General features: G+C 43.0%; 2 protein-coding genes across 4 annotated transcripts; both read right to left on the bottom strand.

Moving 5' to 3' along the window:
- Window positions 1-22,483: 22,483 nt before the first annotated feature.
- Window positions 22,484-70,287, bottom strand: LOC147904414 (Galactose mutarotase-like superfamily protein). Its single transcript, XM_087394296.1, has 11 exons — window positions 69,987-70,287; window positions 55,505-55,606; window positions 55,278-55,391; window positions 40,049-40,100; window positions 38,751-38,888; window positions 38,543-38,641; window positions 37,840-37,937; window positions 37,522-37,629; window positions 37,314-37,395; window positions 23,163-23,237; window positions 22,484-22,980 (listed from the first exon to the last, which is right to left on the bottom strand). Exons 1-10 carry the CDS (start codon window positions 70,175-70,177, stop codon window positions 23,169-23,171), a joined length of 1,053 nt encoding a protein of 350 aa, XP_087250422.1. The 5' UTR covers window positions 70,178-70,287; the 3' UTR covers window positions 22,484-22,980; window positions 23,163-23,168.
- Window positions 70,288-83,405: 13,118 nt separating this feature from the next.
- Window positions 83,406-88,705, bottom strand: LOC147904415 (ABC transporter G family member 22-like). Of its 3 annotated transcripts, XM_087386349.1 has the most exons (11): window positions 88,554-88,705; window positions 87,828-88,239; window positions 87,553-87,674; window positions 87,156-87,409; window positions 86,610-86,949; window positions 86,148-86,465; window positions 85,730-86,020; window positions 84,800-85,084; window positions 84,613-84,720; window positions 83,897-84,133; window positions 83,407-83,728 (listed from the first exon to the last, which is right to left on the bottom strand). In XM_087386349.1, the coding sequence occupies exons 2-11, from the start codon at window positions 88,231-88,233 to the stop codon at window positions 83,726-83,728; spliced, it is 2,364 nt and encodes a 787-aa protein (XP_087242475.1). In that variant the 5' UTR covers window positions 88,234-88,239; window positions 88,554-88,705; the 3' UTR covers window positions 83,407-83,725. The 3 variants fall into 3 exon arrangements, with proteins under 3 accessions (XP_087242471.1, XP_087242475.1, XP_087242467.1); XM_087386345.1 differs by having other exon boundaries at window positions 83,406-84,133; window positions 87,828-88,404; XM_087386341.1 differs by having other exon boundaries at window positions 83,407-84,133.
- Window positions 88,706-144,179: the final 55,474 nt, after the last annotated feature.

Here is a 144,179-nt window from a genome sequence, read left to right on the forward strand (position 1 = left end):
AAAGACAAATGACAATTTGGATTGACTACCCGTAATGAAAATAGAAATGAATTCCATTGAGATCAACTGGACTTGGGGATCTAGTTTTTGGACTACCTAGTAGGTAGTAGGTCATAGAAACCAAGTGGATATACAACATGAAGTACAAGGTTGACATGATGCTTGATAATTGTGGCAAGGGGGTTTGCACAAATGAAAGGTATCGATTATCAAGAGATATTGCTCCAATGGTGTGAGTGGAAATAATCCAAATGGTGATTGCATTGGTAGCCCAGTTGCAATGATAGGTCCTCTAAATGAATGTCAAGCCAAATTCCTCAATAATGACCTCATGGAGGAGGAGTATTCACGTGGATTCCACGTCGGGGCGGATAGAGTGTGAAAACTAAGGAAGGCATTGTATGGACTAAAATATGCCCCTTGAGTGTAGTACTAGAGGACCAACACCAGAATCGGTTGGATCTAAAGTCCATCAAATGCAAATCTATATCTCCATAAAGAGGAGGATATGGAATTGATGGTGATCTTGTATGTTAATGATTTGATCATAATAGGGGATCGTGAAGAGAAACTTGAGGTTGTGAAGACTCTACCAAAGATGGACTTCAACATGGCTAACTTCCAACTTCTTTATTATTTTCTTGGCATTAGGGTTTTGTAGGAGTAGAGCAAGATGTTCATCGAAGATCTGAAAATGTTGTTGTCTTTTGTGAACTGCCCTCATATCATGATGAGTTAGGGGCTGACAATGTGGGACAACATTGTATACTTGACCTTGAGAATATTGAAAGTTGTGGGTATAAGACTTTGCATAGTGATAATGATTATGATAGTTTCTTTTTTGTCTTTTATCTAGCATGTAGAATCTCCTTGTGTTGAAAGGCCTTGAGCCTTGTTTTTCTTGTTTGGCATAAATTATGTCTCATGAAAAGGTTTTGTATTACTTGATGTATTCTATGGGTATAGAATAGAGGGCTTTGAGTACTTCGATTGATTATTGGCCGAGTGGGATGCTTGTTTGAGAGATAAAGATGAGACTATGAATGATGAGACTTAGGACTTGCATTTACAAATTTGCATCCCATTGTTGAATTTCTGTCTTTGTGGTTTTGAGCTGAATGTACCTACTTCTTGTGCTAACTTGTATTGACAACATTTTTTGTGCTCTTTTAGCTTCTATTTTCACCTATGTGATATGGGGGTTTCCATTTTTCGAGCAAAAACCAACGAGCGGCGAGTGGACAAAAGGTAAGGGGTCAAAATATATAGGCTCAAGTCATTTTTGGGGAACACAAAGTTTTAAATTATTTCAAGGAATATGTAAGTAAATATGAAATATTGATGAAAAAAGATAGATATAAATATAACTTCATATAATATGCATCTATAATGTCCAAATGGCGACTTATTTTATGACTCAAATATCTTTGCTTTTTCTTTCACCATTGGTTGGATCATGAAATTTTGAGTAAATATCCTCTTTATAGCTCCTCAAGATGAGCTAAGAAAAATATATAACATCTTTTTAATAGATCCTTTGAGTATATTCTGCTAGAGGACTATGGTTTAAAGAGCTTGCCCCAACACTATTCCACCGATGGAATACCCTTGGAGAGTCTACAAAGAATGGGTCATAACTTTTTCTCCTTAGCTCAGATTGAGGAGCTGTAAAAAGGAAAAATATTCAAAATTTTATGATCTATGCAATGGTAGCTTAAAATTATAATTCTTATAGGTACAGAAGATATAAATTAGATATTTTAAGATGTATATGAGAGCTACAACTTTTTCCTAATTCATATTATGATAGGAAGGAGATTCATATTATGATAGGAAGGAGTTCAGTAGGGATCACATTTTCTTAAAAGTACTTAGGTTTGGAGAATTGAGAATATTTTAAAAATACTTTCCTTGCTTTCCCATATTTGATAATGTATTAGAGATTAATTTATGATCGATAATAATGGCTTCAATTATGAGATTTTCAATATTATTTTCCTACTCATTCAAGGAATATGGTATACATTGTTACATAAGAGCTTCTCAATATTCAAATATGGGATTTCTAAAGCTAAGGGAAACCCTTTTAAATCGATTGAATTACCATAATCCTCTAAAGACAGTATGGTAGGGAGGGATTTATAGGAGTTTCTAAAGTGTTCACTATTTGTTTATATATAGTTGATGTTCTCTAAAATGAGGGTTATAATGATAAATAAGTAAGTATATTGTTTGATAAATGAGAAACTAAGAAAGAATTATATATTCCTTTGATAAATATACTAGCATGGTTGGTGTCAAACATTATCGCTCAGATCTTTCTCCTCATAGGTTTTTGCTCGAAAAGTGTGCACATCCTATGGGATGTGGAGTGCACTCTTAAAGTTGAATTTTTTTGGCCATAATTTTCATACTTAATAAGATGTCATTTGTGTAATCCTATCAGTTGTGCACAGAAACACGTAACTATTTCCCATACCTAGGGGTCTCAAATTAAAATTGATCAAGAATACCTATGGTGTCTACATACCTATGTAGAGTATTTTGTTGGTGGACTTTACTTGTCCATTGGGATAGTAGGTTGAACTTCTCTTATGTATGACCATAAACCAAATCAAAAGTTCCTTGATTACTTCATTAATGAAATGGGTGCCTTAATTTGACACAGTTTCTATGGGGAACCCATATCATGTGATCGCATACTCATATAGGAATTTGTCTATGCTTCTAACATTTACTTTGTGTATTGCTTTGGCTTCAATCCACTTGGTGAAGAAATCTATGGCCACCATAATGTACAAAGTTTATGTTTCCTTGGTAGCTAGATGCTACCAAATTAATCCCCCATTTTTCAAATGGGTAAATGGGTTTTGTGCAATAGTTGGCATACATCAATACATCACACTTCTTTACATAGTCATAGGGATCCTTCCAAAGTGGTGGCCATTAGTATCCTACCAAGAGCATTTTTCTTGTTGTGGCTTTAATGATACTATCCTCCTCCTATGCCCTCATGAAATTTTTAGACAATGGGCATGATCTCATGTGGCATAATACACCTTAGATTCGATTCCTTCCTAGTTTCATGAAGTGGTCTTCCTATCATTAAATACCCAATGATGGCTAGATACGTCAAGAACATCATCTATCTGGAACAATGTAATATCAAGCTAGCCATCTTCTATTTGTACTAGCTCTTCTCAACTCATCCATCATGACATGTGGTCTACTATGTGGTGTTGATCACCCTCCTTCACCACTCTTTTTAAAATTGAACTCTATTAGTAATATAATGCATTTGGTTATTCAAATTGTCATATGTGGTCAATCAATGAGGTACAACAAGGCTTGATGATTATTGTAAAATACAAAGTTAATCTCACCAATAGATAATGTCTAAATTTCTTGACATATAGATCATTGCTAGGGTTTGTCTTTCAATGGTGTAGTTGAATTCTACACCATTTAGTTTGCCTACTTGCAAAGCATACTAGGTAGTGTTCTTGCATCTTAGGTAGTCTTCTATTCTCCAAGTTGACATGATACACTTCCAATTGCATATTGAAAACCATTAGTATATGTACATGGAACTCAATGGTCTAGTTTGGAACTATTAGTACAAGGGCTATGATTAATCTCCCTCCTTTCATTCTTTTATCCATGCAGGTTTTAACATCAGCTTGTACATGGGTTTTGCAATCATTCCATACTTGAGGATGAGTCTTCTAGAGTCATAAATAATGGACACACTTAGCCTATTAGGTGGGGTCGGAGATTTGATGATCACCTTTATTTTCTACATGTAAGAAGGAAGCCCATGTTTAGATTGTGTGTCCCATGATAACTCCATGGGTGGCATTCAATTTACACTTTATAAGATTCAAGGAGATATCATACTCTTTGAATTTTGTTATTACCTCTTCAAGGCATTTCAAGATTTTTCTTGAATGTATGAATAAGTTATTTAGGAAATTTGTAGACATTTGTTCAGAAATGCCGTGAAGGCAGTGTACCTGACCTATTGGAAAGTGGCTAGGGCATTGCATAGTTCAAAGGGCATGACTTTGTATGCAAATATTCCCCTCCTTTTGGAAGTTTTTGTATTGGTCTTGCATTTAGTGATTTATGCTTGGTTATACCCATTCCCTACCCATTGAAACATCCAAGAAACCTATAGATTGTTGACTTAGCTAGTCGTTCCAAAACTATTTCAATTAGTGTAGGTTATTTTATAGAAATTCATGCATATTCTTAGAAGTATTTTTTTTGGCATAGTTACAATTGAAGACACCCAATGGGTGTGTTCATTTTCATAAATGTAACCAACGTCCATTAAATTTTCTAGTTTCTCATATAGTTCCTCCTACAACACAGTGCCATACTTTGGATTTATTCTATAGGGTCCACATACCTTAGGATTTGCATCTTCCCCTAATAGGTGGTGTGTAATACCACTTTGGGGGAAATTCATTTCATTTCATTATAGGAACAAACAAAACAATACTTGTATTCCCTTAGTAATCCTTTAAGTTCAGTTTCTTCTTCATGCGATTTGATCATTAATGTAGTCAAAGGTTTCTTATTCTACTTGCAAAGGGAGTTTCAATTTGTCTTGCTTGGACCATCGTAAAGTGGGGTTTTTCCTACTTTATTAGTCATTATGAATCTTTTGTTATTTTGGACATTGCTATAGTCATGTTTCCTCTTGTATAGTTCTTGCTGTGACTCTGGTATTTCTCTTAGGTGAATTTTTGATGGATATCGACTCAAATCAGTGATGCATGTAGTGCAATTACTTTGATTATTCTCACAACGAAATTCAGACTTGAAGAAGAAAGACAGCAGAGATATTCGACAATTCATACCATAAGATACTTCTATTGGGTCTCCTAAATTCCTAAATTCTATATCTCCTAAAAGCACCGATTTTGCATGGCACTTTTTGCATTGTCATCGTAATTTTGAGTACTAACTAATTCCCACATTGAAGTTTAGATTAAAATTGAAGGCAAGAAGAGATTTGCAACTTTTGGCCAAAAAAATATTTAATTTTATAGCATAATTTGTTACATAGGGAAGATAGGCTCAAGGGATGGTGAATTTAATTCCAAATTTATTAATTTTTTTCACTACCTTGCCCCTTCGCCTCGGCCTCATCACCCACCTTTGCCTCATCATTCATCACTACCCTACCCCTCTGCCTCGCACTTGCAACTGCCTCTACCTTGCTTGTCCTTTGCAAAACTGCCTTGCGCCCCCCCGCTCTCTTCCCTTGTCCTGTAAAACTTTCCTTGTCCTTGTCCCAGTCTTGCAAAACTACCTCGCCGCCGCCCCTCCCTGTCCTATGCCAAACTACCTCGCCCCCCCTCTCTTCCCCTGTCATGTGCTCAGGCCCATCCCCTTCGCCTCACTGGCCATCAGCTCAGGTCTGCGGTAAATCTAGAGATTTCTGCTAATTATTCACCACCATGAGTACCATGTAGAGAACACCAAATAGAGGGAGATGAGGTAGAGCAGGAACTGCGATGGCAGAGGGCAGGGTAGGGATGCAGAGAACCCCACACAGAGGGAGATGAGGCGAAGTGCAGGGCAGCTCGTTTCGTTGTTGATGGAGGGGTAGGGATGGCTCTATTTATGGTGGTATCGAAAAATATGGAGCAGGGACACGTGGCCTCCCCCTACGCTATCTCTTTCCCCCCTTAGCCTCTCCCTTCACCCCCTCCCCCATGAGCCAATTGAATTTTTTCTCTCATAACCCCCGTATTCATTAACAACTACAATGCATCCCTACTGGGCTTCTCGTTCATTACAAAGCATCAAAGATAACCACAAAGGCTCTGCCACAAAGGCTCACACAACACTCGACTATAACTAACACAAATGTCGACCTGCTCAACGACTTAAAGCATCAGATAAATTGTCTCATGACATTGCTTCTCCTCGTGGTCACCAACAGCACGTAAGCCTCCCATCCCCGACTGTGTGGAGAGTCCAAGAGTCATGTGCCCTCCCTAGAATCGTGGAGGTTGACTCTCATCACCATCCTAGAGACTAATGGAATGAAGGCGACCGCCCTAGAGAGTACGAGATCAAGGCAATCACCTTCTACATAGGTGATTTCATGCAAGAGGCCCATGTGGACTCTCAAGCCCTAACTATGAGGATGAAGCCCAATTATCCTAACAATCCCCCCCTCAATCGAAATGAGGGAAGAGTTGATACTGAGAACAACATCAACCAAACATAGACCCACATCCACAAAGAGCTATAGCAACAATGATGAGATAACATGCTCACAACAAATGTGTCTCAAAATAGCATTCACAGAGAACTTAGTAGCTCACAAAGAGATAAAAATGTAGGACTTGTTCACAAAGAACATAAAATCCGACGGCTAACGAAGAGTATGTGTTCATCAGAAGACCCAATCTTGATCCTTAAAAAGATTATCTTCGACCAACATAATTGCTTCCTCCTTGCTATCGACCACCAGTGCTTTGTCTTTACTATTTTATGTCTTTAAGACCTCATCTCGTTTCTTTGCATACTAGAACTTTTCTATAGGAGCATACGCTTCTTCTTGTCATCGACCAAATAAGCTCTAGAGTCATAGATGGTTGAACAATGATGTTTTTCCTCACTTAAGAGGATCCCCACACAGTCAAGGAACTCTAGATCATTATCAAGGAGCAAAATTCAAACTATATTACCAAACTGTTCCATAGGTAAGCTTCTAAGAAAGATAGCCTTCTTATCTTCATCCTCGCCTCTCGCTTCAATATCACTCAATTGCCTTAGAAGAGCTTGCATACGATTTAAAAACACCCCAAGTGTCTCTAACTCTTCCATCTGGAGATCAAACAAATCTCGTTTCAAATTGGACTTTGAATGCTTCATCCACACACCGAAAAGAGTCTCTGGCATCTTCCAATTATCAGCAGCAGTAGTCTTCACATCGAGATGATAGAAGTATTTAGGACCAAGAGCTCAGCGTAGATAGTGCAAAGCCTTCTCATCTTTGGCCTCCCATATTGGTATCTTCTTTGCATCATGAGCTCTCGCCTTCGGCTTCTTCTCTGTGCCTGAGACAACACTCCACAATCCTTTTTGCATAAGCAACAATCGAGTGGCCAACTGCCAAGACAAAAAATTCTTGCCGTTGAAAACGATGAGGATAGCTCCTTCTTTATATTTCTTGGATGACTCCATGTTCACAAACTCTCTAAAAACGATATGGATTTAGATGTGCCAGGAAAGATGCCTCTGCAAGCAAATTTAGTGAAGACCGAACCCTCAAAGCCCTTCTAGTTCTTGGTCTCTTCACGTTCTTCGGAGTTGTTAATACTTTCAAGCTTGAATATTTTGACATCTAGTTCTTCCACAACTTCACCGGTCTCTCAGATCGATGGCTCTGATACCACTAATGGATATTGACTCAAATCAGTGATGCATGTAGTGCAATTACTTTGATTATTCTCACAACGAAATTCAGACTTGAAGAAGAAAGACAGCAGAGATATTCGACAATTCATACCACAAGATACTTCTATTCATTAACAACTAGAGCGCATCCCTGCTGGGCTTCTTGCTCTTTACAAAGCATCAAAGATAACCACAAAGGCTCACACAACACTTGACTACAACTAACATAAATGTCGACCTGCTCAATGACTTAAAGCATCAGATAGACCGTCTCAAGACACCGCTTCTCCTCGTGGTATTAACTAGAAAAGAAATCAAGGCATGAGGCTAGACACTAGGCATGGTGACACTCGAGAGCCATAGGGAAAAAGAGAACGTGAGGGAAGAAGCATTAACATAGGTGGGGAGAAAGGATTAAGAGGGGTGGGAATGAAGACAGGGACTATGCCACAAGGGGGAAGGGAGAGGGGGAAGAGAAGCATGTACATGATGGGAGGTGGAATGTAGAGATGGAGACATGAAGGAAAGCGAGTCATGCTTTATTTGAAAGGAAGGATGGGGGGGGAAATCAAAGTACTAGCTAGGTGGCTTTACAAGAATGAGCATGTCCCATCAAGGGATAGCCCCCTCCTTTTATAGCTAAGAGAGGGGATCTCTCCTAATAAATGCATCCTCCCACATGCATGGTGTGTGTGGAAGAGTCTCCCATGTGGGCTAGGTGGGTACGGACTCTCAATTGTGTGCGACAACCCTTTGCCTCATTTTTCCACATAAATCAAACCCCATATCCCAAGTCTAAGATACTCCCTTGGTCTCCTCCCAATTTTATAATTCATTCAAACATCTAGGAGGACAAGTGGAGGGTTGGCACAAGAAGTCTTGCCACCTCTTCCTACTTTCCCCATTATTTAGCTTGTATTCTTTGACTATCTATACTCCCCCCACATGGGCCTATCCTACATGGAGGAATAATCCAATATAATATCCATCTCCACCCATTTTATATTACCTCTCCCATGGTACTTGGGCCATGTCTCACTAAATGCAGGCATGGGGCCGCCTAGGTGGAGGAGTGGCACATGGAGGAACCATGCCACCTTACCATTTTATAATATAACTACCATGGATTATGTACAATACACCTTATGGGTCCTCTTATGTGGAAGGGTGGCACATGGTCATGCCACATGGTCATGCCCTGAACCTCAACCCTGGGCCCTATGCACACCATATTTTATTATACTATTGCCACACATACAAGCACACACATATATTTATGCCTTTTACCTTGGTCAAATTTATCCATAACAGTGGTCACCACTAGCAGCACGTAAGCCTCCCATCCCTGACTGTGTGGAGAGTTCAAGAGTCATGTGTCCTCCCTAGAATCGTGGAGGTCCACTCTCATCACCATCCTGGAGACTAATGGAATGAAGGCAACCATCTTGGAGAGTACTAGAGCAAGGAAATCACCTTCTACGTAGGTGATTGCATGCAAGAGGTCCACGGGGATTCTCAAGCCCTAACTACTCTCTAACCTCATGAGGATGAAGCCCAATTATCCTAACAATTTTGATGCTAGTCATCAATGGTGCTTGGCCTATTGTCTTGATGGTTTCTTTTTCTAGATCTTCTTTTTGTTTTAGGGGTTATTTGTTGACCTTCATTCTCACATTGAGATTGAATTAACAAAAGCCCTTACATTGAGAGATTGGTAATTAATTCGCTATGGGCGTTGAGTTCCCAAGTATGTTTCCTTTGCTATGTTTCCAAGTATGGTGATCACATTGAGAGACTAGTGATTAACTCTCTATGGGAGTTGAGTTCCCAAGTATGTTTCCTCTGCTATGGAGTAAAAATTTAAGACCCTTGGGGTCCCATTAAAAGTTTTAGTATCTTAGGCATCTATATGGATTTTTCAAGTACAATTCCATGGTCTTGGTTTGTACCCTTTGATGTTATTGATGTGTTCCATGTTAGCTTTTCAATACTATTGTCCTTCTTTTTCCTTTCCCTAGGCTACCACCTCCAATATAATGGGTTTATTTTCCTAGGAAACTTGTCTCCTTATCCCTCCTAATCCTCATGATATTGAGCCTTTGGATTGTATATAAAAAGATTGGACATACTATCTTCAGCATTTGGCCAAAATTTTTAGAAGCCATGCATTGTCTAGCTCAGTTTACATAAAAGCTCGATTTTCTTGGAGCCTTTTTTTTTTTGGAATTACCTTGGCTTTCCTTGGATCAACTTTATCCATAGGGCCGCCCCAGCCTCCTATTAGCCTCACTTGCATCGATCTTTGCCCACACCTATCTCCTCCACCCGGCCGATGTGGCTTCACCCACCTCCCCCTTCTACCCTCCTTGGCCTCCTCCCATGTCCCATCCTCCTGTGCCTCAATGTCTGCCCACCCCAACCTGTCTCTTCTGTCTCGTCCCAGAAAATAAATAAATAAATAAATGTTTATTACTTAAAAAATAATTAAATTAATTAAAAAAATTAGTTTATTTATATTATAAATTGACTTTTTGTTTTAAAATATTATAACTTAGTTATATTTTTATTGAAAAAAATTATTTTATTTTAATTAAAGTCACAACAATGCCAAGAAGCTTGATTTAATTTGCAGTGTTTGAAACTTTTCAAGATATTCAATATTTGAAAAATAATAAATTACATTAAATTGTAACCTAGGTTAATTTAAATTATTAGTATAACATTTATTTTTATTACAATATTTTTAAATTCCCAAAAAAAGAGTTATTTTTTTAAAAATTCGAAGAGTATTAGTGAATCATAAACTAAGAAGTACATAGAATTCCAAAACTAATTTAAAAATTTGCAAATGAATTTGTAAGCTTAGTGTTAGAAAATATGCATCGGTGTGCTTTAATCCTATGTGTGTATCTCTGATGGGTATGATAGTTTGAAGAGGCATTAAAGTTTCTTAGTTTGAGGCCTCTACAAAGTATCCTACCCATCAAATATCATTTTTTGAGTATTTCCTTGTTTTGTACATGCAGCATGAGTGTAGAAACATTTGCATCAAGGTGCTTCTAGCTTATGTGCTTGTATCTAATGGTTATGATACTTATTACTTTGTTTAGGCCTTAAAATATATAGATTTAAATGCTTATAAAAGTACCATACCATTGAATATCATTTTCATGGTTTGGAATCGATATTATTGAATCCTCGTTTCTTACCATGCATCATACTTGGGTGTTGAAAAATATGCTTCATTGTACTTCTAGGGTCTATGCTTGGCTCCGATGGGTATGGTATCTTCCAAAAGAGTTGAACTCACTTAGTTTAAGGCCTCCATAAAGTATCATGCCCATAATAGACCATTTGCATGGTTTGAAATGCATATTTCCTTGTTTCTTATCATGCATCATGCATGAGTGTTGAAAAATATGCATCGGTGTGCTTTTGGCCTATGTGCTTGTCTCTGACAGGTATGATACTTTGCACAAGTCTTAAACTTACTTATTTTAAGGCCTGTACAAATCATCGTGCCCATTGGATATCAATTTCATAGTGTGGAATGCATTTTACATATTTTTTACTAAACCCCCAACCATAAACCTTAAACCCTAAATCTTAAACACTAGAGCCTAAACTCTAGACCCTAGACCCTAGATCCTATGCTCTAAACTCTTAACTTATATGCTAACCTATAAGCCCTAAGCCCTAAGCCCTAAACCCTAGACCCTAGGCCCTAAACCCAAAACCCTAGACCTTAGGCCCTAAACCCTAAACCCTAAACCTTAAACCCTAAACCCTACACCCTAAACCCTAGGTTTTGGACTCTCAACTCTTAACCTTATATACTAACCAATAAGCCCTAAGCCCTAAATCCTAGAGTCGAAACTCAAAACCCTAAACCCTAACCCTAGACCCTAAACCCTAAACACTAAACCCTAAAACCTAGACCTTAGACCCTAAACCCTAGACCCTACATTCTAGACTCTAAAATCTTAACTGTATACACTAACCTATAAGCCCTAAATCACAAATCCTAAACTTTAAACCCTAGACTCATGAGCTTGGATGCTTGCCCTTACATCCTAGACCCTAAAATATAGATCTTAGACCCTAAAACCTAAATCCTAGGCCTTGGGATCTAAACCTTAAAAACCCTAGACCATAGATCCTAAACCCTAAATTATAATCAATAATTTATAAAATACATTAATTTGTGCAATAGGTTGTGTGCACCCCAAATCTATTGCATGTGCAATAGGTTGGGGGTGCATCTAACTTGTTGCACAAATCAATTTGATGATTTGTGCAACAGTTTTTGTGCACCCCCAACTTGTTGCATGTGCGACACGTTGAGTGTACCCCCAACCTGTTGCATGTGCAACAGGTTGGGAGTGCACACAACCTGTTGCACAAATCAAGAAAATTTGATGATCTGTGCAATAAGTTATGTGCACCTCCACCCTATTGCATGTGTAACAGGTTGATGTACCCCCTACCTGTTGCATGTTGGGGGAACAGATAACTTGTTGCACAAATCAAGAAAATTTGATGATATATGCAACATGTTGTGAACACCCCCAACCGGTTGCATGTGCAACAGGTTGATGGTCCATATACCCTATTGCATAAATTAAGAAAATTTGATGATTTGTGCAATAGGTTATGTGCACCCCCAACCAGTTGCATGTGCAATAGGTTGAGTGTACCCCCAAACTATTGCATGTGCAACAGGTTGGGGGTATATAATATGTTTCATAAATCAAGAAAATTTGATTATTTGTGCAACAGGTTGGGGGTGCACCCAACCTGCTGCACAAATCATCAAATTTTCTTGATTTGTGCAATAGATGCATTCCTTCCCGTTCCCCCTCGTCCCCCTCTTCTCCCTAGTCCCCCCTCCCCCATATTGCCCCCCTCCTCTCCTCCCCACTCTGCCCTCCTCCACCCCTCCACCACCTCCCCCCCTCCTCCCCCGTTGATCCCCCGTATCTCCCTCTACCTCCTAAACTTTGTCTCCCCCCAATAGACAATACAACATTGGATAACATTAGGGGAGAATTGGAGTCTCAAAAGGGCCTCATAAGGAATGGATTAGGGAATGCTTAGTGGGCTAATGCAAGGGGATTGGAGTGTCCCAAAGAGGCCTAACCAGCCCAACCTAGGTGGGTTAAGCCCACATTTGAGCCCACCTCTCCCCCCATCAATGAGGGGAGGGGGCCACTTTTTGAAATTTGAACTTCAAATTTCAAATCCCCTCCCTCCCTCCCTCTCTCTCTCTCCCTCCCTCCCTCTCTCTCCCTCCCTCCCTCTCTCCCTCCCTCCTCCTCCTCCCTCTCCCTCTCCCTCTCCCTCTCCCTCTCCCTACCCCTCCCTCCTCTCCCCTCCTCCATCTTGCTCCTCCTCCTCCCTCCTCCCTCTCCCCTCCTCCTCCTCCTTCTGGCTCCTCCTCCCTCCTTCCTCTCCCCTCCTTCTCCAGCCGCCGAGGATCCCTCTCCTCTGCTCCTCTCTCCTGCAGAATCTCTCCCCTCCTCGTCCCTCATGTAGCATCTCTCCCCTCCTCCTCCCTTCTATAGTAGCTCCTTCCCTCCCTTCTACACCTGTCGCCCTACTCTTCTCCTCCTCTTCCTCTTGCCCTCATCTGCTTCTCCTCCTCCCTCTTCCTTGCTACTCTCTCCCTCTCACTGCTCCATCTTTGTCAGCTCTCCCGTACATTTTAGCTTGCATCACTGATACCTCTCTTTGAGTACTCATGGCACCATTCGAGGACATATCCAACAAGTACCATGTGAACCTACAATTGGAGGCAGAATATGCAAGCACACACTCTTTGGGATATAGTGGAACTCCTCAAAGTGCGCTCCATAGTCTTCGATTGCAAGGGAAGAAGCATCTTGACCTTTGGGTGGATGGAAACTTATATCCTTTAGACCATGCCACCCAAAAGAGTCCTCCTTTTCATACAATGCATGATGTTGGTCGGTTTGTTGGCAAGGGACATACTGGATTGCTCGGTTATTGCAATTGATTGAACCATTCTCAGACATTGGCTATGCAAGCAAGTGAGGTGCAGAGAGCCCAAGCAGAAGAACTTGCACATTTGGGAAATATTACTATTATGGCAATGCATAATAGTATGTAGGATCTCCAATTGCAAAACAAAGAACTCAGTGACAAAGCACATGCACTAGACTTGGAGCGACATGAATTGGGAGAATCAATCCAGAAGCTTGTTGAAAGCAAACAAGATTTGGAAAGGTCTATCTATGGCCAAGTTCAACGCACTGTGGAGAAGGAATGAGAGAAGTCGATAGAACGACTACAAAAGTTGAAGGGAACACCTTTGGGACTGAAGGAAAGGAAAAGACAATTGCAATCTATGGATGCATTGTCAACCAATAGTGGTGCCCGAAGGAGGAGAATATGGGCTGCAAGGTTAGTTTCCCAAATTTTCAATGAAATTTCTTACCCCAAAACATTCGTGGTGTTGCATTCTTTCCACTAAGACTCATTTGTACTCTACTTTAGGAATTTCATGGAGGATGTGATGGGAAATGGATGATAGTGATCCTTCATATGTTCTAAGAAGTTTAATGAAGCCAAGTGATGTCATGGAAGTGTTGAAGGACCCTAGACAAAAAGGCCTACGTAAACAAGTTGCTAGAGAGGTAATGAAGGATTTCAAGGGCCTCGTCCAAGCAAAGGAGGTGCTTGGAGCTTGTGATGCTGCTGGTGTATGTCGTGAAGCTTACAACTCTATTTTTAAAATTTTCAAGTTTGCTATGGAGGAAAAGTATAAGATATCTACAATGCCCTTGCCAACACCGTGGTCTGTAAGGCTTGCACGTCAAGAAACAAACCAATGCGCTAGAGAAAAGCTTGGAGGATGCGGCCCTTCCATTCATGCAAAAGATCACCTCTTTTGCTCTTAGGAAGCTTATGTGGACCCTTGGCAGATCCTCTCATGACTATCCAATCATTAAAGCTGTAGGTGCAAGGCACCCATTCACCCAATGCATTTTTGCTCTTGTGGGACACAGAGTACATGTATGGTCTCCTCACCATGCTTGTACAGAGGTCACAACAACAATAGTGGACTAGAAAGTGCAGCTTGGAGGGAGAGAGCAGCTCCGATAGAGGGAGAGAGAGGGAGAAGGCATAGAGGGTGCAATTGAAGGTTGAGAGAAGCTCCAAGAGGTGATGTAGCTAGGAATGGAGGGAGAAAGAGTAGAGGGGGATGAGCAGCTGCTCCAGGAGATGTTGTAAGTAGGAATGGAGGGAGAAAGAGCAGAGGGGGATGAGCAGCCACTACAGGAGGTATTGTAGCTAGGAATGGAGGAAGAAAGAGCAGAGGGGGATGAGCAGCTGCTGCTGTAGGAGGTGCTGTAGCTAGGGATGGAGAGAGAATGAGCAGTTGCTACAGGAGGTGATGGAGAGGGAGAAACACAATGGACTACAGAGCAGGAGGGGGTAGAGAAGATGCCAAATGAGTTCCCACATTTGAAAAATGGAGGGAGAATGGAGTTGGACCAGAGAAGAGGAGGGGGCAGGCCTGTAACAAGCTGAGAGGGGGGAAAAATTTGCCCAGAAGGGCCCACCGCCTCTTGAATGACTTGTAGGTTTGTTTGGGGGAGGTGCATATGGGAGAAGGGTCAAGCATGGGTTGAGGGGGGGGGGATGGTTTAGTGGTCCTCGGTGTAAGAGGAGTAGCCAATAGGGGCTATTTGTAGCTATGCCCACCCTCCACCTCAACATGGCATTGCCCCACAAAAAGGAGCACTCCCATTGGTACACCTCAAATACCTCACTAATCCCTTGAAATTAGGAAACACTAACTGGGGGCCCTTTGGAGACCCCAATTCTCCCCTAATGCATATTGTATGCTGTGCTTCAATAGACAACACAACATAGGATAACATATTGTATGCCGTGTTTCAAAACAAATGGTGTATATTATGTGGCATCCACGTAAGAAACATCATGTATCTTATGTAGCAGTATCCACGTAGAACACATGCGCATCCACAAGATATTATGCAATCAAATAATGTATCTATACACCACCTATATGCTAAATTCAACAAACTCCTTCCAATCAATCGGTGTATCCATACACCACCTATTAGACCATATTTTTGTGGAGGTGACCATTTTATTGCAAATTTACCCATCATGATGTATTGAGTGGAGGTCACCAATTATAACTTTGGGGAATTTTGAGCTTTATTAGGCCATATTTGTGTCAAAGTGACCCATTTAGTGCTCCAAAAAACCCATTTTTGGAGTTCACCAAGTGATATTGAGTGGAGGTGACCAGTTCCAAAAAAAGTCCAAATGAAGCGAGAAAGTTCAAATTTTTGAATAGTGTGTTAATGACCTTTCGTCAATTGGAGTGTATTGCAGAATGTTCAGCACTCAGCACTTTTAATGGAACACTTTGTTCCTTGGCCACTTCTTGTAGATAGTATGGAATAACATATTCCATGTCAGGTCCTCATCCTAGACTTCAACATTGAGGAGCTAGATAATTTTAGCTTTGGATTTTCTAGTGCATACTGCCCCCCAGGCAGTTTGGGAAAATGCCTTCCCGACCTCGAGCACCTACTAAGTTAGACTTTTGAAGCATCAATCAATTCATTTTTCACTTCCTAAAAGCATGGTCATTTGGCTTCTCAGCCCTAGCATTTCCTAAACTATTGTATATAATTCCTTAGGTGCCCAATATAATGCAATGCATCTAACTTCACTCAAGCATTGTGATAGTTTGGTGGATTTTCATCTGTCCCTTGGGTGTACCAAATTGTTACCAGTTTGGCCAACTTGATTCTAATAGGTCCTTCTTTGGTGTAACATTGCGGTCTTCAATCCCCTTCTTCAATCCCCTTATAGAGTCTTCAATTATTTGAAACTAGAGAATTGTAGGCTTTTATGGCATGAGACACTGAGGCAATGAGGGAACATTATACTAAAGAATCATTGCAACTCTATAGCTGATCAACCAAAGATTGTGGTGATATATCATTCAATCAACTACTCTTAAACTACCACATCACTATCTTCCCATTGAATAACACAAAAATATTTGATTGGTGGCCATCTCCTATTGCCCAACAAGTAAGCCAATTTCTCCTCCAATGCTCTATATTTTGTCCTTTCAAAAAGCTTGGTTGTAGAAATTGGAGGCAATGAAATGCCCTCTTAGCTAGAGTCATCCCAAGTTCTGGTCGTAACTGCATCTATCAAACCTTTAAGGCTAGGCGACATTTGTCAGGTCCTTTGTGGCCATGTCATATAATCAAGTTTGAACCCCCACTATAGGGTGTTTTGTGGTCAGTAGTTTAAAGGTATTTTACTTCAAATGTCGAGCATCATCACAAGCCGTGGATTATTGTTGGTGGGAAGTAGGATTTATAGGGTCCATAACCCTATTGTAAAGATGTATTTCTCTGATTGGATGTAGATGTAGAAGTTAAGATGGTTTGAGGTGTTGATCCGGTTCCTTAACATATAACTCAACCCTTTTTTACGACCTTGGTGTTGATTGGTCTTCTATTTTGGGCTTTGTTGAACTTCATTTCTCTTTGTAATGCAAAGTATTCTTAGATTTTCACCTCTAAGCATTAAGTGGTTGGACTCCATGGCGGTGATGATGTGAGCTAGCGAGGGTAGAGGAATAGTGCAATATAGCCAACACCGCCCACAATACACAACAATATCAATGTGTACGACACATTTGAAATAAAATCCCATAAAAAATGTAGTCATGTTAGTAGTAAATGGTCAGACATAAATTTTAATGTGCAAATAATATTGAAGCTTATGTAACACATTCATGCACAAGTAATATTGAAGCTTATGCAACACATTCATCCCATAAAAAATGGTAGTCATATTAGTAGTAAATGGTCAGACATTAATTTTGATGTGCAAATAATATTGAAGCTTATGGAACACATTCATGCATGAGAAATATTGAATTTTCCGCAAGCAATGAGTGGCCATGAGTTGGATAAGGACTACTTGGCACATTCTACCACATGGAGGCTAGGAATACATGGAAGAAAATGTTGTAGGAAGATGCCCACATACCTCTTCAGTGATGTTTTTATCAAAGTTGTACTTACATAGTAATATAAAATTATGGAGAAAGTTTATTGAGCTAGTTTTTTTAGTTTCATAATATCATTATAACATATTACAATTTTATATATTTTCTGTTGAAATTTGAAGAAAAAGTTGCAAATCCTAGGGAAACTTTAAAAATTTTCCCATAAAAGTTTCAAACCTTGGCAAATGTTTCAAACCTTTATTTTTTAAAGGGCATACAAACTTTTGACTCGAGTATAAAAGTTTTGCTTCTTAACAAAACTAAGAGGAAAAAAGCATCCATGTACCTCTTTAGATCAAGGGATTATTTTATAATCTCATTGTCCCCTTTGGGTAGGGAGCGTGTTCCATGGAACATAAAAAGGGGAGCACTAAATGCACTATAGACATCTAGTGGCCATGTGCCAATCTTCTACCACACCTATGTAGTGTGTGGTTAATGGCATATTAAAGAGGAAGCCAATGGAATGTTTGACTAGCTGCACTGCGTAGCCTAACATTTGATTCACCTCCTATGGATATAGTTTTTTCTAGAGGTTGTCATGAGAGGATGCTCAAACAAGTTGTGGCCATTATGACTCGTGCTAGCTATGATGGGAAGGTAATTTGTGTTGTGGAATCCCATGAGCTTGAGGTCGTAGGAGACTTGAGCTCCACAAGACAGAAGGGGCTTTTAAGAGCCTTGTTTCAAGAACACTATTGAGTTTCAAGTGAGAAATATTGCATTTTACCCACCTTTAATATCTCCTTAAAGTAGTATTAAATTTTAACTAAAATTTGAAACAGAGATGCAATTTAAACCTATATAGAAAAAAAAGTGAGAGAATATTTTTATCATGTAATTTTTAAACATCATAATATCAAATAAAGTTTTTATACATTAAATCTTAAAAAATAAATATACAATTCTAAAATCCATTTTACCTTTAAGAGAATGAGATGTCATAGGATGCACTTTGTGATGCAGATTTATTTTTATTAATTAACATTTATGACTTTGGCTAGATGGTAAGATTCTTTGGTTCCCCTTACTTATTTTCATGTGATCATGACATGATATAAAAGATGGGAACCACCCTTTAATAAATGTATAATATCAACAAGTACATAATAATACAACATTTAAGTACTCTCAAAGGGAGACTCTTTTGAGATGAGAAGCACTAAAGCTTCCAACCTAGCCTTTATTGAATTTATGGTTCATTGCTTTAATCCCTTTTCCTCCTATAAATTGAGCTATATTGATCAAGGCAAGAGGTAGTTGATCATATTACTATATTTTAGCTTTTTAAAATTTCAGGTTGCAAATCAAATATATCAAACATAATCTTTCATAGGTGGTTCTATCATGCTCCCCTTATGAGCATCATTAAGAGAAAAGCCAAAATTAGATATAGACATGTGAACAAAAACGAAATGCTGTATGTGGGATAATCAATGACACTTTCAAGTTGTCCATGAAAGAAACATGAAAAATAAAGAAGCTATATCCTACATACTTTACACACATTACATTTCAAATCCTTCATCGAACTAGATATTTTAACTGAGTTTTAAACCAAATAGCACCAAATTATCCTAAAGCAACTACTGAGAAGTAATGATAAAACAAAGATGAGATGAAAATATAAGGACAAAAATGAATAAACGTTTTTTGGTTAATTAGAAATTTTCAAAGTATATAATAAAAGTTATATAAGCTTACTGAGTTAATACATTGATAGATAAACACTCCAATTTCATATTATGAAATAATTAAGAACAAAATAATATAATAACAATAGATTAAGAATTGTAAAAACCTTAATTGTAATGACACATGAACAATATCAAAGAAAGAAAAGAGAACTTACTCTAACAACTAAATCTTACTCACTTAAACCTTAATGGATAAAAAATCTAATTCATTATTTTAAAATTATTAAGAAAAATATGAAAGAGAATAGTTGATCAAGAATTTTTAAAAACTAAATTGCAATGACATATGAACAATATGAAAGTAGGGAAAGAGAACTCATACTAATCAAAGATATATAAATTCATTCCACCAAATACTATTTCCCAAATCCTATAGATCTAGAGGCTTCTCATCCTCTATCATGCTTCTCGATAATTTCTTGACCTTCTTCCACTTTAGCTAGAGGAACAACCAGTTCATGTATTATTTTCTCAAATAGCTCTACCAGCTCAGATTCTTCATCCATGTATGAATACTTATCAGTATTGAGAAGATCATTTATTGCACATACCTTTTACAAGATGAATGTTGTTTGCAAAGAGTCCTCCTCTGTTACATAGACTACAAACTATTGGCCAATTTCTAATGCAATTTTTGATGGAAAACATACATTAAAAGAAAAAAAGCTAAGGGGCCAATGTCAGTATATCCATCAAAATTTCCGTTGGAAAAAATTCATCAAAATTTTCTTTGGAATGTAAATATGCTAGCATCGGTATTTCTATAGGTGCCCAATGGAAATACCGATGCTGTGGATTTTTATTTTTTCAATAGGGGGTGGCATGGGGCTTATTATAGTCCCATTTTGCCCCACTATATATATTTTATTACAAGGTAGTACAAAAATGAATACATGCCATCCAAGCTAAAAAGTGCCCAAAACTCTCATCATGTATTAATACGTATACAAAAGTTTGCCCTTCCAAATAGGGTAGTACAAAAATTGAATCTGGATTAATGGGAAAATGCCCTAAGTTAGCTAAATCAAAGCAAATTACTCCTACCGTCATTGTCACCTTTTCATTCGCTGCCTCCCTTGCCTCCTTCACCTCCTTTGTCTCCTTCTCTGCCATCTCTTTCTCCTTCGCCTCCTTCTCCCACATCTTTGGTCTCATCTCCTCCCTTGCCTATATCCTCGCTTGGTTTAATCATGCCACCCTAAGAATGTTGCATGAACGAAAGTGGATAGAGGACTTTATGAGCACTGTTGGGATTAAACAAGATTGTCTATTATCACCAACCTTGTTTGATCTCTATATAGAGGAGCTTGAGACTTTCTTTAAGACTCTAGCGGGGTCAGGTTGCTCTCTCGCCGGATCCTTGATCCAAATCCTCGTATATGCAAATGATGTGGCCTTGCTCTCATCCTTAGCAGAAAGCCCCCAATGACACTTGAATGCACTTCATTCTTTCTGGAAGACACATGACTTGAAGGTCAACCTTAGTAAAAACAAGGTCATTATCAAGCCATGCATAAAGAGCATTTCACATTGGATAGATGATCGCTAGAGGTCGTTGCAACCTATACATAATTAGGGGTTCTTTTCTCTAGCTCATTTTTCACGATGTGACCAGCGATGCAGGCCACAAGAATACACCGTTGCATTATGGGAAGAAGATTTACCAACTGATTGCCCGCTTACCCCCAACTTAGACTCGGAAGAAGAGGCAGGCAAAGTCCCCGGCCCTCAACCAGACTTGCTAGACTTGAGCGACATTTATTTCACTCTCATTTTTAAGATCCTTGGATCAAGCCTCTTCTCTTTGACTCCTTGGTTTGCCCAGTGGGTATGTATGGCAACCCTTGTTGGGGGCCAGACCTATCAAAGATTGATTGAGCTCGAGTGGAGAGACTTCAAGTTCTCTTGCTTTCAAGGATGATATGCGATAAGCCGTTAGTCCCACATTAGGTAGTCCTGCATGAGTTTTGAGCATCCACAATATAGCTTAATGCAAGGTTTCACGTTGTCACGTACTATTACCGCATCAAGGATTATGGCTCTTACCACAAGCACAAGTAGGTTACCATGACTAGCTTTATCTTCATCCATGGCTTTGGCAGCTAAGGGCAACCAAAGTTGTTGGTATGCATGGACACGCAGATGATTAGAGAGTTTGGGACTCCACATCGATAGATTACCCCTCTTTTAGTATAGCGTTGAGACCCCTCTATCTAGTTCACATATCATGAGGTGAACCAAGTTATCCAAGAGGATCTCTTACAACCCTTATCGAATTTGTTGTCCTACCCAGATCAAAGATGGATGGCGACTTTCATTCACGAGGTTGTTTGACACATTGGAGTATCTGCTCAAGACACATAGGCAAGATCAGGGTATAGAATCGAACTTCCCTCAAAGTATGATCATTGAGTTATTCCAGCTAGACAACACAGACCAACAGTCCCCAGGGAGGCGGTGGATCCAAGAACTTGAGCGAGAGACATGATAGACTTAGAAGCTATCCCTGAAAAGAGTGTGATAGTGACCTCCAATCTCATAATATACAGGGCATCTAAAAGCAAATTGCTCCTCCGACTTGATCTTGAGTCGATCACATAAAGTACAAATGCAACCCTCTCTAAGTATGCCCTCAAGCGGCACACTCTCAATTCGAAGTCGATGCGATCAGACACACGAAGCTGCACGATCAATACCCTAAAGGAGTGAGGGAGGTGGATTTATGTATATGTTGGTGGGTCAATGAAGCCCTCCTCTGAAATTCGCAAGCAATGGTCCCTGTAGAAACTGAGCTTCACATGAAGCTCGCTAGGCACTGACAAGGTCTTGAATGTATGTAACCTTAAAGACGTTTGATAAAGAGAAGCTTAAAGCATACAGAAAAAGAAGCTGCCATGTATGTAGAGCTCTCAGTTGGATATACATGTGGCTGTGTTAGAGGATTTAGATTGATTGTCCAAATCAGGACATTTGGCAAATGGATAAAACAAGATTGGATTTCAGAATCACAATTATTCCTGAATCATGACACGCTCCAGCCACCGTTGTGTGCATTGATGTATTCTACTTGACTAATGTAAATCTCCAGCTGGTTAAATCGTCATGAACAAACCATTTATAAGCTGGATGCGTGTCCTTGAAAAATCTAGGAAGTGGCAAAATTTGAGGCTTTTAACCAATGATCATTTCAAAAAAATCAAAAGCAAATTTGTGATTCATTGCATCGACTCACAAACATGAGAATCATTGGTGAAGATGGGACAGTTGAACAGATGCTAATATTGATCTTTATTCATTTTCAGGTGGAGTACTAGGCTGTCAGAAGTATGGATCAATTCCTGGTGAAATCAATGACCATCTCATTCCTGATGCAGAAGGTTTCGATTAGATAGATGATCAAAGGCTCAATTCCGGAATCCATTTGACCCATAATTGCCCTTTGGTGAAATGATGAGACACACCTGGAATTATAGAATGTTTCTTGCACATTGCCCATTAATATAATGATATAAAGTAACAGATCTGACTCCGATGGCTGAAAACAATTTCATTTGTATGATTGGAAGCCACTCCCAACTCGTATGGGTTAGGAGGATCATTTGATGGACATATGCTTATGCTATTCAGTACAGAGATCAATTGATCCTTCAGGAATTTTACTTTTGTAGCATTGGTAATATTGAGTAAGACGCCTCCAATTCATTGCTCAGTACATAGAAACGTAAAAAGGACAATCCAAATAAATTTTCTGGTCCTTTTATAGACCTGTGAAACATAACAATTCCACGTTATCCAAAAAATTGATTTGTTTGAAAACATAAACAGTTCTATCTCGTACCTTTACCTGAGAAGAACAGGATTGAAATCTAGTCTAAGCCTATCAAGCAGTCTTCCAAAAAATATGGTGGACAACTTTAGTAACTCAGAACAAGAAAGAAGAAGTATACCTTGAATCAACAGATACTAAGAATTTGTTCAGCTTCCCAAACTTCCCCTTGCTGAAGTGTTTGTGGATTCTGGATCTGCAAAGGTCAAGTCTAAACATCAGTGCATTGCAGTTTCACAGTAGTTTTTGTCAGGAAATGAGAGCATACATTAATAGCCAGGTCTGTACCACAAGACTACATGAAAAGTGGATAAACGTATTTTACATCATGATGTCTAACCATCTGCATGTCTTCTCAAAGGCATAATATTGGTGCCACCATCCCTCTATTCTTTTCTCCACTCATCTGTGCGAGTTGTAGTTGGAACGAACCTCAGTCCTTGTGTGTCTTTACCAACATAATCTTCATATTTTCTACATTCACTTCAAGTCCATGATGGTGACAAAAGTATTACAAGATGCATAGCTTTATATGACTCTTCTTGAGAGCGTGAGAATGTCCACGTACAATAAAATGTGATGGCTGTCTGCCCCATCATGGACTCATATATTCCTTCCTTCCTTGCATATTCCATTACCATGCATAAAGCAACGAGTGGGAAGCCTTGACATTGATAAGGACTTCATGATTAATACATTCTTTCATCTTGACTTAGCAATGCACATGATGCACATGCTCATATATCTTTGTAACAAGATATGCTAATGGATGCCCCTAATCCTTTATCCTCTTCCACAAGTTACTCAAAGGACCATGTTGAAAGGATTTTTGAAATCAACAAAGCAGAAGTAGATCTTCACTCTTCAATCAGCTTGCTTCCACGAGAACTACATGCAGGGTCACTAAGTGATAAATGGTATAGTGTTCTTACCCTCTTCTAATGGTCTTCTAATGCTCTCTTATAACCGTCTTAAGCCCATTTAGTTATCCAACTCTTCTACACTTGCCTTCTTGTCTTAGCATGCTTAAAAGGAGGTCCTATACGATAGACTATTTTACAAGGTACTTCTCCAATAAAATCAATCTCACGTTGCCTCTCCCTATGAGGTGATAGCTCTATTTGCAATTCCTTTGGCATGATGTCTTCATAGACTTCCAATAGATCTCTGAAACTTTGGGATAACCTATTAAATGCATCAGCATTTGTATCCTCTTTCTTGTTGACCAGTTGCTTTCGCTTTGTGAATGCCACATTCGTTCAAAGGAAACCATGTTTATTTTATCCCATCCTTCTAGATGTCAGTCACTTGTCCGAGTCGTCTTATTAGTGGGTCAGTCCAGAATTGGTTGGCTTCTATTCCAGTTGGCCCTGTTTTGGGGAAGGTGGGAGGGTCGCAGTCCCTCCACCCCTATAAACGGAGGGCTTTGGCACACTCCAGTCCATCACGCTGAAGCCTAATTTAGGCAATTTAGGAGGAGCTGTATTGGCGGACATGCAAATTTCACCCTGTGCCGTTTTCATCCATGTTGCGGCTTGCTGATATTATGATAAATTCTTTATATATGAAGGGGTGCATTGCCCAATCAGCTAGATTGTTTAAGCATTTTGTCTTCGAATTGCTTGTTCGGGAGAGACTAAAATGAAATTGTATATTCTTCAACAGTAGTTGTAGCTTGAATGAAAAAATGTGGACTACTTTTTAATCAGCCTGCTCCTTTAGTGCTATCCTTTGTTATGGATGAGTTTGCCGTTGACCTCCAGAGTGCTGATAGAAACTGAGTGTAAACTTGACCTTTGTATGCTCAAACATGTGTGGGTGTGTGGATATGTACGTGTGAGAGCATATGTTTATACTATGGTCTATACTTGTCGTTGGGCGCTGATGACATCATAGTAGCTAGTCCCTACTATGTGTGATCATTGATGGAGCTTATGGTTTTCAACCTTGCAAGCGACTACCATGAGATTGAAACTGCACTATGTGTTGTGTTTTCAAAGGATGAGTTTGGGCATCTAGATATAAGTTCACATCCTATTACCAGACATCCAAGTTCTTTCTATTTAAAGTGGTGTGTTGCCCTATTAGCTAGATTGTTTAAACATTTTTTGCTTAGAATTGCTCTTGGGAGAGATAAAAATGAAATTGTATAGTCTTCACAAGCAGTTGTAGCTTCAATAAATAGAATGTGGAGTACTTTTAATTAGCCTTCTTCTCATTTAGTGCTAGCTTTGTCATAGCTTCCCCTCACCTCTCGAGTGCTGACGGAAACTCAGTATGAAGACTTTTGTGCTCAAGTATTGTGGGTGTGTGGATATGTATGTGTGAGAGCATATGTTTATACTATGGCCAAACATACTATGGTCTACACCTACCGTGGGGCACTGATGACATTGGTGGGGATGTCTTAGTAGATAGTCTCTGCTATGCGTGATGGAGTTTATGGTTTTCAGCTATGTAGTGACTATCATGACTTTGAAACTGCACTACGTGTTGTGTTTTTAGAGGATGAGTTTGGTATGTTCTTGGATTCATCTAGATATAAATATATAAATATATTACTTCTTCACCAGGTCCTCAACTAGATCCATGGGTGATACTCTTGTGATCTGTTCCAACGAATTGAAGGAAGGAATCCTCCAAGAAGGAGACTCTGATTTGGAAAGGTGTTGTAGCCTGTAATTTCACTTTACTATTTGTGTGTTGCATTCTCAAACATCTTGTAAGCCTATTCCTAGCTTTGGAAAAATTGGGAAATTGCATGGAACTAGCAATTATTTGGAAGGTTGAAGCTACATAATCATTTGGTTGCAAGGTTTACATGGGAGATCACCGAAAGAATAGAGGTGCAGCCCAAGGCCATGACGGACTAGTGACAAAGCTGTGACACCGGCAGATCGAGTAGCATGATATTGGATACAAAGACATGTGAATGCACTCTCCATGAAAATGGGTACCACCGTAGACATATCCCAAACATCCATCTTGCTGATTGGGGGGTATAGCCTAGAAAATCTTAAAGAATCTTTATGAAACAAACGACTTGTCACACACCCTTTCCCTGGAGGATGGGAACTAGATCCATGACCATCTCACCTGGTGAAGGTTGTGGGGAACCAATTGGCAATAAGGACACAAGTGACTTAACCATGCTTGTGTTGGGGTCACTTCCCAGGAACTTCAAGGGGTTCATCACAACAGTGACGGCACCCCAACAGCAATCGAGGAACTTGGGCCTCTACTACCATGGGAGAAAGCCCGAGAGAAGCAGTATGATAGAGATGGCAGTGACAAGGCCTTCTTTGGACAAGAAAAGAAGAGAAAGTGTTACTATTGTGAACAAACTAGACCATATTGCAAAAGACTAGAAAAAGAATAAAGTAGATCAAAAGAAGGAAGGTGGGGAGCTCTTTCTAGTCATAGACCTTCTCCGCTCATGCAGTGAGTAAGATAGCGAGTGCTGATAGTGGTGCCTCGAGACAATTGTCCAACAGCAAGAGCTAGTTCAAGGTATTGCAGCATACACATCCGGAGTCATCGTTGGTGACTGTTGGAGATAACAAGAAGTGCTCAGTCGAAGGAATTGGGAGTATTCCATTCACCGCAGACTCATTTGGGAAAAAGGTACTTTCAAATGCTCTTTATGTACCTGATCTATGCAAAAACCTGCTTTCTATTAGTTAGATTACAAAGAACATGATGAAGACATTCGATGACAAAAAAGTCCTAAGCCGCTCAAAGGAATGAGAAAGATCGTGGCATGAGGAACAAGGAACATGGGTAGTACAAGATCAGGGCATTACTGGCCCACGTGGATCCAAATGGTTCAAAGTTGTGGCATTTGAGATTTACGCATGTCAGCTCTACGGGACTCTCTCAAAGATGCACAGAGTTGGATTCAGGGATAGACTTTCACATGTCGCAGATAGTTCAGAAGTCTTCCATGCTACGCAGAGAGCCAAGATTCTACTATAGGTGACATATGCGGAAAGAAGTATATCACATCATTCTCCAGAGCCAAGTATTTATTTACTTTCATTGATGATTTCAGCACTTTAGCATCACAAAGAAATCTTAGGCACTTAGCAAGTTCAAGGAATGGAAGGCCAGATTTGAGAAGGAGTCAAGAAAGGAATTGACAACATTCAAACTGATAGAGGGGGAGAATTCACTTTAAAGGCTTTCGATGCCTACTAAGAGAAGGGATCAAGACACACTTGACCATTACACACACATCTAAGGAGTGAGAGAGAGGAAAAATCGGGTGATCGCAGAGATGGGATTATGTATGTTGAAGGAGAAGAACCTTCCCAGATCCTTTTGGGGTGAGGTAGTCCATGTAACAGTACACATCTTGAACAGGACAAAGGCCAAGATGGTTGAGGGAAAAACTCCGTACTGTATAAATACAATCGATTCTGTAGAAGGTAATGTAATGGGCTACAGTAGAAGAAATCGATTTACTATGCAATAGACAAAATCGATGTCCCTAATCCAAAACATAGCAAGATACAAGGTCTCAGGAGAATTATGATTTAGTCTTAACAACCAGAGAGCAATTTTGATGAAGTAACTCAAGCCAGGGAACACTGGTGAGAAACCACACACAACAATCACTGTATGAAATTGCACCTAGAAACTACAATAACATGTTGCATTGGATTCACGACAGTCTCCTCAAGTGATACCACTTTGTTGGAGCTCACAATAGAAAGCTAATCAACATAAGTAGTGAGAACTAACGAAATTCAACACACACAAAGAAATCGGCCATAGCCTACATTAAAGACATCTATAGAAGAGATCGACCAACAAAGACTACATCTCTGATGACAAAAGTGTAGCTTCCAACCCAAGAGAGACACATCTGTGTGAGAGAGCCGCCATATATCAAATTCATGATGTAGAAACTCCAAAACCGCCAGAGATTGCTCCTGCAATTGCTCCATGACATATGGGCACATCTCTAGGTGAGTTCAACTACCTAGGAACTCCTATCACAAGCTGTAACATGATAGAATCTCTCCACGTGGCAAATACATGAAGAAACCAAAACAACCATGCTTTGGATTGCAAGCTCCAACATACCTCATCACGCCAAAGACGGGAGATTAAGAAAAATGTTAATCCATCCAAATGAATACCTCTGACACAACTGTGATTATCCAGATCAAAAGGAATTCACTGAAAGAAAGCCAGAAAGTAATTCTTCAAGAGTGAAGCTTCCCCAAACCGATATCTCTCTCACAAACATGGGACATCAACAAAAGAGAGCCACCAAGACACTGAAAATCTTGATGGTGGTACCAAAACACACAATGATCATACCACATGTCTAGCTAGCTCAACATAGTCCGAAAAAAATCTTCCTGAAGTACCGGACTACTTTAAAAATTACACAATTGGTACTGCCCCCATAGCAATGCCTAGACCATTACAAGAGTAAAAAATACAAGAAATTGATAGCATTGGAGAGAAACTCTAGTGTATGAGGTGTTACGCTCTAGCCGAGGTAGCATGACCTCGGAAGAATCAGTCGACATTTCCCTTAAAGGATCTATGTTTGTAATTATTTGTTTGCGCTTCATGTAAATGATCCGGAGGGAATTAATGTCAAGGTCCTAGGTGAGGGTTGATAGCACCAGACTAGGTCGATCTAAGGCTAAGGGCCTAATGCAAGGAATGTGCCTAGGGGCAAAGAATATTAAAGCATCCCAAGAGAGGGGTGAAATGTTGCATTAGGAAGGCCCTATGATGATGACATGTGGCATCTAGATCCATCTAGGGAGATGGGGCTTGTTTAAGCTAGAGAGAGAAGAGAATGAAGTGTTCACGTATGTTTTTTCTGATTCGAATTCTCTGTTAGCTCTCCCGTTTTTCAACAAGGTTGGCTGGGTGGAATAAAATCGGTGCTTCTCCTGTGATTTGCCAGTAGATAGAGTAAGATTGTTACAATTGGTATCAGAGCTTCAGGAAGGGCGAAGGGATAGGCGTGGAGCTGTGAAGTCGAAAGACACGAACAGTCGTCGAAGGACCAGAGCGTAGGTGTGACGAATTTGCTACGCGTGACGCCCAATGGAGAAACAGACAAAGGGCTCGTGACCTTCACGCGACGGACGATGTGGCTGTTCGGTGGCCATCTGGCACTGTGGTTAGCAGAAGATGGCGGGATGTTAGGTGACTGTTCGTGGTATGGGAGTTACGTAGAGCTAGGTGGAAGCGTTGGTAGCGGACAGGAGGTTGGAGCGATACGTGACGAGATGCGAGATGGGCTGACTCGACGAATTCTGGAGTGGCGACCAATGACGTGACTTACAGTCAGAGCCCTGCATGGTCACGTAAACAGTTCGTAGGCAGACATATTAATTGCGATCAGGAAGTTACTTGGGGCTGCAGGCTTCGGGATATTTGGCTATGTGGATGGCTAGCCCATGACAGTTTTGACTGATTCCCTCAGACAGATTTCGATCAGAGAGCTACGCCTTGGCAGAGGAAAAGAGGAGCATATCATTTGTTTGTGGAGCTGAGGCAGGAGCGAACAAGACCAGGGAGCACTTTATCTATTTTCCCTTTCGGTTTTCGTCATTCCTGTTTTGTCAGAAGCAGTTTAGGCTTTTGTGGTTGTAGCAGAGTTTGCGGTTTATGATGCTATAGCAGAGACAGATTATGCCTGTGCATATGCCTTTGTGCTTCAGTCTGAGTTGACTTGCAGGAATTTCCTTAGTATAGGGGAAAGCGCTATTTGGGTTATGCATGTGTCAAATGCCTAGTCAGTGTGCATGTGGGATTGTAGGCATTCCCTAGTATAGGGAATGGTGTCAGAGTGCCAGTACACTCAATTGTGTCAGCTTGTAAATACAATGTTCTAGCGGTGTTTATTTCTTAAAAAAAAAAAAACAAAAAAAAAAAAAAAACAAAACAAAACAGAACAGAACAAAACACCCATTGAACTGAATGGAAGCAGAAGAAGGAGCTTCAAGGAGGGACCCTGGTGAGTCAGGAGTCCGGCCGACCCAGCAGGTGTCGCGCCCAGGAGCTCACACCTTATCTCGCAGGATTGCATTACTTGAGGATGCCTTGCAGCAGTTATTAGCGTAGCAGTTACAGGCCAATGCAGGGCAGTCTGAACTTAGGAGAGCGATACACAGTATGTCTGCCAGACCTTCTCAATGAGAAGAGAAAGGCTCCAATGGAACTGGAGTAATGGAACTGGAGTCTAGTGTCCATACGGTCCAGCCTAGGAAGGCTAAAGTACCAAATATTGCCAATTACAGGCCGGAAAAGTATTCTGGTCGGATGAATGACCGTAGTTATGATGTCATTGAGACCTGGTTACACAAATGGGACGAGGCGTTCGCCATTTGTGAAATCAGAAATGACATCAAGAAGATCCGCGAGGCCACCCACATGTTTAGTGAGGCAGCGGATCGGTGGTGGATTAAGTAACAAAAAGATGGTATAGCATCCACTACCTGGGAGGGGTTTAAAAGAGAATTCAGGAAACACTTCTTACCTCCTGACGAAGCATCCCGAGCTTGGGATCAATATAGGAACCTTCGTCAGAGAAATTTGCCAGTGGCAGAATACACTGATAAGTTTCGAGAGAGCGTAATGAAGGTCGATGAACCCCTGCCTCAATCAATCCAAGTGAAAGATTTCATATCTGGATTGAATGATCGGATAAAAATGGAAGTTCGGGCTAAGTACGTGAACACGTTAGATGATGCAATAGCCATAGCCCTGAACTATGAAGATGCCAAGGGCAGCAGGCCAAGTGGGTTTGCACAGGCCGGAACCCAGTATGGGTATCCGAAGAAATCTGGGTTTAAGAAGAAATGGATTAGTAAAGGGAGTGGTTCTCAGCCGAGTGGTCAAGCCAAGCAGGCGAAACCGGCTGAAACTCCTAAACCAAGTACCACCATTGAAGTGAAGAGGAAAGTAACCCCAATGGCAGCCCGGGCTTGGTCTAAGTCTCCCTTAAACCCAGAACAAAGAGAAAAGGCGAGGAGAGAAGGCTTGTGTTTTGGATGCCTTCAGCCTCATCAGTGGAAGGATTATCCATGTAACAAAGATCGTCGGATGGCTGAGATGGTGGTCTCAGAATGCGACGTGGAAATGGAGGGAAGTCCCAGAGCGGAAGAGATGCAGATTCAGCTAGCGGGATCTTCTCAGAGGTTAGTACCTTGTTTGTTATGTGTGTCTGTTGCTAAGCTAGTAACGAGTGCACTTGATAACATCCTATCTAAGCCCGCATATCTAAGCCCGCAGCAACGGGCTATACAGCCTTTAATGATACTGAGTTAATTAAAATGAAAGGGCAAGTGGCCAATCATGATGTCATTGTGTCGTTTGACTCAGCGTCAACTCACAATGTGATTAACTCCAAGCTCGTGAAGAGGTTGAAATTAAAGACAAGTCCATCTGACTATGCGTATACAGTCAGGATGGCAGATGGAAGTTCAACTGAAGTATGGGACCAAAGGGTTACCCAGTTGGAGCTTCGTATTCAGGACTATGCTGAGAAGCTTGATTTTGAAATGACCAAGCTTGCTCATGCAGATATAGCCCTGGGTATGGCGTGGCATTCTAGGAAGAATCCAGCCATTGATTGGAAAAAGCACGTATATCAATTCAAGATGAATGATGTGCTTTATGTCTTGCGAGGTGAGAAAGATATACCTCAGGGACCGTTGGTTTCCGTGATGGAAATCCGAAAAGCTCAAGAAGAATTTTTATTCCTTTGTACAACATCGATAGAGCCGGTTGATGATTCTTCGGCTAGCACTGATGTTACGCAAAGTGGTGAGATGGCCAAGCTGGCTAATCTTATAGCAGAGGAGTTCTCTGAATGTTTTAGGGATGAACTACCTTATGGGTTACCTCCAGAGCAGAATGTTCAGCATAAGATTGAACTGATCCCGGGGGCAGAACCTGTAAATAGACCTCCCTATAGAATGAGTTTTACTGAAGAGGCGGAGGTGCGTAGACAACTGGAAGAATACCTCAAGTTGGGGCAGATTCAACCAAGTTTCTCACCTTTTGCTTCGCCAGTGATATTAAAGAAGAAAAAGGATGATACGTTTCGCCTCTGTATAGATTACAAAGCATTGAATAATATCACTGTTAAGCACATGTATCCGATGGCTCGGATTAATGATTTGCTAGATGCATTGCATGGAGCCGTGATTTTCAGCAAGATAGATCTTAAGTGTGGCTACCATCAGATCCGGATTAGAGCCGAGGATGTGCATAAAACTGCTTTTAGAAGCAGGTTTGGTCATTATGAGTTTTTGGTAATGCCCTTCGGACTTACCAATGCTCTGGCTACATTCGTCATGCTTATGAACGATTTACTACGTCCGTATATCGGAAAGTTTGTAGTATATTTTATTGACGATATTCTAGTGTTCAGTAAAAGTATTACTGAGCATCCTGAACACTTAAGAATAGTGTTCAGTACTTTGAGGAAAGCCAGTCTTTATGTAAATAAAAAGAAAACTATACTGTGTATGGTTAGGCTTGAATATTTAGGATTCATAATTACTCCACAGGGGGTAGAAATGGATCCGAAGAAAGTGGCTGCGATACTAACTTGGCCAATCCCTCAGAGTCTGACCGCGTTGCAATCATTCTTGGGATTTGTCCAATTTTATAGAAGGCATATCAAAGGATAGTATTGCCATTGACTGATCTGACCTCAGATAAAGTACCTTTTATATGGGGACAGAATCAACAAGAAAGTTTTAACACCATAAAACAAGCTGTGGTCATAGGACCGGTGTTAAAAATAGTTGATCCCCAGAAACCGTTGTTCCTGGAAACCGATGCAAGTGGCATTGCGGTGGGAGCAGTTCTCCTTCAAGAGGGAAGGCCAGTAGCCTTTGAAAGCAAGAAGCTTTCTCCCTCTCAAAGGAATTGGCCAACTCATGAATTGGAGTTGTATGCTGTTATCCATGCTTTGAAAACATGGAGGCATTATTTATATGGTTCAGAGTTTTATGTGGATGTGGATCATGATACTCTGAAACATTTTTGTAAACAGCCTGACTTGAGGGGCCACCAAGCTAGGTGGGCAGAGCTCATGCATGAGTTTAATTTAACGATTCGGTACCGAAGAGGAAAAGATAAGAAGGTTGCTGATGCGTTGTCTCGCATTATGCACAATATGAGTTTCACGGTATTAGAGAGTGCTCTAATGACCGAGATCAGAGAAACTCAAAAGGTGGACGAGTTTGTCCAGAGCTTATGGCCTAAGGCTCATGTGTTAAAACCCGGGGAAAATGAAAAGGATGACCTGGCATCCAGAAAAGGCCAAACTTATGCAAGATATACCATAAGGGATGGTATGCTGAAAAGAAATGGCAAGGTTGTAGTACCTAGTCAGAATGATCTTAGGCAGAGAATCATTCGACAGTGCCATGATAGCCCGTGTGCGGGACACCCAGGAGTCGAGAAGACATATGATCTCGTGAAGCGAGATTCCTTTTGGCCAAAGATGAAAAAGCATATTCATGAATATGTGACACGGTGTTTCTCGTGTCAGGTAAGTAAGGCCGAGCGGGTGAAGCCACCCGAACTTTTACATCCCTTGGAAATACCACTAAGTAAGTGGGAGAGTATTTCCATGGACTTTATTGTAGGGCTGCCTACAACACAAGGAGGGTATGATTCTATCCTTGTGGTGGTTGATCGTCTAACCAAGATGGCTCACTTCATTCCGACTAGAGAGTCTGTTAGTGCCCCGCAAGTCGCGGATTTGTTTATTAGACATATATTTCGTCTGCATGGATTGCCTAGATCCATAGTGTCAGACAGAGATGTCTAATTTACCGGTCATTTTTGGACAGCGGTATTTGAGACACTAAGGACTAAGTTGGGAATGAGTAGTGGGGATCATCCTGAGACGGATGGTCAGACGGAGAGAGTCAACCAGAATTTAGAGGATATGTTGAGGGCATATGTGTCATTGAGGCAACATACGTGGGACAAGTGGTTGCCATTGTTAGAGTTTGCCTACAATGATAGAAAACATTCCTCTATCGGGTTCAGTCCGTTTGAGCTGAACTATGGTTATAGACCAGCAAATCCAACTATAGTTGGAGTACCTCAGAAAGTGCCTAGTGCCGCGAACTTTGTGGTTTAGATGCGGGAGATGCTAGCACTTGTGAGAGCTAATATCCGCCAGGCTATGGATAGAGCCAAGGTGTATGCGGATGAAAACCGGTCTATAAGAGTATTTAAGGAAGGAGAAAAAGTTTTTCTCAGAGTTCCTTCGCACTCGAAGTCGTTAACTTCAGGAGAGTGTGCTAAGTTATCACCTCGATATTGTGGGCCGTGGTTAATTCTAAAGAGAATAGGCAAGGTAGCCTATAAATTAGAATTGCCACAGGGGTGTAAGGTGCACCCAGTGTTTCATGTTTCGCGCTTAAAGGAATTTTTACATACAGATGACTCACTAATCGAAGGTGTGGTTTTGTTTCAGGAGATAGAGGATAATGCGAGGCGCAAACCAACAAGAATCCTCGACCGAGGAACAATGCAAATACAAAATCGGAAGATACCCACGATGTTGGTTGCATGGCATGGTCAGCCTCTATTCGAAGCTACCTGGGAATCCGTGTACCAGTTGCGGAGAGTGTTCCCAGACTTTATCATCGAGGACGCTGATGTCTGAAGAGGGAAGGAATGTTATGCTCTAGCCGAGGTAGCATGACCTCGGAAGAATCAGTCGACATTTCCCTTAAAGAATCTATGTTTGTAATTATTTGTTTGCGCTTCATGTAAATGATCGGGAGGGAATTAATGTCAAGGTCCTAGGTGAGGGTTGATAGCACCAGACTAGGTGGATCTAAGGCTAAGGGCCTAATGCAAGGAATGTGCCTAGGGGCAAAGAATATTAAAGCATCCCAAGAGAGGGGTGAAATGTTGCATTAGGAAGGCCCTATGATGATGACATGTGGCATCTAGATCCATCTAGGGAGATGGGGCTTGTTGAAGCTAGAGAGAGAAGAGAATGAAGTGTTCACGTATGTTTTTTCGGATTCGAATTCTCTGTTAGCTCTCCCGTTTTTCAACAAGGTTGGCTGGGTGGAATAACATCGGTGCTTCTCCCGTGATTTGCCAGTAGATAGAGTAAGTTTGTTACATGAGGGATGCAAAAATTAGAACAGTAAACCTTGCCCTTGAAGGGGAGAAAGAAAACTAGTATTCATTGGGAACAACTCACCCAAGGAGAAGACACAAACCTCCAAGCACTCTTAATGGAACATTGAGAGTGCCTAGCATGATCTTACAAGGAAATGAAATAGTAGTAAACACCATACCTATAAGGGAAGGTGATAACTCTAAAGACCAAAACATAGGAACTCAACTCAAAATGACTTAATCAACCAACAAACGATTGCAACCACTGCAACAAACCAAATCCTAGGAAACTAAGAAATCGATGGAGCTTGGTAGAAAGCCCATTGATCCTCGACCACATCTTCTACAACACACAAGCCATTAAACTCTTCTGTCCATGAAAAAACTCATCAGCTAACACCAGATGTTCAAGTGCCATTCTGTTGCTGCTAAAAAATCATAGTCATTCTGCAAAGTAGTTACAGGTCTCCTCAACCTGAAAATCCATCTCACACCACCCTTCCTGACTTCAACTGCCACTGTCTCTCCACAACTCGCAGAACTCACGACTTGGAGAAGCCACTAGGAAGCTCTCAGGAACTTGTCCTCCTCACCTCCTCAGTTGGTCTGCTATATTTGGGATTCATTGTGCATTTGCAGCTCAATTTCTGCATTTTCAGTTGGAAGCTTTTCATTCTGGCCAGTGTTGGCTTTTCAGTTTGCAGCAATTCACGTGTGTGCATCTATTCTACCTGTGTGTGGAGGGCACAGCAGTCTAGCAACCCTTCTGTTTCCTACATTTCTTTCAGAAAGAAGTGTGGCTCTAACCTTGCCAAGGAAGCATGCCTTCTAGTCAATCATGTATGATCAAACGCCTTCATAATGTACTTGGGTCCTTTAAAATGCACCCCAAATAGACATTGATCTGACAATCTCAGTTGGTTCTCCTCCAAGGATAAATGAGTGGTGACGAAGTGCTCTCGTTGAGATCATGATCTTGGCTTACCAAGATTGTTCTTTATCTCCCGATTATCACATGATGGTCTAGTAGATAACTGTGTCCATGGGGTCCCTTGTTTTGTGAATCGGAATAATGGCACTGGTGGTCCAAGATACAAGAAGCCTTTACAAGAGATGCATTAACAAGCAAGGATCGAATCAGAGTAAATGTTTCCCAATCTTGGCTTAGGAGCTGTACTTAAAGACATTCATGATCTTAGCTTTGACTTTTCCATAACTTTTACTAGTATCTTTTAGCCATACGTAGTGAAGAGAGTGGAGCTAATGGGGGAGGGGGCATCAATGTAGGCTTTCCAAATGCTAGGGTCATCTTGAAATTCGAAGATCTTTGTTGTGCGTACATCTTCGTGCCATTAAATTCATGCAGTAGCAAAACATCACTCGGATAGATTTAACTCAATTATTTTTTACTATGTCATGGGGTTTCTTCATATAGTGCCATGAACAGTATACTCCCTCCCGTATGGAGGCTCTCACAAAGTTAGAATATAGACATCTATAGTAGGTGGTCTCCCAGGGCATAATCGAAATGCAACGGGCATGCTCATCTCCATTTGTCACAGTGATATAAAGCTGTATCAAGAATCGACTGCTGTTTTAATCCAGCAGTCAATTAGCTATTGTAACCCAGATGTTACAAATAGCTATAGTAATCCAGATGTTGCAATTCTTGCTGTCCATTTGTAATCCAGCAGTCAATTAGCAAGAATTGGATTGTGGCAACCCTCAGCAAGTCTTGCTGTTGCAATCCACCAATGGGGGCAGAATAGTACTACGGATTGCTACCCCACAAGGAAGAAACAGAGGTTGCCAGCAAGGGGTGCAAAAAGACCTGCATCCTCCACTTACACTCTGCCAAATATCTTATTCCCATTCTATGCATAGAGTTTAATTAAAAAAAGGAATAGCAACTGCAGCCTCATATAATAGCAGGCCTTAACAATAATACAAGGTTCTACACCCTCAACTCCACCATCTTAGCATGACACTCTAAATATCTTGCATAATTGCGAAAATTTTTAAGAAGTCATATTCCTTGCACATCTGCTTTCTTTGTGGTCTAATGAAATAGGAAGCATTACCAACAGGTTTTTGAAATCAGGATGGAGTATCACTAGCTGAAAATTACCTTGGCATTCTCAACACACACAAAATCTTTGTATGCTGCTGGTGCATTCACGTGAGGATTCCATAAAACTGCATCTGGCCAGCTGAAACAGCACAGCAGGATGTTTCATGAGCCCAAAACATGAATAATTTTTACAATCCTGTCAAGTAATTGATGTTTTAGGGACTGTTAATACAAAATCACTCTGCTTGGGGAAAAATTCACACACTTCTTGTTGCATATAGATAACGTATCTCCTAAACCATTAATGAGACGCAATTCTTGGGGTGCATTAAAATATATGCAATCCACAAATCCTGGAAAATTGACTGCCTCCCTGAAATTCGACATGAATACAATGATGAAAAAGTTAGAAACACTATTACCTAGATTGGCCAGACCTATCTTTTTTCAATGTAAGCCTAATCTAAGCAAATTCATGAATTTATTCAAGAAAATAAAATACCTGACAAAAGTAACTATACTAATCAACAGATATTCTAATCACAATAAAACAGACCAGGATTGCTTCAAAGCAGACTTTCACCTATCTTCAATACCACGGATAGGGTTCGTTGGATCTGGATCCTTGTTTAAGGTCACACACCCCTTTAGTCCTGTTACCAAAACCTCAGTTATAGATGCCTGGATGAAGAGAAACACAACTTCAGAAATAGATTAGTCCAGTCTTCATGTGCTGAAGCAAAAGAAGGAAATATTTAAAATAGAACAAGAATCTGCAGATTCTATTATGATCACATCTCTCTATCATAAGAAGTTCAGCGTGCCCATCAGTGCGTGAGTCAAAGATTCTTATTAGTGCATATGTCAAGGTGCATGGGCATTGATTATAAAGAACAGCAACTCTGCATAGACCTACAAAACTATCCGGTGATAACAGTCATATGACTTGTTTCTCTGTGAATCATCAGAAAACCCAACATCAAATGAACAAGTAAATATTAGAATCTTCCAAGTATCCATCAGATAACCCCCGAGCATTGGCATTAGTAAAAGGGGTTAGTTGGTATTTGTTTTCTGTCTTCAGCTCAGCATGCCATCTTATGTGAGTTGATATCTCTACTATCGATTCACATGTTGGACACTCCTGTGCCACATCGCACAACCGTACAAATATTGCTGTTTATAAAGGAAATTCAGACAATGAATCCTTTAACTCCCAACTCTACTTCTAGCACAGATTCTGTTTTAGCTGCACTATATGTAGGCTATATGAATGTACTATTTACCCTGAAGTAAGAGTGCAATGCTGTCGTGAAGGAAAAAGCCTTGTCATCTGTGTTTTTCACCGAAAGTTTTGTTGATAATTTGGTTGGCTCAATAGAGACCTGCAAGACATCAAATGCTATTCTTCATTAGAAATTATGGTGCATATGGTCATTTCAAAGCATCAAATATCTTTTGCAAAACGTAAATTAAAAATGAAGTTGTAGGGACCTTATAGGTTGCAACAAAACTGTGGTCCCACATCTTTCTGGTGTAATCATTGTCCTTCAGCTCAAAAACCACAGATGTAATCCCAGCAGCATTTTCAGAACTATCAATGGACCAGGGTAAGTTACGTGCAAATCCATGCTGCCAACACACAAGAAAAGTTGACATAAGAACAGATAGTTATTTATTTCCCGCTAAAAATGCTTCCAAGAGTGGAGATGAAGTCGAATTCACTTGAGGACATTCCTTTGGGGGGGATAAAGACACTGAAATCTCAAAAAGATAAGAAAGTAGTGCACAAGAAGCAAGGATTCATGAAGGTGGGTAAGGATAATTGACATTCGGTGATCAAATAGGAAATCGATCTTAAGAGAGATTCTGTTTGGTGCTTTTTATTCGCAGAAACCTTAAACAGACAAGGTGTAAAAGGTGCAAGCCTTAGGAAACACTATTTAGGATTGCAGCCATTTGCTATCTTAACCCTTGTACAACCAAAGGGTCTGACATTAGGAAGGCCATGTGGATCCTAGGAAGAGCTTAAGGGCCGAAGGATTCACCAGGGAACTGGAATTTTCACTACCAAGGCTACCGTTTGGTTGTCCATTATATCGCCCAATGGCAAACTTCAAGACCATCAGCTGAATGACTTGCAAGTGCTTAAACAAGAAGGCATAAGGATTTAGGGGATCTGTGGGACACGCAGTCCAAAAGCTAGAGAATACCCAGGTCTCATACAGTCCAGGATGAGCATGGACTTCTTAATGTGGCCCTCACATGGGAAATTTAGACAGGCATTGTTTTAGAAGTCATTGGTGGTAAGTCACGGTGAACAAATTGGGAAGACACCAATACTCAATAGAAACACTTGAACCAATTGTTGCATCATTAATAAGAGACTGCTGGATCCGTCTGAGCACACCATCACAACACTAATTTTTCGTGATCTAAGTTTTTAGATTGATCATCAGCAGATGCTTGGCTCTATAACTACCTTGCCCCTCAATTATCATGAGCTCCTTCATCCTCCATACAAAAACCTAATATTTGAGTGAGCTTTGTATACTCAAGGACAACATTATTTGGGCCTGTGATAGTGGTGTTAGCATTTTCATTTATCAAGGACGGTATAACCTAGCTCACACCAGTGTCAAAGAATCAAGTTCTTGATTACCTGTGCAAAACTTCGACCATTGATCCAATCACAAAGCCACATAAGAGCCTAAGGTAAGAAAGGAAACCTCTAGAAGTAGTCCTAATTAAACTGATGAATAACCCCCAAAAACAAGACACAAACATATTACCTGTTGAATAGGGCCAGGTCCAAACTGAGGAAAGCAATGTGGGAGGCCTCCACTGCACATAAAACTATAGGTGATGAACAAAGCAACGAGATCCAACAACAAGAAATAATGATATAAGACATCAAAACAACTTGGAAAAACTTAAGGTAATAAAAATATTCATGATGTGTTACAATGTGATCTAGTTGGTCTTGTTGCTAGGTCTCCACTTCAAGAATCAAGCCTTTGACATCTCCCATTCTTGACAAAGAATCTCTTTTCTTATGCCTTGCACTTCTCTAGAGAACAACAAACTGAAAGCAATCATGACATAGGTGTATGGAGTCAAGGAATAAAGGACATTGTATTCTGCTCTTCAGGCTCCAGCCCCCACACCCACCACATGCAAGTTGTTCACTGCACAATGTGTGCAAGCTGCTTTATGCCGACTCCGCAATTGGAGAGCCCAGGATCACAAGGGATTACGCACTGAGCACTTTGCACATGGACAAGAGGTCCTAGCCCCGATCCTAGCACAGATGTTCAATAATGCTGTGCGCCACGATTTTCCCATTGCTTGGAGTATCATCACTATTGTGCCAAAACACAAGGCAGAAGACCCCATGGACACTGAAAATTACCTTACCCTCATGATTGGTCATACACTGGCCAAGATATATGGGTCTATACTAGAGAGAGAGATCAGCTCCTACACGGAGACACATGGGCAGAGGGCATTGGGACAGGCTAGCTTTCAGAGGCAGCATTCCACCCTTGATCACATCTTCACCTTGCGTGCAGTCATCGAGGAGGTGAGATCGAGATCCTGGAAGGTCTATGCATGTTTTGTAGACTTTAGGAAGGCTTTTGATATTGTCCCACAATTTTGCATAATTAAATGACCTTAGGAGATGCATATCCCAAGAGACATGATATGGGCAGTGATGAGCTTATATGAATCAATCAGAGAGAGAGTACGTGCTCCTAGAGGCCTGTTAGACTGGATTGAGAGCATTGTAGGTGTGAAGCAGGGATGCCCTCTCGCAGCAGCATTCTTTGGGATTTACATTGATGAGATCATAACCTTCTTTGACCACCTGCAGGGCAAGAGATCATTGTTGGCCGACCTGATGATACAAATATTGCTTTATCAGATGACATAGTCCTCTTGTCTTCCTCAACAATGAGCATACAGTGGCACCTACTCGAGATGTTTTGTAAAGAGAGAGAGAGATCTGATAGCAACCTTGGGAAGAACAAGGTTATTATTTTCAACACCTCACGTGCAGTTCTTCACCAACACACCTTCACTTACCGAGGGGAGCTAGTGGAGATTGTACACTTACTTGTGGACAGTCTTTGCAGGTCTAGTCTTTATGATGACTCACTTAGCTAGGGCACGACTTACATGAGGACAGGGGTGTTAGAAAATACCCAACAGAGGGTACACGCAGCGGAAGACTTATAGTAATGCCTAGGAGCTCACACAGTGTGCGGTGTGGGTGTTAAATCACAGACTTCTTTACTTATGTGCATACAATAGATGTGCAGACTCATCAATAGACAATGAACCAACCAGATAGAGAAACCACCAAAATATATATTTCCGTCCACAACTATGGACACAATACAAAAGAGACAGATCCAGAGTCCAACCAATGGTGTGGTCCTCTGATCTTACCACAAAGTCCTTCTCCTATCTGCTAGCTATCTCTAGACTAGAGTCCGCGTGCTCCACCTCGAGCGTAAGTAAACTTTCCGTCTAGAATGATCCTCTCCACCTTGCTGTCTGGAAACCAGCCTAGGTGGGCAGCCTCCTGCAAGCTAAGTCTGCAGCACAAGGTACTTCTTTCTCCTCCTGACTGTAGGCCCAAAGGTAGCCCTGCTGCTGCTCCTTCTGCTGGTGGAATTGCTGCTCCAGATGATGATGAAATGAGGCCTGAATGACCTCTTTATATAGGCCCAAGAGCCTGGCCAGCCAACCGACCCAGCAGCCCTAGAAAGGGCCGACTGCTGGCCGGTTCAGCCCCTTGCCCCTGGCCGACCAAAACCGACCCCACAGCTCCCCATTTATGGGATTGTGGGCTGCCCTTTTTGGGGCTCTCATTACAAGGGCCCTTGGCCCACCTTTCAAGGGCAGATGCCCTATAAATACAGGGTCCAGCCCAGCCTCTGCTCCCCCGCCTTGCCACGTGGCCCTGCGCCACAGTTTGCCTCCATGTGAGGCCTGTTCCAGCCTGCTGTGCTGGCCTGCCAGGTTACTTTCCAGGCCCCAAAGCGATGCTGTTCCTGCTGCTGTCATTGCGCCTTGTCCAGGGCTTGCTGCAGGTCTGCCTGCAACCCTTGCCATCCGGGTCGCCTATATCGTGACTGCATCCTGCCATGAAGGCGCCTTGAGCTGCTGCCTCTGCCAGGCCCTTCACTAGCACCTGGGTACGATGCTTTTGTGCTTAGGTTCACCCCCCCCATGCTCTCCTCATATGGGGGCTTACAGATGGGGAGGTGACCTTTCCAACACCCCCTCTCACCGACACATCTCAGCCCAATGCCAACACATCGATGAAGATGCTCCAGGAGCTCCCTGGTCGTAGTCCTCTGGAACCTTTTGGTGTCGAAATCTTTTCCTGGCATTTCATCCAGTGGCTCCTGCTCCACCAGGTCCGGTTCCGCTTCCGCACACCATCCTGGTACACAGGTCCATCTCTGGTAGCACCTCCTTCAGTCACATTCCCGCCTCTGAACTCGAGCAATCCAGCCGTCACGATCTTCCAGTCGTCCCCCTCATAATGAGTGAACAACCTGGAGTCTTCCAGGCACCATGCTCTGAGGGTCTATTTCAACCCGTCCTTCCTTTGGCAAGGTCTGCAACCAATGAATATTTCCAGATAACCTGGACCATGAACTCTCGCTGAGTTCTCAAGCAGGTACTCTTCTGGCTTCAGTATTCTTTGTCCATCACCTTCTAGCAATCTGCGTCCAAGATTTGAAGAAGCACCAATACTTCCCCTTCTGCCTTCGAAGAAGGCCAATTCTTTCCAATCTCTTATCACCAGAGACAAATGAAGAGCAGAATCTCTCCACAGCATGCTATAAAGGCTCAAATGCAGAATATCAAATACATACCAGACTGTTGTACTGCCTGAATGTTCGCTCTGAAAGCAAACCCTGTACCTCAATGAGGCACCCGCCAAGATCCTGTGTAATCCTGTACTGTCCCCTTCTGAAATCTAGCATCCATCTGACCATGAGACCCCAGGGCTTTCCATGGAATCCACCCTCGTGTCAGTGTCAACAGCCACACACCTAGAAGGTACCAAGCGCTCCATACTGTCCTTCACCTTCACAAAGGTATCTGACTCCTCGTCGACCCAACTCTCTATGACAGACATCCTCACTGTAATTTCTGGATCAACATATCTGACCTCAGTAACACTCGGTGATGTCACCAGGAACAACTCTTCGATTACCACATTTGCTTTGGCCTTGCCCTCTGAATTTGAGTTAGACTCGTTTGTTTTTCAGATCTGCCTTTTTCTTTCTGCAATCTTTTGCAAAATGTCCTGGCGTATCACAGTAGAAACACTTCTTCTTGTGCTTCCTCTTCGAAGTCCCCTCATCGTCTTTATTGGACTTGCCACCATTAGGCTTGCCCTTTCCTTTGCCAGCGGAATCCTTCACCAGCATTGCCTTGTCGTCTTTGTCCTCGTTGTAGAGCTTCTCCCGAGCTTCCTCCTGTAGCAGTAATGGACACAACTCCTCAAATGTCAGAGGTTTGGTCCTCTGTCCTGCTGTCACAGCCGTAACAAAGCTCTTGAAACTCCGAGGCAATCTCCTCAGTACCATCAAGGCCAGATGGCATGAGTCTGTCTTCTGACCAATTGCTGCCAGCTGATCCCGCACCACCTTGACCTTCGTCAAATGGCTATGTACCGTATCGCCTTCTTCCATATCAAGATTGTAGAGTTGATGCTGAAGAAGCACAATCCGGGAGGTATTATTTGTCTCGTACAGATCCTTCAGGGTGGCCCACGCCTCTACTGACGTCTCGGCCAGCTGGATATGCGGAAGAACGGAGTCCGCCGTAGTCCCTATGATTATTGCCAGGGCATGGGCATCTCTTTCTTCCCAAGCTTCAAGCTCCTCTCTGTCTACTGCAATGAGTACCTTCCCTTTACTGTCCACCATGTCCTCCGGCTTCGACTCCTCTCCCGTGGTGAGCTTCCACAACTTCCGAGCCACTAAATGACTCCAGATCTTCACTTTCCAGATCGGGTAATTAGTCCCGTCCAGGTTCCCAGACTCTCCAAAGTTAGGGATAGTGAAAGAGAGAAAACTGGAGGAGGAGGAAGGGAAAGCAGGGGCTGAAGAGGCTGTAGATGTCGACATCTCTACTGTTTATACCACACAGCAAAGTCAACCGCACTCAAATTCAGTAAACCAGAATTCTGAACGCACCTGACTGAACCTGAGTCACCCTCCTTCTCAAAAAGCACAATCCTCCAGTCGTGGAAGTCGATTCCCAAGAGCTTCTGAATCAGGATCGTCCTTCAGCAAGGTCCCTGCCTTCAGGCTCCCACACCTGTGAGCCTCCTACTTGGGCTCTGATACCATATTAGAAAATACCCAACAGAGGGTACACGCAGCGGAAGACTTATAGTAATGCCCAGGAGCTCACACAGTGTGCGGTGTGGGTGTTAAATCACAGACTTCTTTACTTATGTGCATACAATAGGTGTGCAGACTCATCAATAGACAATGAACCAACCAGATAAAGAAACCACCAAAATATATTTTCCGTCCACAACTATGGACACAATACAAAAGAGACAGATCCAGAGTCCCACCAATGGTGTGGTCCTCTGATCTTACCACAAATTCCTTCTCCTATCTGCTGGCTATCTCTAGACTAGAGTCCGCATGCTCCACCTCGAGCGTAAGTAAACTTTCCGTCTAGAATGATCCTCTCCACCTTGCTGTCTGGAAACCAGCCTAGGTGGGCAGCCTCCTGCAAGCTAAGTCTGCAGCACAAGGTACTTCTTTCTCCTCCTGACTGTAGGCCCAAAGGTAGCCCTGCTGCTGCTCCTTCTGCTGGTGGAATTGCTGCTCCAGATGATGATGAAATGAGGCCTGAATGACCTCTTTATATAGGCCCAAGAGCCTGTCCAGCCAACCGACCCAGCAGCCCTAGAAAGGGCCGACTGCTGGCCGGTTCAGCCCCTTGCCCCTGACCAAAACCGACCCCACAGCTCCCCATTTATGGGACTGTGGGCTGCCCTTTTTGGGGTTCTCATTACAAGGGCCCTTGGCCCACCTTTCAAGGGCAGATGCCCTATAAATACAGGGTCCAGCCCAGCCTCTGCTCCCCCGCCTTGCCACGTGGCCCTGCGCCACAGTTTGCCTCCATGTGAGGCCTCTTCTAGCCTGCTGTGCTGGCCTGCCAGGTTACTTTGCAGGCCCCAAAGCGATGCTGTTCCTGCTGCTGTCATTGCGCCTTGTCCAGGGCTTGCTGCAGGTCGAGATCGTGCCTGCAACCCTTGCCATCCGGGTTGCCTATATCGTGACTGCATCCTGCCATGAAGGCGCCTTGAGCTGCCTCTGCCAGGCCCTTCACTAGCACCTGGGTACGATGCTTTTGTGCTTAGGTTCACCCCCCCCATGCTCTCCTCATATGGGGGCTTACAGATGGGGAGGTGACCTTTCCAACACCCCCTCTCACCGACACATCTCAGCCCAATGCCAACACATCGATGAAGATGCTCCAGTAGCTCCCTGGTCGTAGTCCTCTGGAACCTTTTGGTGTCGAAATCTTTTCCTGGCATTTCATCCAGTGGCTCCTGCTCCACCAGGTCCGCGGTTCCGCTTCCGCACACCATCCTGGTACACAGGTCCATCTCTGGTAGCACCTCCTGGTACCACCTCCTTCAGTCACATTCCCGCCTCTGAACTCGAGCAATCCAGCCGTCACGATCTTCCAGTCATCCCCCTCATAATGAGTGAACAACCTGGAGTCTTCCAGGCACCATACTCTGAGGGTCTGTTTCAACCCGTCCTTCCTTTGGCAAGGTCTGCAACCAATGAATATTTCCAGATAACCTGGACCATGAACTCTCGCTGAGTTCTCAAGCAGGTACTCTTCTGGCTTCAATATTCTTTGTCCATCACCTTCTAGCAATCTGCGTCCAAGATTTGAAGAAGCACCAATACTTCCCCTTCTGCCTTCGAAGAAGGCCAATTCTTTCCAATCTCTTATCACCAGAGACAAATGAAGAGCAGAATCTCTCCACACCATGCTATAAAGGCTCAAAGGCAGAATATCAAATACATACCAGACTGTTGTACTGCCTGAATGTTCGCTCTGAAAGCAAACCCTGTACCTCAATGAGGCACCCGCCAAGATCCTGTGTAATCCTGTACTGTCCCCTTCTGAAATCTAGCATCCATCTGACCATGAGACCCCAAGGCTTTCCATGGAATCCACCCTCGTGTCAGTGTCAACAGCCACACACCTGGAAGGTACCAAGCGCTCCATACTGTCCTTCACCTTCACAAAGGTATCTGACTCCTCGTCGACCCAACTCTCTATGTCAGACATCCTCACTGTAATTTCTGGATCAACATATCTGACCTCGGTAACACTCGGTGATGTCACCAGGAACAACTCTTCGATTACCACATTTGCTTTGGCCTTGCCGTCTGAATTTGAGTTAGACTCCTGTTTGTTTTTCAGATCTGCCTTTTTCTTTCTGCAGTCTTTTGCAAAATGTCCTGGCGTATCACAGTAGAAACACTTCTTCTTGTGCTTCCTCTTCGAAGTCCCCTCGTCGTCAGAGTCGTCTTTATTGGACTTGCCACCGTTAGGTTTGCCCTTTCCTTTGCCAGCGGAATCCTTCACCAGCATTGCCTTGTCGTCTTTGTCCTCGTTGTAGAGCTTCTCCCGAGCTTCCTCCTGTAGCAGTAATGGACACAACTCCTCAAATGTCAGAGGTTTGGTCCTCTGTCCTGCTGTCACAGCCGTAACAAAGCTCTTGAAACTCCGAGGCAATCTCCTCAGTACCATCAAGGCCAGATGGCATGAGTCTGTCTTCTGACCAATTGCTGCCAGCTGATCCCGCACCACCTTGACCTTCGTCAAATGGCTATGTACCGTATCGCCTTCTTCCATATCAAGATTGTAGAGTTGATGCTGAAGAAGCACAATCCGGGAGGTATTATTTGTCTCGTACAAATCCTTCAGGGTGGCCCACGCCTCTACTGACGTCTCGGCCAGCTGGATATGCGGAAGAACGGAGTCCGCCGTAGTCCCTATGATTATTGCCTGGGCATGGGCATCTCTTTCTTCCCAAGCTTCAAGCTCCTCTTTGTCTACTGCAATGAGTACCTTCCCTTTACTGTCCACCATGTCCTCCGGCTTCGACTCCTCTCCCGTGGTGAGCTTCCACAACTTCCGAGCCACTAAATGACTCCAGATCTTCACTTTCCAGATGGGGTAATTAGTCCCGTCCAGGTTCCCAGACTCTCCAAAGTTAGGGATAGTGAAAGAGAGAAAACTGGAGGAGGAGGAAGGGAAAGCAGGGGCTGAAGAGGCTGTAGATGTCGACATCTCTACTGTTTATACCACACAGCAAAGTCAACCGCACTCAAATTCAGTAAACCAGAATTCTGAACGCACCTGACTGAACCTGAGTCACCCTCCTTCTCAAAAAGCACAATCCTCCAGTCGTGGAAGTCGATTCCCAAGAGCTTCTGAATCAGGATCGTCCTTCAGCAAGGTCCCTGCCTTCAGGCTCCCACACCTGTGAGCCTCCTACTTGGGCTCTGATACCATATTAGAAAATACCCAACAGAGGGTACACGCAGCGGAAGACTTATAGTAATGCCCAGGAGCTCACACAGTGTGCGGTGTGGGTGTTAAATCACAGACTTCTTTACTTATGTGCATACAATAGGTGTGCAGACTCATCAATAGACAATGAACCAACCAGATAAAGAAACCACCAAAATATATTTTCCGTCCACAACTATGGACACAATACAAAAGAGACAGATCCAGAGTCCCACCAATGGTGTGGTCCTCTGATCTTACCACAAATTCCTTCTCCTATCTGCTGGCTATCTCTAGACTAGAGTCCGCATGCTCCACCTCGAGCGTAAGTAAACTTTCCGTCTAGAATGATCCTCTCCACCTTGCTGTCTGGAAACCAGCCTAGGTGGGCAGCCTCCTGCAAGCTAAGTCTGCAGCACAAGGTACTTCTTTCTCCTCCTGACTGTAGGCCCAAAGGTAGCCCTGCTGCTGCTCCTTCTGCTGGTGGAATTGCTGCTCCAGATGATGATGAAATGAGGCCTGAATGACCTCTTTATATAGGCCCAAGAGCCTGTCCAGCCAACCGACCCAGCAGCCCTAGAAAGGGCCGACTGCTGGCCGGTTCAGCCCCTTGCCCCTGACCAAAACCGACCCCACAGCTCCCCATTTATGGGACTGTGGGCTGCCCTTTTTGGGGTTCTCATTACAAGGGCCCTTGGCCCACCTTTCAAGGGCAGATGCCCTATAAATACAGGGTCCAGCCCAGCCTCTGCTCCCCCGCCTTGCCACGTGGCCCTGCGCCACAGTTTGCCTCCATGTGAGGCCTGTTCCAGCCTGCTGTGCTGGCCTGCCAGGTTACTTTCCAGGCCCCAAAGCGGTGCTGTTCCTGCTGCTGTCATTGCGCCTTGTCCAGGGCTTGCTGTAGGTCGAGATCCTGCCTGCAACCCTTGCCATCCGGGTCGCCTATATCGTGACTGCATCCTGCCATGAAGGCGCCTTGAGCTGCCTCTGCCAGGCCTTTCACTAGCACCTGGGTACCATGCTTTTGTGCTTAGGTTCACCCCCCCATGCTCTCCTCATATGGGGGCTTACAGATGGGGAGGTGACCTTTCCAACACCCCCTCTCACCGACACATCTCAGCCCAATGCCAACACATCGATGAAGATGCTCCAGTAACTCCCTGGTCGTAGTCCTCTGGAACCTTTTGGTGTCGAAATCTTTTCCTGGCATTTCATCCAGTGGCTCCTGCTCCACCAGGTCCGGTTCCGCTTCCGCACACCATCCTGGTACACAGGTCCATCTCTGGTAGCACCTCCTGGTACCACCTCCTTCAGTCACATTCCCGCCTCTGAACTCGAGCAATCCAGCCGTCACGATCTTCCAGTCGTCCCCCTCATGATGAGTGAACAACCTGGAGTCTTCCAGGCACCATGCTCTGAGGGTCTGTTTCAACCCGTCCTTCCTTTGGCAAGGTCTGCAACCAATAAATATTTCCAGATAACCTGGACCATGAACTCTCGCTGAGTTCTCAAGCAGGTACTCTTCTGGCTTCAGTATTCTTTGTCCATCACCTTCTAGCAATCTGCGTCCAAGATTTGAAGAAGCACCAATACTTCCCCTTCTGCCTTCGAAGAAGGCCAATTCTTTCCAATCTCTTATCACCTGAGACAAATGAAGAGCAGAATCTCTCCACAGCATGCTATAAAGGCTCAAATGCAGAATATCAAATACATACCAGACTGTTGTACTGCCTGAATGTTCGCTCTGAAAGCAAACCCTGTACCTCAATGAGGCACCCGCCAAGATCCTGTGTAATCCTGTACTGTCCCCTTCTGAAATCTAGCATCCATCTGACCATGAGACCCCAGGGCTTTCCATGGAATCCACCCTCGTGTCAGTGTCAACAGCCACACACCTGGAAGGTACCAAGCGCTCCATACTGTCCTTCACCTTCACAAAGGTATCTGACTCCTCGTCGACCCAACTCTCTATTTCAGACATCCTCACTGTAATTTCTGGATCAACATATCTGACCTCGGTAACACTCGGTGATGTCAGCAGGAACAACTCTTCGATTACCACATTTGCTTTGGCCTTGCCCTCTGAATCTGAGTCAGACTCCTGTTTGTTTTTCAGATCCGCCTTTTTCTTTCTGCAGTCTTTTGCAAAATGTCCTGGCGTATCACAATAGAAACACTTCTTCTTGTGCTTCCTCTTCGAAGTCCCCTCGTCGTCAGAGTCGTCTTTATTGGACTTGCCACCGTTAGGCTTGCCCTTTCCTTTGCCAGCGGAATCCTTCACCAGCATTGCCTTGTCGTCTTTGTCCTCATTGTAGAGCTTCTCCCGAGCTTCCTCCTGTGTAGCAGTAATGGACACAACTCCTCAAATGTCAGAGGTTTGGTCCTCTGTCCTGCTGTCACAGCCGTAACAAAGCTCTTGAAACTCCGAGGCAATCTCCTCAGTACCATCAAGGCCAGATGGCATGAGTCTGTCTTCTGACCAATTGCTGCCAGCTGATCGCGCACCACCTTGACCTTCGTCAAATGGCTATGTACCGTATCGCCTTCTTCCATATCAAGATTGTAGAGTTGATGCTGAAGAAGCACAATCCGGGAGGTATTATTTGTCTCGTACAGATCCTTCAAGGTGGCCCACGCCTCTACTGACGTCTCGGCTAGCTGGATATGCGGAAGAACGAAGTCCGCCGTAGTCCCTATGATTATTGCCAGGGCATGGGCATCTCTTTCTTCCCAAGCTTCAAGCTCCTCTCTGTCTACTGCCATGAGTACCTTCTCTTTACTGTCCACCATGTCCTCCGGCTTCGACTCCTCGCCCGTGGTGAGCTTCCACAACTTCCGAGCCACTAAATGACTCCGGATCTTCACTTTCCAGATGGGGTAATTAGTCCCGTCCAGGTTCCCAGACTCTCCAAAGTTAGGGATAGTGAAAGAGAGAAAATTGGAGGAGGAGGAAGGGAAAGCAGGGGCTGAAGAGGCTGTAGATGTCGACATCTCTGCTGTTTATACCACACAGCAAAGTCAACCGCACTCAAATTCAGCAAACCAGAATTCAGAACGCACTTGACTGAACCTGCGTCACCCTCCTTCTCAAAAAGCACAATCCTCTAGTCGTGAAAGTCGATTCCCAAGAGCTTCTGAATCAGGATCGTCCTTCAGCAAGGTCCCTGCCTTCACGCTCCCACACCTGTGAGCCTCCTACTTGGGCTCTGATACCATGTTAGAAAATACCCAACAGAGGGTACACGCAGCGGAAGAGTTATAGTAATGCCCAGGAGCTCACACAGTGTGCGGTGTGGGTGTTAAATCACACACTTTTTACTTATGTGCATACAATAGGCAGACTCATCAATAGACAATGAACCAACCAGATAGAGAAACCACCAAAATATATATTTCCGTCCACAACTATGGACACAATACAAAAGAGACAGATCCAGAGTCCCACCAATGGTGTGGTCCTCTGATCTTACCACAAAGTCCTCCTATCTGCTGGCTATCTCTAGACTAGAGTCCGCGTGCTCCACCTCGAGCGTAAGTAAACTTTCCGTCTAGAATGATCCTCTCCACCTTGCTGTCTGGAAACCAGCCTAGTTGGGCAGCCTCCTGCAAGCTAAGTCTGCAGCACAAGGTACTTCTTTCTCCTCTTGACTGTAGGCCCAAAGGTAGCCGTGCTGCTGCTCCTTCTGCTGGTGGAATTGCTGCTCTAGATGATGATGAAATGAGGCCTGAATGACCTCTTTATATAGGCCCAAGAGCCTGGCCAGCCAGCCGACCCAGCAGCCCTAGAAAGGGCCGACTGCTGGCCGGTTCAGCCCCTTGCCCCTGGCCGACCAAAACCGACCCCACAGCTCCCCATTTATGGGACTCTGGGCTGCCCTTTTTGGGGCTCTCATTACAAGGGCCCTTGGCCCACCTTTCAAGGGCAGATGCCCTATAAATACAGGGTCCAGCCCAGCCTCTGCTCCCCCGCCTTGCCACGTGGCCCTGCACCACAGTTGGCCTCCATGTGAGGCCTGTTCCAGCCTGCTGTGCTGGCCTGCCAGGTTACTTTCCAGGCCCCAAAGCGGTGCTGTTCCTGCTGCTGTCATTGCACCTTGTCCAGGGCTTGCTGCAGGTCGAGATCCTACCTGCAACCCTTGCCATCCGGGTCGCCTATATCGTGACTGCATCCTGCCATGAAGGCGCCTTGAGCTGCCTCTGCCAGGCCTTTCACTAGCACCTGGGTACCATGCTTTTGTGCTTAGGTTCACCCCCCCCATGCTCTCCTCATATGGGGGCTTACAGATGGGGAGGTGACCTTTCCAACAAGGGGCTCTAGGTCGACTAGAGAGATTATGCTTTCAAGCACATTTTCAGGACCCCCCAACGAAGGGTTGGCTATTCGACACACTAGTGAGACTGACGGCCATGTATGCAGTACCCTTCAGGGGGGTGATCTATCAACAGACTGAGTGGTGGCATTTCGAGAGGTTCCAGGTGATGATGCCATCCAGGATGAGATCCAGAGAAAACCCTCAGTCTCCCATCAAATCATACAGGCAGAGGTCGGCATGACACCGCTACTAGATAGTCAGCTATCTCCACAAGATCTGGGCTCTACCTAGAGGGAGACTACAGAGATTGGCTCTAGACACGTCTAGATGCCTAGCTGAGAGTGGTATTAGCATGGCTTGGTACACACTTACATCCAAATGATTTCACAGTCAGGGCATCCACATGGATCGTCTCCCCCCCTTTCAGTACAACTTAGATGCTCCAGATCACCTGATTCCATGGGATGAGATTAACCGTATCATACGTTTGGACCTCCTCCAACTCCACACGTAATGGACTTGGGGGGAGTACCAGGAGTTTCCCACCAAGATCCGATTCTACCATGACAATTTCCTCACAGTATTGGTGGATGGGAGTGATTATTAGACCCTAGTACTCGGAGGACAGAAAAGTCTCACATGCATTGAGAATCGCCATCGGCAGGTCTCATCACATCACTTGAGGATTGAGATAGGGAAAGCCATAGGTACACCCAGAGAGCAACAAATATGTAGACTATGCACCCTGGAGGAGGTGGAGACAGAGGAACACTTCTTGTGTACTTGCCCTGTATAGTATGAGATTCGAGGACGATACCATTGCTTATTCCGAGAGGGACATGGGTTGCATTGGTCTCTATTTGATGGAGATGCGACGACATAGAGAGACGCTGATGCGCCGCATTAGAGAGCAGGATGAGACAGCGGCCCTGAGGCCAAGGTAGATAGAGCCCAACAACAAGTTACATATTTTTATTGAGTCTGCCCCTGGACATAGCAGAGTTTAGGAGGAGGAGATAGATGACATGAGGATTGAGTGGGCTAGTTGGACGAGACAGCCACGTGAAGAGGCGCATCCAAAGATGTAGAGACGGACCATGGCAAGCACGATGGAGGTCACAGCTATACTCACGGGGTAGTCCGACTAGAGGGGTCACCTTCGACATGGCCTGCCGAATACAGAGATCAAGGACACCACACCCCCTGTCGGCCAAGAGACACGACCTGGCAGACAACAGATATGAGATATCTTCACAGCTTAGAGGAGAGCCACCCTAGCATCGAGCTTATTGATGATTGGACTTATTCTAAATTTGTATGATTGGACTTATTCTATACTTTTAAAGGTATATGTATTTCGATCTTGAGTCTGAGTACTAGATTCTTGTTCTTTTCGTTTAAGCTTAGCTTGTAGTACTCTGCAAAGAACCTTAGCGAAACTTTCAGCCAAGAGTGGCTTGTATGGGTTACTTCCTGTGATTGTACTTTGTCTCATAGGCATGTGAGGCCTCCTGAAGATGTAAATACATCTCTCTCTCTCTCTCTCTCTCTCTCTCTCTCATCTTCATACAAGAGGTTGAGACGGAGGAGCACTTCATCTTCGGGTGTCCTGTTTACTATGAGATCTGAGGGCGTTTCTACTGCCTCTTCAGAGATAGCTCTGGGGTTTTGTCCCGATTCCTCTCCTATCCAGACCAGAGATGCTTGACTGCCTTCACTCATGAGGTAGTTAGGCACCGCGAGAGGCTACTTCGATCATGGAGACAGGAGCAGACTTCTTCCTTGGCATATCCCTCTCAGAGCTCTATCACGGAGTTCTTCCTGCCAGATCACACGGACCCCCACGATACAAGGCCTAGACATGATCGTGACCTAGAGCCAGTGACTCCACATCTTAGACAGAGGGTTGACGTGCAGATTACACTTGGGGATATCGCCTTTGTGTTCGGAGTCGGAGCCCGCCGACCGACAGGGGTTACTGTAGCCCTTGTTAGGCGCAGAGCTATGACCAAGAGACGTCACAGTGCCACACCTGTGGGCAGTCGACAACACTATATCGCTGATTTCATGCCTCCATTGCCTCATCCACCCTGATGTCTTGATGATGATGATGAGATTGATATGTAGTCGACCACTAACATAACTATGTTGTACTTGGTACTATCATTTTGCATTTTTTGCATTCTGCATTGGTGTGGATGCTCATTTAGTAGCTCCACCCTCATAGCTTGTTTGTACCAGGATTTTCACAGTCTCATAGACCCATCGGTCTTCCGAATACTTTAATAAACTTTCTTTCTTTCCTTCTTTCTCTCTCTTAGAGGATGACTAGAGCATGCACGATAGAGGCCCAGCCCATCGCTGCTCTACTCAGAGGAGACTGACTGACCCAAGGTTTCACCGTTGATGTGACTCATCATATACAGAGATCTCGGAGACCACGCCGTCCACCATGGCAAGAGACAGCTCGATATGAGAGATCTTTGTGTCTCATCGGAGGGATACCACGACTCCCCGATATGTCCTCGAAGCTTTTGCACTACCTAGAGTCTCTTGAGAGCTTCTGAGAGTGTTTTTGAGTTTTGAGTTTTTGAGATCATTAGCTTAGCTTAGCACTCAGCAAGGGCCTTAGAAGCCCTTTGTTTCAGCCCATGGCAGCTTGTATGAGTTATTCTGCTGATTGTACACTCGTCTCATAGGCCCACGAGGCCTCCCGAAGACATTAATACAACCTTCTATCTTTCTTTCTCTCTCTCATAGATGACAGAGTTGCAGGAGGACATATATAGGGCCAGCAAGCAGGCATCTCATTCAAAGCATCATGCTTGCAGCATCACAGAACCAGGCTGTCTCATGATGCCGGCACACCCCACAGAGTGGAGTAGAGGGCAACAGCGGTAGATCTCAAACACACTACCAGGACTTTCACAGGGATCCCAGCTGATGTCGCCTTCTCTAACAGAAAATGTCCCTTGGTCTAAGGTTTCCAACCCCTCCACTAGTATAGCTACCTTTTCCACAGAAAAACGTTTAAATCATCCTCCAAAACAGTGGCCTTGGCAAAATCGAACCATATACTTATTTTTCCTGCACCATCTGATTTGTCAAAGCATACCTTATTGGTTTTTGCCCATTAAATACAGCATCAGGCCGCACAAAGAGCATGTCTTTCCCATTTGGAAGCTTCCATGATGTCACACAAGCTCCAAAAATATAAATTTCAGCCTGACTATTAGCCACAAAGAAAATCGAAAACTTAGAAAATTTGAAATAAGGCAGCCTCAAATTCTGTGGATTTAGATAGCTTTGAAGCTGGAAAAAGCACTCAAAACAACAACATACCTCCCATCTGATGCCGAAAGAACCACCCTAGGAAGACCACCTTCTCCTTCTTCAACTTTAACTCCATCAGCGCTGACTTGGGCTTGTAGCTTCTCTAGTACTCTGCAGCAACGTTTCCTTCAGAGATGATCCACTTCTGCTAAGCAGACATCTATGAAGGAAGACAGCTCTATTGAAGCTTAGACTGAATGCAGCAATGCTTTCCGTTAAACAGATAACGTTAGAAAACCACTATTCAGACAACATATAAATATAACAGCCTTAGCTCCTGATGTGCCTAGATGAATTATCTATTTGAGGCTCAACGGTTAGTAAAAGATATTGGCTCAAAAGACAAGAATATGCTACATTTGAGAATTTTAAGAGCATCCTCTAAGAGAAATGAGACAAAGAGCTCCGCTCATTAGTACTTCTCACAATATCATTAAAGACTGCAGCCTTTTTGAGAATCACTGCTTCCATAATTCCATATATATATATATATATATAAAAGAGGATGAATCCAGGAACATGCCCATTGAAAACACAAACCCAGCAAATAGTGCAGTTTGAATCTCATGATAGTCACTCACAAGGTTGAAAACCATCAACTCTATCACACACAACAGGGACTAGCTACTATGACGTCGGGGCTACACACTGAGCATTCCACACATGGATAGGAGGTCATGGCCCCGATCCTAGCACAAATGTTCAATAATGTTGTGCGCCATGGTTTCCCCCTTGCTTGGAGTACCACCACCATTGTGCCGATACACAAAGTAGGAGACCCCATGGATACTGGGAACTACCACACTCTCATGATTGGTCATACACCAGCCAAGATATATGGGTCACTACTAGAGAGAGAGATCAGCTCCTACACGGAAGCACATGGGCATAGGGCACTGGGGCCGGCTCGGAGACAACATTCCACCCTTGATCACATCTTCACCTTGTGGGCAGTCATCAAGGAGGTGCAGTCGAGATCCTAGAAAGTATATGCTTGTTTTGTAGACTTTCGGAAGGCCTTAGATATAGTGCCAAGATTTCGCATGATCAAGCTGTTGGAAAGGTCACCTACCCATCTGTAAGCCCCCATATGAGAAGAGCATGGGGGGAGGGGGGACCTGGGATCTGAGAGATGGCCACATGCGCAGCATGATGGTTGCCATGGGGGCAGGAATCAGAGAGATCAAGTGACACAAGATGTGGTAGGGACAGCTGCAATAAATACAGCTTGGCAAGACAGTCTAGTTGGGCTGGGCATAGCCAGCCAACCAGGCCTGATTATGGGCTGGCAAATAGGCTGGTCCCTGCAGGAAAGAATGGGCCAGAGAGCCACAAAATTGGAGCGCATTTGGGGCGGTTTTGGGGCAGCAGAAGGCTGCCAGAACAAGTCGGCCAGGGGGGGGCAGAAAGTTGGCCAGGAAGGAGCATGCTGGTCAGTTTTCTTTCCAGCCCCTTGGAGGCTATATAAAGGGGCCATTGTGCCCTCATTACTTATCCAACAGTTCAGCATAAAAGGCAGCAGACATGAGCAGCCAGAAGACACGTCCTTGGGCCTCATTCTGGAGGTGAAGGAGAGTAGAAGGTGTGCTGCAGACTGACCTCTCAAGGGCTGAACCTTAATGTCTCTCAGGGCAGCAAGGTGTTGTGATCTAGACGGAGAGTCTACATATGTTCGAGGTGGAGCACGCGGGTTTGAGTCTAGATATATCCGGCAGATAGTAGAAGTACCTTGTGGTAAGATCAAAGGACCACACTTTGGTGGGCTTTGGATCTTTCTCTTTTGTATCGTGTCCATAGCTTTGGATGGAAATAGATAATTTTGGTGGTTTCTATATCTGGCTGGATTATTGTCTATTGATGAGTCTGCACATCTATGTGATGCACATAAGTTAAAGAAGTTTGTGATTCCACTCCCCAGACGCACTGTGTGAGCTCCTGGGCTATTCTATCAGTCTTCCGCTGTGCATACCCTCTGTTGGTTGATTTCTAACATGTGATGCACATAAGTTAAAGAAGTTTGTAATTCCACTCCCCACACACATTGTGTGAGCTCTTTTCTATCAGTCTTCCACTGTGCGTACCCTCTGCTGGTTGATTTCTAACACAAGCGACTTTAGAGATGTAGATCCCAGGTGACATGATATGGGGAGTGATGAGCCTATATGAGTCAGTTAGAGGATGCCCTCTCTCACTGAGATTATTTGGGCTATCAATTGATGAGATCATGACCTTCGTTGACCATCTAGGGGGCGAGGGATCGTTGTTGGCTGATCTGATGATACAGATATTGTTGTACGCACATAACATAGTCCTCCTATCTTCCTCAACTGCAGGCCTACAGAGGCACCTAGAAGCCCTAGAGGTGATTTGTAGAGAGAGAAACCTGACAGTCAACCTTGGCAAGACCAAAATTATGATTTTCTGTTAGAAATGTCACTGCCCCACTTGTGAGCCCCCGATTGGAGGGGACAAGGGGGCAGGAAACTGTAGGGGAAAAAGGGCTGAGGGTACAGCAACCTGCGTGGAGGATTGCGCCAGGCCTATACGGAGGCATCTACTAGCTCCTCGCAAGTGAGGAAGAGCCCTCAAACGCGCCTCAAGGTCGGATGGAAGTCTGATCCAAGCCCCAAACGAGCTGGCTGGTCCACCGTCCCACTGAGTCCAGCCTATTTTTGCGCAGAAAAGTAGTGCTAGTTATATTGCTTGAAAACGAGAGTACAAGAGGGCCTAAAGGCCAGCGGGCTGCAATCGTAAAACGGATACAGCCCGAGGTAGCAAAATACTAATTACAAGCCTCTCAAGGCATAATCATCGGAGTGTGGACAAACAGCCACGGTGGGGGGAGTAATGCCACTGAAGACTCTGAGCAGAGTGCTGGAAGAACAGCTCTCGATGGTCCCAGTCGCGAAGGAAGCGCCGTCTCTTCTCCTTCCCTGCCCGGGACTCCCCCTGAATCTGATCCCATTGACCCTTGAGCATGTGAATGATCGTGCTCCAAATGTCCGCCGCTAGGGTCTGGGTAGCCGAAGAAGTCTGATCTCCTAAGGTCTGCGCGCATCTGGAAGTCTAGATATGCCAGCCTGCAATACTCCCTATGATCTCCCAAACTGGGTGCCGAGTCATCGCTCCTGCATCTGTCTCTGTCAGATGCCAAGGGAAGCTGTCCATGTATGCCCAGGTGGCCTACGTGATGAAGAAAACTGGAACCTGCCTAGAGAACTCATAAGCCAAGTGATGTCCCATCTCGGTGCTGCACCAGCAAACGGCTCCCCAAGTGACTGGTTCTAGCTCGGGTGCAGCCCTCGCTAAGATCCCCATGACTCCCTTCCACACTGTCTAAGCATGCGAGTAGCTCCAAAGGCAGTGCTTCAGGGACGACTCCTCCTGAAAACACATCTGACAGTGCCTCTCCTGCCCCATCTGCCTCAGCCAACTACCAACTGGTAGCCCCTTGTGGGCCACCATCCACAGAAAGTGAGAGATCTTCCTCGGCCGCCAGCTTGCCCAAAGAGTCTTCCAGAATGTGCGAAGAAAGACCAGAGATATCCCTTGGGCATACCAACTATGTGCCTGTGTGGGTAGCCCGTGCTGGAGAGCCCCAAGAGCACGCCTACCAGTACGCGCACTGTAGGAGAAGAAGGGGGTAGGGTTCTCTGAGGTCTCCAATGGTGGCCAACGCCACTCCCCTGGGCCCACTCCACCTCTGTCAAGGAACGGCCCTCCCAGATCCAGAGTCTCCAGTCTTGGTCTTGCATAATCAGGGGGTCTATATGCCACGTTTTCCCTTGCAGCCCTATGATGCGAAGGCGCTGCCAGGGAAGCTGGGGGTCGATCACGGCCTCTCTGCTCTGGAGACGGCTATCATCGGCGACGGAGAAGAAGTGAATCGAGGAGTCCGAGAAAAGGCTTGCAACCACCAAAGGAATGCCACGGGGTGTGAAATGCCCTAGCCACCTCTCATCTCCCGGGAGGAGCTGTCTGGTGATCATGGATATCCTCCAACCTGTAGGAATGGCCGCATCGATCTCCGCTCGCCGAGCCTGGATCCCACGTGCCGTACCTATTGCTGCTGCCAGCTCGCCTGGGCTCAGTTGGCTGTAGACGTCCCTCCAAACCCGGAGCGAGCGCGCGGGCCCACGCGCCCAGAGCGCCCAAGGGATATGGGATCTCTCTCCAAGCTGGCGACCTGTATCATCTGTCACCTGGCTGCTCCAGATCAGGGGCTGTCTGTCTATCTCCTCTCGGCAGCTAGGGGGAACCTGGGAGAGGCTGTGTCGCAACTTCCTCCAGACCGAGACGAGGGGGGAATGGGGCTGAGTTTGTGGGGCAGAAGTGAAAATCCACCGGATAGACGGCTGCCAATCACCCCCTCTCTGGGGGGTACACGCGCCGAGACCATGCTGAAGCAAGAGCTTCCACGTCTGCCCTCCTGGGGTCAGACCGTGGATGACTAACTTGCCAAGTAATGCATGACTCTGCAGTTCTGGATCTATGATGCCAAGACCACCCTCTGTCTGGGGGAGAATGACCGTCTGCTAGGCGACCCGGGCTCTGGTGGTGCCGGAACCATCTGAGCCAGACCAAAGGAAGTTCCGCACTAGTCTCCTCAGCTGGGCTACACACGATCTCGAGAAACACCAGCAAGAGGCCACGTACCAAGCGGTGGCAAGAAGGACCTGGTTGACCACAAGGGCCCTGCCTACCAAGGATAGCCGAGCCGTGCTCCAGAAGGCTAGCTTCCGTCGTATGGAGACTAGGACCGGTAAGAACTGCTGAGCCGGCGTGATATCTAGGCCTACCTAGAATCCCACGTAACATGTCGTCTGTCCTCTAGGGATCCAGCGAAACCCCAGGAAAATACCCCACTGTGAGCTGCTCCCGCATCCGTAAGAAAACCAACTGACTTATGCCAGTTGATTTTTGCCCCAGCGGCTAGACAAAAAACCTCTAAGGACAGTCTCACTCGCTCTAGTGACTCGCTATCATCCTGCACATACAGGGCTGTGTCGTCTGCATACTCAGAGTCCAGAAGTTCTGCCTCGTCTCGAATAGGAAGGCGCATCCCTCGAAGACCAGTGGTACGGGCTCGTAGGAAGTGAGTCATGGCCTCCGCAAAAAATAGGAAGAGGTAGGGCGCAAGCCGGCAGCCCTGACGCACCGAGCGCTCGAGGGTGAATCTCTCCCCCATCCTGCCGCTGATGATAACCCCCGACCTTAGAGGCTAGCAATACCTCTGATCCACTCGTCCGGGAAACTGAACCGAGAGAGTGTACCTTCCAAGAAGGACCAGTCTACCCTGTCGTACGCCTTCTCAAAGTCAAGAAGGAGTATGGCAAGGTGCTAGCCACTGTGCTGGGCCCGCTTCGTCGCCTCTGAGAATGTGAAAATTTTGTCCAAAATGCTGTGATCTTGGACAAAACCAGTCTGGGTGTCATGGATCAAGTCATGTAGCAGGGGGCGGATGCGGCTACTAATCATCTTGGCGAGGATTTTGTAGGCAGTCGGGAGGAGGGTGATAGGGCGCCACTGTGTGATCTCCTGACGGTCCCTCCCTTTGGGGATGAGGCAAATCAAGCCTGTCGCAAGGCTCTCGCTGGAGAAGATATGCTGGAAGGTTGCAAGCAAGGGCTGGTGGACCTGCTCCCAGAAGGTGGTGAAGAAAGCTCTGGAGAGCCCATCCTCACCTGGGCATTTCTGCCCATCATTAGCGCTCACTGCATCCTGCATCTCTGCCACGGTGAAAGGGGCGAGGAGGGAGTCACTCATGCTAGGCTGCACGAGCGACGGTGTATACCTCCACACCTCCTCCCTGCAACAGCAGGCACGAGGGTTTGGGGGCTCCTGCTGAAACAGGGATCTATAGAAATCTGTCTCCAAGTCCCGGACCTCATCTGGATCTGTCCTGACACTACCATCCTGCGCTCTAAGAGATCGGAGTTGTTCCCCTGCTGACCTCTGGCCATGAGTCCTGAAGAACTCTCTGCACATCCTGTCGCCTTTCCTAGCCCAAAAGGACTTGGAAGCATGAAACGAGAACTCTGATCGTCGCTCGGTAATCTCCTCTAGCATGGCTCGGGCTCTAACCTCCTATCGTCTGAGCTCCTCAGAGCCTGGAGAAGATTGCTGCATCCGTTGTATCGAGGCGAGATCTCGTCTGAGACCCCTCTCCTTCGCCCACCAATGCTGCCTGACCTGAATCGCCTCCTGCTGACACATGAGACTAGACTCGGCAAGAGCCTGAGCTACCTGTGCTGCCATATCCCCCATGGGGTCCCAATCCTGCTCCCATAGGTCCACTATCCTGCTGCGAACCGCTGCTCTGGAGTAGATGGAGTCTGGGATCTGGCATGAGCGTGGAGGTAAGGAGTGAGAGGCTGAGTCCAGGACTAGGATGACTGGGGCATGGTCAGAGAGGGTCGTCCTTGGAACCACTCCTGACTCTCCACCTTTGCCTAGCGCCCAATCACTGACATAGAAATGGTCCAACCGCTCCAGAATTCTGCCTCCCTCCCTCCTGTAACCCCAAGAGAAGTCCAGACTCCCTGTCCATCTGCAAAAGGAAGGCTCCCTCCAATTGTCCCGACCTCCCACAGCGAACAAGGAGTCCCAATTTGCCTACTCTGCCTGAGCTATATCGAGGAACTCTGGGCCCTGTCCCTGCTGATCCTCTAAGGTCTCAAGGTTATTGAAGTCCCCTCCTACAATCCAAGAATCCATCTCTGGCAATAAGTCTGTCAAAGAGCTCCAAAAAGCGGCTCTCTGTCTGAGGTCGGTCAGGGCATAGATATTGAGGATGCCGATGCGGGATCCCTCAATATTCAAGCCCACCCAAAGCGCTCCTGGGATCAGGGTGCCAAAACCACACACATGCTGAACTAGAGAAGCGTCGATGGAGGTACAGACATCCCCGCTCCTCCCCTACTCGCCAATCGAAGGTTCCCAGTAGGTGTGGGAGCGTCTTGTGAGGACCTTCCCACAAATACTGGTCTGAGAAGCCGAAAGCTTGTGTTCCTGCAATAGGACCACATCTACCCTTCCCACCAAGGCTGGCTGGAGCTCCTGTCTGAGCACCATCTTCCTCGGGCTGCGGGTTCCTGATGAGTGGAACCCGTTGACGTTCCAAGAGATAATGCGTATACTCATGAAGAGGGGAGATGGGCCACAAATAGTTGTCTGCTTGCGGTCGATGTCGAGGTGGTCGGAGGATGTCCAGTGTGCAGTCGAAGGCGCTTCTGTGAGGGTTTCGAAGGAGAGGCCAGATCATCGGACCCATCCTCTAAAACCTTCAACAGAGGGGAGAGGCCCTTCGTCCCATGGTGGTAAGCTCTCTCTAACCAACTCGACACCTCTGCCAGGGAAATACTATAGAAGCCCGCTACCTCTGAGGTCCTCCACGGGCGGAGCCCTTCCGCGTAGACCCACTCCAGAGGCGATCGAATAATGACCAAAAGGCAGAATCGTTTGGCGTTGTGACGCCATCGCAGACGAACGTCACCCTCCTTCCACTGCTGTTGAAGAAGCTCCGCTGCTCTGCTACCGATCCAGTCCTGCACCTGCTCCTGGGACTGATCTCGAATCGTCTCCCAAACGTTTTCATTTGTCCATTGCTCATTCCCGTCACTGGTGATAGTGAAGGAATAGCTAGGACCATCATGGGGGGCAAGGACGGACACCTTACCCTCCGCCCCCTTTCAGAAAGAAGATGCTAATGTCTAGGCATGCAGGGAAGGAGCCAATACCCGCTGCATCCAAATAATCCCAAGGTCCTGCTCGGTAAAACTCCAAAGGGAGAGCTCTAGGAGCAGCCCTTGGGTGTGGGGACGAGGATGAGGAGTCTGAACCAGAGAGAGGGGTGCTGGCTGTCGAACAAGCTGGAGTGGTACTGGCCATCTGCGGGGAAGGGCCTCTCCCCTCCACCGGGCCAAGAGGGATAGGCGTGGGGGAGGTATGTGCTGTCTTCGGGGTCGTAGGTGGCGCAGGCAGAGGGGGGGTTCCCTCGGGATCATGCTCGAGGTAGAGGGGGGGGCTGAAACCAACGGTGCTGGGGGGGATCCTGGAGGGGGGGGAGGTAGGGGGACCGAGGAGGAGGGGGGAGGGGAGGGGGGGCGGGGTGAAGGATGAGGGGGAGGCTAGCTGATCTTCTCCTTCCCCTTACCGGGCTGCTGCTGATTGGTGACCACAGGGGGCTCTTGCTATAGATGGGAAGGCTTTTTTGGTCCTGTTTTGTTTCCTTTCCATTTTCTTTTGGCCTCAGTCAAGCCTTCCCCTTCAGGAGGGTGTGTCGATGCCTGGCGGGGGGGATCCTGAGTTGCCTGGATGGGGGCCTTTTGAGGTTCTGTCCTCGTGAAGCGAGGGCAGGAGCGCGCCTGGTGCCCGAAGCCGTGGCATCTCAGACATTGATCTGGGCGACCAGTGACCATAATGCGCTGCGTCACCACACCTGAGTCCATCTCAATCTCGAACTCCGAGGGGATACTCTACGGATCTAGGACTGCCACTTTGACACGTGGCACCCCTTGGGCTGCCGCCGCATCAACGAAGGTGTCCTGCATGAGCCAACCAAAGTGCGCCCCCAGATCCTTGATGATCGGGCGAAGCTTGGTTGCGAGGCCTGAGAAAATGAGGGTAACTGGATGGCGAGGAATGCGGAAGCGGGCATCGAAGTCCGCTACACTGAAACCCCTATACCATGGGACCATAAGGATGATCTTCCCACCCACAGAAGTAGGGGACCGTCTGACCATATCGCTCGCAGCCTGTGCTGAGGAGAGCTTGAGCCAGAAGATACCACCTCCCATGAGTGCAACCTCCTCAATGTGACTATCCTCAAGGTAGAGGGTGGACTGCAACCAGTCCCTGATGTTTGCTCGTGAAGGGGTGTAGCCAATGACTCTCCCATAAATGGATGTCTGGGAGAAGTCCGTGGCGGCCTGCTTCACCAAGGAGACCTGATGCTCTGTCAGTGTTATGCGGTAGGCTGATGGAGGGGGGGGCCCGTCTGGGCCACCGGTTCCGGGCTCATGGCCGCCATACCGCACCGACAAACTGCGAACGCTCCAAAAGGCGGGGGAATGAAAGGAAATGGCAGAGACGAAGGAGGGGGGAGTGGTACGGAGGCGGAGGAGGAAAGAGGGAGGGATGGAGAGGTATGGGGAAGCGGGAGGGGGAGAGGTGGTGGAGAGGGAGCGAGTGGCGGAGGGTGAAGGAAGGAGGGGGGGGGGGGCCAGCGCAGCGCAGGGCGGGGAAGACGAGGAGGGAAAGGGAGGGGGTATGGCAACGCAACGCGAGAGGGGGCGGGGAGGAGAGGCGAGGAAGGAGGGGAAAAGGGGGGGGGGCAGCGTTGCGCAGCAGCGGGGGGGGGAGGAGGGGGCGGGGGGGTGGTAGTGCAACGCGAGGGGGAGGGAGGCGGGGAGAGGACGGAGGGGCGGAGAATGGAGGAGAGGGGGGGGGGTGGCGGGCGGAGAGGGAAGAGAGGGGGACGAAGGGGCGCGGCGGGAGGCGACGGAGGAGGAGGAGGGGGAGGGGAGAGGGGGCCGCGCAGCGCGAGGGGGGGTAGACGGGAGCGGGGGAGGGGGGGCATTCGCAGGAGCTTGCATAGAGCTGAGCCCAGCCTATGTGTGTCCGTTGTCCAAGCATACAATCATCTTGATCTAGGACCTCCTATTGAAAGAATCATGGTTTAGAAACACTACCTAAGGTGAAGGGTGAGTGTATACACATGGTTCACATGTAAGGGTCACATGGAAGGTCATGGGCCTCATTGACAGTGTCACATGGAGCATGCCTATTTGTACAATGTGGCGTTGGATGTAAACAAGTATGTGAAGGAGGATGTACACAAGTGTGTGGTGTATGACGCAAATTGGGTGGAGTTCGTGGTCCTATTTGAAGGGACCAAAGAGAGTCTATCTTATGGACTGAAATACAATTGGACCTAGCCTTTTGTATAGATCAAAGTCTCATCATCACGTGTGGTCTCTCTCTCTCTCACTCTCCCTCTCTCTCCTTATCTCCATGCAAAAGTCTTGTATCTCTTGCAAGTGATAGCTTCCATTGTTCGCTATTCCCTCACTCTCTCTCTAGAGCTCATAGATCCTTTACAAATCTTAACATGGTATCAGAGCCGGTAGTGTAGCTCTTTCTTTTGTAGAGTTTTGAGAGTGAGGTTTCTCCACAATGCTTGTAAGGCTTGCTGAGTGTTTGAAAGGGTTGCGAGTGGAGGTTTGTTTAGTTGTGAGTTGGAAAGAGTGTAAGCTTCGACAAAGAGCTTGTGTGAAGCCCATACATCAGCCTCTTTGTAAAAGAAACTCAAAGAGTAGAGTCGGCTGCCACAAAGGCTTGGAGAAAATTAGAAGAAAAGCTTGAGTGGCGAATACAGGAGAAGCTTCCTGAGAAGTTCAACATAGATAAGATCCAGCTGCAGCAAGGATACATGCTATATCAGCCAAAGATGCAGCCTAAAAGTTCTACGTAAGGAGCTGTAGAACAGCTTGAACTACTGTAAAAGGCACTGTAGGAGACACCATGACTGCAAACATGTTGAAGAAGCTTGAAGAGCAGCTCGTGCACAAGCAGCAAAGGCTCTATCTAAAGAGTAACTGCAACTTTGGAGGCTCTAGTATGCACAAAAAGCAGCTTGAATAGTGGCTGACCACCTGAAGGTCAAGCAACAAGCAAGAAGAAGCTGTTTGAAAGAAGCAAATGCCAGCGAACAAACGAGAGCTTTGTAGATAAAGCAATGAGCGACGAGAAACTAAGAGCCTAGGAGTTGTGGAAACTTGAACCACATGCGGCCAAACAGTCTCACGTAAGGAGCAATGATAGAAGTTTCTTGTGACGACAAAAAATGAAGCTTGGATGGTCGAGTAGTTTCAGAGCATGAGCTGAAACGCAGCTACTGAAGAAGACAACCTGCGACAGCAAGCATGAGCAACCGAGCAATGAAACTGTAAAACAACCAGATACTGCAAAGGGAAGCTCCATGTTGCTGAACGAGCCAAGCATCTAATCAGCCCAAATCAAAGAGCAGTCCATAGCGAGTGGTTGAGCAGTCTGAGAAGACGTTGGAGAGCAGAACAATCAAAGGTAAGCCCAAATTGGAGCAGCAGACAAGCCGAATCATTGGAGGAGACCATGTTCTGGAATCCATATGTAGAGGCCACGTTTTTAAATTCTGTTTGTTCCATTGTGTCTAGAAGGGGCTAAAACCCTTTGATTCAACCTCAAATCTCTGTTTCATGGAAAACCTGTGTGTAGAGCAATTTGAGAAGACCCGGCGACGTACAGAAAAAACCTTTGTGAACGTTTTTGCTAAGGTGAGAGAGAGATAATCTAGAACATTGATCCATAATTGAGGAGATGTTGACACATGGCAAGGAGAATTCTAATCCTTTCCACCCCTCTAAAATGTACCTACTGCAGCTCCAGTTCCCCTCTGCTGCACCGGCGGCTGAGGTCCCAGAGCTGCGGTTCCATTCACCTTGCTTTATTTTCTTTTTCTTTTTCTTCCCAGCTTTGGTCCACTTCCCCTCGGATGGCTCCACCCAAGGGGTCTGGGACTCATGAAGCTGATGCTGATGCCTGACGTTGGTGCTGCTAGCTATAAGCCTGCTGAGGCCTTGTTGCCTGTTTCACCCTACGTGGTCTCTGGTGCATCTGTTGGTGGGGGGGAGGGCGGGCTCGCCTCTTGCCTCTAGGGCAACGTGCCACGTGCCCCATCAGTTGGCATCAAAGGCACTGGCCTGGAAGCCCTGAGATCTCTATCCTTTGGCATAGCTCCCCCCGTCTAATGTCTCGAGGTGGATGTCCTCTGGGAGCGACTTTGGGCACTCCACCACTAGCCAGAGTCTGGGGACCCTGTCATCTGCTACAACCGCAACTATTGTGTCCGGTGGGGACCAGCACCGTGCCAAAAGCTCAACCAATAAACGGGAGAATGGCTTTGTACTCTCTCGAAAGCCCCGAGAAGTGGAGCATCACCGGAAAGCAAGGTACACGGTGTGTCGTGTCCATATACTCCCCCATAAAACCATGGTACCAAGATATACCAAGTGCGGGCCAAAGAAGATCGGACTCTCCTCCACAAGAGTCAGGGTAGTCTCCGGTGAGCGCAGCTATAGGAGAAAGACTCCCCTACCATAGATGGTGACCTCTTGGATATGGTCACCCTCCAGTGCTAAGCTCGCCTGGAGCCAGTCACAAACCTGTTGCCTCGTAGGAGTAAGGCCCATGATCTTGCCTACCATTGCTTTGTCCTACAGTGATTGAGCTGCTTTTTCAACCTGTTGCTTATCTTCCAGAGAGAGAAGGACCTTGATGGCAGTGGGATTCGAGGGTGCTGCCATTACATCCCCTCTGGCTAGACCGGGGTCACATCACCAAGGAACTTCTGCTCCAAGATAATGCAATGTAACCACCTGCTGCAAGAAAGGAAGGGGGAAGTTAGAGGGCGGATGAGGCGATCACCACCGCATTGGGGAGAACCACCAGGATCTGAAAAACCCAAGCTTTGGAAGGGAGCCCGCTGTTCTCACAACACCTCTGCAGGAAGGGGGGGGGGGCTCGAAGGGCTGCTCTTCCACCCAAGGGGGAAGTTAGAGGGCGGATGAGGCAATCACCACCGCATCGGGGAGAACCACCAGGATCTGAAAAACCCAAGCTTTGGAAGGGAGCCCGCTGTTCTCACAACACCTCTGCAGGAAGGGGGGGGGCTCGAAGGGCCGCTCTTCCACCCAAGGGGCTCCGCAGGCTGGGGTAGCTGCCCTTGGAGCCCAAGGCACCCAGCCCAGCCCACTAGGCCGGGCCGGCGGGCAGCGCGGGCTGTCCGCACAACTAGGCGCTGCCAAAGCACTGCCCTAGAGCTGCACAAACAGCCTAGGAGGGGGTTGCAAGGAGAAGGCTGAAGAGGAGGCCGGAGAGATGGCAAAGGAGAGGCAGAAGCGGAGGAGGAGGAGGAGGTAGAGCAAGAGGCGAAGGGGGTGCAAGGGTGGAGCCGGGTGCAGCAGGGGAGGGAGCTAGCAGCTTAGCTTGTCCAACCCTTCTTCTAAGATCAGTTCTTTGCTAGAAAAACTAGTAGTCTACAGTCTATTCACAAGCTACATGAAGACTATAGTACCTCATGTGAGTCTCCTAAAAGAGCATTTCTACTCAAAAAAATGCTTTAAAAGGACAATTAAGATAGAATTTTACGCAATATAACTAAGACAAAACATGGATGAAAATTTTACAAGGTGAAATTGGCTTGTCCACTAGCTGGAAACATATATCTAGACGAATCCATGAACATGCCTAAACCTCATGCTCTGAAAACACAACAAATAGTGCAGAGGTAACACACCAACTAAGATAGATAGAACTTGTCACAATATCAGTAAGACAACATGGATGAAAACTTCACGAGGTGAAATTTGCATGTCCACTAGCTGGGAACATGTATCTAGACGAATCCATGAACAGATCCAAACTCACCCTCTGAAAACACAACAAATAGTGCAGTTCTCATAACAGTCACAAGGTTGATAACCATGAACTTTATCATGCATTGAGCGCTCTCAATCATAATGATATAAATCGTAATGAGATCAAGCCAAAGATTTTCCTAGAAATCAATACAGAAAACCAACATATATTTGTGCATCATGTACAAAAACTTGGTACAAGGTAAGAGAGCCACGTGTGCTTCACAGTCTGAAACGCTCCAACCTATATGTTAGCTGTGCAAGGATGAGTCACGAATTGAATCAGGCTTATGTACACAACCAGGATGGATCTCTAACTGGAAGACTGGGACATCCGAGCAAGTGCATAGAATGATTATAGAGATCATGAGAATGGTTTTCCCAAAGTTAGACAAAGAAAGTAAACGTTACTACGCTCCAACACATCAGCATGCATCTTTGAGCCAGGCATGTCTGATGCCACTAAAGCCAGAAGAATCGAAAAATGGTGATAGGATAGGCATTCAACAATATCTATATTACAGAAAGTCGCAAAGACATGTTTTGACCTTGATAGTGACCCATGAAAAAATTTCAAGGGATTCTCAAACCGCCTTCAAGCTTGTGAGCAATTCGGAAACACTGAAGAGTCCCGTATTCATCTGGCCGCATTATTCAGCAACACAGCAGACCCAGATGGCAATAGTCGAACAGCTCTTACAACAAATGCTGGCCGACACGTGTGCGTTGGAACCACGTTATGATGGGTAGGTTTCCCATTTTTAAACAGTTCCGTCTCTCTTGGGTGCAACGTCCTGATCACAGCTGATCACAGCTGCAATTGCTTTCTCAGCTTAGCACTAACAACACCATACGTTGCTGTCTATCGTTCGTTCCCGCACCCAAACACCCAAAATGCAGCCCCACTGTAAGCTTATCTACCACGAGTCAGCGGTATCTAAGCTAATTCTAAGCATAATTAAACTGACCAGCGTCACGAGATGCACACCGCATAGGCAAAAAATTGTACTGGGGATGAGGAGAAAGCAACGTACCCGGTGGAAGACTGAGCAGCACGGGGGGAAGCCATGTAGAAGGGCCGTGTGCTAGCATGCGAAAGGCGAGGAGGTTGGGGAAGCGATCTTCGAAAGGTGGTGAGGAAGGGGGAAGAGGGGCGGAAGAGATGGGAAGAGGCAGAGGAATAGCAAGGACAGGGCAAAACATTCAGGGAAATCGATCGATCCATGGAGAGGAATTGCGGAGGAAACAAAGAACAACTCAGAGAGCACAGACAGTTGACAACAAGCTTTTCCTAATCACTTGAACAGAATCCATCTGAATATTCTGTCCACCCCTATCCAGATTCCTTGGCTTCTTTGATTTTTTGGCCTCCTTTGAAACATGAAACCTCCTATTAATTATTAGTTGTTGGATAAAGAAGAGGGCTGAAATGGGCGTCTCAAAAATGAAGGTAAGGTGGTGGTGTTGTAGCTTTTGCTACTTTTGAGCCTTTCCCTATGCTCTTGTAGTATTTTTAGTCCATGACATCATTCTAGACAAACGCCAGGCTTGCATGAATAAAAAATTGGGCAATAAAAGCAAAGGACCATGAAAACAAGGTAGAATAAGAGACCTAGAAGAAGAAAATGTGCAAAACCCTTAATTGAGAAATTTGTAGAATCTATCTTCTATGCTTTGACAAAGCCTTATGCCATGACAAAATCAAGATCTATAAAACACCCCATCATTATTATTGCCTTAAAATCATTACCCTATAGTCTTAAGTACCAAAGCCACAAATAATTTTCAAGCATTTGAAGTAGGCTTATGAGATCAAAATGGGCCATGGCGACCCCCCCTATGCCATGTGAAGCTAGGTGTAAGTCGTAGCTACCATTGGAATCATTTGTGGTCTTCAAAAAATTTCCCTATGAGAAGAGATGTACACCTTGCCTCATATTTATATGGTATAAGAGTTTAGAGTGGGCTAATGAGTCATAGGGGTGATTTGGGCAATTAGAGATTGCCCAATAGAGCAAATTGCTTTCTAGGCAAAATCTGAAAGACTGCACTTACAGCTTGATTTGGAATTGAAAGAGAAGGAAATGTTGAAGGAAAAACTTAACAAAATGCAAATGATGCAAAAAGAGGAGGAATTGAAAGTGAAGACAGATGAAGGGACAGCAAAGGAGAAGAATTATGATAAACTGGTAGACCTTTTGAAAGGAGTAATTCAGAAAGGAGAACAGAGTGAGAAGCAGCGACTAGATAAAGCTTGGGATGAAATTTATGAAATATTGGACTTTTGTCGGGAGCAACCGCTTCTAGGTACAGAGAAATTGAAAAAGGAGAACTCAAAAGGAGATAAAATGGTTTCAGATGTTTCTGAAGGAGTAAGTGTACAGGAAAAAAAGTATCAGAGTGAGTTTATAGCAGAAGACCTGTTATTACTCAAAATGGATTTGGAAGGTCAGACAAGTGATGCAGTTGACAGAGAGGATGTCTTGAATGATATACTAAAAGATTATCCCAGGGAACAATGCATACTTCTTTTGGTGTCTCCCCAATGTATACAATCCCAACCTGTTTAGAATTTGACAAGCATAGTAACATCAAAACATGGAAAAATGTGCAAAACTCTCACTCTAGGAAATTGTACAACAGAAAGCAATTCCACAGTCTCTAATTTAAAGAAAAAGTTCATGGATTGATTGACCAACATACCAAATCACTTTCTATTGTACAGTTTGTAAAAACAATACGTAAATTCTTTCTTGTCTCACTCATGTATATAATTCTAACTTGTACCACTTTTGGCAAGCATAAGACCACCAAAATAAGGCAAGATAGAAGATCTAGAGAAATCAATTTGGGCAGTTGCAGATTTCCCAACATAGCTAATCACGTTCTTTTGTACAGTCTATAAAAACAATGGGTGCTTCTTTCTTGTCTCAATCTTGCACGTAATTCTAATATAATCCACTTTGGAAAAGAAGAGGACTCCTAAAACAAGGTAGAATAGAAGACTTTTGAAGGAGAAAATGTGCAAAACTCTCACTTTAAGAAAGTGTATAATAGAAAGCAATTTGGGCAATTGGAGATTGCCCAATAGACCAAATCGCTTTTTATTATATCTCAAAGTGCATAGAACACTACATATCTTTGCCTATCTTCCTAATTTGTGCCTTGAGAAGACCATACATGTAAGACAATACGAAGCTTGACTTTATAAAAAATACGGATACTTACCAGGTCACAGAAGAGGTTTCGTTGGAAACATGGAAAATAAGGAGATTCTAGAAGGAGGAAAGGTGCAAAACTCTCACCTTGAGGAAGTTTATCTTGTTGTTAAACTTAGTGGTGGGTAGGATGCAAATGTGATGATCTAGATGGAGCTTGTGATGGAAGGTAAGAGCATGCAAGGAAGAACTCATGGCCAAAATAGCATGGGCCTCACAAATTGGGCTACTTTAACGACTACCTCAAAAAGTGTGTACCTAGACTTAAAGTGTTGTACCTACCATGTGTGGCAATTAGGATGCTATTATTGGTGATACATGCCACATGGAGGGTTGTGCCTTTGCCACTTGGCATGTCATACTTGCCATTTATTATGTCACACCTACAACGTGTCATATTAAATGGCTTGTCCTTCTCAATTTATGAGCTCAAAATGGCGAAGGAAAAATGGGATGAGTTAGAGAAGTTGTATGGTGCATGTGGGAAAATTTCTAAAATCAATTTGAAGATTGAATTATTTGGATTGGATTTTACAAGTGGTGAAGATTTGGGCACATTCATCTAAAAAATGAAAGGTCTTATGGTACAAATCTCATCAATCAATATAAGGTATTATGATACAAAAATGAAAGGTCTTATGGTACAAATCTCATCAATCAATGCAAAAGTTGATGAAGAGGATGCCACCACTGTGTTGCTTAATTAGGCTCTTTCAAAACCATACCCAGACTTAGTAACAACACTAAAAAATGTTCCTAATCCATCATTTGAAATGTAATCTCTTCACTACTTAACAAAGAAAATAGGGAAAAAGAAGTTGTGGGAGCATCTACTTCAACTCGGAGTGTATCTTGGATTACCAAAAAGACTCTAAAGTGCTCTTTCTGCAAAATGAAAGGACACACTGAGTCAAGATGGTATATCAAGGATCCAAAGAATAGACGATGTGGTAAATGTGGAGAGTTGGGTCATTTGTCACGAGAGTGTAATGGTAAAAAGGAAGAAAACAACTTGGTGGTAACATTACCATCAAATGAAAATGTTTTATAAACCATTATACAAATCACCCTTATAGAAAGCATGTTCTATGTAAGCCAATGTAACTCTTCCCAAATGTTACATAGAGGGAGAATGTTGTTAATTATTCTTTTTAATATTCACTATGTGATAAAGTGATGAATGGTGGTCACATGGATCTCTCATTATTAGACACAAAGCGCATGGGTTGCATGGAAAAGTTCACATGGAAAAATTAAGCTTCTAGAAAAACATATAGTACACCTATTTTAAAATTCAAGCAAGTTTATTATTTGACCTTTTTTTCCTTCCAAAGATCAAGTACATACATATATTTTAAAGGACTTTTGATATGATTTTGTGATTATGACTATGATCTCTATACAAATTTTTAACTTTCATCATTAAAAACGTCAAAGAAGGATATTTAGTTGTCCTACAACCAATGAATTGATGTAAGTAAAATGCTTCCAAGGGAGAATAAATTACCGACCTCAAGAGATATGGCAAGGCAACATGTGACCTCTCTTGGAGGATTAGATTACAAGCGCATCCATGCATGTGTCAACGGTTGCGTTCTGTTTCGTGGGGAAAACATAAGAATGCAAGAGAGTGTCCTACTTGTAGCGAGGAAAGATATAGAGTAGATCTCAAAACTTTGGATGTGCCTTGTAAGGTTCTACGACATTTTTCCATAACCCCTCGCATCCAACATATGTTCAAGTGTAAATCCATTGCAGAGCTCATGTCATGGCATTCCTCCCATCTATCAACCAATGGCAAGTGGAGAACTCCCGTAGACACTCCTGCATGGAAGCATATTGAAGACACATAGCCAAGCTTCAAGGAAGAACCTAGGAGCTTGAGACTTGGATTGGGTATGGATGGTGTGAACCCATTTGGTCTCAAAAGCACCTCTTACAATGTATGGCCAGTGATATTGGTGGTGAATTATAATCTTCCACCCTCTATGGCGATTAAGAAAGGACATGTTATGTTATCCCTTCTAATTCTAGGGAAACATAAAGTCAAAAATCATGATGTTTATTTGGAGCCTTTGATTGACGAGCTAGAGATACTTTGGAGAGGTATCAAGGTGCATGATGTGAGCAGGCCTCCCTCGTCTCATGAAACTTCAACTGAAAAGCAGTCTTGATGTGGATGATACATGACTTCCTAGGCTATGGCGAGTGTTCAAGTAAGCATTGCACTTTTAATTATGAGTAGGCAATCGATGTGGCATCCTAAACCCACCTGGAACTCTTAATTGCGTCTATTGTTCAGGTCTCACTACATCGGGTTACCATGCATGTCTTGTTTGTGGTCCTTTGCTAGTTGCCTCACGAGCAGATGCATTGAATAAGGTAATCTATGAGAGAATCACCATCGATTTCTCCCACCTGATCATTCTAGAGGTGATGATGACTGTGATACGAGAGAGGAGGATGATCATGAGATAGGAGATAGTACAGATATTGAGGCCATTACCCATGAGGACGAGCCTACCATTGGTGATGCTGATTTCAATGAGCACATGAGTAGCATAAGTAGTAGTGGGTTGAATGTATTTGTAGATCTCAACATTGACAAGAAAGTGGGATCATGGTGGAGCCGACCAGTCAACCTAGTCGGTGGAACTGACTAGTCGTCCATGGAGTAGTTAGGGAATATTCCCTATATCGTCGCCTCAGGGGCTCTCGCCCCCGAACCCCCACCAGAGGGGCTAGCTAGCCCCCAAGCCCCAACGAGAGCAAGGGGCTCCCACACAATCACCTTTCTACCATCAACGGTCTCATTGATAGACCTCATCTGACATGCAAGTTAGGATCCATCCAGTGTCCCGGGCTCACATGGCTTCTCCTCATATGGGGACCTTACAACTTGAGCACCTTGGACCATTGGTGGTTACCAGGAGAGTGGGGCATTAAGCATATCTAACAAACACCCATAGTTATCTCAATCAACCTCAATGCTTTAACACTTACCATGGATATGGTCGCATCCCATTCTCCATACTTTGAGATATGATTGAGTGTAATTCTACGTGCACGATACATGTTTCCTCGACATTGATCACACATACTTTTGATTTTTTGCTCCAACCACAATTCTCGATGGTGGATACAGAGGGATTCATCCTCACTGGAGGCAATTGTTGAAGATGAAGACATCCTACAAATACACAACCAAAAAAATGTGTTTGTGCTTGTAAATTTAATGAGAAAACACTGTAGTGCCTCTAAAAGCGTGTCTATAGGCGCATCTGTACTATGGAACACGTTTATAGGCGCATCTAAAATAGAGTGTAGATGCACTGTAAGACACGCTTTTAGATCTCATTTTCAAACTCTGCCACACTTGCAAACCTCTCAATACACTCATCTCCAAGCATACACACTCATCTCTAGGCACACACTCTCATCTCTAGGCATACACACTCATCCCCAACCATACAAGAGAAGAGGGTGAAGAGGGCATGCATGATGGAAATCTTTTATATATGCATATCGAAAGAGGGCATGCATGATGGAAATTGGAAAATTGGCATAATTCTTTTATATATGCATATGGAAAGAGGGCTTGCATCATGGAAATCTTCTTCTCTTCTTTTCTGCAGTTCATCATGTGGCCAGGAAACTCTTCACAAGCCTCGCCCGACCCTCGGGATGCCTTATTACAATAGTTATATAACATTTTGGGGCACACTTCCACTCCACAGGAGTTATACACATACATGACGAGCACTCAAAACACCCCCCATGAGTCAGCAGAATAGACTCCAAACCACGCAACACCCACACCAATTGAGATTACTCATGTGGAGTCAAGACAACCCAGTAGGCGGCAGAGCCACCAGCCTTCTCCCTGATCATCAAGAGTCCCTTCTCCCTTATGGTCTAAAGTCCCTTCTCCCCTATGATCTGGATTCCCTTCTCCCCTGCGGTCAAGAGGCCCTTATAGATCGTAGAGCCGCCAACGTACTCCCGTGCAGTTGGGAGTCCCTTCTCTAGAGGCGAGTGCCCACCGTACTAGCTCGTCACGATAGGGCAGTAGGCATAGTAGCAGGGAGAGCTCTAGGGGATGCATGGCACAGTGCTTTGGGGGTAATGGTGGGGGCATGAAGAATTCAGATGATGTAGATGTGCCAAAGGGTGACGGTCCGATCTTCTATGACATCACTGTGACGGGTAGCATCTTAATGAATGCACAAGCGAAGGACATCATGGCCTTCATGCGCTCTACATTTGCTAACAACTACAGAGATTTCTTTACTCCATTCAAAGAGCAAAAAAAAAGTTTGACTGATGATACCATCAATGCTATATGCTCTAGGTATCCCAATCCCTCCAATGTTTTGAGTTCACAGAGAAATGGTCAAAGTCAAAGATTACCATTATCCTTTCCAATAAGAGATTTTTTTTAAAGAGGCAAGAACTAGTCGAGATTGCCAGGAGAGAGGGAGGTTAACCACCAAGGGGCCAGCCCCACACCGCTCATAAGCATGAGTGGAAGAAAGTGATGAAGGCAGCGAAGGAGGACCCCAGTCTACAGTATGTGGAGGCACGAAGGATCTAGATGGAGCAATACGGAAATGTGCATATTGGAGTAGGGGGTATTGCATTATGGGAGACCCAATTTGTAAGTATTGATCTCAGATTATATTGTGTTTATGTGGTTTATTAGGAGGCCGTTTCTTTGTTAACCCCTCCACAAATTGTGTCTTGCAGCTTGATATCGTGGGCAGATACCCTACTGTTGCCGAGACAGTCTACCATCGTGGACATCGCAAACGACATGTACATGGAGGCACTTCTATGATGACTGAGGAGCAGTATATCTGGGCTAGTGGAGCACCCCCCAGGTATTTAAAAGTACTTAATTATACTATCAATGTTGTAAATAAAGACTTGATTTTTCATACATTGATACATGTTGTCCCTCTTTTACAGGCCCCTGGGGATATTCAGGAGGAAGAAGGCGAGGATACTGAGGAGGAAGAAGGCAATGAAGAAGGGATCGAGGACGTGGATGACTTAGATTAGTCATAGAAGTATTGCTAGAATTAGTGATAGCTACTCCATTTTGTACTTGAAGCCATTGGCTTGGCTTCATGCGCCCTCTCTTGTATATACACTCCTCTTATTTTTTGTACTTGAAGCCACAGGTGGCTTGGCTTCGTGCTATATGTATACATAATAACTTTTTGGGCTATGAATTAATATACACTCCTCTTATTTTTTTCGCATTCAATTTCCTTGTGCAATGTTCTATCAATGAATGCCTTGTGAACTAAATGTTTTGGAGTTGTAATGTTTTATTCAAAATTGTAATCTTCGACTATAGACTTCGACTATAGACCGCGTGCATGGAATCGTGCAAATTAAAATGTGTTTGGCTGTAAGAATTGAATTGCACACTGTAGAAATGGGATTCCTGCAACCACATAGCATACATAGCATTATGTTCAACCACACAGAATTATGTTGTTTTTTTTAAATTCTACAGCCAGTCTATTAGCACGTCTTTCTTTTTTTTTTCTACAAAGCATCTAATAGTGCATCTATAGGCACGTCTGTCTGTTATATAGACGTGCCTATAGATGCGGGTCTATAGACACGCTAATAGATGCACCCGTCACTTTTTTTTAAATTCAAGAAATGCATCTGTATGCGTGTCTATGTATGCATTGTGTTGTTTTTGGATCTCAGACTTGGACATCATGTGCAAATGCAACGTCATGCCTCTAAAAAGAGAATCCATGATGTCCACCATACCCTCATCATCATCTGGCATGTCAAGGAGACTATCCTCAGGCTCCAAGAGTGTAGGTGTATGTGCTCCCTTGTTGCCCTCCTCATCCTATATAATGGTTTTGCATTAATACATGGTTAATGTGATCCCAAAATCAAATACCATGAATGACTTACCGATGATCCACTAGCGCCACCAATAATTGGATGTGGTACTTCCTATGACACTCCATACATTGCACGTGTCATATGACAATACGGAATTGATGTCAAACATATCATTTGCAACGTGTGCAAGGACTTGAGGCAACCTCTCCTTAAACCACTCCATACTCCCAGTCCTTGGTCCATCATTCGAAGGGCTTCCACTCACCCTCCCTAATTGCACACCTCCAAAACCACAACACAAACCCAAGTCAACATAGAAATCACCCAAGAATCCACTAGTTTTAGGAAATTGCCTTGTTCCTTTGGTACATACAGACATTAGACCCTTGATATGAGGAGAAACCCCCTTTCCCAAGGTATATATCGATGCTAAACCCTATTTTTGTTGGTACATACCGATCTGTGTGTTGAATCAAAGCGTCCAGGCCTTTCTCTCTCGGACTCTATTGAGACTCTATTTTGTTAGTCATTTCGTAGTTTCACCTTCTCTTCCTCTTCGTTTTGCATCCGTACAAAAAACACTCCCTCCCCACCTCTTTATTTCGCCATCCTCTCAGTAGAGCGCCCTCTCCACCTCCAAGTTTTGTAGCAAACCTCTTGCTCTCTTTCTCTCAAGATATGGGTTTCTCCTCTTTCTTTCTTTTCAAAGTTCATAAATTCTAAGTTTTTCTAAGTTATTAAGTTGGTCTATTTTTCTCTACTTTTCCTCAAGTTATTATATACTTTCCCTCACAATGCCCTTTCTTTTTCCTCTAAGAAGAACCAAAAGAAATAGAGCAAGATGTAGTAAAGAACCATAGCTCTTGTTTTGTTGTTTTCTCTCTTTCTTTCTCTAGTTTCTTGTTGGTCGTGATAGGGCTTTCCCTTGTAATTTGATCCGTTCCCTAACTTTTTTTGCTTTCATTGGTCTTTGCTTCACCCAAGTGTTCTCATAAAAAATGAGGTGTTTGCTTTGTTTTATATTGGAGCCCATCAAAACCGCAATCTTGGAGTCCATCAAAAAATGAGGTGCTTGCTTTGTTTTATATTGGAGCCCATAAAAAATGAGGTGTTTGCTTTGTTTTATATTGGAGCCCATCAAAACCGCAATCTTGCGTTCCAAAGCCGTCTCTGATCATTTCTGAGATCCAAGTAATAAGCTTCTACTTTCCTCTCTTTTTCTTTTATTTTAAGTTGTGTTACAGTGGTCATTTGCTAGTGCCTTAAGTGCTAGCACATGTGATTGGCATAGTATCTTTCTTCTACTCTTCCTCCTACTCTTTCTTCTACCTCTTCCTCCTACTCTTTCTTCTACTCTCTTCCCTCTTTTCCTACTCTTTTCCTCACTTTCTTCTACCTCCTTTTATGCTCTTTTTCTTCTACTCCCTCTCTCTTCCCCTCTTTTTCTTCTACTCTTTCCTACTCTTTTGCTTCTACTCTCTTACTCTCTTTTTCTTCCTCCTCTTCCTCTCTCTTTTTCTCATTTTCATTTACTCCTGCCTCTCTTTTTCTCTCTTTTTCCTTTACTCCTTCCTCTTTTTCTCTTTTTCTTTTACTCCTTCCTCTCTTTTTCTCTTTTCTTCTACTCCTTCCTCTCTTTTCCTACTCTTTTTCTATCTTTTCCTTCTCATTTTCTTCTACTCCTTCCTTTTCTTTTTCTTTTACTCCTTTCTACTCTTTTTCCCTTTTTCTTCTACGTCTTCCTCTCTCTTTTTCTCTTTTCATTTTACTCCTTCCTGTTTTTTTCTCTCTTTTCTTCTACTTCTTCCTCTCTTTTTCTATTTTTCTTCTACTTCTTTCTCTCTTTCCCTCTCTTTCTTTCTTCTCTTTCTCTCTTTTCCTCTTTACCTTCTACTCCTTCCTCTCTTTTCCTCTCTTCCTCTCTTTTCCTACTCTTTTTCTCTCTTTTCCTCTCTTTTTCTCTTTTTCTCTCTATTTTCCTTCTACTCCTTCTGCTCTTTTTCCTACTCCTTTCCTCTATTTCTCTCTTTTCCTACTCTATTTTTGTTCTAGTCTTTCCTCTCTCTCTTCTACCTCTTACTTTTCTTCTCTTTTTCTTCTACTCTTTTTGTTTTTTTCTCTCTTTTCCTACTCTTCCTTCCCCTAATCTTTCCTATCTTATTTTTGCATTAATTAGCTTTTTAAAATTTCTACAGTTTTACGTATGCAACTTTCTTTTTTTGTTTGGGTTTTTGTTTTATTTACTCAGCATGATTCTCAGTGCACTTCTTCCACCTCTGAGCAGTCCAGGAGCTCTAGGGGAGGCTATGGTCTCATGAGTCCTGAGGACTTCGTAGTCGAGTCCATGAATGCAAATAACTTGGAGACATACCAAAGTCTTATCCAATCTTGGATAGCCTCAATTGTTGTCTCTCCTCTGCCATCAAGTCTTCCTAGTGCTATAGCATTAGCATTGCCTACCCGATAGGTGTCGTGATTTAGTGCTACACCATCACGTTTTCCTACTCGTGACAAGCGTTGCCATTTAGTGTTGCACCATTAGGTCTTGCCTTTCGGACAAGCACCGCCTCTCGCATTTAGTCGAGCATTGCCGCCTGGGAGCAAGCATCATGCCTCTAGGAAAGCTAAGAAGGAAAGTTTTTGGGGTGAAGGGGCATCCGTAGATGTGGATAAGGCTCCCACACTTCACTCCATGACCCCTCGCTCCATCCCTACTCGCTAAAACACCCCTAACTACACCATTGATCGCCCTAGCAAGACTAGGAGGGGCCCTTGTTGTGGTGGGAGTGAAGATATATTTGTGTCTGCACATTTTGGACTCCCCCACCACAATGAGATACAGTTAGGCACTAGTCTCGGGCCTTCTCACTCCACCCCTTCTCACTCCACCCCATCATGCTCCATGCCAGGTGGGTACGACCCCCCAAGCGACACCGGCACTCCCACCTGACACCTTTTATGGAGATCAGAGCATATATGGAGGCATCTAATGTTTATATATTTTTCCAAGGATATCTTCAAAGATTCGTGCAATGAGAGAGAGGCAACGAAGGGGCTTGTGATAGAGGAGCTCAAGAGGCAATTTCCAAACCCTTCACATTACAATTTTAATTCTGATTACATGAAATATCACATGATCTTATGTCTCCAACACCGGAGGTCAGAGATAAGAAATAAGCTGAAGGTTGGACTAGGTAAGCCTTCATGGGCACACAAATACAATTGGAATTATGTGAAGAAAGAGTTCAGAGAGCACCCGGAGAAGTCCGATACTCAAAGGAGGGAAGTTGCAAGATGATTGGACACTGTCAGTGCTTCACACCTCGAGAGTGGGGGAAGGGTAGGCAATGAGGCATGGGTGGTAAGTCTATTTCTCTTATTATTTTTTGTTCTACTTGTTTAGGTATCCATATATGTATGGCACTCAAACTCTCTTAATTTGGGTTCACAAGAATTTGTGATTGGTCATCCTCCTACAAATGAGGAGTATGAAGCTGTAATCTTTTTTTAAAAATTGTTTCATTCTTAGGGTAGTAATTTGGGAACCCTAGGTGACACATAGGAGGAGGAGCTTACAGGAGGAGACCCGTTGTAGAGAGAGTAGACCAAGGGATCATGCAGAGGTCGGAGAGGCTGGGAGACACAGAGGTCGACGGATCGTGCATAGGTAGGGTAGATTCTACTAGTTTCGAGTCAGATTAGTGGTACGCCTTCGATAATTTTGCCATTTTGTATTTAGTATACGTTTGGCAATGTTGCCATTTTGTAAGTCATCTTCAAATTTTGTACTAACCTCTTTGAAAGGAAATTTTTGTAATATATAAGACATGATGATTTGAGACTTTAGACAATTTTTCATGAGCATATTTAAAAGCTTTTGTAAAGTGCCGGTATATATCGATGCTTTCCTAATGTTGGCATATACCGGCACTTCTTCTGTTTGTATATATCAACACTAATACCAACACTCATTTACCGACAGATATACTAATGATTTTTCGATGCTTTGTGCCTGTGGAAAAATAATAATAATGTTATTTCTGTTAGTATTAGTGACGAAAACTGACCAATACCTTGTAGTGTGACTCCATCGTTAAAATCATGTTAATATTATAATATGTGTCAACTGTGTAGCTCACATTTGTTGGATTCTATCAATTAACACAAAGTTCACTAACCATAGACATTAAAATAAGGCTATTTATATCTATGTGTGGATTGATAAAACCAACAAAAGCGAGCTACACAATTGACACATGATACTTTTAGGAAAGAGAGAACTAGAGTGCACACGTGCATGTGGGCACTTCCTCCTAGTATAGTGGTAAATGCTTTTGGATGCAAAAATGAATGCAAACGATTTCTAGGCTATTAATAGGCAATTTTTCTAGCATGATCTCCATAAACACAACTTAGTTAATTTTTATAATATTACATGTGGAAATTCATAAAAGAATTTCAATCCTCCACTATAGCACTCTCTCTAAGTAGCCGTACTAATAAAACTTACAAAAGCTTTGTTAGTCCTTTTGAAATCCTTTTTGTTGTTTTTGAGATTTCAAGAAGCTCGATTTAGAGAGCACTAGAATCTTGTAGAAGGCAACAAGACTATAGCGATGAGCCTAACTATATCATGCGATAACTCAAAAATATTATGCAGTATTACTTCTAATTACCACTTGGTATGTTCAAATTATCGTGTGGTAATATAATACTATACGAAAAGTATAAAATAATGTGCAGTAATTATTAATAATACCACACCATATTTTGGGTTATCGCATGGTAATAGATTATCTTCAGTCACTTTTTTAATAGTTCTTGATTACTCAAAAGTACATGTTTAAATCAATTTAAACTAAATTTGATGAAAACCCTTGCTTGTAGGGGCTATTTTTAGCACTCGGATCTTGGTGTACATGGAGTGTTTCTCTAGTTAGGCTAGAGTTCTCGTCTCCATGGAGACCATGCACCTTATGAACCATGAAGGTAATCTTTTTTGGGATGCATGATTTGGAGTGCATAGTTTGTTGTTTTGAAAGTGAATGGACATTGGGAAGGATTGAGGTAAATTTGCTTAGTTTTACACATATGAAAGGCTCACGGAGTCCACATAAAATGGAGTCCCAAGATGGTGTAAAGGAAACGCGGATTGTGGTAGTAAGAGGGAAGTCTAAACTATATGTGTAGTCCACGAGCAATTATGTATCCAAGTGGATTTTACAATTAGGACCAAATTGTGAAAGTGCATAAAGGACTTCAAATGAAAGAATGCCAGTATCTCCTACGTAAGCATAAAGATCAACCTTTTTCTAAAGATGCTTGAAGAGAAAGAAAGCTTCGCATGTGTTGGAAGAACTATTACCATCACGAACTATAACATAAGAAACAGTTAACGTTGCATGGCGAACATCTTTGCGCAACGGACAGTTAACGTACTCAGATGCGTATAACGATAGTGGCGGTTGAAGTATATATCATATATGTGAAGGAAAACTTAACGTTGCTGCGCTGTTCTCACTGTCTCAGGCCAAACATGATGAATTCAGATTTATGGCCCCGATTGTCGTGGCAAAAGAACTGTACTGTAGAAATATTCGTCAGTGAGTACGCTCGAGTTGCTGCGCTCTTAAAAAGATGATGATATTGTCGGAGGTCTTTGCCTCGATTTGGACGTTTCACTAGCAAGCAAAACTTCAGAACTTCAGCCGCTTCCGTGGTGCAATCAAAACATGCCAGGACTGTCGTGCAACCGACAGCTGCCAAATAACTGCTGCCATTCTCCCTTATCGCATTGTCAACATGCCAGTTTTGACGTGAGAGTTTGCGTCGTTAATCTAAGAACTCACTTTCATACGCCGAAGCGCAAGGTATGCCAATAGCCGGTACCCAAAAACCATAGCCAACATCGCCAGTACTGCCTTCTCCCATCCACGTGAGGACGTAAGAGTCTCTATGCTCTGGCATCCACCCGCGCCCGAGCAATTGTAGGACGCTCCATGGCTGTACTGCAGCTGGAGCAAGATCGTGTACGCGTGGTATTGGAACGAGAGCTGTTTTATCCACACGATGAAAGGTGACAAATGCTGCAGTAAAGACAGTTGATCAGTAGAGGTGCTCGCCACGTATTTGATGTCTCAACCTATCTGAAATCTGAAACAGCATCTCTCCAGTCTCAGCCCATTGACAAGTGAAATCGGAAATCGGATGGCGACTACAATGCAGGGGAAGCATCTCTCAACCAATTTGAAACGTGAAATCGGACATAGTAGTGAGGAATGGCGATAGTGGAGTGGAAAGACTATGCTGTGGGCGTATTTGGTGTACTTCGGGGACAGCACCGCACGGAAAGCATCCCTTGAAACATCAACGTGACACTAGCCATAGAAGCGACTCTCATGAACGAGAGTGAAAGTGACATTCGTCTCTATCTCAAACTCGAAAATGAACGTGACAACAACAGCCTCAGCATTGCAGTGGAAGCACCCCTCAATCTATCTCGAACGGGGGGAAGAATATAGCAATAGGAACGCAACTGGAAGTGGTGGGGCGAGAAGCAGCATACCCTGACGAAGAAACCTCCAGCCAGCATGAGGATCATGACGGAGACCGAAGCAAAGGTAGAGGCTTTCTGGACGTCCATGAAAGCGGCACCGATGAAGAATCCGAGACCCTGAGAAGATTGATAGACAATGTTTTACCGTTCAAGTGGTTGTTCAAAAATTGTAGAGGAGAAAGCTTGATGGAGATACCTGGGAAGTGGTGACGGCAAGGAAAACGGTAAGCAAGGAGAGGATGAAAGTGGCGGCAGAGCGGCGAAGGTTGGTCATGAAGTAGAGGATGGCCATGAAGAGGAAGGGCAGGCCAAGGTCGAGAGGGAGATCGCCAAGAGTGCGAGCTATGAAGTAGGCGCTGAGACGATACATGTCGGATGCTCGCTCCTTGGCCAGCACTGCTCTCTCCAACGGGAACGTGAAGATGGAGCTGAAGAGAGGGAAGTATCCCCAGAAAGCAGCGATGAAGAAGACCAGTCCCATCTGCAACCGTAACAATAGCACCGAGATCCATACATTAGTTCATTAACCAAATTAATGCAACGATTTGCTCGAATCAAAGTTGGAGATGAAAATCAGTTCAAGATGAATCAATGCATCTATCAAATCGAGACAGATGATCGATAGAGTCGATACCAGTCAGACAACATCAATCGAAATACGATCATTGGTGGTTGCAAATGGCAATGTAGATTAGTCAGACCGTCTCAGACGACATCAACAGAAAGTCGAAACCCAATCGAGTAGTCGTCAAACGACGACTGATTCGTGGTTGCAAACTTTTTGCCAATTGCAATGGAGACGACGATTTTACAAGAATTGCATGTGAATGATCGTCGTTCAATCCATGCAATTCCATCATCGACAGTCTCTCGATTGCGATGCCAATTCTGATTGGTGCTAAGCTGCTTATTCCATCTCATCGACAATCTGAAGCATCAATCACTCATCTATTTCCTGATTGCAATTGACAATCTAATTAATCGGCGATCGATCGATCATGTTGCCGGACTGATGATTGCAATCTTTCTACAAATTTCAACTGTTCAACAATCAATCTTCCTACGTCGAAGAACTCCAGTCTGCTTCCTGAAGTTTTCCCTACTGTGAAGGTAGCTTCAGCCTGACCTGATCATGCAGCTCCTGCGGTGTTGAGTTCTTTGATTGCCACCACAAACAACCCGCCAGTATCGCTATCACCACCACTTGCAGTATCCGGAGCGAGCTCAAGTAGTCGTGCCGCCTTTCCCGCAGCCCTCGTGTGAAGAGAATACAGAATTGTTCGCACCACGACGTCGTCCACATGCGCTGCTCTCCATTAGCTACGCGCCCAGTCCTCATATCATTTCCTTGCACTTTTTCTGATGGTTTCGCTCTTTCGATAGACGAAATTTGGCTCTCGCAGCAGTCCACCAGATACTGATTTTGCATACCCACGAACGCAGCTCCTTAGGGCAACTCATGCAAACATCAACTACAACCTTATCTCCGTTGCAAGGGAGCACACTATGCAAAGTAATGCGATCTGATCTATCTTTGAGTTTACCTTTTTCACGTCCTTTGCTAGTAACGTTGACGGTGATCCTAGTTGCACACCAGCCTGCTTCTCCTGTTTTTGAGCCAACTGCCCCAGATCCTGGGGCGTACAGATCTCGTTGGTGTTGCCACTGCAGAGATCCAGCAAAAAATCGGCTGGATTCATCGGTATAAGCGGAGTGAAGCCGATGGAATCAAAATAAGTCGTGGCACCCCTGGCTGTGCCGAAGTAAACCGAATGCCCCTCCGAAAGCAGGATCAATTTGTCGAACATATGGAACGCTCTGCTCGATGGCTGATGTATGGTGGTGACCACTGTGCGTCCTTCCTGAACACAAGCAAACGATCAATACCTGACGCGTCCATTGTTCGAAATTAAACAGACATTGTCTCCAAGAGGGTCGTTCAAACCCATCCGAGCAGCAAGAGGGTCCCTCAAACCCATCCGAGCTGCAAAAATGGCAAAACTTACGCGAGCTATATTCTGCAACAGACGGATGATCCGTAAAGCAATTGTTGAATCCAGTCCGGAAGTTGGTTCGTCCAACAAGATGAGAGAAGGATCGATCAAGATTTCCTGGCCGATGCAGACGCGCTTCCTCTCTCCTCCGGACACTCCACGCAGAAATTGATTTCCTATTATTGTATCGCTGCACTTTTGTAATCCGAGCTGCGCAATCACATCCTGCGCCCGCTCGATCTTTCGCTCCTTTGTGAGCGAGTTGGGAAGTCTCAGAAGCGCAGAAAACGTCAGGGTCTCTCTGACTGTAAGGTGAGGGAAGAGCACGTCGTCTTGCATCACAAATCCCGTCCTACAAAGTTGATGATTCATGGAATAGCATCGAGAAACATGGATGAGAGATCAAGCGAATCACAAATTGTAGCGCCAGATGTCAGGCTGTTGCTAACGGGCTGAGGCTGATGAAAAGTTGAATCAGATCAAGAAGCAAGCGGACTAGTAATCCGACTACAAATTCCAGCCAATCCAAAAGCAAGCAGATTCTGAACTAAGCTTTACCTTCTTTTCAGATTCTTTGTGAATGGAATACCGTTGTACAATATGGATCCTGCAGCGTGCTCAGGGCTTAATTTTCTACCGCCCAGCACATTTAGCAAGGTAGTTTTGCCACTACCGGAAGGTCCCATCATCCCAAGCATCTCTCCTGGCGCTACAGACCCCGTTACTCCGTGAATTATCTCCTTCTCCACCGCTGCCTTTCCTCTCCACTTTGCTGCCTGCTTCTGTACTACCTTGTACCTCACGTCTACGAACTGAAGACGAAGGTCCAAAGAGGAAAAGTTAGTGGACTTGTCAGACTTACCGACAGCTTTTTCTTTTGGCTTTACAGCTAGTTTGGCGGCATATAGAACTTAGAAGTGACTTCCACCTTCCAAGCTCGAACTTCGAAGCTTACCTTTAGGTGGATTTGCAGGGGAAGTTTCTCATCTCGAACGGCTTTCCCAATGGTCAGGTCATTGCTGTTGTGAGCTTCATTTACTGAGTGTTCCGTTACTGCATACGCTCTCGCAGCCTCGACTGCAGGTATGGTGAGCACAACCATTTCATGCAGAAAATGTGGATAGCAAAACTCTGACAATTAGGACTACCGGAAGCAAGCTGAAAGTTGTATAAAACGAAACGCAGGAGTGGATTGCAGGCTTAAAAACGGGAAATATGTTTGTCTCTTACTGTCCGCGTACAGATCGCCCTCCGGTATTTGAACAGGTCCAGCAATCGACAATGGAATTGACAACGGACTAGCATTGGAGAAGCGGGATACATTTGTTTCGTCATTTTGTCCATTGTGGGCTTGAAGCTCATCCTCATCACTGAGCCTTCCGCTTTTCTTTGCGATAGAGAGCCCCAGCCCTTTCATGATCACAGACATAGACCTTCGTGGTCCTCCCTCTCCATCGCAGGATTTCCTGGTCGGAGTTCCCCGAGGCGTCACGTTTCTCGGAGTCCCAGCATCCACCGATTTTCTGCTAAATTCTAAAGACCTGTAGGCCGGATCGGGTGTGGCTCTTCCGGAACTCTCCATGGATTTGGCTCCAGACGACTTTGCAACGGTATCGGATTCTGCTATTCCTTCCATTTGATCCTGCCGCGATACAAGATGGCGGGAATAAAAAAGAAACGTTTGAATCTAAAATGGGTAGAGTACGCACCTACACTAGCAAGAGCTAAACGTTTTTGGGGTGCTTGCAAGCGGATGGAGCGATAGAGAGGTTTCTACGCGCTCTCTCAACCACCACCATATGGATCTCTGCATAGCCCAGTTAGAAATTCTTTTCAAAGGTTGAATCAAGGAGATACGGGCTCTCTCGACCACCACCATTGCATAGCATCATCCCCTTGTCTTGCGCCAATTCTCCCACGGCTACTTCAAAATTCAAAGGGAGAGAAGCATGATACCTGGAAGGAAGAGGGAGCGAACTGGAAGATAAGGACGATAACTTGTCAACTGGAAGCTACACAGAAGAGGCTGATGAGCTCGCAGAGATCAGATCATCAGAGGCAGAACACCGCTCAAATGGGATTTGTTAACCACAATTTTCGAAGTTCTTGTATTGGGTCTCACAACGTTAGGCTTCTAACGGGAAACGAAAGGGAAGACGTAGGAACGTCCTGTAACCTTGGTGGGCAACGAGAGAGAGCGCAAAGTCGATCGAAAGAAGCTTCATGGTTTTATCAATCCAAAGGAAAACGCTTGCTTCCTTATATATACAACCACACCATGCTGTTACCACGTGTAACACTCTTACCCGTCCATTCTTCCACGTGTAATTTTGCCCCCGTCTATTCTTTCCACATTATAAAAACCAAAAAAAACTATAAATTCGGTTTTTCACGTGCCCGCCGCCACAATGTCGAAGAACCACTCTGGCATGTGCTGGCAACGTCCATCAGGCGCGCAGTGGATGGAGTCCACGTGGTGCACTGCGTCTCCGGACACTTGGCGGACATCCTGAGCCACCGCCAATTCCCTATATAATAATACTTAATTTCCATCTACCAGAAAAATCACATCTGCTTTTCCGTACCCCGAGTCTTTGAGGTTCTTTCCACTTTGTCGCCCTTCACTCCACGGTCCCCAACAAGTCCCATACACCGCGCATTTCTTCGCCATTACATATTCTCTCGGTTAAGTCTAATCTCCCTCAATCAGTATTCACGGAAAACTCGGGTTTCATTTGTCACATGAGTGACAAATTTTATTGAAAAATAGAATGGTTTAAAACCAGCAAATTATAATAAAGGCCTCTAAAACTTTCCACTTGAAGGTTTTTGTATCTATTAAGAAAATTATTTTCTATGAACACTTCATGGCTTTTTAAACACTCAAAGAATTTCATGCCTTCATGTATGCCATCATATGCCTCCCCATATTTTAAAGATTGGGCATCGATACCTATGCCTAATCACTAAACCCATTCCCTCACCTAGTGGACCACTTCCATCTTCTCATGGCTACCCAAAAAAATGAGAAAGCGGGCTTTGCAGGGTTCTTCAAAGTCACTCATACATACTCACACACTCATCACTCATGGTACCGTTACTATAGTAGGTACCTCCCTCCAAAGAATTGCTAATTAGCCAAGCAATTTATCACCAAACAACGTGTGGCATGGCACCCTATACAACGTGTTAGTCATGTGCCAATCAAAAACTCATGTTCGCAAAGGTTTGATGTCCAATTCCATTGTCCTTTGCGAGCTTTAAAGTGGATGTGGTTGAAGGCATACAAAGCTTGGAAGTCATTACGTGATTTGGTGTAAGTTGAGATGGATGAGATGAAGACCTATGCATTTGTAAATGAAGACATGGCGGGCTACGAGTATCCACATAACTTGCGACACATGTTAGGTGCCCATTGAGACTTGAATCCAGGACCTCCCCAAAGAGAGGCAAGCGTTTTGGCACTTAGGCAACAAGCTCAAGGACAAAGGTGGGTGAAACTTATGATGTTGAGGTACTTTTTCTTTTCTCAAGTTCAAATTCTATGAATTCTATGTTTTTTCAGGCATGAGTAGTCCAATAGAGAGGGACTTGAGCTCTTACCGAAACCTCAAATACGATTTTAATCTCTCTCTCTCTCTCTCTCAACCCCCCCTGCAAAAAAAAAAAAAAACTTTGACCACATTTGCTAGTTTACATTATGCACTTGCTTGGTTGATCATTACTAGCCAACATTTATGGCCAGCACACAACATCATTGATTTCTCTTCTTTTCCTTTATTACAATTATCGATGTTACTTGTTCAAGGACGTTGATGCATGCTTCATATGCGATCTTATCAGTATTGGCCCTTTGAGAATCAAGATTCAAACTCTAATTATCCTATCAACATGACCATCCATTGTGAACTCTTTTGCAGGCTATCCACATGGTAACTAATAGCACAAGATTTCTTTAGTCATTTGTAATCTTAAGATGTCGTTTTCATAGAAGATTCTTCCCCACGTAAAGAAAATACACATGATCTATAAAAACTTGAGTAGGTCCCCTCAATGTCAATCACTTTATGGCTTTCAAAATCCTACACAATCTATCACATGGACTCATATTGAAACATTGAATGTGTAGATTTAAAGATCAGATTGTGGGGCTTTGACTTTTGAACATGCATAGTTGCCATTCAAGCTGAGCAACGAATCCTTATCTAGGATCAAACATTGGAGGCATGCCAAAGTAATATATCGTAGATGTTAGTTCCAAACTACTTTTTAAAAGGCTTTTCCTCAATGAAATTGCTACATGGGAAAGGGGAGGTAGTGTGAGTCACTTTATTCCTAACGTACCTTGGAGAGAGGCCTCCAAGTCCTCCTATCATAAATTAGAGAAGAAACCATATAATCTCCAAGTATCTCAACATTTAGAGGTATATCAAACATATTGAAGCTCTTATTAGGTTATGTTAGCATGGCACAAAGCACTTCAACTATGTAGAACATAAAGTGTTCCTTTTTCTCTCTTCTTCTTTGTTTGTTTAGAATTAAATCGATTGGTTCTCCAAAGTATACATAGTAAAGTAGCATTCTCTATTATTCTTCATTGTGAAGTAAGGATCCAAGTACGTCCATGCATGATGAACATATATAATGATGCCAACTACAAAAATTATTATTATTTTGTTGTTGGCTCTTTCGGACCATAATTCACTTAGATATACTTTTAAATGGGTTACAAAAGGCCATGTTCATAAGATAACTTGTTGATAAGTTTAGTTTGGTAGAAGGACATAAAAATATCCTAGGACAGTTTTATGTTATGTTAACTTAGCCACTTCCTAGAATTATTCAAAAGCATTGATAAGCTATTTTGGGGTTATCTTATATGCTGAAAAAAACTTTGAATTATTATGTATTGGAACTTGCACTTACTACTTTGAGTTCCACCTAAAGTTTTAAGGTCAATCTAACACCAAAATTTCAAGTTGTTTTCTCAGGTTTTAGATAAAATGGCCATACTTCTTAATTAGAATAAGTTTTTTTCTATTTTATAAGTTTTAGAGTCTAAGGATAAATATAATACATATTTTAGATTGGTTTGGATCTAGATCATCATACTTATTATGATTTATGGCCTCAAATATAATTTTAGAGAATGTTGACGAGGCAAATTTTGATCTTTTGCAAATTCTTTAACATGTTTAACAAGTTGCAAACTCAACCATACTTTGTATATGTCTTCAGTAGGATATTATACAGTAACGTGCATTTTTAGGAGACCTAATATCATGTAGAACACCAAATTCAAACGGTATTTTGATTGTTCACTATGTTGTAATTCATGCTAAATTCAAGATACAAGAGTTAAAGTATATCATAAGGACCTTCAAGACTTTAAATTACACTTCTATAGTGCCTCTACTAATGAACTTGTGATACCAATTTAAAAAAGTTCTATGCAGAACACTTATATGCGGGGTAATTCAAAACTAGAAAAGTGAGGTTTAATGTGGAACTTGTTTTGGTAGTTGAGATTAGGAACACTTAATCTCTTTAAGTTTTAGCCTTTCTTGTAATGTGGTAATGTTCCCTTTATACGGTATAATATTGTTATCATTAAGATATGGCACGTTGTGGCTATTATGTGTAGTATAGAAAGATGCTTCTTTATGAAATGGGACTTACAATGCAACCGGCTAGGCTAACCACTCTTCTTAATTGGAGGTTAATTGCTAAATCAATCTTGCAAAAATGATTTTTTAATAAAGTTTTGTCACACTTATGTCTTTGATATACTTATAAACACTCTCTAAAAAATGCAATCTCATTGAAATCATTTTTATTATCAAGCATGCTAGATAAAGTTTCAAATATGAGCATTGTCTGGGTGAAATGTTGTGTTACCATACATTTATGAGAATTTGTAATCACATGTAATAGTTTTTTGTGCTCCTTATATTTTTAGATAATAGTCCTATGAGTCCACCTTAAGCTCAAGAGTCCTATGAGTCTACCTTATATTTTTTTATAATAGTCCTATGAGTCTACCTTAAGCTCAAGAGAGGAAATCACCAAAAAACGCATGTACATCAAGTTGTGATTTTTTGGCCAAAACCTCAAAAGGACACTTTTATGTCCTATTATGCTACCAAACTAGTGGTAATTACATGAAGCAAGCACACACTCCATGCTTCAAAATTTTTAATGTGAATCCTCATATAGGCCAAAATTTATGAGTGGGGTAGTGACTTGGTATTACATAGGAAATTACATATTTTACTATTATTTCTCTTGATTCGTACATGGAACATTCTATTCACAATTTACCAACACAATGCTAACTGTAACATTTTTGTAGTAGTGTGAATGCTACATACATAGCTTTGACAACCACAATGTACTTTGAAATTTTCCAAAACTTAACAACTAGAATATGAAAGCCTAAAAACTGCATAGACTTTGAATGCCTTATCCTTTTCATAAGCAACCAACAATCAGGTTAGGAATTTTTGAATACTATAATTAGAACCACCCTTTGATGATAATCACTGCAAGACATAGGTTTCTTTCCAATGCCAATACCAATGCTAAATACAAAGGGGAAATTTTTAACAAGTGAAAAGTGTCAAAATGTCCGTTACGTCGTAAAGAAAGCATCGATGTGGGCATTAGTAAGTAAATGTTCTTAGTGTCAATATAGGCATCGGTACTGATGTCAGTATATACCGACGCTTTAACAGAATTTTACAAAAAAATTATGGGGCAAGATGGGGCTTGTTTCAATCTCATCCTACCCCATAAATATTTTTTTCATTAGAATCATGATTAAATGTTACAAAAAAGAGGTCTACAAAATCATGTTACAATGTTGTAAAAAAGGTGTGTATGTGGTAAAGAAAGCATCGGTAAGTAAATGTTCTTAGTGTGAATATAGGCAGCGGTATTGATGTCAATATATACTGACACTGTAGTGTTTGTATATATCGACGCTTTAACAAAATTTAAAAAAAAATTGTGGGGCACGATAGGGCTTGTTTCAATCTCATCCTGCTCTACAAATTTTTTTTTCATTAGAATCATGATTAAATGTTACAAAAGAGGTCTACAAAATCATGTTACAATGTTACAAAAAAGGTCTACAAAATGGAAAAACTAGTGCCGAATCTAAGAATGGCAAATCTGCCAATGTAATGCGATACAAAATGTCAAAAGTGCCTAACTCAAAAATGGCAAATCTTCCGAAGTAATGCGCTACAAAATGGCAAAAGTGTCGAACTCAAAAATCGCAAATCTGCCAAATTAATGCACTACAAAATGGCAAAAGTGTCAAAATACAAAACAACCAAATGTCCTATCCTACTACTGCTCCTCCTTCAAATCCTCCTCATCCTCGGTGTAGGCTTAATCCCTCACCGTCTTCTTCTACGAGCCTCTCTGTTTCTTCTTGAGATCCAGTCTCCAAGTTTGGATCTCCAGATGGGTCAAAGTTGCTTCCCTAAGAATGAAACAAGTTAGGAAATAAGATAAGAGAGTCACACACGAGCCCTATTCCGATGCTTAGGCACCAATGCTAATTAGCGCGTGCAAGGCACTAATCATCGGTAAGCAAAGCAAGTTTAGTCAAGTATCGCTACATAGTGACTCTAGGCAAGTGTTGCTATATAGGAACGTTTATACGCAGCAGTCGCTATATAGCGACACTTACCACACTTGTAGAAGGTCATTATATAGTGACACTGAGACAGTTTCCTATAGCGACGTTTCACAGAGAGTGTTTTTCCCCTTACCGACCTTTAAAGATAGTTTTTCCCAATGACAAAAAAAATTTCCTTTTCATACATGTTTGATCCTTTGAAAGAATAAAAGTACAAGAGCATGCACATCAAGTTTGAAGCTCATATATTCATGTCCAAGTTTGAGATGAAAAAAATCAATGAAGAGCATTTACATCAACGGCTTCATCCTGAGCCAAGTCTAGCATGCCAAACAAGTCTATCTCCAACTCTATACCGAGTCGATCTCCTATATCATCATCGTACTCTGGCATCATACGTTCACCTAAGACTTGATCATTTTCTTCAATAAAGTGTGGTGATCTTGATGATCGTCATCTTCTTCCTCAATATCATGATCTCCATCTTCCTCCTGTATGATGTCATTATGCACATCTTCCTCTTGACTCATATTGTGATATTCATCTTCTTCCCTAGATCCATCTAAATCAATTGGATCTGGCATTGGTAGTGGCATCTCCATATCCACATCTCTATCTTTAAAAATTTGCTTCCTTTGTGGTGCAACTCGGATCACGTACCACAGGATCAGAATGATCCGGATGAAAAACCACCTATATTGAAGATGGATGCCAAATGCCATCAATTATATATATGAAATTATGCTTAAGTACATGTACCAATGGATCTTTAAAAACGAAAGCTTCAATTAATTGAATCATTAGTATGCACCTACTCACAATGCTCGGGAATAACAAAAGTATCACTTTCATCGGTCCAAAGTTTGGTGGAGTCTATTGCAAAGAAATCGCTATTGTCTTTCCTCACTGTCGCATGGGGACCGTTGTAAATAGTTTGAAACCATTTTACATCAACAATGAAAATACTAAATCGTCTAAAATCAATTTCATAGATTTCGCGTATGGTCCCACAATAATCCAATTGCAAGGAGAGAAGATTGGTATCCGAAGCACTTGCTCAGCTATCTTGTGTGAAATTAGCCATGACTCCACAATCATACGTGACTCTCTTTGAATTGATGCGTTCCACATGAAAATGTCGTCCATATGACCATAATGTACTGTACTTTTTGCACTGCAAAAGAGCATCATTAAAACAAGGAGGATGCATCTATTTTATAGTGTATATTGCCACAAATAATTACTTAATTACATCAAGAGGTAAGAAACTTAAATGCATCATACATCCAGATGATATCTCTCGCTCGTGCTCGTTTATTGTCTCTCCATCACGTTTGGCTTTACATAGAGCCAGTTGTAGCCAATCAAGTGACATGTACGTGGGGAGAAGGGTGATATCCCATGGATATGGTTGCGATTGCCTGTACATTACTCTGAATCTCTTCCTTGCAACTATTCTTTCTGCTTTGGCCACTTCATATCTCTCAATCCACTTCTACATCTCCTTGCTATTGAGGATACAAAACTTATTGAATTTCTCCATTTTCTCTTCGCTCATCTTTCTTTCAATCCCTTTTCCTTGGGGAACCTCGCCAACAATGCGATCATCATCCTTGTTATGCCAAGCCTGCAGCATATCAAGATGCGTGGATGCAAGAAACTATGTGATATATACTAATGACTCTTGCACAAGCCATCCCTTTGCCATGCTTGCTTCCAGTCTTACTCTTTGCCTTACAAATCCCTTCAAAGTTTTCATAAACCACTCGAGAAAAAACATCCACCGACTATGAACAGTACCTGCGCAATGGCCACCTCATCAACTATGTGCACAAGCAAGTGCACTTGAGTTGTCATAATGCTCGAGGGAAAGTGCTTCTCAAGCGAGTCCACCCTAGCTTTCTCGATGCTCAATATGGAGATCTCTTTTTGAGATATCCACCTATTTCACATGCCCATGTACGATATATTCATAATCACTCTATAGATTATTCAACTTAAATTGAAGAAAATGCAATCAATGAGATTTGATAGTAAGAATACCTCACAATACCACTGATCTTGAATATAGCATTTCTAACATCTTCTTGTAAGCACCCTTTCATTGTAATTGGGAGGATGAACTATAAAAGCAACAAAGAAGTCATGTCAATAATATGACATAATCATAATTACACTAACGCATCACAATTATTAGTACACTAATCCTACAGCTTAGAATAGTTGTAAGACCTTGTGCCAATCATGGGACTTGAGCCCGCTAAGCTTATTGTCCTTTGAAAATGCTCCTTTCAAGCAACGCATGTACCCTGTGGGTGTTCGAAAAGAGGAAATGTCCACGTTGACCACTGCCTCCTCTCTCTTGCCAACCAGCCCCACCACGTTTTTTTATCGGGACCGGCTGCCGTTACCACATGGTAAAACCACTTACTATGTAGTACAAAGGTAGATATACCACCCGGTATTTATCTATACCACGCGGTGATCCATATACTACACAGTCTATTACAACTACCGTGTAGGTTTGTTGTACATACCGAGTGGTATTGTGAACATACCATGCAATGATATTTATCTATACCACGCGGTGATCCATATACTACACAGTCTATTACAACTACCGTGTAGGTTTGTTGTACATACCGAGTGGTATTGTGAACATACCATGCAATGATCCATATATCGCACGGTCTATTACAACTACTACGTAGGTTTGTTGTACATAAACTGTGAACATACCGTGCGGTACAATTTCTTATATATACTGTGCATCCACCTCATACTATTTGCATTCCCAAGAATCTATCTCTGCTTGGAAAGCATAAATTAATACAATTATTGGCATCTAATTTGCATCTTTAACTTAGGTGGTCTTTCATCCGGATCGTTTGGATCCAAGATGGTGGTACGTGGTCCAAGTTTCTCCACAAAGCAAACATATTTTTGAATATAGGAATGAGGATATGGGGATGCCACCAATAGATCTAAATAATGATGCCGATGTATCTACGGAAGAGGATAAAGATGACGATATGAGCTAGGAAGAAGGTGACAATAATGACACTGTAATGGAGGAAGGTGGAGATTGAATGACATTGAGGAAGAAGAGGGGGAACTAGAGGGTGAACTAGAGGATCAAGTCTTAGGTAGACATACAATATAGGATGATGATATAGGTGATCAATTGTATGTAAACCTTGAGATAGAATTATTTGGCATGCAAGACTTGGCTCAAGACGAAGCTATCGATGTAAATGCTATGGATTGATTGTTTTGACATCGATAAGTCTTCCTATGTTTGGCCCTCTCATTTTTATAGTGACATTTTGTACATTTGTATGCTAAGTTCACCATCAATATATGAGTGTTTTGATCTCAATTTTGATATACATACTATGATGCCAAAAATTGATATTTTTATTTGGCATTGGTATTGTTTTCTTCTATGTTTGATAAGAGTTTGAGTATCAAGTGATAGCCTAGCGGCTCTCACATATTTCTATTCTCTAAGATATTGTATGGGATTGAGAGGATGAGTGGAATGGATCATTGTAAATACCATAGGTATGAATTATAAATATCTTGGTATGGGGTGAGAGTTATATGTGTATGGGATATTATGGGGTTTTTAGAAAATAGGAAGAGTGAGTCATATAAAGAGGTGGGCTCATGTCCATGTGTTCCAATAATATAAGAGAGGCCACATTCCAACCGTGTGGAAGGCATGTGGAGGAGTGTGGAGTCAAGAGGAATCCTTCTAGAATTCCCATGTGGAATAAGGAGGATGTGGACATATGGAAAAGAGAGGGTCCCTATGGGCTCCATGTGGGGAGACTCTTGACTTTCTTAATATTTTAAGAGTCTTGAGCATCTTTTGATGGGACACATGGCAAGAGTAGCCAAAAAGGGCATGGATGGTGACATACGGGCTTATGTGATTGATAGGGAAAGGAATCTACAGGCAGCAATTGTAAATGGGTGAAGGAGGGTGACAAAATATAAAAGGAGCCCTCCTCTCCCTTGTTCATCATCTCTTCCACCATTAGGCCTCATGTTACTGTAGCTCTAGTCTCCTCAACCCTCTTCCATGAGCCTTCTCTCCCTCTTGTAGATATTCTCTTATGTAGACTCTTGAGTCCCATCTCTCTCTAGTTCATTCTCTCTCTATGAGTAGTCTTGGAGCTTCTGCTCCCTCTTGTACCTATGAACCTCTTCTTCTCCCTTGTGTTTGTAGTATTTTGAGTCGCATTGGAGTGGAGTCTCGCTCTATTGACAATGAAGATCACTTCGTATTCCCTCTCTTGAGTCTCTCTTCCCTTTTCTTTATTTCAAAGCCTTAAAAGTTCTTTCTATTTGGCCGCTCATTGCACACACATGGGCCATCCATTTATCGAGCCACCATGGGAGTTACTCTTTTCTAGGCAAAATCTATGAGTGGTGGATCTTTGATGAAGGTGGAGTCTTGAGGGAGCATCTTGCTCAAGCGAAATTAGCATGGGTGGAGGGCAGTTTTTATGACAGTTTGACCCCCTGTTAGTGTTTTGCTCATAACTTTCTGCTCAGTAGTCCGATTTTGATGACTTATATTAGCACGCAAAGCTCTATTCAAGACGCATGTTTTCTATGTGATTAGACCTTGAATTAGATACTATTATAAAAAGTTATGAGTCTCTGTGTCTGACAATCTGTTTTCATGATAGTTTGATCCCCTATTAGTGTTTGGCTCATAACTTTGTGCTCAATAGTCTGATTTTAATGAAACTTATATCAACACGAAGCTCTCTTCAAGATGCATGTTTGTAAGTTATTAGGACTTGAATCAAATACTACTATAAAAAGTTATGAGTCTTTGCGTTAGACAGTCTATTTTCATGATAGTTTTTACCCACGTCTAGTAAATCACTCATAACTTTTTGGCCGCTTCTTTGTTTCTTATAAAATTTATATCAATGCAAATCTCATCTCAAGGCACATCTCTACTAAAAGTTATAGGCCTCTGTGTCTAATGACAGTTTGCAAAGTGTTGGGATGTTACCATCTTCATCTTCATCTAAGGGAGGAAAGTATGGTGTGGTATCTTGGCATAAAAGCTTCTTTTTAATGTCCCTTTCTTAATGATAAATATCTTTGTCACTCAGTTCAAAAGCAGTAGAAAGTGAAGGGGTGCGTGAAGTTTATTACCCCTAACTTCATGTCACATCTTTTTGGTGGAGACGCTGGGTACGTTTGGTATTGGATTCATCCCACCTTACTAAATGGTCTCGGGTGTACTTGATTGCATGTTATGCCTAGTATAGGCATGTGTTTCTGCATCATCGGCCCCTCAAAGTCTCCCAGGGATGGAGCACTTAAAGATGAGCAAATTTGTTATGGCTTTGGAGCCTTGTCTTCACTCAAAAGTAATGAGTAAAGATCCAACAACATACATGGAGGCACTTCGCATTGCGACCAAGAAAGAAGCTTCTCTAAAGATCGAATCCTCTTTTGTGTCTTCAACAGCTTCAACTTCTAAGGTGGAGGTAATGGGCACTCCTCAGGTACCAAAGTCCTTTGAGTTATATCATAATATCTCCCAATTGATGGCACAGTTTGCTGATTTGAAATTGCATTTGGTTAATGCACGACAACCTAGAGCACCAAAGAGTGAAGATAGGCCTCGAGATAAGAGTGGGGTGACTTGCTATAAATGTAATGGAAAAGGTCACTTTTGCCCTGAGTGTCCTAGATTGAGAAAGAAAGAAGAAAAATAAGTATCCTTGTTAGAAGCTTCTTCAGGGGATGAGGAAAGAGAGGTGATGATGGCTAAACAGGGGCGTGGTAAAGCAAAAGAAGAAGAAGAAAGCAAGGAAGAAGTAGATGAGGAACATTAGGAAGAGAAACACCGTAGTAAGAAAAAGAAGGCATCTAGAAGAAGAATTAGCTAGTCAGACTTTCCTTTAGGACAAGGCATTGGAAGCTATGACTTATTGTCTGACCTTAAAGAAAAGGAAGCTCATATCACCTTTGGTCAATTACTTGCTTTGTCTCCAAAACTACGGAAGGAATGGGGAAAGCTAGCAAGCACAAGAGGGTCAAAGAAGAAAAAGAAGAAAAGTGCCATTCCTGTTGTTAAAAAGGTAGATATAGATGTTGGTGATGATGTACTTGTGGTTGATGTGATCATTGATGGTCAAGTAATTTCTAATGTTTACATTGATGGAGGTGCATCGATTAATGTCATGTGTGAGAAGACCATGATAGATGCTGATTTAAAATACTCTAGTACTACCTCTCCTTATCACATCAAATTGGCTGACAACACTAGGGCAAAGACCTTGGGAGTTGTGAAGAATATAGAAGTGGATGTATGTGGAATTTCTGTGCCGACTACTTTTCAGGTGATCCCTACCAAGCTAGATGCACGTGCCTATCCATTGATTTTGGGAAGGCCTTGGCTACGCAAGGTGAAGGTTGTTCAAAAGTGGGATACTAGAGAATTGATTTTGTAGGGAAATGATAAGAAGGTGCATTACAATGTCAGAAGTCGCAAAAAGAAAGTTGTCAAGGAAGAGTCTTCAACATCAGAGAGTTCGAGCTCTGACTTAACTGATGAAGAAGAAGAGACAGGGTGTACAAACTTGAAAACTAGAGACTTGGAGAACCACACTTATAATTCCTTATGGGAGTCTTGTGTAATGTAAAAACACCATCTTGCAACATCTGTGGGTCTTCATGGTACCTGAACAAATGCGCTTCTCGATCCACAGCACCCCTCTCAAGATGAAAGGAGGATAAAAGTATGGCATACTGTCTAAAAACAATGCTTCTCAACAACAATATGTTGGGATATATCAAGGTGTATGCCTCAGGCACACCTTGGTTTCTATGTGTGAGTGCTAGAGGCACAGTTAGGTGCCCATAAGCACAGTTAGGTGGTGGTAAGCCACATAGGATGATTGAGAGAATCTAGGAGCAGATTGAGGAGATGATTGTGGAGCTCTGAAGTCATCAGTGATGTCAGTGATGAGCATGTAAGAGGTTCCTACATAAGGACCTCACTCTTCTTCATTCTATATGCAAGTATTCTGAATTTGTGTCCACTCTACTCTTTACTTTCAGTTTACCAACATGGTATCAGAGCCATTTGATCCCCCTTGATTCCTTTTTTGCCACATCATCATCTTCTTCTCCATCTTCTTCTTCACCATCTCTTCCTCTTCTTCCCAAAACTTGCTTAAGCCTGTTCTCCTCTGTTTCTTTGCCATTCTCCACGCCCTTCCTGCTGGAGATAGACCTCGAAGGGGCGAACCCCTGGCTGTAAGGAATTGAAGAATCACTGCCTCTGCTTGTCGCCATTTCATGCAAATCGTCGACCCTTCTTCTTGCATTTTCTCTAAGAATGCTCCATGCTTCTCTAATTCCTTTTAGAGGGAGCTTATCCATACCTAGAGCTATCCTGTGCTAAAATCTAAGTAGCAATGGCTGCATATTCAAGTTGAAAACAGAGAAAAACCAGTCGAAGATGAAGAGGCAAGCTGTGGTGCCCTGATGCGAATTTGCACCCCTTCTCCTCAGTGGACCTTTTGTGGTATATAAGATTTCTTTTGCTTCAAAAGCACCCTTTTTCTTTGCTCTGGAGAGTGAGATTCAAGCCCTCCAAGTTCAGTCTTTTGATTTTAATAGTTTTGACAAGTTTTTGAGAGTGATGCTACATAAGATGCTACTCTAGCATTTCTGAGTTTTTGAATTTTTCAATAACATCAGTACAACTGTGGCTTCAGCTTTACTTTGAGTTGCTATACCTAGTTTTGATTGGAAATCTTTCATTTTAGCCACCTCTATGAACCATGTAAGAAAAAGCATCATTGATTGAATTTTGGTCACTAGTCTTTGCTACATTAAATGCTTATATTTGGAAGCCTTTCAGTTTTTATTCTAGCCTTGTAAGAGAGAAGACACTGCCCAATACCTGGGTTAGACCCTCTCATGGCTACCATATTGAATATAGATAAGTTCAATGGAAAGGGCTTCCACACATGGCAGATGAAGGTGAAATTTGCATTGATGAGAGAAAACCTCTAGGGACTTGTCAAACTGACTTCAACTTCTTCTTCTACAGCCTCCAATGTTGGAGAATCCTCATCTCCGACACTCCGTGCAAGGGATCCCGCTAGAGAGGAGAAAGCATATGGTATCATTGCTCTTGCTTTAGGAGATGATTATATTCATCACATCTCTGACTTAGAGTCTCCTTCAGAAGCTTGGCAGAAGCTTAACATGGTTTTTGGTGCTAGCTCTCACATCTCAAAATTATCACTTAAAATCTCTTTCTTTGAATTGAAGATGGTTAGTGGCACTCCTTTGGCAGCCCATGTCAATTGCATGTGGAGTCTTATGACTCAACTTGCTTCTATCAACTCTCCTATCACTACAGATGATGCTATGGAAGTGTTGCTTAAGAGTATGCCTGAAGATTATGATCATATTGTAACCACTTTGAAAAATCTTCCTAATCCTAATCTTAAAGGTATTATCTCTACTCTCCAAGAAGAAGAAAGGCACATGGAGCTCAGGAAAGGCAATGACACAGCTTATGCCATAAAAATTCCAGAAGGGCAAGTTTTCACCTTGCAATCATTGTGGGAAGACAAATCACCTCTCAAAGGACTGCTTAAAAATCAATCCATGCAAACACTGTGGCAAAAAAAATCATCATGAGAAGTTTTGTAGAGCCAAAAAGGAAGCAACTTCAAAGACAGAAAATGCCAATCTACTTTCAGTTGATGTGCCTCCACAAGATGAGGCATCCTTTGAAGATTATGCATTTTAAATAATCTCTATGTATGCTCCAGATCTCTCTTTTTATGTTGAGTCAAGGTACTCAGCCTGGATAGTCCTCCAAAATGAATGAAATAAACTATTGTGTTTTGTGTGTTTTGTAAACACCTCTGGTCACCTTATGATGTAGGCCATGTGTATGTGTTTTGCTCCATGGTACCTCCTACAAACATTGTGTGTATGTACATGCAGGGGAGATAACCATTGGAAGGTCTTTTTGTATCCCTTTTTTTTACCTTACACCCATGGAAGCCCTTGCTAGCTTGAGATCCTAGCCATTGATAGATCCATGACCACCATGAAATGGCATGAGACACCTTGTGCTGGCTATATCCTTGACATAGCCTGAGGCATTCCCTTGAGGGGGGGTTTGTTGGGATATATCAAGGTGTATGCCTCAGGCACACCTTGGTTTCTATGTGTGAGTGCTAGAGGCACAGTTAGGTGCCCATAAGCACAGTTAGGTGGTGGTAAGCCACATAGGATGATTGAGAGAATCTAGGAGTAGATTGAGGAGATGATTGTGGAGCTCTGAAGTCATCAGTGATGTCAGTGAGCATGTAAGAGGTGCCTACATAAGGACCTCACTCTTCTTCATTCTATATGCAAGTATTCTGAATTTGTGTCCACTCTACTCTTTCCTTTCAGTTTACCAACACAATAGTGATGACACAACATAAGAGTCACCCATTTAAAAGCTAGAATCAACAAAAACTTGACATACTCCTAAAGATATAGGCAAGAAATAGCATATGAATTTGCGAGAACAAAGAATATAAGGCCCAACGTAAACATTGACAGACATGAAATAGATTGAGATAATTGCAAATAGTAACACATTAATGTCCTAGTGCATATGGTGGAGTCAAGGTTTTGACATTGCCAACAACTAATATTTAGAATGTGTTGAAACATGCTAAGGGATGGTGCAGGAGCTAAGGTGGAGGAGGCAAAAGCAAAGGCCTTGTAGGCACTAGAGCAAGCTAAGGCCACTGGAAAAAGGCCAAGATGGAAAAGCTTAGAAGAGAAGAAGTAGAGAAGCGCATCAAGATGGTTTCGATCTGAGACATAGCTCTATCATGACTACTTCGTTGGCTTGGGCTCCTGCTAAATGTGATAGCCAATGGATAGAAAGACCCCAAAAAATTGTTAAGTTTTTACACTCATGGAATGACTCCCTACATGGTCTGTTGACCTCAGGAATGAGCTTGTTGAGAGTTCACGCTCAACATCATGTGATCATGTGTGCATAGCACCATCACGTGATCATATCTGCATAGCACTAACCTTATAGAGTACTATAAAGGAAAGGGTTAGATCCCCTAACCCTAACCCTAAAAGGGTTTGTATATATTCTATTTTTTCAACTAAATCTAGTGTACAGTTAGTCATTTGTGGTGTGCTCTCTAGCTGTGCCCTCTCTCCTCATCTCCACTCTTCTCCTCTCCCCTCTTCATATTTTGTCATGGTATCAGAGCTCCCTTGCCTTCCGCTGAGGCATTGTGATTCTTGAGAGTGAGAGAGATTGTGAGATCAAGTGTCCTCTTCCGTTGAGAGAACTTCTGCTTTATTGTGAGAAAGTTCCATCCATGTGAGAGAGAGAGACTTCCATTGATTGAGAGGTCTTTAAAGGTTTTGTGAGAAAGAAAGGGAGTGTCTTCTTCTTGCTTGAGAGAAAGAGAGAGATTTTGCACCATGAGAGGTTTTGAGAGAATCCATTTGCAGCGACTTACTCAAAGGCACATCAACAATCCTTGTTTTAGTCGTTCGCTTCAAACGATTCCTCTTCATCGAGTGCTGTTGTAGCAGAGATTGCATTTGCACTCCTATCTCTAAGATCCAGTTATGACCTCCACGCAAAGCATCCAAAGCTCCTCCAAAGTGCTGCAACTGCTTCAACATGATATAGCACCATAGCCTATGACTCGTAGCTCCAATGAGCCCTGCAAGGCTCCCAGCAGCCTCTAACGCCTAGCTCACGAGCTCTACTATCGCCTGCCTCGACTCCATGCTCAGCCCAGCACTGCACACTCCAAGCTCTAGGCTCGAAATCCCTGCAAGGCTCCCAGCAGCCTCTAACGCCTAGCTCACGAGCTCTACTATCGCCTGCCTCGACTCCATGCTCAGCCCAGCACTGCACACTCCAAGCTCTAGGCTCGAAATCCCTGCCTCACATCCTATGTCACATCTCTAGGCGCTGGAGTCTTCTTGTCGCCATGACCCAAAGCTCGCCATCAACTCCCCTCTATGCAAACAACGCTTCAACGCCTCCTATAGCTATCTCCAACGCAGGCGTGGTTGCAAGAAGCTTCATGCAAAGGCCACCAATGACGACCTTTCCAATAGCACACATAGTGCTAGCTCCTCCAACAACTATGAAGCTTGCAAAGGAGGCAAAGATATGAACAAGAAGTTGGCTCCTTCTACTCCTACAATTGCAGCCCTATTTGTAGTGAAGGGCACTCCCTCATCCATAAAAAATGACTCTTCCCAGACTCGAAGCTAGACCTCGCAACAACGCCCATCGACAACAACAATGAACTCCAGCCTCTGCTCTATGATGCATGACTGCAATGGTGTCTCTAGCAAAGCCAGTCGTCGACCAGAACCACAGTAGCGCCCATGACAAAATCAGGCCTCTATAAGCCTCTTCACCGATCGACCCTGCAGCTAGCTTTTGCCCGTAAACCTCCAGCGGCTCTTGACAGCCAGTAGCATCAAGCTACTTCGCTTTCTGCAATGACCATCACCTCCCTACAGTAGGTGTAGTAGCTCCTGTGCCACCGAACAAGGCTCCAGTGCCTATCTTCATTGATGACCTCCGAGTGACTCATTAGAAGACAGGCACTTAGGCAAGAGCAAGCAAACCGCCAATAGAGCGGGATGACACACAAGTTTCTCCAATAGCGAACAGCCGCAAGTCCAATAGTGGCCAATAGACAAGACATTCCAGTCGCTCTTCAATGCAGCACACGACCAATGCATACGCAGCTCCTCTCTATCGACCAACGAGCCTCCAACCAAGTGCAGTAATCGAGCTACGACACAGCCACGAGCTGCCTCACGACGGACCAGCCATCTTCCATCAACAGTGATGGAGAAGACGATAGAATCCCAAAGATTTCGTTAAAATCCTAATAGATTTCGGCTTCCTAAAAAGTGACACGTGGCCCGTGCACCACGTCATCTTATTTGCCATGTGGCAGATAACGTCTCAATTTTTGACACATGGCATGATTGCCACATCAGCTCATCAACCACGTCAGCAGTGCCACGTAGGCTACCACGCTCCTACCACGTCAACTATCACATCATTAGACCACATCATCAATGACATGTCATCAATGCCACATCATTAGGCCATGTCATTAGTGCCATGTCATCATTACCACGTCACCTCTGCCACCTCAGCTGTCTAGTCAGCATTGACCTCTGTAGGCACACACAGTGCTTCACAGTCACTTCATGTGACCACTCCTGCTACCTTAGCACATGACTCCACTGGCACACCTCTTGCTAGGCACAGTGCCACATCATCACTCCATGTGACTCACAGTGACACATCATCATTGAGCACCATTTGCACTCCTTTTGCCCCTCCACCTAGATCCAGTCATATCTCTTAATCCAGGAAGAATTTGAGCATGCTCCAAAAAGGAAAGTCGCTCGTTTTTTTGTGCTCTACGCACTCGTCACATCATGCGCACATTTCGGTGCAAGTTACACTCACATTTGAGCCTCGTCGACAAAACCACTTCCTTCATGCACATTTGCCTCTACATCGACGCATCTAACCCAGCACTTAAAAAGAACAAAAGAAAAGGAATTATTTGCTGTTCTTTCATCGATCAACGGTTGGTTTAGATCTAGATCAGAGTAGACTAGATCGCCATAGAGGGGACGCTTTGAATTTTCCCAAGTTGCCAATCGAAGCCATGCCCGAAATTCCCAACTAGTACCTACTCGGAGTCAGTCCATACGCTCACATACGGTTTCACATCATTACATTACCTGAAACCTTACGTTCATCAGTTCAGTGAGCAGACTTCAGAGTTCAGAGGCATTGCAGATTGATTCAGTGGGCAGATAGCATTTGATTTCACACACACATGCTACCATTATAAAGCCTATTCGGCTATCTCATGGCATTGTGCACATCATTTTCAGCCTTATACAGATCAGATTTTATACACTGCAATTCTATCTTCACCGACGGCTCAGAGATTTCACTTGGCATATTCAGTGTATTTGTAGTTGATTCATACAGAGATCTTCACGATACTTTTTTGAGTACATTTCTTGCACCATGTCGACTAGTAACCTCAATCTGGAGGCATCTGCTAAGTTAGACAACTCCAATTACAGTACATGGAAATACCGAATGGAGACCATTCTTGTACTTTAGGACAAATGGGAGTATGTCGATGGGTCTACACCTAGACCATTAGCTGATCCAGCTACCAGTAGATCTACTCCATTTGTTGTCACAGCACTAGCAACGAAATCTACATCGGGATCTACATCTACACAAATAGTTTTCCACCAGTAGCAGATCCTGCCATTGCTCGAGCTCAAGTAGAATGGGATAAGAAAGACAAGTATGCCTATCACCTGATCAAGCAGAATGTGCAAGATGTCATGCTAGGACAACTCAACACAGTCAAGACATCAAAAGAAGCATGGGATATGTTCGCAGCTCTCTATGAGTCCAAGAATACATCCAGGATTCTCACCCTGAGAAACCAGATCAACCAGAGTTTCCGCAACAGCAATGAAACCGGTCATGCTTATGTACTCTGCATAAAAGGCTACAACAATTAACTTGCAGCAGCAGGAGAGACTATGAAGCCCGCAGAAATGGTTCAAGTAATCCTAAATGGACTAGGAGAGGGATATGAGAATCTAGTCCAGAGTATTTCCATCCAACGGCAAATTCCGACACTGGAAGAACTTCAGTCTGCCGTTCTACTTGGTGAAGAACTCAGGACTCAAGGCATTCAAGCACGTAAAGGTCATTCTAATGATCAGGCATTCACAGCTTCAGATAGAAGCAGAGGTAGAGGTAGAGGAAGAGGTAGATCATACCAGAAAAGTGGTCATCATCAACAAAATCATAGTCAGCATCAGCATCATCCTCGACAACATCAGAATCAGCAAAGAGGAAATCATTCCAATCGAGGAAGATTTCAAGGACGAGGGAATGCATCCACCAATGTGTCAAACATTCAGTGCAACTACTGTCACAAGTTTGGACACTACGAAAGAGATTGCCGCAAGAAGCAGTACGACCAAGGCAATCAATCCAATAGGAATCGAGGGAATTCTCGAGGAAGAGGACATCATCGTGGTGGACATTCTAGTCACAATCATTTTGCAAATGAACATGGAAATATGTTTCTTACAAGTGAGAAATTGCATCAGACTAACACAGTGTGTACTCAGACAGTGTACTCAGACACTGATTTCAATCCCAAAGAGGATTACAGTTATCAAGTCAACCAAGTGGAACAAGATCCTTGGTACATCGACAGCGGTGCATCATCTCATATGACAAATCATCAGGAATGGTTCATAGAAATGAAGCCATTAGAAGGACAGAAGAATGTCATCTACACAGCAGACAATACACTGAATCCAGTTCAAGGGACAGGTGTTATCCCTATGAACAATTTTACTGGTACAAAAGGATTAGTCAAAGATGTGCTCTATGTTCTGAAGCTTAGCAAGAAACTTTTGTCAGTAGGTCAAATGACGGAACACAATTACAAAGTCATCTTCAACGGTGATGAATGCACTATCAGAGACAAATCTAAAAGATGTCAGTTAGTAGCAAAAGATGTCAAGGAAGGACGCTTATACAGAATGCTAGCTACAATACCAAATAAGCATGCCATGTCAGCTCAAATGCAATAGATGCCACTATCTGCAAAATGGCACAAGAGATATGGTCATGTCAACTTATAGTACTTATTAGATCTCAGGAATCAGAATATGGCAATTGGGATTCCGAAGCTACAGTTTCTTGGAAAGGTTTGCGAAGCATGCTGTTTTGGCAAACAAAAGCGAACCAACTTTGTTAGAAGTACCTCTCGTGCACGAGGTATTCTTGATTTGATACGTAGAGATGTATGGGGTTATGCCTAGACCCGCAGCATCCACTTTACTACTTGACCTTCATCGACAACTACAGTAGATATTGTTGGGTCTACTTTTTGAAAGAGAAATCTGAAGTGTTTTCCAGATTTCAAGAATTCAAAGCCATGGTAGAAAACCAGACAGGCAGAAAGATCAAGGTCATGAGATCAGATAGAGGATGTAAATACATGTCTTCAGCATTCATGAACTTTTGCAAAAATCATGGCATACGAAGACAATTCACATGTGCAAATACTCCTCAGTAGAATGCAATAGCTGAAAGGAAGAATGGGACTTTAGTAGATAGTGCTAGAGCAATGCTTAGTGAAAAGCATCTTCCAAATCAGTATTGGGCAGAAGCAATAGCTACAGCAAACTAGTTGCTTAATCGGCTTCCTACTGAACTGATACAAGGTATGACTCCTTATGAAGCATTCATTGGACACAAGCCACGCATTGGGCATCTCTGCATATTTGGTTGCATAGCATATGCTCACATACATGATGATCATCGCAGGAAATTGGATGCAAAGTCACGCAAATGCATCATGGTTGGCTACAGTGAAGAAAGCAAAGCATACAAATTGTATCATCCCATCAACCGCAAAGTCATTATCTCCAGAGATGTAATTTTTGATGAGGAATCAGAATGGAAAACCTCACCTACACAGGAGATAGAAGCATCGACTTCACAATCATCTACAGAACAGGTTGATGAAGAAGAGCAAGAATTGCCAGCAACACCCCAAGCAAAGCCACAGCAGCTCAGACAGTCTACTAGGGAAAGCAGACCTCCAGCCAGATTGACATATGCTCAGAAAGGCAAAGCAATTTAGGTGGAAACCACCAACTATTCTCTTATGACTACCATCATGGCTACAGAAGAGCCAGTGTACTTCAAAGATGTAGCAGACAAGCCTGAATGGCAAACTGCTATGAATGAAGAAATGGATGCTTTGTATAAAAATAACACTTGGGAATTATGCGACCTTCCACCAGGAAAGAAGGCCATAGCAAACAAATGGGTATACAAAGTGAAGTACAATCCAGATGATAGTATTCAAAGATATAAAGCCAGATTAGTTGCAAAAGGATTTGCACAACAATATGGTCAAGACTATGATGAGACTTATGCTCCAGTAGCAAAGATGGATTCCATACGGTTCTTAATATCACTAGCGACACTCAACAAATGGAATGTGTATTAGCTTGATGTCAAGAATGCATTTATCAATGGTTATCTAGATGAGGAAGTCTACATGCAACAACCAGCAGGTTATGTTAAACCAGGAAAGGAGAAAAAGGTTTGCCATCTCAAGAAAAGTCTCTACGGCTTAAAACAAGCACCTAAAAGTTGGTACAACAGAATTGACAAGTATTTTGCTAATCTGGGATACATGTAGTCCAATGCATATCATACTCTCTACTATAAAGTTCAAGGGGAAGACATTACTATTACACTTTTGTACGTAGATGATCTGATTGTGACAGGAAGCAAGGATAGCTTCATCAAAAAATTGAAACAAGACTTGTCTGTAGAGTTCGACATGAAAGATCTTGGACTTATGCACTATTGTCTTGGAATTGAGTTTTGGAGAGATTTAGATAGCACATTCATGAGTCAGCTCAAGTATGTTGACAGTCTCCTGAAGAAGTTTCATATGGCAGATTGCAAGATTGCAGCCACTCCCATGGAACAGAGTGTGAAACTTACTAAAGATTTAGAAAAGCCTACAGTCAATGACAGATACTACAAGCAACTCATCGGATCTCTTATATATCTGACAATCACACGACCAGATATTTGTTATGCAGTAAGCTCACTAGCACAGTTTATGGCAAATCCAAAACAATCTCACTAGAATGCAGCCAAAAGAGTCTTGAGATACATCAGAGGTACAAGACAATTTGGGATAGAATACAGAGGAAGTCATCCACGGTTGCATGGATACTGTGACAGTGACTATGCCGGAGATCATGAGACCAGGAGATCGACACAGGGATATGCATTTTTCCTTGGTCAAGTTGCTATATCATGGTTGTGAAACAAACAACCAACTATTTCTTTGTCTTCGACTGTGAAGCAGAATATAGAGCACTCACTACAGGTGCATGTGAGGCTATATGGCTCAAAAGACTATTGTCAGAAATAGATTACTTTGATGAGTTAAAGCCAACAAAAATATACTGTGATAATCAATCGGCTCAAGCATTGGCCAAAAATCCAGTATATCACTCCAGGACAAATCACATTGATGTCAGAGAGCACTTCATCAGAGAAAGAGTGTTACTTGGTGACATCACACTACAGCATTGTGATAGCAAAGAAAATGTTGCAGACATCTTTACCAAACCACTCGATAAAGAGCTATTCGAGAAACACTGACTAGCTCTTGGTTTGACGTAGAGGAAGGACATTTCCATTAAAGGGGTGTGATGAAATGTAATGCTCAGTCCTTCTTCGATTCCCCAGAATCATCACCTTGAGGGAAGGCCTACTTCATGATGTTGATCTTGAGGGAAGGTGTTGAGAGTTCATGCTCAACATCATGTGATCATGTGTGCATAGCACCATCACGTGATCATATGTGCATAGCACTAACCTTATAGAGTGCTATAAAGGAAAGGGTTAGATCCCTTAACCCTAACCCTAAAAGGGTTTGTATATATTCTATTTTTTCAACTAAATCTAGTGTACAGTTAGTCATTTGTGGTGTGCTCTCTAGTTGTGCCCTCTCTCCTCATCTCCACTCTTCTCCTCTCCCCTCTTCATATTTTGTCAGAGCTCTCCCCTTAGAATCTAGGGTTTATGACTACATGAAGCTCTGAAGGTCTACATGAGTCTACATGCTAGGTTGGATGAGGACTTTTGTGAGGTCTTGGGGGAAGCATGATTCTGCTAGTCCTCTGTCTACGCTCACACATTGGCAAAAACTACATCTACTTGGAAATGATGGATCATGAATTGTGGCACGTGTGAGATTCTAGACCTAATTTCAATGAGATTTTTCTCTCTGCTCAAACTCAAGCTCGAAAAGAAACTAGAGTCATTATAAATACATTCATAGTCCTTTACAAAATAGACTTCTAGAGGATCAGGTTGAGAAGCTAGTGTACATCAATGCCAATCATAAAATGCTAGAAACATTAGGAGATGTGGGATATGAGGAGAATGTTCCAAAGTGGCCCTATTAAGATGACAATAGCTCTACTTTAAAGGAGTAACTAATAACTGTACAACTCAAAGGCTCATCTAAAGCTCTTCCACCCATCCTTCGCTTGGTACGAAGGTGGTGTGATAAGACATGAGTTGTCTGATCAATATCCTTAAGGAATGGAGCAGGTGGATCCATGTATATCTTGGTGGGTCAATGAAGCCCTCTGCTGAGATCCCGCAAGCAATGGCCTCTGTAGAAGACTGGTACTATTGAGGTCGGGGCGGATTGTTGCATATGTTGAAGATGCAACTAGTTTCATCATGCCCACCGACTACGCAGACATGGCACCACAACCTTGGTGGTGGATTGGCTTGTGCATTGATCCTAGAACTTAGAACTAGACATTCATTTGAATTTTGTTGTATGATTGGCCATGCAATGTGGACACTAGACATTTTCTCATTTTGGATAAATCAAAGGTGGCTAAGACATGTGAAGCTTTTGTTCCATGGCGTGCATCAATTCTTCTCTTAGCTTCATGGTCATGGCCTTCAGGCAATCTTTATTAGATGTTTCTATAGAGCTGACTTGGCTTTTCCCTTTTTAGAGCACTTATCTCGTGCACTTACTCATCCATCATCACTGTTGATGTCAAAATCTGTCATGCCATCCTCTATGTCAATTGTTGCTGTGCATGAGTGTTGACTCTGTGCCAACATGAACTTATGTAGAAAGAGAATGTGTTACAACTTTGTGTTACAACTACATATGACTTCTACATGTAGAAAGAGAATGTGTTACAACTTTGTGTTACAACTTCTACATACGACTTCTACATGTAGAAAGAGAATGTGTTACAACTTTGTGATACAACTTTGTGTTACAACTTTGTGTTACAACTTCTACATATGACTTCTACATGTAGAAAGAGAATGTGTTACAACTTTGTGTTATAACTTTGTGATACAACTTTGTGCTACAACTTCTAGATACGACTTCCACATGTAGAAAGAGAATGTGTTACAACTTCTACATACGACTGCTACATGTAGAAAGAGAATGTGTTACAACTTTGTGTTACAATTCCTACATGTAGAGAGAGAAGCTCTTCAACTTGTATAAATACCCCATAATGGAATGAAGCCCACACTCTTTGGGACATTGTGTTGAGTCTACTTTGGTATTCCAAGCATTTGTCTCAAGTGTCCATGCTTCCTTGCACTCCATGTCCAAAAGCATGTCCTAACCTTGTAACTCCTCCTCCCCTCTCCTCCAACCTTGCAACCCATCCTCTCCCTCTTCCTCCTCCCTCCTCCTCCTCCTCCTCCCTCCTCCGCCTCCTCCTCTCTCCTACAACTTCCCCGACAACGGTGCGTGCAGACGTGCTAATGGCGCCCGTGCACAGCACCGCCCCACCCGTGGCGACGCTTGCAACACCCGCCTACGACGGCGTGCCCATGCCCCCTCCCTACCACCTCCCTACATCTCCCTACCACCTCCCTAACACCTCCCTACAACTCCCCTACACCCCCGACGCCGCTCCCCTCCCCTCCCTTACACCCCCCACCGCTCTCCTCCTCTCCCCTCTCCCCTCCGCTCCCCTGCGCTTCCCCTCTCAGACCCTGTGCAACAGAACCCCCCCCGGCCGCCACCGGGGACGCCCCTCCCATTGAGTCAAAAAAATAAAAATAAAAATAAAAATAAACCAAACTAACTTTAGTTAGGTTAGTTAAACTAGGTTAGGTTAGTTACTCTAACTACCTTAGGTTAGCATTAACTTCGGTTAGGTTAGTTTTACCTTAGAATAGTGTTAACTTTGGTTAGGTTAGTTTTACCCTAGGTTAGTATAAACCTACTTTAGGTTAGTTTTCACCTCAGTTAGGTTAGACTAACTCTTCAGTTAGTAACTAACTACAGTTAGTCAAACCTCCTAGTTACAGTAACTGAGAGGATCTAAATTAGTTACCCTAACACGAGTCACTTGGTTTCAACACCTCAACTAGACTTCAAGTCCATTCACACCACCATTAGGACCCCCCCCCCCAAAAGCAAATTTTACCCCTACTTTAACCCCTCGAAACTCATCCGTTTAGGACCCAAACTGAACCCCGTTTGAACCCCGTTTGAACCCAGATTTCACACATGGAAACACCACGCTACGGGGTATTTTTCCAACCCAATGCACACCATTTTGACATCCCTAGCAGTTACTCATTTGCGCGCCCGTGTGGGCCCTGTTTCGCACAAATTCGCTCATATCTTCACACCATGACCTCCGATTAACGATCCAGCCGTCTGCACCAGCACATTTTCCTACACATGTAGGACAATCTTAGGCACATTATTAACACGACGATCCCTACACAAATTAACACCACTCTAACCCTCCTAACAAAGCTACATCCACACGTGCACTTGTGGCAGAGACACCCTTGGCAAATCTCGCCCAATTTGCATGCAACTACGTTTCGGCCAATGCCTTCGATTCCAACGCTCGCCACATCCACATATAACTCCGCTACAACAACCACCCCTACCAATCCTCTACCCTAAATCCCCCCTGAAGATTCAACCACTCCCTTTAACTCCTCCATGCCCCAACATGGCTGTACGCTATCATGACAATGATGGGGATATTGACCTCGATGCAGAGGCTGACAATTTCTTCAATCGAAGGAATAACAACAATCAAGGCCGACGCCCCTTGGGAAAACTCGAACTTCCCAAATATAATGGTAGGGGAGACCCAGCCTGATTCCTCTAGCATTTTGATGCTGCATGCCGCATAGGTGGAGATCAATCCCATGAAACCAAGGTGGCTTGGCTTCCCATGGCCTTAACTGATGAAGCGTCTGAATGGTACCTAGACCTTCTAGTGGAAGAGTGCACCACATGGGACCTACCTCAAACAAAATTCAAAAGACGCTTTCAAACAAAGAAGCTACAAGATGATCCCGCTCTCCAACTAAGCAAGCTCGAACAAGGCCGGTGAGAAGATGTACGCATGTACCTGGAAAGATGAAGAGATTGATCGCCAAATGTGACCCATGCCCAGATGCAAAGTACCTCACGGCATGGTTCATTGCAGGACTCAGAAAGAAAATCCGAAAGGATATGAAAAAGGTAAGTAGCTATGAAACATTCAGTGCTGCTCATGCGGCGGCAACAATTGACATCGAGGATGGCATGACGGACTCAGACACTAGCAGTGATGACGGGAGATCTAGTACCCGAGATAAGCACTCCAAAAAAGGCAAATCCAAGTCCATTGCCAAAACATCAAATGAAGATCGCCTAGAGGCCATGACCTTGAAGCTGAAAGAAGATATGATGCAGGCCATGGATCAAAAACTTCACTTGTCTCAGCCACCACCTCAAACATATCCACGGCGAGAAAATGTATGGTCCACATTGCATGGCAAATCATATAGCAAACGAGTGCCCGATCCTAAGAGCCAAGATCACTGCACAAGCAAATCCACTGCCATGGTTGTAGTGCCATATCTACGTCGTCAATGGCCATGATGAGAACAGTTGCATCTTCAACATGCACCACAATCCGCCTCAACCTCAACAATACCAAGCGGCACCCATGCCAGTATATAGGCAACCAGCACTTACACAAGAGCCCCCAGCTCTGAGGCTAAATCCTGTTCCCATTCGGGCACAAGTCCCACAACTACTTAGGAATCCAAATCCACAACCATATCCAAGAGCACCAAATCTAGCTCCTCAAGTAGTTCCTTGTTAGATATCAATGCTCCACTCTCGTGTAACTATGCGAGAACCAGCTAACTCTACTTGTAAGCCTCCCATATGAGGAGAAGGCATTTGAGTAGCTCGGTTATCTGGTAGGTCGTGGTTTGGACACCAGATGGGGGCCATGTGTGGCCTGATGGCTGGACAGCTTTAGATAGAGTTGGCACACTGCCAACTAGGCTACATGCAAGTGTGGGAAGGCATCCCATGACTAACCGCACTGAGGGTAGATAGAGCATTTCTCGGGGCAGCCGGCTTGCGGGTCCCGTTTTGGAGCCCCAAATGATCTCGGATGGCTCTGGGTGGAATGATGTCTGTAGGTCAATTGCTCTATTCTACGCCACAGTTCTAACGTGTGGTCGGTGGCCTATTTTGGGACCAACCTCCAGTTGATTGTTTTGGGCAGGTCTCCCAATTGGGTCTAACTGACTATGACTGGTGGCTATATAAGAGCAAGCCCGTGAAGCCCATATTCATCACTGGCTACAGCAACCCTCATTCCTTAGCATCCAACCTCCGTCCTCTACTATTTCTAGCATGCCATCAAAGCTTCTCACACAGGAGCGCATGGCTGGGAGGCAGCACCATCTATTGTATCAGTTTTACAATAATCAAATTTTTGATTCTCCATACTATCTGCTTTTCTGTCTTGCATATGAGATCCTATTATCTGTTGAGCACAGACATTGTATTATTTTCTTACATTCCCATACATCAATTACAAGCCGAGGAAGTAGACTCATCATTTGAGTATGAACCATAGTACCCAATGTACTATGTAGAAGGTGTAGAGGGTCTAATACCCGTTTATGAAAATCAAGTATGACCCAACACATTTCGAGCACCAATCAAGTGCTACGGTTGTGGCGAAAATCACCGGATCGCAGAGTGCCCTCATCATGGTAGCCCCGCTACTTTCCAACCACTCTACAGAGATTGTGGCATAGGACATGCCTGTATGGATTGTCCCATGAAAAATAAGGTCCCATAACAAATAGAGTTTAAGCCTGACATCCCAATTGGCATCATTGGGTTGGACCATCAAAGTTTGGGTCCGACAAGTGTAAAATCACAACCTATAAATTTAATTACACACCAATAGAAAGAGGCTGGCCACCAAGGACCCTAACATTCCAATCCAACCAAAGCGACTTTTGAAAAAGAAAGCACAAGTGCCTCCACCTCCGCCAAGCAATGAGCAGCTGAGCTCATCCACATCAACTCCCAAGCCTCAAATAAAAGAAGCTCCATACTCGAATGCAGAGGTGGAGAAGGCTCGTTTTCAGGTACTTCAACAATGGGTCTAAAATGAACCAGCTCAATTTGAGGCTGAGAAACAAGCTCAAGACCCAATCCATGACTTGGCCCCACAAAGTATTGATACTGTACTCGAGCCTTTGTTCCAACAACAAACTCCACAATAAAATGTACCACCACATCAACTTGAAGGAGCTGCACTATCTAGCATCTTGAGTTGCCCTGTGTCAATTCCCATCGGAATCCTCTTACGGAATTGTCCCAATCTCTGGGAGAGTTTCAAAGGATGGGTTGAACTCACAAATCCCCCTCCACCTATGAACGACATTGAAGATATCCCTATGCGAATGGGTGAGAGAGATGACATATGCAACATTACTATGCCTTTGATCCACAAGGCATATAATGAAGTCCAAGCCATAGTGGATGGTGGAGCAGGTGTAAATGTCATATCAAAGGAGCTCTACGAAGAATGGGGTCTCCCACCAATGCAAAAGGCTAATTTCAACATATGCCTTGCCGATGATTCACGGGCTAAACCCTTGGGGATAGTGAATGGCATGTCCACAAAGATCACAGGAGTCCACTTTTCCCTTCAATTGAACACAATCTTGGATCTCCCAAAAAAATCCTATCAAATCTTACTGGGATGTCCTTGGTTACGGGAAGCATCAATCCTCCATGACTGGGGAACTGATAGACCAACAATCCAGAATCGAGACACTACAGTCAGGATGAATGTGGGGACAGGAGCTATTAAACCAATTATGCCTAGAGCATTGGATGACACATCTTCAACAACAATCTCAAGCAAATCAGCTCCCTTGCAACAGCATGCCATATCAGGTGACTCACAAAGCAATGTCAATAACTGGATACAAACATTGGCAACCATCGACAACTGCCATTCATTAGACCCCATCTTCTCACAGATCGATGCTAAGGCGCTACAGGTAGATCCTCCACTCCAACATGAAGAACCAATCGATCTAGAGATGCCATTCTTTATGGTTGACCTCGAGTGGAATAACGAACCTGAAGAAGGTACCCATACCAATGAAGACTCAGATTTTTCTTGGGACCTTGAAATAGAGGCTACGTATGCTGAAATTGAAGGTCAAATCTTTGATAATGACTTAGCCATTCTGCATGCCCTAATGGCAGTCGAGCTCCCAAAAGTTGAACCTCCAAAGTTGAATAACAGTAGAAGATCCCGCAAGAAAGCTGAAGGAGGAAATCGTAGAAAAGCCAAGGCCGAGCACTTCAATGAATTCAAATGAGTCCAATCAAGGATCATCGAATTGTACCTTGCAAAGTTAGGTCCCTCAAAATCAGAATCACCGCCTCTTGAATGGTCCCCTGAGGGACTGGAAGGAGTATGCATAGCAAATGAACCCTTACTTGGAAACACCTTACCAGTGGAAAAGTCACCCCACAGTTCCCAACATAAGAAGTTTCGAAAATATAAGCCACATGTGCGGATGAAGCTCAATCAAGAGACTTCAGAAAAAGAAATTCAAGAAGAGCCTAACAAATTAATAAATGCAACTATGCCACCCAGTACACATGACACATGTCAGGCTAGTTCAACCCCATCAGAGACCATCTTCGAGAAGTGCCAGAATACTTCAAGAATAATACTTCAAGAATCAGGCTAGTTCAACCCCATCAGAGACCGATCTTCGAGAAGTGCCAAAATACTTCAAGAATTATACAAGTGGTAGTACGCCAATAGCAATGCCAAGACCACTCAGAAAATCTGAAGTTCAAGAAACCGATAGCATTGGAGAAACTCCAATCTATGAAGGACCGGCAAAAACACGCTTAATAAACCTTGCCCTTGAAGGGGAGGAAGAAAAATTGGTTTTCATTGGGAAATAGCTTCGTCAAGAAGATGAAACCAAACTCAAAGAACTCCTAATGGAATACCGTGACTGCCTAGCATGGTCATACAAAGAGATGAAAGGAATTTCACCAGAAGTGGCAGTACACACGATACCTATAAGGGAAGGTGATCACCCTAAACTATGTGGACCTTATCGCACAAATCCTAAATATGGCACCATGGTTTATGACAAGCTAGAAAAACTACTAGATGCCAGATTCATCTACAAGATAGAGCACACTGATTGGGTTTCACCCATTGTCATTGTCCCTAAATGCAACAAGAGGCTCAGAATATGCATAAACTTAAAAAATGTGAATGCTGCTACAATTAGGGATCACTATCCCCTACCCTTAACAGAAACAGTGTTGGAAAAGGTGGCAAGATCCGAAATATATAGCTTCTTGGATGGCTTCAGTGGCTATAACCAAGTGCAAATTGCTCCTCCAGACCAATCAAAAATAGCATTTGCTATAGAATGGGGTATTTTTACATATAGAGTCATGCCATTCGGCCTTTGTAATGCCCCGGCCACATTCCAGCGAGTCATGTTCATACCTTTCAAGTCATTTTTGAATAAGTTTTTACAGGTGTTCTTGGATGATTTGTGCATCCATTCAAACAAACAGGACCACTCCAAATGTCTTGAAGAAGTACTAATCAAATGCAGGGAGTACAGCATCTCCCTAAATCCAACAAAATGCTAGTTCATGGTCTCCCACGGAGTTGTTTTGGGACACATCATCTCTCAACATGGGATTGCAACTGACATGGACAAAATCAATATCATCATGGAATTGCCTCCTCCTACAAATTCCAAAGGTGTACAGGTCTTTATGGGACATGCCGGCTATTATAGAAGATTTATATTACGATATTCCATGATAGCTAGACCACTTTACAAATTATTAGTGGAATTCTTATGGACCGAAGAGTGCGACCAAGCCTTTGAGCTTTTAAAGTGGTGCCTAATCACAACACCCATCGTTATATCTCCCAATTGGGATATTGATTTTCATGTACATACTGATGGATCCAAGTATGCAATTGGGAGTGTGCTTTGTCAACCTGGTGAACATAAGAAAGACTACCCCTTCTACTTCACCAGTTGACAACTCAATGATGTAGAGATCAACTATACAACCACAGAAAGAGAAGCCCTAGCAATGGTGTATTCGGTTTGTCTTCTATACCAACCATCAAGCATTGCTTTATCTTGTGAACCGTCCATGTACCACAAGAAGAATAACCAGATGGCTCCTCTTGCTTCAAGAATTCAACTTCAAAATAGTTGTCCGCAAAGGTGCCCAACACTACATTGCCAATCACATGTCTCGAGTCAAGTTGGGAGAAGAAGCCACTAGAGTATAAGATGACTTACCAGATGCCACACTATTTCAAATAGATGCTATTCCAGAATGGTGTAGAGATATCATTGGGTACTTGATGGCAGGAAGACCACCCCGTGACATGAAAGCAGTAGATGCCAGAAATTTTATTCTAAAGGCTGCACCCTATCAACTCATTGCAAGACAACTGTACAAGATGGGCAAGGACCAGATATTAAGAAGATGTGTAATGCCTCATGAGATCATGCCAATCTTGAGTGAAGTCCATGAAGGCATTGCAGGAGGACACTTCCAAGGGGAAGCCACAGCAAGATCTCCGGCAAACACTCCTACATGGAAGCATATTGAAGACACATGGCCAAGCTTTAAGGAAGAACCTAGGAACTTGAGACTTGGATTGGGTATGGATGGTGTGAATCCATTTGGTCTCAAAAGCACCTCTTACAATGTATGGCCAGTGATATTGGTGAATTACCCTCTATGGTGATTCAGAAAGGACATGTTATGTTATCCCTTCTAATTGTAGGAAAACATAAAGTCAAAAACCCAGATGTTTATCTGGAGCATTTGATTGATGAGTTGGAGATACTTTGGAGAGGTATCAAGGTGCATGACATGAGCAGGTCTCCCTCGTCATGAGACTTCAACTGCAAGGTAGTTTTGATGTGGATGATGCATGACTTTCCAGGCTATGGCGAGTGTTTAGGTAAGCATTGAACTTTTAATTATGGGTAGGCAATAGATGTGGCACCCTAAACCCACCTTTCTTATGCAATTGCATCTATTGTTTAGGTCTCACTACATTGGGTTATCACGCATGTCCTATTTGTGGTCCTTTGCTAGTTGCTTCATGGCCAAATGCATTGAATAAGGTCATTTATGAGAATCACCATCGATTTCTCCCACTTGATCATCCTAGATATGTCACCCCTTGGAATGAAGTCCCCCCATAGTCACTCACTGCAGGAGATTGGATGAGAATTTGGGACCTTTCCACGACTCCTCCACGTGGCATGAGCCGGTAAGGGTTTGTAACTATTATGTGCTATATTGAATGGAAATAAAGATTGCATGCTAACACCATCTTTTTTTTAGATACTCCATCTTTTATCGGCTACCATATTGGTCCTACCTCAAGATTAATCACCTGCTCAATCCCATGCATATCTTCAAGAATGTGGCATCTATCGTTTGGGAACATTTAAATGGGACACAAGATTCCTTGAGCATAAGGGAGGATCTACGCACCACGGGGAGGATGCATGAAGCTTGACCAGTGGACACAAGTGAGGCCAAAAGGGTGTGTCTTTTTACCATGTGCACCAAGGAAGTTATCAAAGCTAGAGATGGTGGTGGTGAAGTGGGCTATCACTATAATTCGTACTCCCACTGGATGCATGAGGTGTTTGATGGAGGCCTTCAGAAAGAGTTAGAAAAGAGGTGCAGAGCAATTATACGGCTTGAAATGTCATGATTGGCACAAGATGCTCCAATTAATTATGACTTAGCATAATCTCTTTTTCCTTCCAAATTTTTGAGTGTAGAAGCAACTAATCAACCATGATTCATATGTTCAGTTCATACTACCTACTACCATTTCTCATAGTGCATTGAAGGACATGAAGGATTATATTTACAAGATGGGTGAGCTTGTGAGGTACTTCACACTATATAAAATGTGAAGCGTATCAATGTGTGATGCAAGGTTTTCATATTGCCAATATGGTGCACTTTTTTCTTTCTAGGTATGTGAGCTCAAAGGCAATAGATCCCACCACGCTTGAGGATGCTTGAGTTATGTTAGTGGAGGTGGTTTCTTTAGTGGAGGAGACCTTTCCACATTCTTTTCTCACAAGCTAACTACATCTCATAGTGCATTTGGTGGATGAGATTGCTATATGTAGCACTGTACATGCACGATGGTTGTTCTTCCTTGAGTGCTTCATGAAGACGAAGGGTTTTGTGAGGCAGAATTCAAGGACTGAAGGTAGCATTGCCGAGGGTTGGTTGGTACAAGAGTCACTTGTATATATTTCTGAGTTTCTTGTTGAATCTCGTCAAAGCAATGCAGATAGTGGTACACAGGTATCACGAAAAGGAAATGAGAAGGTAGATCAGCCCATGTTTGATGTGAATGCAGGTCTCTCTTATGTGGATGGTGAATCCAGTGGATCAGAACAGAGCATTGATGATGAGTTGGGTATTCCTTCTGTTGTTACACCTGGAGTAAGGAAGACCAGGGATGTTTTGAGAGCACCTAGAAGTGAGCCTATTTTGCACAGGTCTACCAGGGTTAGGTATCCTGTGGATAGGCTGAAATATGATGGATTTACAGCCATTCACTATGCCTATATGGTCAAAGTGATACAGGAACCAGAACCCACTTCTTTTGAGCAAGCCATGGGAAATGAAAAATGGGAGAAAGCCATGGATGAAGGAATGGATGCCTTGGAAGCAAATGCTACATGGGAATTGGTGCCTTTGCCTAAAGATAAGAATGCAATTGGCTGTAAGTGGGTTTATAAGATCAAGCACAATGCATATGGTTTTGTGAATAGATACAAGGCAAGATTAGTTGTCAAGGGGTATGCACAGACATATGGCATTGATTATGAAGAAACTTTCAGTCCGGTTGCAAGGATGGCAACCGTAAGAGCAGCCATTGCTATGGCTGCATCAAAGGGATGGTCTTTGCATCAGATGGATGTAAAGAATGCCTTCTTGCATGGTGATTTGCAAGAAGAGGTCTTTATGTTTTAGCCAGCAGGTTATGTTCATGCTATTCATCCTGAGTTTGATTGCAGGTTGAAGAAAGCCTTGTATGGCTTGAAGCAAGCACCTAGAGCATGGTCTGACAAGATGGTCTGACAAGATAGGACAGTATCTTGTCACTATTGGCTTTCAGATTTCCAAGGCAGATTTCTCACTCTATGTGAGAAAAACAGAGAAAGGGATTATGCTGCTTGTCATTTATGTTGATGATTTGTTGATCATCACAGGTGATAGTGATGAAGATATCCTTCATGTGAAAATGCTATTGAGGCAGAAGTTTGAGATGAAGGATTTGGGAGAGCTGTGTTATTTCTTGGGCATTGAGGTGATTAGATCACCAAGTGGGATACAGCTCTTGCAGAGGTAGTATGGATTGGACATGCTGTCCAAATATGGGATGACAGGCTGTAAGCCTATTTCAGTTCCTTTGGAGCAGAATGTGAAGCTAAGCTCAGATGCAGGTGAGCTTCTGGAAGACCCTACTATGTATAGACGCATAGTAGGAAGTTTGATTTATATGACTATTACCAGGCCAGATTTAAGCTATGCTGTTGGATTGGTAAGTCAGTTTATGCAGGCTCCAAGGAAACCGCATTTGGATGCGGCTAGACACATACTCAGGTATGTGAAGTCCACATTGCAGTATGGACTATTTTATGAGGCTGGGGTTCAGATACAGTTGCATGGATACACTGATGCTGATTGGGCTAGTAGTATTTCTGATAGACGATCTACCAGTGGATATGTGTTCTCTTTTGGGAGTGCTGCACTCACTTGGAGCAGCAAGAAACAGCCTACAGTTGCCTTGTCGAGCACAGAGGCTGAGTACAGGGGTGCAACAATGGCTGCATGTGAGATAGCTTGGTTGCATAAGCTACTCTATAATATGCATTAGTCTACAGATGGGCCAGTTGTCATTTATTGTGACAACATAAGCAGTATACACTTGGCAAATAACCCAGTCTATCATGCTAGAACAAAGCACATTGAGGTGTATTATCACTATGTGCGGGAGAAGGTTTTACTAGGTCTTATTGATCTAGTTTATGTCAGCACAGAGGATCAGGTAGCTGACATATTCACGAAGGCATTGGGCGTAGAGAAGCTGTGCAAGTTCAGAGACCTACTTGGTGTGCAGGGTTTGGGATTGAGCTCGAGGGGGAGTGTTGAGATATCGAGCTCCACTCGCGATATGCCAGGGTAACCGTTGTGCATTTATGTCACCGACTTGTTAGCTGCAGATGCAGTTGGTACACTGTCCATGAATAATAGCTGGATGACAGCTATCCTTATCTACTCTAGTTCGTGGCTCAGTTAGTATGCCACCTTAGTTAGTTGAGTTTGGTTTGAGACGCACATATAGGGTTCTTCTATTTCTTTGTACTAGAGTTCTTTTGGCTTTCACAACTAAGAAGAGGAAAACTGTTTTCAGCCTCCACCTTTGTGTGTATTCCCCCATTGTGTATGTGAGAAAGCCACAAGTGAGACTCCTTCCCTCTCTCCCACTATCTTCACAGGTCTATTGTAGGTCATGTGCTTATGGTCACAGGTGGTACAGAGACATTTTCTTTGCACAGTGACTGTTCGGGTGCTACGGACTTAGCACAGGAGCATGTGGTGGTGAGAGTCCACTCTCCCAGTGAGATCTGGCATGAGATCTTGGTTGACAGGCATCTACAGCTTGTCATTTTCTATCCTACAAACCTGATGTCTGCTAGCAGCTTATCCTCTATGCACTTTGCACATTGTAAAGTGCCGATGGGCATAGGATGGCGGTCTAGTCATCTTGTTTTTCAGCCTATGGCTGATTGTATTATATGTGTACTATACTCCCTTAAAGGCACACTGCCTTTAAGTGGGAGGTTATTGGGGTAAAGTGCAGTGTGCCCACCCACTTGTACACTGCCCATGTATACTCATATATATATGAAAGAGGAATAAGCTAGAGTAGCTTTTGCTCCACCACTTTTGGTGTCTCCTTATCCCTTTGTGTGTGCTCTCCTCTCCCACACTATGTTCAATGCTATATGGTGTGAGGGCAAGCATTTTCGGACACAACAGATTGATGGTAAGAGAAACACACAAGATTGCGACGTCATTTCTAGCTTTGAGGGAGCCAATGGAGCCATGGATGGTTATTATGGCATAATCCAAGATATTATTAAGCTTGAATTTTGGCGCTTCTTTGTGTATGTTTTGGATGTCAAGTGGTTTAAGGACATGGTGGAAAGAGGCCCTAATGCAACAATCAATCACCATGCAAATGGCTTTGTAACTATTGACTCCACAAAGTTTTGGCAAAGTAAGAAGGACACACTAGTACTACCACAACAATGTGAAGAGGTGTTATAGACATATTTAAAAATACTCACTTTTTAATATTTGTGATACCTTCGATGCAAGGAAAATAACATATTTGTATTTGTGTTTGAATTAGGTTGTCTATCAACCAATGGTGGAAAATAATAGGTGGTGGCACGTCATACCTATTACGCCATGTTCCAAAGTGATACATAGTACATTTACTGATATGGAGAGTATGGAGGATGATCATGGCCATGGAAGTGATGATGATCGTGATACAAAAGAGGAAAATGATCATGAGATGGGAGATACAGATATTCATGCCATTACCCATGAGGACAAGCCTACCATTGGTGATGCTGATGTCGATGAGCATAGTAGCAGTAGTAGTAGTGGGTTGACTATATTTGTAGATCTCCACATTGGTTTTGATATTGAAGTAGATGGTTTGTTAAGGGTTGATCTGATTGAGGATGAGATCGAATCATTAATATTGGCATAATTGTTTTATATATTATCTCATTCTCCTCACCTCACTTAATTTTTGTATATGTGCATTTGCCAAAAAGCATATTATCGTGTGTGATACGTGCATAGCATTGAAATTTTTTTAAAATTATGTGCTTTGGTAATCATGGGTAATGTTTGGAAAGCAGTGATGCACATTTATCAGCCTGCAACAAAATTTTACTCTCTGATGTGCATTTATAAATGCATCTAAAACATAGTGTAGACACGTTGTTAGATGCATTAATAACCGTGCCATTAGACGTGCTAATAGACACGCTAATAGACGTGCCCATATTTTCACTAATTCTATCTATGCCTATAGACGTGCCCGCTATTTTGCGTGTTTATCAAGCACACCTATAGTTGCTTTGTCTTGTTGTGATCGTGGTGATGGAGTTACAATTAACACTCTTATATGATGGTGCTTAGATGTCAAAACTATGAGCTTGGCTCTCGATCTTGAATTTGCAAGCAAAGTATGGTTGGTCAAACACTAGTGTCTCAGCCTTAATGAGGCAGCGCACCTAGATTGATGTTGGGATCTTAATTGATTTAACAATCACTAGTATCTCCTTCTTAAAGTTTCTTGCATATGTTAATTGTAATAGGTTTCTCCAAAAGATGTTGCCTACGCCAAATACCATGCCCACATCAAGAGACAAAGTGAAAAAGATGATGTCAATGGTTGGGATGGATTATGGCACCATCCACGCTTGTCCTAATGATTGTATTCTCTTTGGTCATAAGCATTGGGATGTGGTTAGTTGTCCAAAGTGTCGTACACAGTGTTATGGGTAGGACTGGCAGGGCAAGAAGATACCAAGAAAGGTCTTGAGGCACTCTCCCATCATCACGAGAATACAACACATATTCAGATACAAGTCCATAGCAGAGTTGATGACATGGCATGTTACACACTGATCCACAGGAGGATTCCTACAGATTGTGCTGCTTGGAAGCACATAGACAACATGTGGCCTTACTTTGCAAGGGAGCCACACAATTACATCTTGGGCTCATAATGGATGGCATGAACCCTTTCAGATTACGCTCGATGTCTTGCTTGCTCAACATGGCCCATAGTCTTGGTGAATTACAATATCCCACCATGGCTAACAATAAAGAAGGGACACCTCAAGCTTGCCCTACTTGTGCTAGGGAAGTACAAAGTGAAGAATATGGATGTATATATGGCATATTTGATAGAGGATATCAATACCCTATGAGAGGAAAATGTGTCTTTGATGTTTCTGGAGCCGTGAGTCATATTGTATGAACATTTCCATCAAGAGAATTTTGATGTGGACCATGCATGACTTTCCAAGATATGCAGAGTGCTCAGGTACATTGTACATCTAGGCATGCCTACTAATATTTTTATGCTTTGTGATGTGATCTATGCATGTCTTATCATGACCTTTTTATGCATTCATATAGGACTTGCTATAAGTGGGTTCTTGTCCTACTTGTGGTGTCAGTTTGAATGAGCTTGAATGACACTCCAAACATATGAGGAAAATGGTTTATAAAGGTCATGCTTGATACCTTCCAATTGACCATCTTGCGCATGAGGGTCAACTTGATCCACCACTACCATCTTTGAAGGCAAGTGATTGGATTATCCTTTGGAGGGCAAATGGACATGAGCCTCCTCACTATATGAAGAGGCTATCAATATCTCACGAGGTTCCATATTGGGGTCAATTGCAAATTAATCATCTATTGGATCTCAATATGCATATCTTCAAGAATGTTTGGGCTTCAATTTGGGCACACTTGGTTGGTGATGAAGACACAAAAGGACTACAAGAAGGCTTGTGAGCCATGGAGAGCATGCGTGAGTTATGGCCCCAAATGCGTGGTCCAAAAGTGGTTCTCTTGAAAGCACCATGGATCCTCTCCAAGAGAGAGGAGGCAAAGGTCAAGTCCAACATTGTGTCCTTTCCAACACTGATGAGACACATGCAGTGCTTGAGAGGAGCATTTTCAAAGGACAACAATCTTAGTGGCCTCAAGTCCCGATGATTGGCATAAGTTCTTACAAGTATTTTACATGCTTGAATGATTACTAGTACAGCTATGATTGTAATGCATTGTTATAATTCTTTTGTTACTTGGATAGTTTATCCTCCCAATTACAGTGAAAGGTCAATGCTTATCAAAAGATTTAGAATAGCTCTCTACAAGATCAATGGCATTGTGAGGTATATATGCTTACTATCATATCACCGTGACTATATTTCAAAAATTTGAATGATTAGTAGAAGATTGTGAATCTTACATGGGCATGTGAAATAGGTGCATCTCTCAAAAAGATATCTCTATATCAAGCATCAAGAAGGATAGGGTGGACTCCATCAAGGCTGGGTGCTTGCTTGAGAAGCACTTTCCCTCAAGCATTATGATGACTCAAGTACACTTACTTGTACACATAGTTGATGAGGTTGCCATTGTAGGAACCATTCATAATCATTAGATGGTTTTTCTTAAATAGTTTAAAGGGAATTTTAAGGCAAAGAGCAAGACTTGAAGCAAGCATGGTAGAGGGATGGCCTATGCAAGAGTCAATGGTATATATCACAGAGTTTCTTGCATCCATGGATCCCAATATGCCACATGCATGGCATAACCAAGACGATGATGGTATCATTTCCTAGATCCCCCAAGGAAAAGGGATTGAAAAAAAGATGAGCAAAGAACAAAGGGATAAGCTCAATAAGTTTTGTATCCTCAATAGCAAGGACATGAAAAAGTGGACTGAGAGATATGAAGCAGCCAAAGCAACAAGAGTAAATGACTAGCTGAGATTTAGAGTCATGCACTTGCTTGAGAAGCACTTTCCCTCAAGCATTATGATGACTCGGGTGCACTTGCTTGTACACATAGTTGATGAGGTCACCATTGTAGGAACCATTCATAATCATTGGAAGTTTTTTCTTAAACATTTTATGAAAAATTTATGTCGATTGGGAAGTTCTTTCATGCCAACCTATATCAATGTAGAATATGTAATTATAAAGTTACACGCCTACATATGCATGCACACATGTCTTTGCACTAATCATAAGGCTTATTTATGCTGTCTGTATCAGCCTATTCAGTCCTATCCTACTACTTCTCCTCCTCATCCTCATCCTCCTCACCCTCCTCGCCCTCCTCGGCCTCGGAGTCTTTGCATAGGCCTGATCCCTTTCCCTCCTCTGCTACAAGCCTCTGTACTTCTTCTTTAGATCTAGTCTCTATGTCTGGATCTCCGGATCGGTTAAACATGCCTCCCTAAGAACGAAACAAGTTAGGAAAGATAAGAGCGTCAATTGTAAGAAAACAGTGATACTCAAATGACAACAATGAGGATTAAGGTGTACTCACATGATGCTCCACCACCTTACACCAATCAATTCTATATCCTTCCTCCTCCTCCTTAAACCTAGGGTAGGCTCTAATCTTGAACGCGCTTTTGTACTCCTCATCATTTGGAGGCCTACCAATCATAGATTCTTGTGGATCCAAATTCAAGAAGTTAGATATGAATGACAAACCATTTGAATGAATGGACATATTAGATATTCAGTAGAAGATAAATATATACTTACCATGCATGCCTTGTTGCCTAGTTTGCCACCACTCCTGAGGTGCAAAGGACCTACGGTCTCCAGGGGTCTCCTTGCCACCCTCCGTTGAGTTGCAAATGCAATTGGTTTCTCCTTGAACTTTTTCTTTGCTTTATTCCAATCTATTGGGTCCACCCACCATGGCTTGGGCTTACCTAACCTAACAACCTTCCTTAAGTTGTATCTACGAGACCTTAGGAGCTCTCCCATGCACGTAAGCATGGCATTTTTCTCCCATGTATCTTTAGGGAATCAAAGATGACATCCTTGGCTCTATTGTCCTGATGATTCCAAGGTTTGAGTATATCCTTGGGTAAGTGTGTGCTCATCAACCTCCTCATGTAGCTTATGACCTGCATCCCATCCTTATCCTCTATAGCTCCCCCAACGCTGTTCATGAAGTAGAAGAGTTTCTCGGGCAAAACATAGTCCGAAGGATGCACGGTGGATGGAGTTATGGAGCCAGAGAGCGGAGTGGGAGTAGTGGAGGTAGAGCGAGGGGTGGAGTGAGTGCTTAAGGATTGAGGAGTGGCAGAGCCAGTGGTGGTGGCTCGGGGGGTTCATTGATAAATTTTAGTGTACCACATGCATTCAAAAGGAGGGGTATTTTAATTTAACGTTTTGGAAAATTTTAACAGGTTTACAATAATAGGAGGGGTTTTTTAATTCAACTGTAGAAAAAAATCACTTAGCTCATAAGTAAAGAGGGGTCTTTTTATTAGGGGAAACATTTTAGTTGAGGAATTTTTTAAATCCCCTTGAATGCACATGATACATAGGGTTTCTAAGTAGGAACTAGTCAGGAATTTTTGAGCATGGCTTTGATTGGTTGTTTTGGAGTTCTCTCCTCTGGATAAACTAATCTATGCTAATCTAAGCTATACAAACCGTCGAATCGAAGAAAATGCAAGAAATAATTTCTTTTTCATATTCATTTAATAGGTTACCTGAAGACAAGAGTTATAAACAAATTTTGATTCTTTTCACATATAATTAAAGTATATTTAATTTAACAAAATATTTTAAACTAAATTAAATATACATTTAATGTAAAATGAATTAAAATTTAAAGATTAAATGCAAATTACAAACTCATGAAATAGAGAGTATGTAAACACATAAATTATAAACTAAGGTAAAATAAATAAAAATAAAATCATGAAATGATAGACATTAAAAAAGTCCTTCATTTTTTTCTCTTATATATATATATATATATATATATATATGCATATATATTCATATATATATGCATATATATTCATATATATATGCATATATATATATATATATATATATATATATATATATATATATATATGTATATATATATAGCAAAACATTTTAAACTAAATTAAATATACATTTAATGTAAAATGAATTAAAAATTAGAAATATAAATACATTATCTAATATAAACTTAAATTCAAAAAAAAAATCATTAATTTTGATTTAAATAAAAATGATATACAAAGTAATGAGATTAAAATTATGAAATGGTAGACCTCCCTCTCCACTTTATGCTAGATTAACTAATAACTAATTAACTAAGTAACTAATCAACTAAATAATTAGCTAATTAATTAATTTACTAACCCCCTCCCCTATAACCCTCCCTTTATTAATTAACTAATTAATTTACTAACCCCCCTTCCTTATATAACCCCTGCCCTTAACTAACCCCATCCCTTATAACCCCCTTCCCCTTAACTAACCCCTCCCTTATAACCCCCCTCCTTATTCCCTGGTGGCCATGGCTAGGGAATAAGGGGAGGGATAGTGAGCCCACTCACACTTATTCCTGGTGGCTGCAAAGGAGGGGGGTTATAAGGGAGGGGTAGTGAAACCCCCCTCCTTATTCCTTGGTGGCCGTGTATAAGGGAGGGGTAGTGAAACCCCCTCCTTATTCCCTGGTGGCCACGGCCACCAGGGAATAAGGAGGGGGGTTTCACTACCCCTCCCTTATAACCCCCCTCCTTCGCAGCTGCCAGGGAATAAGGGTGAGTGGGCTCACTACCCCTCCCCTTATTCCCTGGCGGGCTGTGGCGGCTACCAGGGAATAAGGGGAGGGCTTCCCTCATCCTGTCGCCCCATTATGTATCATCCCCTTTCTTCCGTCGTCCCATCCCCTCTCTTTCGTCATCCCATCCCCTCTCTTCCATCACGTTGCGAGATGAAGATTCGGACGGAGCGATGAAAGTTTGGAGAGTCAACATAAGTTCGGGGCTGATTGGGTGATTAAGGGGTGGGAATTGAAGGGTGGGAAGAAAGGGATTAGGGGATTAAGGCAGTGGTGGAGATTAAGGGGTGGGAAGAAAGGGGAGGATAGAGTGAAATCTCTACCTGTTAGGATCATCGGTGTCGATGACAATGAATTAGGGGAGGAGGAGATTAGGAAAAGAAGAGGTTGAGGAAAGTGAGAATAGAAATGTGAAGATTCAAATTTATAGAGAGCTTAGGAGAAAATTTGCCCTGGAGGTTCAAATTTGAAATATAAACTAAAAGTGCGGGAGGATTTGAATTTAAACTACAAACAAAAGAGCCAACATTCTCCTAAACAAAAAAACCCCGACATTCTCCTAAACATTCTTTCATCCTTTCCTCACCGAACATGCACAACATTCTCTCGCATGACATTCTCTTTTCCAAGATCTCTTACCGACAATAATACAGGAGTAAGAGATCTTTCCAACACTTTTTCTCGATTGTATTTTTTAAGAGTACGACACTTCTACTTGGCTCCTCCGAAATTCTTCTCACTCCCTTCTTTGGTACTTCTACTTGGTTTTCCATCCCAATTTATTCCAACCTCTTTCTCTCCCTCCATCCCGCTCTAGAATGTCCGTCAATAAAAATTTCCGTCAACGTTCAAATATCCATCGCTCACCACAACATCTATTTCTCATCATCCCCCACTACAGCATGAATTTTCCATTGTCGCACCTACCACATTGCTTGCCTCTTTCAAAAATTCCATCGTTCACCACATCATCAAAAATCAGACCATCAACATTATCCACCATTGCCATCACCCATTATCCACCATCGCCAGCGCCACTGCCAGCTTGCCATCGCCATCGCCTGCCCACCGGTGCAATTGCACCGGTGCTCGCCGCCTGCCCACGTGTGCAATTGCCCGCCTGCCCACTGATGCAATCACCACCCGCACTCGCTGCTCATACCCCACCCACTTGCATGCGCTATTGCCCACCTGTCCACCCGCGCTATTAGTAAAGGGAAGGGGTTTGGAAGGGGGTTTGTAAACCCTCTCCCCTTATTCCCTGGCGGCCGTGACCCCCTTCCCTTATTCCTTGGCAGCCGCGGCTGCTAGGGAATAAGGGAAGGGATCCTCATGCCCTTATTCTCTTGCTCCCCTTCGTTTCCTTATGCCCTTATTCTGTCGCTCCCTCATGCCCTTATTCCTCCCTTCCATCATCGTGATTATTTCCTGTGCATCGCTCCCCTTTCCTCACAACGTTTTTCTCCCTTTCATCGCGACTTCCCTCCTTCGGTCGTTCTCATCCCATCCCTTTCCTTCAATATTGTTCCCTCCCTTCCATTCATCCTTTCTCTCTCTTCTCTTGCTTTTTCCATTGGCCAAAAGATTCGTTTCTCTCTCCTTTCTCTCAATTTTAGTTTCTTATATATTTAAGAAAAGAAAACTTGAATATAAATTCTTCATACATGGCTAAGCTGGCTGAAGGTTTTGTAGATAGGATGTAGACTCGGTTTTGTAGATAGGCTTCTTGATTCTTCCTCTTGCTCCTTCTTGCTCCAATTGATTGAGATAAGAATGAATGAAGAGAAGAAGGCCTTTTTATACTTCTTTAGGGCAAATAAAGCTTTTCCTTTTCTACCCTTCTCTTTTCTTTTTTCATTTCTTTCTTTTCACTAGCCTTTTTCCTTTTCTTTTTGTTTCACCCTTCTCTCTCTTTCATACTAAGCACAATTATTCTTGATTAATTATACTCAATTATTTTCATAATAAGCACGCCTTTTTTAAAACTACTAACTTCACAAATAGTTTTCTATAGGCATCCTTTTCTTGATTAATAAATACCCTACTAAGCATAAATGATTTCATAATAATTAGATTCAATTATTTTCTTAATAAATACAATTTTTTTAAAACTACTAACCTCACAAATATTTTTCATGTCAATTGTTACTCAAAATTGGCTATCCATTGAATCACACCTTTTTTAAAACTACTAATTTTAAGAACTCTTAGGTGTGTTATCTAAACAAGTACTTATCAGATGGACATGCCACTTTGCACCTAAGTCAATACCACCTAGGTTGAGGGGCATGCAAAGTAATGTGTCCATAGAATAAGCTTTGCATTGTCGATCAAGCATTAAACACATTTTTTCCTCATTGTGATGCACAACCCTTAAAAAACACGCTCATAGGTGTGCTATCTGAACAAGTACTTATCGGATGGGTGCCCCACTTTGTACCCAAGTCAATAACATCTAGGTTGAGATGTGTAGAAATTATTGTGTCCATTGTATATGCTTTGTATGGTCGATCAAGAATTGAGCAGTGTTTTTACCTTAGTGTCATGCACAACCATATAAAAACATGGTCGTCGGTGTGTTATTCCAATAAGTACTTATCAGATGGGCATGCCACTTTTCAAGCATGTACATATCACCTAGGTTAATAAGGGTGAAAAGTATTGTGTCCATCGCATAAGATTTGCATGGTCAATCATGCATTATATACCATTTTCCCCTAGTGTTATGCACCATCATAAAAAAACATAGTCCTAGGTGTGTTATTCAAACAAGAACTTATCGTATGGGTGCGTAACTTTGCACACAAGTCCATACCATCTAGGTTGAGGTGTGTGCAAAGTATTGTGCCCATTGCATATGCTTTGAATGGTCAATCAATAATTAAACATCGTTTTTTTCGTAGTGTCATGCACACCCATATAAAAACATGGTCCTAGGTGTGTTATTCCAACATGTACTTATCAGATGGGTGCTCCACTTTTCAATAATGTAAATACCACCTAGGTTGAGATGCGTGAAAATCATTGTGCCCATCAGATAGGCTTTTCATTGTCAATGAAGCATTAAACACCATTTTTGCCTCAATGTCATGCACAACCATATAAAAGCATTATCCTAGGTGTGCTATTCCAACAAGTACTTATTGGATGGGTGTACCACTTTGTAAGCATGTAAATAATACCTAGTTTGAGACACTTGTAAAGTATTGTGTCCATCAGATATGATTTGCATGGTTGATCACACATTATACACCATTTTCCCCCTAGTGTTATGCACCACCATAAAAAAACATAGTCCTAGGTGTGTTATTCGAGAAGAACTTATCATATGGAGGTGCAACTTTGCACCCAAGTCCATAAAGTATTGTGCACATCGCATTTTCTTTGAATGGTTGATCAAGAATTAAACATCGTTTTTGCCTTAGTGTCATGCACAAAACCATATAAAAACATGGTCCTAGGTGTGTTATTCCAACATGTACTTATCAGATGGGTGCTCCACTTTGCAAGAATGTAAATACTACCTATGTTGAGGTGTGTGCAAAGTATTATGCCCATCAGATAGGCTTTGCATTGTCAATCAAGCATTAAACACCGTTTTTGCCTCAATGTGATGCACATCCATAAAAAAACACACTCCTAGGTGTGTTAGCTGAACAAGTACTTATCAGATGGGCGCATCACTTTGCATGCAAGTCAATACCATCTAGGTTGAGATGCTTGAAAAGTATTGTGTCCATAGGATATGATTTGCATGCTCAATCATGCCGGGGCGAGGAATGTAGAGATGGAGACATCAAGGGAGGAGGGTCATGCTTTATTTGAAAGGAAGCATGGGGGGAAGAAATCAAAGTACTAGCTAGGTGGCTTTACAAGAATGAGTGCGTCCCATCAAGGAATAGCCCCCTCCTTTTATAGCTAAGAGAGGGGGTCTCTCCCAATAAATGCATCCTCCCACATGCATGGTGTGTGTGGAAGAGTCTCCCATGTGGGCTAGGCAGTTACGCACTCTCAATTGTGTGCGACAACCCTTTGCCTCATTTTTCCACATAAATCAACCCCCATATCCCAAGTCTAAGATACTCCCTTGGTCTCTTCCCAATTTTATAATACGTTAAAACATCTAGGAGGACAAGTGGAGGGTTGGCACAAGGAATCTTGCCACCTCATCCTACTTTCCCATTATTTAACTTGCATTCTTGGACTTTCTACAACCCCCCCCCCCCCACATGGACCTATCCTACATGGAGGGAATAATCCAATATAATATCCATCTCCACTTATTTTATATTACTTCTCCCATGGTCCTTGGGCCATATCTCACTAAATGCAGGCATGGGACCGCCTAGGTGGAGGGGTGGTATATGGAGGACCCATGCTACCTTATCATTTTATATTATTACTACCATGGATTATGTACAACACACCTTATGGGTCCTCTTATGTGGAAGGGTGGCACATGGACATGCCCTGCCACCTCAACCCTGGGCCTTATGCACACCATATTTTATTATACTATTGCCACACATACAAGCATACACAGATATTTATGCCTTTTACTTTGGTCAAATTTATCCATAATAGTTCCCTTCCCAGGTAGGGAATGCACATCATTTCCATGCCTGGGACCATCACGCACAAAGAAGGGCTTGAGATAATGCTTGTTGATCACCTTCTTGCCATATGGCTCATGCAGCTCCTGAACTTGTACAGACCCATTGCTACGTTCGAGGATGACTTTGTATGGACCAGTCCACAGTGGCAAGAACTTCTTATCCATTTGGTGGTCCAATCTGTTATCAAAGCATAGCACAACATCCCCCTCAGCAAAGTGTCTTTCCCATCCCTTGCGAATTTGAGCATCCAAGCGGGCCTTTTGTCGATTCTTTTGGATCTCTGTTTGATGTAGTGCAAGGCGTTAGGTTTCATCTAACTTCTCAAGTTATACCAACCTAGCCTCTACATGTTCATCTTCTATCATCCTCTGTCCTTGTGCCAATCTCAAGGCCAGAATCTCTATCTCTAGGGGTAAAACTGCCTCAGTATCGTACACCAACTCAAAAGGAGTGTGACCTGTAGATGTTTTATGAGTGATGTTGTAAGCCCACACAACTTCAGTGACCTTCTGATCCCATTGGCTCCTATTCCCTGTGGCCATTTTTCCCATGGATTTACAAAGGAGGCCATTGGTTCGCTCCGTTTGTCCCATGGATGCTAGATAATAGATGCTAGAAGTGCGATCATTAATACCCTAGGTTTTAAACTTCCATTACCAATTCAACTCTCCATAGATTCCACACACAATAGTTGGATTAGAAAGAGGTCTTCTTCTTCTTTTTTTTTTTTTTTGCTCTGCATGCTTTTGGGTGGATTGCTCCTTCACATGAGTTTACCGACTTCGGAAGATCATCAGAAAGGTCCTTAAGGACATTGCACAAAAGAAGGATGCGAAACCGCACACCCCTTGAAGAAATAGCATGGTGACTACAAGAACTGGAAGAAGCTGAAGGTGATGTGCAAGCTTTCCAACTGTTGACATTTGTCATGGCATTCTTGTTTGCCTTGATGAACAACCTCATGCAGTGTCGCATCTCTAACCCTCACTTTTAAAGATGGATGCAATATCATGAGGGTTGGTCCTTTTAAGATTGTCTATGAGCTATTCTATGCTAAAGATTCTTCCCATATAATATTTCACAATACACCAGTCACACCCTATCCTGCCTATGTGTGCTTTGTAGATGTATCTTCACCTGATTTTCAGTTCAAGCTACCTCTTTCCATTGTTTGCCAATCAAGCGCACTTCTTCCATTTCCTACAATGGATGCATTCTTAGTCTATGAGGCTTTGGGTAGTGTTGTTCGTTGGAAAGCACGATCAATGAGTTGTGTGGACAATGTCAATGGAGCTATTGTACCAATGAATGATATAACATCAGATACCATTGATGTTGAACCTCTATGTGAATATGATGAGTTTTCCATATCAAATATACCCAACACTTAGTTTCATGATGACCACAACCTTTGCATTCCTTACAAATGATCACGCTCAATTTGTGGCTTGTTTATCTTTAGACCAAAAAGAATTACAACTTGAAGCTCAAAATGAGGCACAAAAGGTTGATTAGGTATAAAGGGATTCCTTGGTCGAAACATTACCAACCATAGCCGAGCCCTAGAAACCTTTGTAGTGAGATCGAGAAGAAATCATTCAAGACGAGCTTATCCACGAGAATTAATAAGCAGATGCACCAAATCTCCCCCCAAACTTGGGGATCATCCCACCCTTCGAAGAATGTCACCCTTTTAATTGCCTCCGATGCAGCAAGTAGCTCGATCACTGCACAATGAGTAGAATTGAAATCAAAGTCCTCCCAGTTTATCACTAGTTCTTCACCTTGAATCATCCATGGTGTATCATCCCACTCGTCGTCTCCTTGAACCATGCATTGTACAATCAGTTGTTGAAGATCGACATGAAGATCAAGAAAGAGATATCACCAATTGGTAGCTGTAATGAGCAAGGACCAAGCACCAAATCCTTGAACTCGTCGAGAAGTGACATAAATATCCACCCTCCTCATGTGGCATGTGTCCAAGGAGTGAACTTGAAAAAGTTTAGAATCTACAATCTAGTATCAGATATAAATTGAGCACATGAAATGAAGTACTTTTGCTTTTTACAACAAGAGGAAACTCCCTACGGTTAGAGAGTTACAGTTCATGAGATTTCACCATATAAGTAATATCATTACACTTTCATCACTTCCTATTTGCTGGCCCATTGGTAAGTCTTCCTTTTGTGAATGGGGAGGTCTTGGGTTCAATTCCCACTCCTTAATAAAAATAGAGGAGAGGAGAAGATAAAGAGAAGAAGAAGATAGAAGGGGGGGCGCAAAGTCTGTTGCAGATGCGCATGAGCAGTTTTGCGTGGCGCCACACAGAAGATGCACAGAAGTGATTTTGCAAACGCGGTCAACCGGAGGACACGTGGCACCATATAGAAGACATGCGAGAACCTAGAAGATGTGCAAGAACCCCAGGTGGAAGGCACAGAAACTGAGAAGTTTTGCAGCCGTAGAGACGGAGAACTGTGAGCAGAAGACATGCAGATTGAAGGTGCAGAAGCAGAGAACCGCACACAGAAGGTGCTGCAGAACTACACCCAGCCATAGGAGTAACGAATTTTATGCCACTAGCCGTGGAGATTTCGATCCCAACAGCCACACCAATTCTATTAACTAGAAAAGAATTCGACACAAGAGGCTAGACGCTAGGCATGGCGATGCTCGAGGGCCATATAGGAAAAGGGAACATGAGGGGAGAAGCATTAACATGGGTGGGGAAAAGGGATTAAGAGGGGTGGGAATGAAGAGGGAGACTATGGAACAAGGGGAGAGGGAGAGGGGAAAGAGGAGCATGTACATAATGGGACGAGGAATGTAGAGATGGAGACATCAAGGGAGGAGGGTCATGCTTTATTTGAAAGGAAGCATGGGGGGAAGAAATCAAAGTACTAGCTAGGTGGCTTTAGAAGAATGAGCGTGTCCCATCAAGGAATAGACCCCTCCTTTTATAGCCAAGAGAGGGGGTCTCTCCCAATAAATGCATCCTCCCACATGCATGGTGTGTGTGGAAGAGTCTCCCATGTGGGCTAGGTGGTTACGCACTCTCAATTGTGTGCGACAACCGTTTGCCTCATTTTTCCACATAAATCAACCCCCATATCCCAAGTCTAAGATACCCCCTTGGTCTCTTCCCAATTTTATAATACGTTCAAACATCTAGGAGGACAAGTGGAGGGTTGGCGTAAAGAATCTTGCCACCTCATCCTACTTTCCCATTATTTAACTTGCATTCTTGGACTTTCTACACCCCCCCCCCCACATGGGCCTATCGTAGATGAAGGGAATAATCCAATATAATATCCATCTCCACCTATTTTATATTACTTCTCCCATGGTCCTTGGGCCATATCTCACTAAATGCAGGCATGGGACCGCCTAAGGTGGAGGGGTGGTCCATGGAGGACCCATGCCACCTTATCATTTTATATGATTACTACCATGGATTATGTACAACACACCTTATGGGTCCTCTTATGTGGAAGGGTGGCTCATGGTCATGCCTTGCCACTTCAACCCTAGGCCTTATGCACACCATATTTTATTATACTATTGCCACACATACAAGCACACACACATATTTATGCCTTTTACTTTGGTCAAATGTATCCATAACATTACTTATGGGATGGGCATGCCACTTTGCATGCACATCAATATCACCTGAGTAGAGATTTGTGCAAAGTATTGAGGCCATCGGATATGATATGCATGGTCGACCAAGCATTAAACTCTACTTTTTCCTTAATGTCATGCACAAGCGTAAAGAACCATTGTCCTAGGTGTGTTATTCCAACAAGTACTTATTGGATTGGCATGCCACATTGCATACAACTCAATACCACCTAGGTTGAGGTGCATGCAAAGTATTGTTCCCATCGGATATGCTTTGCATGCTCGATCACACATCTCACATTAAACATAATTTTTGCCTCAGTGTGATGCACATCTATCAAAAAACACCCTCCTAGGTGTGTTATCCAAACAAGTACTTATCAGATGGGCACACCACATTGCATGCAACTCAATACTAAATCATTTACATCGGATAGGATTTGCATTGTCGATTAAGCATTAAACACCATTTTTGGCTCAGTGTGATTCACATCCGTAAAAAAACACGCTCCTAAGTGTGTTATTCCAACAAGTACTTACCGGATGGTTGCAACACATTGCATGCAACTCAATACCACCTAGGTTGTGTTATTCCAACAAGTACTTATCAGATTGGCATGCCACATTGCATGCAACTCAATACCACCTAGTTTGAGGTGCGTGTAAAGTATTGTAGCCATTAGATATGCTATGCATAGTCGATCATGCATTATACACCGTTTTTCCCTGTGTTATGCATAACTGTAAAAAAAGGGGCTCCTAGGTGTGTTATCTGAACAAGTACTTATGGGATGGGTGCACCACTTTGCATGTGAGTATATACCACCTAGGTTGAGGCACGTACAAAGTATTGTGCCCATCCAATATGCTTTGCATGGTCGATTCTCGCATTAAACACAATTTTTGCCTCAGTGTGATGCACATCCGTCAAAAAACATCCTCCTAGGTATGTTATCCGAACAAGTACTTATTGGATTGGCACACCACATTGCATGCAACTCAATACTAAATTATTTATACTATCTTTTATAATTCTAAACAGTAAAATCACAAATTTAAATTAGAGATTCTATTAGCTAAATGCTTGTATCCTTGTATCACCATCAAAATTCAATAAAATAAAGTAAAAGTAAAATTAAAGAGATAAATTTAATAAAATGTTACAACTAATAGGAAAAATATTCAAAAGAGACTAATATTTTCTATAATTGTTCCACAGGGAATGCAAAAGAATCATTCCTGAGATGGAGGTGATATTATGTTGCCAAAGAGAAGTAGCTGCATTTGCTACAATCCATGATAGTGATCCAAATTCTCTTTGTCACTTTCAAAGACTTGGCAAAGATAAGGTTGCATTTATTGTATCAAAGATTCTTAGTGCACATGTTGAGCTAAATCATAAGTGTGGAGATATGGAAGTACTTGGAGATGTTATGCCTTAAAATGTTTTCAATAAATTATTTATTGCATGGGATAGAGATGAGACTTATCCAACACATATCATCGGGAATACAAAGTGCAATTCTTTGTATTTCAATGTGGGAGATATTTTGCAAATGATATCATTTGCAAATAAGAACATAGCGAAAGGTCAAGTTTTGGGGTTTGAACACTGGGATTAGTGGTCATTTGCGAAGATGAGGATTGTGAAAGTTACTAATGATGGTATGGATGATAACACAATATCATTGGATGGTCCCTATTACGAGGAAGGAAAAGATTTGAGATGGAGCATGCAATTTTTAAAGATTAAAAAGGGACATGTGGTTTTCAATGATAAAGATAAAGTACAATACAATTTCAAAGGACTTAAAGAATATGCCTACAAGCCAAGATTTGTCCCTTCATATGTGGATTATTTCAATGAACTCAAGTACATAATTGACATCTTATCAGGAGTGGATGAGTTCATTGATACCGAGAAAGATAAAGAATTCAGAAGCAATGCCTGCTCTGGAGTGCATGAATCCTTGCATATTGAGAAAGGTAAAGGCATCAAAAGTGTTGTCTCTTCAAAATTAGATGATTTCAATGCAACATCCCATGAAAACACGATGACAAATAAATTCAATGGGGAGAAGTGTACAATTTCCAAAAACTTAGATGTACAGAAGAAACCAACAAAAGACTATTCGGTATTTGACTTTGATTGTAATAAGATGAAGGATGCAACATCCCATGAAAATAAAGTGAAATAAATTTGATAAGGAGAAGTGTACAAACGTACAGAAGAAACGGACATACATATGCATGAAAAGAAAGCGAGTCCAGGAAGATGTAGGAAAGCAACAAAGAGAATAAGAGTATTGAATGAAGATGTTATGCTAAAAGCAATGCGATCTACATGTTGCAAGCGAAGCTGTATGCATTCCATCAACTTACTTGACATCAAGGGATGTAGAGAATAGGTGTGGCAAAGAAGAGGGAGCAAAAGAAATGAATACCTACTCACGAAGCTCTCTCGCTTTCTGGTAAATGATACAAAAAAGCCAAATTTCGAACAACAGATAAAGCCTCATATAAATGGAAAAAGTATTTGCAATAATGCATATCGCATTACTACATGGCACATACTGGGATTTGGAAAACAAAGCAAAGTATGGAGTAAAGTTAACATTGATGGAAACATAGGAAGGCCCAAAACAAGAGCCTCAACAATCTCGGCAACATCAATTTTAAAAAACTAAATTCATGAAAATGCTTTACCCCAACCCCATCTATCTGAAATGCATCTTTTGATAGGTTTGACAAAAAAAAAGTGTTTAAGTCTATTGGAGAAACACAGAGGCAAAGAGGGCGCACACTCCGACATCTTTTCACAATTTCTATCTTTGGAAGAAGAGCTTTGTACATGTTAAAATCCCAAAAAGGCAAAAAATGTCAAAGTGTAGTGATTGTGATGATCTAAAGTGAGCACTTGAGAGCACAACGTCTCCAAAACAAAGAAAATCATACAAAAAAAAAAGAGAATTTCATCATGGATTGGTTCGGCATTCTAGATTAAAATATGCATTTTGGAAGGAGCAAGCTATTTCTCATCCAAATGAGTACATATGCGTTATTGTAGATGGTATGGATCAGAACACAATAACATTACCTCAATTCATAAATACTCCACCTAAGCTACAAGGAAAATACTTTTGGAAGACACATCTATGTGGAATGTTAGTGCATGGATTTAAGATTTTTGCAGACATATGGATTGATTCCTTGCATCTATATGATAGCAATCAGTTGTAACGTCAGTTATGAAGGCAATTCGCAATGTACATGCAGAAAAAGGTCACGTACCAGCAAATTTGAGAATACAGGCAGACAATTGCAGATAAGAGAATCAGAATGTACTCTTTTTTGCATTTTTCTCAATGCTAATTGCTCATCGAATCTTCAATGATATTGAAGTTGGGTTTTTGTTGGTTGGACATACACATGAGGATATCGATCAAGTTTTTAACACAGTCTCAAAAGAGCTAAAACACAAGGATATGGAGACGATGGATGACATGATAAGAAAATGTGGGAGGCAAGTTGGTGGCCGTAAGGAAGGTATAGTATGCTCCATTGTTGAAAGGATGTATGATTGGAAGAGCTTTATTCTACCTTTCATACAAAAAGGTGGTGATGCCCTGATTGGTCATAGCGCTCCACACTACTTTTACTTTTTCTTAAAGGATGAAAAACCAGTGATGCAGTGGCAACACTATTCTCATGCTACAACATGGGAACCCAAAGAACCTTACTGTCTCTTAACTTCAATCCTGAGCAAAGAAATGCATCCAGTATGGGCTCCTATAAAAGAATTCAGCGAGAAATCTAACGGTGAAATAGAAGGCTTAAAATCTTTTATTGCATACAAAGAGGAAATGCTTTGTAGATTTCTTGATTGGAAGCCCTCTTGGAAGGAACACACTACTATTTAATTAATAAGGCCTATCAATTGATAAAGGACCTTGAGAAAATGTGAGTAGATGATGCCAAGGCAAAAGGGCCTTTATTTTGGCCAAATGTTGGTAACAACTTGCACCCATTGTTTGATGTCTTTGAAAATGAGTTTGATTGTGGTCTGAGGAAGAGAGAGTTTATGCTAGAAGTAGACATAGACATCCACTGTTTT

The sequence above is a fragment of the Dipteris shenzhenensis genome, chromosome 2 (genome assembly GCF_047967505.1).
Source record: "Dipteris shenzhenensis isolate YYH24624 ecotype China chromosome 2, Dip_SZ_1.0, whole genome shotgun sequence".
Taxonomy (NCBI): domain Eukaryota; kingdom Viridiplantae; phylum Streptophyta; class Polypodiopsida; order Gleicheniales; family Dipteridaceae; genus Dipteris; species Dipteris shenzhenensis.

Coding starts and splice junctions, on each gene's coding strand:
- LOC147904414 (XM_087394296.1), bottom strand. CDS start 70,177: ATGGATCGATCGATTTCCCTGAATGTTTTGCCCTGTCCTTGCTATTCC. Junction 40,101..55,277: donor AATGGGCAAAAACCAATAAG/GTATGCTTTGAC, acceptor TTTTATGTGCAG/TGGAGGCCTCCCACATTGCT. Junction 23,238..37,313: donor TGTGTGTTGAGAATGCCAAG/GTAATTTTCAGC, acceptor TGACCTTTGCAG/ATCCAGAATCCACAAACACT.
- LOC147904415 (XM_087386345.1), bottom strand. CDS start 88,233: ATGGAAGGAATAGCAGAATCCGATACCGTTGCAAAGTCGTCTGGAGCC. Junction 87,675..87,827: donor GGGCGATCTGTACGCGGACA/GTAAGAGACAAA, acceptor CCATACCTGCAG/TCGAGGCTGCGAGAGCGTAT. Junction 85,085..85,729: donor CGCAGGAGCTGCATGATCAG/GTCAGGCTGAAG, acceptor TTACGGTTGCAG/ATGGGACTGGTCTTCTTCAT.